Here is a 142,152-nt window from a genome sequence, read left to right as displayed (position 1 = left end):
TAATGATTTGTTTCTAATTTTAAATTTTTCTAAAGTTTATTATAATACTATATTTTCTTTCTTAAGTGAATCTAACTACATTAAGTAATTCATTATAAGGTAAAAAGGATTTGTTTGAGTCACTTACCTCATCATTGAGGCCCATTGGAGCATAGTTTATCATCTCATCTTCATTGGTTTGCTCCTTGCCTTCGGATGTACTCTATTCGTCCCGAGTCGCTTTAAGTGTTTTCTTCTTCTTTTGTGTGAGCATCTTCTTCTTCAATTGCAAACATTCGCTTTTAAAGTGGCCCGGCCTTTTGCATTTATAGTAAGTTATTGTATCCTTTTTAAGTTTGTTTTTATTTTTTGATTCTTGTTTTATGAATTTTTTAAATTTTCTTGTGAGGAGTTCAAAGTCATTATCACTTGAGCTTTCGCTTGAGTAGTCTTCTTTAGTTCTAAGTGTCATATCCTTTATATTCTTTGGAATATTGTTCTCATATTCATCATGTACCTTACATATCGTATTATAGGTTATTAATGATCCTATGAGTTCTTCAAGAGGAAAACAGTTCAAGTCCTTTGTTTCTTGAATAACAATTACTTTTGGATCCTAATTTTTAGGAAAGATCATAAAATTTTATTAACAAGTTTAAGGTTAGTAAAACTCTTACTAAGTGCTTTCAAACTATTGACAATATTCATAAAACAGGTATATATGTCACCAATGGTTTCGCTTGACTTCATTCGAAATAATTCAAAACTATGCATCAAAAGATTGATCTTAGATTCTTTTACTATACTTGTGCCTTTGTGTATAACTTTAAGTGTGTGTCAAATATCATGTACTGTTTCACAAGTCGAAGTACGATTAAACTCATTTTTATCCAAAGCACAAATCAAAGCATTCATAGCTTTAGCATTTAATGAAAATATTTTCTTCTCAAAATCATTTCATTCATTCATTGGTTTAGAGGGTTTTTGAAAACCAAATTCAACGATATTCCATAAATTGAAATCCATAGAAAGCAAGAAAACTCTCATTCGTGTTTTCCAATACGTGTAGTCTGTCCCATTGAACATAGGAGGACGAGTGATAAAGAACTCTCTTGATTGCCGACAAAAACCATTTAATATCTCTTGGGTGTTAAAACAAATGAGAGAAACTTGACTCTGATATAAACTGTTAAGACCGTAAATGACACTAAGAGGGGGGGAGTGGATTAGTGCTTTTGTAAAATTTTATCAATTTAGAAAACTCCGTCCGATCAAAGTTGTATCGGAAAGATGTTTAACTTATAACATGTGTAAAAATAATGAGCAAGTAAATCAGTAAGTAATATGAATGAAAAGCATAAATAAAAATACAAACTGATTTATAGTGGTTCGGTCGTCTCAACCTATGTCCACTCCCGATTCCTCTTTACTCGAGGCCATCGGCTTTCACTATTAATCTTCTTTCAATGGGCGAAGATCAACTACCCTCTTTACAACTCTTTCTCATTTTCATAGGCTTAGGATAAAACCTTTACACCTCTCTTTTACACAAGACCCCACTCCTCCCTTAGAAAACTTCTAACTCTAGGACGAAGAAACTCTAAACTTTAAAAAAGATTATAACACTTTTTCTTTAAGGATTTTTCCCCCCTTTCTACTATTTTTCTTACTTACCCAAGCAGAAATAATTGGGGTATTTATAGACCCCAAATGACTTCAAAAATAAAGCCAAAAAAGGTCTTATCCTAGATTTCTAGAGTATCAACGGTACCACTACCTGCAGCACTACCAATTGACGGTACCATCGCTTGACACATGGGAGACGGTGTAGTGGCAGTACTACCACCAATCTGGGTGGTACAATCACTTGACACTGGCGGTACCACCGTCGGGTCTTTCAAAAAAACGTACACTTCGTATGTTCCAGCTTATAGACGGTTCCACCGCTTGACCTAACTGTGGGTCACTTAATGGGTCTCCCAATGGGCCTAAATCAGCCCCAAATCAAGCCCAATGAGCCCTAATTGAGTTATCATGGTTACACCCAAAACTAACTCAATTAAGACCTAAACTACTTCGATCTAGACACGCTCGATTACAAGCATAAATCCTATGTTGTTTGACATGTCATTGGTTCATCTGATGCTTCATCCGATCATTTAGTGCATCGTCTTCTCCTTCGGCGTATTGTTCGATCCATCAGCATATTGACCTCCCGCAACATCCGATATTTTTTGGCGCAATATCCGATCCTTTTAGTTTGATGTATGAACTGACCTCCCATAACATTCAATCTTCTTGGCGTAATATCCTTGTATATAAGTATATAGTCTTTCATCTCCTATAGATATCTAATTATTTTCTTTATATCTTTTTAATATTTCATTCAGAGTTGCTATGATATTTATCCAACATTCTAATTATAAAATTTATATCTAGTACATATTTGATTCCTTTCTAAATTTCTTAGGATGCTAGCTTTGATCAAATTTTTTACCTCTACTAATATATGTATCATTAGTTGTATACTAAATCTTTTTAATATTATTTTTTACCTCATGTAAAATGTGTATAATTAGTTGTATAAAATTATATACTAAATCTCTTTAATACTCAATCAATATATTCGTTCTAAGAGAGGGGGGGGAGGGGGGTGAATTAGTACGTACATAAAAATTACGTCGAGTCAAAAATCTTTGTACGATAAAACCATATCAAGGAGTGTTTAAATTTAAAAATATTCGTAACAGTGTGTAGTTAAAGCAATGAAGAAGTAAAGCAGTTTGCAATAAAAGTAAACAACAAAACAGAAATGCAAACCGATTTATAGTGGTTCGGTCATCGTGACCTACGTCTACTCCCGATTCCTCTTCACTCGAGGCCATCGGCTTCCACTATCTATCTTCTTTCTAATGGGTGAAGATCAACTATCCTTACACTCTTTTTCTTTTTCACAAGTTTAGGAGAAAACCTTTACACTCCTCTTTTACAAGTGTTCCCTCACACACCTCCCTTAGGACTATCATTAAGCTCTTGGAGGAGGGACTATATACTTAAAAAAGTTTTACAACCTTAGAATCATAGAGTTTTTGCTCTCTTTTCATGTGTATTCTAAATAAGAATTTGTAGGGTATTTATAGACCCTAAATGACTTCAAAACTTGGAGCCAAAATTTAAATCCCTGAGTTTTTGGGGCACAAGCGGTACTACCACCCAGTCTGGTGGTACCAACGCCTAACATACTGATACTAGGCAGTACCACTGCTTGACAGCATGAAAAAGTGTGTTCTTGACTTTTCCAGCTCATGGGTGGTTCCACCTAACCTTGGGTGACCGAATGAGTCTTCCACTTGGCCCAAAACAGTCCCAACTCAGGCCCAATGGGCTCATAACTGAGTTGGAATGGTTACACTCGAAACTAACTCAATTATGACCTAAACTAACTCGATCTAGACAAATTATTACAAAGCATGAATCATCTATTCTCCAGCATGTCATTGGTTCTTTCGATGCTTCGTCCGATCCTTCGGCGCATCGTTCTCTCTTTCGTCGTATTGTCCAATCAGCATATTAACACCCACAACTTCCGATCTCCTTGGCGCAATGTCTGATTCTTCAGCCTGATGCATGAACTCATGGCATGAAGCCTTCTAGCGACACGTCGATTGTTCCTCCGATCTGACATCCAATCTTCTGACATATTCAATTTCGGCCCAACTTCGGTGGCCTCAATAGAGGAGGAATCAAGAGTAGATGTAGGTTGACCGAACCACTATAAATTTGGTGTGCATTCTCTTTTGCTCTTCATTATTGTTGTTCTATGTTTTTAATTGCTTATTACATTTACTTCAAGTGAAACATACTTTCGATATCAATTCTGATACAGGTTTCATCGAATCAAACTTTTTAAAATCATTGAAGTTTTCTTAATCAATGAATTTTTTAACATAAGCACTAACTCACCCCCCCCCCTCTCTTAGTGCCAACTCGATCCTAATAGTTGGTATCAAAGCCAAGTTTTTCTCGTTTAGTTTAACACCCAAGAGAAATGGTTTTTCCCGGCCATCATGAGGGTCTTTCTATTACTCATCCTCCTATGTTCAATGGGATAGACTACACGTATTGGAAAACTACAAGTTGGGATCCAAAAGTGACGATAATACAAGAAGCAAAGGACTTGAAAAACTTTGCTCTTGAAGAACTTCTCGGGTCATTAATGACCTGCAAAATGACGTGTAAGGCACATGATAAACATGATGAACATGAGAACAACCTTCCAAAGAACATGAAGGATATAACACTTAGAACTAAAGAAGACCACTCGAGCGAAAGCTTAAGTGATGATGAGGATTGGCACTTCTAATAAGAAAATTCAAAAGATTCATAAGAAGAAACAAAACAAATTTTGTAAAACAAAATACTAAGAACAAAAATGAACTAAAAAATGACACAATCATATGCTACGAATGCAAGAAGCCAAGGCACTTCAAAAATGAATGTCCCTAAGAGAAGAAGAAGCTATCAAAGAAAAAGAAGGCACTCAAGGTAACTGGAGATGATTCAAGTGCATCCGAAGATGAGGAGTAAACCAACAAAGAATAAGTTGCAAACTACGTATTAATGGCATTTAGTGATGAGGTAAGTGACTCAATCGAAGCTCATTTATCTTTTGATGAATTATTAAGTGTTTTTCATGATTTATTTGATGAATGTAAATTAGTTGATAAAAAATATAAATTATTAAAAAAGGAGCATGCTTCTCTTATTAGTGAATTTTATGCTAATCATAGGTGCCCAGCAAGCCAATCATATGAGTTATGGCATATGTGACTTGACACATAGTCATTTTGCTTATTATATTTTGGCATTTATTGTTGAATCTCGGATTTTGATGATGAAACCAATTAATAAGTGTTTATGATTTGATCTACGTTTTGAGTGACGCAGGATGCTTCGATCAGGGAGAGACAATTAAAGTAGGAAGAATCATATTGGGCCGGAGGAAAACATGTCAGAAGATTAGACGTCGGGCCGGAGGATCGATCGACGTATTGACAAAAGGCTTCCAGCCATGGATTCGGGCATCAGGCTAAGAAGAGCGAATATTGCGCCAAGGATATCGGAGTTGCGGAGGTCAACTGGCTGATTGGGTAATAGGCCGTAAGAGAAGACGATGCGCCAAAGAATCGAATGAAGCATCGATGGACCAATGACATGTTGGATGACATAATTTATACTTAGTAATAATTGTCTAGATCGAAGTGTATTTTTATGTGTGCAGGATTAACTACGATAGCAAGGCATAAAGCAAAATGAAGTCTTGGAGTCAAGAACGCGATTTCGTTGGGAGTCCGGACGTTCGTCGGAAGTTCTGCCAGAACCAACCCAAGTCTAGGAGCTTGCTAAAGAAGCTTGTCGGAACTTGCCAAGAAGATCGTCGTGAAGTCCAGGAGCTTATCGGGAGTCCGCTGAAACATTACCGAGAGATTCTCGGAGGTTCGCCGAAAGATCGCTGGAAGAAACTAGACTTACGGACTTATTTAGCTTAGGAAATGTCTTAGAATTCGTAGTTAGTATATAATTGGGATTGGAATTGGGCCAACTCAATTAGGGGCCAGTTGGGCCCATATAAGAACTGTGTTGGGCCCAATGAAAAGGCCCAAACAGTGCCCCAAGAGGTGACATTGTCATGGCACAGTCTCCAAGACTGTGTCAGACGATGGCACCATCAATCTGGGCGGTGGTATCGCCTAGACACAGCCTCCGAGAGACTGCAGGCGGTGGTACTGCCCAGTGGCAGGGTGCCAGGCGGTGGTACTGCCTCTGTCAGGTGGTGGTACCGCCCGTACCCAAGAAACCCGGGATGAGATGTTTTGAGGCTCTAAGTTTGAATCAACTTGAAGCCTATAAATACCTCTCTTATCTCTGGTTAAACAACACAAGCACAGAGAGTTTAAAAGTGATAAAATGCTGTAGAAATCTTTTTAGAAATCCCCTCCTCTAGCTTAAACTTAGAATTCTATTTAGTGAGGAGTGTGTGCTTGTAAAGATTGTCTCCTAAACCTGTGAAAAGGAGAAGAGGAGTGTAAGAAGGAGGTTAATCTTTGCCTATTAAAGGAAGATCGATAGTGGACACTGGTGGTCTCGACGGAAGAGGAATCGGCGGATGGGATGTAGGTCACGATGACCAAACCACTATAAAAATCTGATTTGCCTTTTCTTTTGTGCAATTTATCTTACTACAAACCTCCTTACCTTCTTACTGTGCTTTTACTATGCCTATTCTCGCATACGCTTTCAAGTTTCCGAAATTAATTTGTATCATACGAAGCGAAGAGATTTTCAGAACCAACGTGATTTTTACCGCTGCACTAATTCACCCCCCCTCCTAGTGCCGACTCGTTCCTAACATTTATCACTTTATATTGACTATTGCATATATGCATGTATATATTGTGATGTCCTTGGATCTGTGCAATGAGAATTGGATCGTGATGAGATCACGATAATGAGACTGATTCGCCTTTAAACACAAATCCTAAATAATCTCGGTCATAGGTTACTCGAGAGGGACATCGAGATAACCAGACAGACTGGTGTGCTATATACCTGTCCATATAATGGATGCATCTAGTCTCATAGTTGCTCGTGTAGGGACACTAGGGATATAGTACAGGTGCTCATTGGAGAATAAGTTCACTGATTGATCCGCTTACGGAATGCTGGATGACTGATGATACCTTTTTGTCAGACAGTGATTCCGTAGTCCCAATGGTGTATTTGGTCCTTAGACTTGAGACACCAAGGATATCTTGTATGAGTGCTTCATTCTTTGATACCGGACTTATAAGTTTGGATGTCTCAAATTTAGTACAACCGGTCATCGAGAGTGGTAGTCAACCTTATGAGGGCTATTGAGTGTCGATAGAGGATCATCCACTCTCGGTGTCATTATAGGAATATATCATATGTTCTTGCTCAGACAAATCCCTAGCCATGGTTATTCGGATTGAGAGAGAAAGAGTTCTCTAGGAGAATCCAATTAAAGTAAGACTCGAGAAGAAACCATATGGGTTTGATAGTACCATGCCCGGTATACGATCTTTGAGATATTAGATGGATGCGAGACTATAGGTGCTAGTCATAAGTGCCCAGCAAGCCAATCGCGTGAGTGATGGCACGTGTGACTTGATACATAATCTTTTTGCTTATTATATTTTGGCGTATATCACTTTATAACTATTGCATATGTGCATATATATTGTGATGTCCTTGGATTTGTGCAATGGGAATCGGATCGTGATGAGATCACGATAATGAGATCGATTCAACTTTAAACACATATCCTAAATAATCCCGGTCATAGGTTACTCGAGAGGGACATCGTGATAACCGGACAGACTGGTGTGCTGTATACCCGTCCATATAATGGATGCAGCTGGTCTCATAGCTGCTCGTGTAGGGACACTAGGGATACAGTACAGGTGCTCATTGGAGAATGAGTTCACTGATTGATCCGCTTACGGAATGCTGGATGGTTGATGATGTCTTATTGTCAGACAACGATTCCGTAGTCCTAGTGGTATATATGGTCCTTAGACTTAAGACACCAAGGATGTCTTGTATGAGTGCTCCACTCTTTGATACCAGACTTATAGGTTTAGCTATCCCAGATCTAGTATAGCTGGTCATTGGGAGTGGTAGTCGACTTTACGAGGGCTATTGAGTGTCGATAGAGGATCATCCACTCTCGGCGTCATGAGAGGAATATCCTATGTGTTCTTGCTCAGACAAATCCCTGGCCAGGGTCATTCGGGTTGAGAGAGAAAGTGTTCTCCGGGAGAATCCGATTAGAGCGAGACTCGAGTAGAAACCGTATGGGTCTGACAGCACCATGCTCGATATACGGTCTCTGGGATATTAGATGGATGAGGGACTATAGGTACACAATAACTGAGGACAGACAAGTCCAATGGATTGGATTCCCCTGTATCGTCTAGGGACTACGGCGTAGTGGCCTAGTACTTCCGTAGTCGATGAGTCAAGTGAATTATTACAAAGATAATAATTCACTGAGTTAGAAGGAGTTCTGACAGGTATGACTCACGGCCAGCTCGATATTGGGCCTAGAGGGTCACACACATATAGTAGGTATTGCGATGAGTAGAGGTTCAGATATGAGATATCCGACGGAGCCCTTGTCTTATTGGATGCAGATCCAATATCCACTAGGGGAGGACCCATTAGGGTTTGATAGGGGATCTCTATAAATAGGAGGGATTCAGAGCCTCATAGGCTAGAGCCTTTGCTTGCCTTTCCTATTCTCCTCTTCCTCTCCACCTCAGAGCAGGCCTGGAGTTTTGAGGAGTGTCGTCGCAACCCTGCTGTGTGGATCACCGCTAGAGAGGAGGACGCTTGACCTCCTTCACCCTCTCCTAAGGATCTGCAAGGAAACAGGAATATACGATCTCCCTAGGTAACACAACCTACTCTATACGCAGTTTTGAGTTTCGCGGATTTTGCGCACCAATCTTCGCACGACGACGAACATCTTTTTGGGAATCGGGGATTTTGTTTTCTTGTTCTTCCGCTGCGCATGTGATGTCGCCCCCAAGATTTCCCAACAATAGGTACATGATAACTAAGGATAGATAGGTATAATGGATTGGATTCCCCTATATCGTCTAAGGACTGCGGCGTAGTGGCTTAGTATGCCCGTAGTCGATGAGTCAAGTGAATTATTATGGAGATAATAATTTACTGAGCTAGAAGGAGTTCTGATAGGTATGATTTATGACTAGCTCAATATTAGGCCTAGAGGGTCATTCACATATGGTAGGTGTTGAGATGAGTAGAGGTTTGGATATGAGATATCCGTCAGACCCCATATCTTATTAGATATCCAATAAGCCCATGAATTATTGGATCCCATGGACGAGATCCAATAAAAGCTCATGTATTGGATAGAGATCCATTAATCTAAGAGGCTTGGATAATTGGATGAAGATCCAATGCCCAATAAGGGAGGATCCATTAGGGTTAAGTTGATAGAGGACCTCTATAAATAGGAGGGATTCAGTGGTTTATAGGCTAGAGCCTTTGCTTGCCTCTCCTATTCTCCTCCCCCCTTCTCTATCTCAGAGCAGGCCTAATATTTTGAGGAGCGTCGTCACAGCCCTACTGTGTGGATCACCGCTAGAGAGGAGGGCACTTGACCTCCTTCACTCTCTCTTAGAGATCTGCAATGATTCAGAGATATACGATCTCCCTAGGCAACACAATCTACTCTATACGCAGTTTTAAGTTTTATGGATCTTTGCGCACCAATCTTCACACAATGATGAACAAATCTTTGGAAAATTGGAGATTTTATTTTTTATTCTTTTGCTGCGCATATAATGTCGCCCTCAAGATTTTTCAACAGTGGTATCAGAGCCAGGTTGTTCGTGCGATAGATTGGTTTTGAACTACATGTGTTGTGCTTTGGAAAAACTTTTGGCATCAAAAGCGAGAAAGGGCAGCAACTGTTGCTGCCCTTGCTGCTGTCGCAGATGGTAGTGCTACCATCTACGTGCAGGTAGGCCCCCTGCAGCCGTGCCCGTAGGTAGGGCCGTAGGCACGGTGGCCACCTGCGCACAGGCACGATGCCCGCATGCAAGGGCGACGCCTGCGCCCGCGGGCAGAGGCGTTACAAGGCGAGGCGCCTGCGCCTGCGGGCTGAGGCACTGTAAGGCAACGACGCTTGCGGCCGCTGCTCTCATGGGCAAAATCCCCCTAGGGGCAGTCGCTCGGCGTGGCAGTACCGCTTGTAGGCGTTGCCCCGTGGGCAGAACCGCCCGTGGAGGTGGCGGTGCCAGCAGGGGCGCTCGCCTGCCAGGGCGGTGTCGCCCGTAGGCGAGTCACCCGTAGGCAAGGGCAGCACCCCCGCCCCCCGCCGCCCAACCCGCCGCCGGTACAGTGGCGGCGGCAGCTGCAGTAGCAAGGGAGAAATTAATTAGGGCATTCTTGGGCAAAAGATAGTTTTACCCCCTTAGAATTTCAAAAATTCTAGATTCTATCTTTTTATCTAAATTATAAAAATATCCCTCAGAGGAGGGCGAGATGGATGATCACAAGGCACGGAGATGCACCGCTGCCCACATAGATCTTGATGTAAGTGATTAGGTCCACTGGCTCAGGCCTGATCACATTAGGCTGTGGTCCATGTTTATCTGGTGTGATTGCTTATACACCTACTAGATATGTATATATATATATTTACGTGCGATGTAGATATATATTAAATATGTATATGTGTGACATGTCATATTAGGAGACCAAATCATAGAAACCCCTCTCTCGATAATATTAAGTTGGTAAACGTGAGGCAATTAGATTGAGCTACGTGGCCTTCCATTGTTATAGGTAGGGACCGATTCCCGGTGAAGGTTGAGTTGGTCGAGTCTCTCGAGGCTCACATACATCGCGATTCACTATCTTGCCTACGACATAGAGATGTCACCAGTGACCTAAGGACATAGTAAGCTTAGTCGAGTCCCTCGAGGGTATATCATCAATTCAGACTCATCTTGTAACGATAGTGTTGACTTAACCGAATATCATGGTTGGTCGAGTCCCTCGAGACCATGGTGATTCAAAGACCAAACAGGATGAGAATCACAAGGAGGTGATTGGCAAGAGTTGCCTACCTATTGAGCTTAGTGTGATTGGTCGAGTCCCTCGAGGTTATACTAGGACGCTGATTAGATCCTGATCCCCACTAGAAATCTGCCGGAGACTTTCGTTTCACGTGCTGAGGGCGTCGCGTGACTCGCCAGTAAAATAGTGGGAGCATATTAAGATAGAAGTCAAAATCTTGATTGTCTATTTTTATAAAATCTGCATGTTATTTATTTCTACTGTATCTTTATTTTTTAAAAAAAATATCGCTTTCAAATCCCTTACATTGCATACTTGATGTCAACCGCTTCACTGATCCAAATTATACGAATTGGCTCCACAACTTAAGAATTATTCTCACGACGGAGAAAATAGAGTACGTCATTGATATAGTGATGCCTACACTTAAGGAAGGGATAAGCGAGCATAAGATTGCTCGCTATATGAAGTATATTGATGACTCCACTCTTACTTAGTGTTACATGTTGGGCTCTATGACTCCTAAGTTATAGAGACAACATGAAATGATGGATGCCAATCCATTCTCCTACATGTCCATAAACTATTTGAGGAATAGGGAAGGACTCAGCGATATGAAATATCCAAGAGCCTCTTCCACGCTACGATAACCAAGGGGACACCGGTTCAGAACTATGTCCTAAAAATGATTGAGTGGATAGAAAAACTCACAGGTCTAGGAATGATCCTAGAGGATAACTTATGTGCAGACATTGTGCTTCAGTCCCTACTAGATTTCTTTTCACAGTTTATAATGAATTTTAATATGAACAAGCTTAAGGTGACTCTCCCGAAGCTCCTCGATATGTTAAGGGAGGAAGAGAGCACTATCAAAAATGAGAAACTAGTTCTCTACACTGGTGAGACCAAAAAGAAAAGAAAAGCATAAAAGTCCCTTATGAAGGTCAAGGGCAAGGGCAGACTAGGTAAAGCAAAGATTAATAAAAAGTAAAGATTACTAAGAAAGATCCGGTAAAGGACAAAGGCTAGTGCTTCCACTATGGCAAAGATGGGCACTGAAAGAGGAACTGCAAAGAATACCTTGCAAAGAAGGAGAAACATAAGCTTAGAGAAGATTCAGGTACATTCATGATCAATCTCTAGTTGTCAGATTTTTGTGATAGTACATTAGTATTGGATATCGGTGTTGCTTATCACATCTGTAATTTGTTGTAGATTCTAGCAAAGCCTTGGAGATTCATGAGAAGAATATTGCATAATAGTTTGTTTATGCTAGACACTGCTCCACATATTATGAATGTAAGTGTGTCTAAGAGAAGACGAGATGAGGTGAACAGTGCATACTTGTAGCATTGTAAGCTAGGTCACATCTATGAGGGAATGATTCAAAAATTACTAAAGGATGGATATATGATCCATACGACTATGAGTCATATACAACTTGCGAGCCTTGCTTTCGTGGAAAAATGACTAACTTTTCATTTAGTGGAACTAAAAAGAAAGCCATTGAGTTACTGGATCTCATACATAGTGATGTATGTGGACCCATGTCAACTCATGTCATTGATGGTTACTCCTACTTCATTACCTTCATTGATGATTTCTCAAGGTATAGATATGTGTACTTAATGAAGTACAAGTCTGAGGCCTTTGATAAATTCAAAGAGTATAAGAATGAAGTGGAGAACAGACTGGAAAGAGTATCAAGACTATTCGATCAGATCGAGAAGGTGAGTACTTAAGTATAGAGTTTACCCAGTTCCTCAAGGACCATGAGATTTTATCCCAATGGACACCTCCTTGTACATCTCAATTCAATGATATGTTTGAAAGGAGAAATCGTATGCTGTTAGGTATGGTACGGTCCATGATGAGTTTCGCTAACCTATCCATCTCATTCTAGGGATATGTTTTAGAGACCGCAGCTTATCTTCTGAATAGAGTTCCAACAAAGTAGATAGTGTCTACACCATATGAGATATAGAAAGGGAAGAAGTCCGATCTTAAGGTTGTTAAGATTTGGGGTTGCCCTGCCCATGTTAAAAGACACAACCCCGATAAGTTGGAATCAAGGACGAAATGGTGCAAGTTTGTGGGATACTCCAAAGAAACTTGTGGGTATTATTTCTATCATCTCGAGGACCAAAAGGTCTTTATAGCTAAGAGAGCGATATTCCTTAAGAATGAACACATTCTTGGTAGAGACAGTGGGAGCATGATAGAGTTGAGCAAGGTTGGAGAACCTAGCTCAAGCACCACCCTACAGCCCGAGTCTGTTCAGGTACCTAATACACAAGTAACTTTACATAGGTCCGGTAGAGTATCTCATCCTCCAGAGAGATATGTGGGATATATTAGCGGAGAGGATGTTGAGGATATTGATCCTCAGACTTATGATGAGGCTATTATAAGTATAGACTCCGGGAAGTGGCAAGAAGCCATGAATTCTGAGATGGATTTCATGTACTCCAACAAGGTTTGGAACCTAGTTGATATGCTTGAGGGTATTGTATCCATCGGTTGCAAGTGGATCTTTAAGAAAAAGATCAGAGTAGATAGAAAGGTAGAGACCAATAAAGCAAGGCTAGTGGCTAAGGGGTATCGTCAAAGGCAAGGTATTGACTATGACGAAACCTTCTCACCCATAGCAATGCTAAAATCTATCTGAATTCTATTGGTTATTGCAGCACAATATAATTATAAGATCTGGCAGATGGATGTGAAAACTGCATTCCTCAATGGGAACCTTGAGGAGGAGGTGTATATGATACAACCCGAGGGATTCATGTCCAAGGACTGCCTAGATAAGGTGTGCAGGTTGCTTAGATCCATTTATGAACTAAAGCAAACTTTCCGAAGTTGGAACATAAGATTTGATGAGGCAATCAGATCTTATGACTTCGTTAAAAACGAAGATGAGCCTTGTGTGTACAGGAAAGTAAGTGGGAGAGCTATCACCTTTTTGGTGTTATATGTGGCTGATATCTTGATCATTGGGAATGATGTAGGAATGCTATCTACAGTAAAGACTTGGTTATCTAGATACTTCTCCATGAAGGACTTAGGGGAAGCATCCTATATGTTAGGAATTCAGATCTATAGAGATAGATCCAAGAGGATGCTTATCTTGTCCCAGTCTAGGTACATAGACACTATTGTCAAAAGGTTTGGCATGAAAAATTCCTAGAGAGGTATCATACCGATGAGACATGGGATATCACTTTCTAAGAGTATATCCCCAAAGACTCCTAAAGAAAAGACGAACATGGATATGATACTCTATGCCTCAATGATAGGCCCTATTATATATGTCATGCTATATACCAGGCCTGATATAGCGCATACTCTGAGTGTCACGAGCAAGTATCAGGCGGATCCAAGCTTGGAGCACTGGAAAGTAATAAAGTATATTCTTAAGTACTTGAGAAGGACTAAGGATCTTTTACTAGTATATGGAGGTAGTAGCCTCAGGATTGAAGGCTACACAGACTCAAGTTTTCAATCTGATGTCAATGATAGCAAGTCAAATTCAGGATATGTGTACACCTTAAATGGAGGAGCGGTATACTAGAAGAGTTCTAAGCAAGATACTACTGCTGACTCAACCACAGAGACAGAGTACATTACTGTAGTAGAGGCAGCAAAAGAGATAGTTTGGATGAAGAAGTTCATTACAGATCTGGGAGTCGTGCCGGGTAGTGAGGAGCCGATTTCCTTATATTACGATAACAACGGGGCGATTGCTCAAGCGAAGGAACCCAGGTCTTATCAGAAATCTAAGCATATTCTGAGGAGGTTCCACCTGATTAAAGAGATCGTGACCCGAGGAGATGTAGTAGTGGAAAGAGTTACATCCGAATAAAACATTGCAGATCCACTAGCAAAGCCATTGTCTCAAATTGTCTTTGAGCGTTACAAGGGTCTGACGGGGATCAAACACATAGGTAATTTGCTTTAGGTCAAATGGGAGATTGCTAGTCATAGGTGCCTAACAAGCCAATCACGTGAGTGATAGCATGTGTGACTTGACATGCAGTCGTTTTGCTTATTATATTTTAGCATTTATCATTTTATATTTACTATTGCATATATACATGTATATATTACGATGTCCTTGGATCTGTGCAATGAGAATCGGATCGTGATAAGATTACAATAATGAGACCGATTCGCCTTTAAACACAGATCCTAAATAATCCAGGTCATAGGTTACTCGAGAGGGACATCGAGATAACCGGACAGACTAGTGTGTTATATACTTGTCCATATAATAGATGTAGTTGGTCTCATAGCTGCTCGTGTAGGGACACTAGGGATACAGTACAGGTGCTCATTGGAGAATGAGTTCACTGATTGATCCACTTATGGAATGTTGGATGGTTGATGATACCTTATTGTCAGACAAGGATTCCGTAGTCCCAGTGGTGTATTTGGTCCTTAGACTTGAGACACCAAGGATTTCATATATGAGTGCTCCATTCTTTGATACCAGACTTATAGGTTTGGATGTTCCAGATCTAGTACAACCGGTCATCGGGAGTGGTAGTCAACCTTACCAGGGCTATTGAGTGTCGATTAAGGATCATCCACTCTCGATGTCATGAGAGGAATATCTCATATGTTCTTGCTCAGACAAATCCCTAGCCATGGTCATTCGGATTGAGAGAGAAATAATTCGCTAGGAGAATACAATTAGAGCAAGACTCGAGAAGAAACCGTATGGGTTTGACAACACCATGCCCGGTATATGGTCTCTGGGATATTAGATGGATGCGGGACTATAGGTACATGGTAACTGAGGACAGATAGGTCCAATGGATTGGATTTCCCTATATCATCTGGGGACTATGGCGTATTGGCCTAGTACGTCCCCAGTCGATGAGTCGAGTGAATTATTATCTCCATAATAATTCATTGAGCCAAAAGGAGTTCTGACATATATGACTCACGACCAGCTCGATATTGGGCCTAGAGGGTTACATACATATGGTAGACATTGCGATGAGTAGAGGTTTAGATATGAGATATCCGTCGGACCCCCCAGCTTATTTGATATCCAATAAGCCTCTGAATTATTGGATCCCATGGACGAGATCCAATAAAAGCTCATAAGAGATTATTGGATAGAGATCTATTAATCTAATAGGCTTGGGTAGTTGGATAAAGATCTAATACCCAATAGGGAAGGATCCATTAGGGTTTAATTAACAAGGGATCTCTACAAATATTAGGGATTCAGTGGTTCATAGGCTAGAGCTTTTGCTTACCTCTCCTATTCTCCTCCTCCCTTGTCCACCTCAAAGCAGGCCAGGAGTTTTGAAGAGCACCATCATAGCCTACTGTGTGGATCACCGCTAGAGAGGAGGGCACTTGACCTCCTTCACCCTTTCCTAGAGATCTGCAAAGATTCAAGGATATACGATCTCCCTATGTAACACAATATACTCTATATGCAGTTTTAAGTTTCGCGGATCTTTGCACACTAATCTTCGCATAACGGCGAACAAATCTTTGGGAAATAGAGGATTTTGTTTTCTGTTATTCCGCTACGCATGTAATGTTGCCCCTAAGATTTTTCAACATTTGATAAATTAAAAAATGAGCACGATGATAGTATGCTAGCTTTTTGCACTAAGTGTGATGAGATAGATTCACTTAAGAAAGAAAATGCTTTACTATAAGAAATGTTAAAAAATTTTAAAATAGGAAATAAAAATCTAAACATGATCCTTGTTAATAAGGGTTATATTCATAGAAAGAAAGGAATTGGCTTTATGAGTAATACTCAACAAAAGCCAACTATCTTCATGAAAGGATCTACATTACATGTCTCATCTAGAGAAAAATATATATTTTTGTATAAAATATGATCATTTTACCTACAAATGTTCATTTAAAAGATTTAGTTTACACAAATTAGTTTGGGTTCCTAAAGGAACCCTAAATCACTCAATGATAGGTATATCGAGGAACATAAGGCTAAATGAATACCTAAAAAAAAACCTCATTTCTTGTAGATATATCATATCTATAATCACAAGCTAGGAGCAAGAGATGGTACCTTGATAGTGGATGCTTAAGGCACATGATTGACGATCCAATACACTTCTTTAAGCTCACTAGCCAAGACGAAGGATTTGTCACCTTCGGAGACAACAACAAAGGAAAATTTATTGGAAAAGAAAATATAGATAACAAATCAATCTTTTTGATTGAAAATATTTCATTAATAGATAGTTTAAAGCATAAGTTCCTAATCATTAGTCAATTATGTGATAAATGTTACAACATCAAGTTTGAATCTAATACTTGCATTATAGAAATACCACACATAAATAGATTTTTGATTGCCTTAAGGACCAACAATGTCGATACAATTGATCTTGATGAGTTTTGTAATAAAACTTACTTTTTTGTTTTAAATGATAATACGTGTCTTTGGCATAGAAAATTAGGTCATGCAAGCATGAAATCAATTTCATAAATTATAACTAAAGATCTTGTAAGAGGTATGTCTAAAATGAAATTTGTCAAAGACAAAGTTTATTATGCATGCCAACTAGGAAAACAAATAAAAAGTAGTTTCAAATCAAAGAATCCAATAAGCACTTCTAGACTACTACAATTGATCTATATGAATTTATTTGGACCCAATTGATACAATAAGTCTAAGAGGTAGTAAATGTGTCTTTGTAATTGTTGATGATTTTAGTAGATACACTTGGACGTACTTCTTGGCTAACAAAAGTAATTATTTTAAATGTTTCTCAAAATTTTATAAACATGTTCAAAATGAAAATGATTTTATGATTTTATCTATTCATAGTAATCATGGTAGTGAATTTTAAAACCATGATTTTAAAAATTTTTGAGTTAAATGGATACAACTATAATTTCTCTACTCCAAGAAATCCATAACAAAATGGAGTAGTTAAAAGAAAAAATAGAAGCTTACAAGAAAAGAAATGACAAGAACCATGTTAAACGATCATAGTCTACCCAAATATTTTGGGCCAAAGTCGTTAACATGACATGCTATGTCATGAACAGAGTTCTCGTAAGATCATTACTTTCCAAAACTCTCTATGAATTGTGGAACAATAGAAGACCCAATATTTCATATGTTAAAGTTTCTGGTTGTAAATGTTTTATTTTAAATGAAAAAGATGCCTTAAAAGAATTTGATGCTAAATCCGATGAATGTATATTTCTTGGTTATTCCTTTATTTCTAAAGCCTTTTGTGTCTTTAATAAAAAGAAGTTTGGTTATAGATTAATCCATTCATGTTTTTTTTAATGAGCTTCCCGAATTTAAGAAAAATAATTTTGATGATGATTTTGATTTTGATGGCTTAAATTTGAATGAAAAATCTCCTCCCCTAAGCAACTTGGATGCATCTTCTTCCAAAAAATCTTTACCTAAGGATTGAAAGTATGTAGATGCTCATCCTAAGGACTAATCATTGGAGATACATCAAAATGTGTTAGAACTTGTTCTTCTTTTAAAAAAATTTATGTGAATGCGACATTTTTGTCACAAATTGAAACAAAATGCATTGATGAAGCCCTAAAAGATGATTCATGGGTCTTTGCAATGCATGAGGAATTAAATCAATTTGAGAGAAATAAAGTATGAAAGCTTATTCTTAGACCTAGTGACTATTTGGTAATTAGTACTAAATAGGTCTTTAGAAATAAGCAAGTTAAATTTTGTATCATGGTTAGAAATAAGGCTAGATTAGTGGTCAAAGATTTCAATCAAAAAGAATGTATCGATTATGAAGAAACCTTCGCTCATGTAGTTAGACTTAAGCCATAAGGATTCTCCTTGTCTATACTAGTTATAATAATTTATTTCAAATAGATGTTAAACATGCTTTTCTTAATAGCTTTCTTTCCGAAAAAGTTTATATTGAACAACCACCTCGATTTGAAAAAGTAATTTTTCCGAATCACGTGTTTAAGTTATCTAAGGCTCTCTACGGATTAAAACAAGCCTTTGGGCTTAGTATGAGAGGCTTAGTTCTTTCCTAATTCAAAATAATTTTATGAAAAGTAAGGTCGATACTACATTGTTTATTAAATATTTTGAAAATAATTTTCTCATTGTCCAAATTTATGTTGATGATATCATTTTCGGTTCTTCAAATGAATCTTTGTATAAATTGTTTGCCAAAAGTATGAATCAAGAGTTTGAAATAAGCTTAAGGGCGAATTAACTGTTTTCATAGGATTGCAAATTAAACAATTAAGTGATGTAATTTTTATTAGTTAGACTAAGTATGCTTTAGATCTATTGAAACGATTTAATATAGATAGTGCCAAAACTATTAAAACACCAATGAGCACTTCTACAAAATTAGATATAGACATTAATAAAGAATGTTTTGATCAAAAAACTTATAGGGGTATAATAGGTAATTTATTATATCTCACAACAACTAGACCTAATATTATATTTAGTGTTAGACTATGTGATAGATTTCAATCTAATCCCAAGCAATCTAACTTAAAAGCTGTTAAAAGAATTTTTAGATACCTAAAAGGAACTCCTAATCTAGGATTGGTATCCAAAATCCAAAAGCTTTGAGTTACTTACTTATGTTGATGATGATTTTGTTGGTTGTCAAATATATAGAAAAAGTACATTCGAAACATGTCAACTCTTAGGTCATGCACTTATCTCTTGGTCTTTCAAGAAACAAAACTCGGTTGCATTATCTACAAGTGAATCTGAGTATATAGCAGTAGGTGTGTATTGTGTACAAGTTATATGGATGAAAAATATTTTGGAAGATTATAGAATTCACTTGAAAAATATACCTATAAAATGTGATAATACTAGTGCAATATATTTAACAAAAAATCTCATTCGACACTCTAGAACTAAACATATTGACATTAGGCATCATTTTACTAAATATCAAGTTAATAACAATAATATATCTTTAGAATTTATTGATATAAAATATTGATTAGCTAATATTTTTATAAAACCTTTAAATGAGGAACAATTTAATTTTATTAGAAAATAATTAGGCATGTTAAATCTTCTGAATGCCTGAATTCCTTTACACATTTTTCAGATTTCTTAGTTTTTTGTAACTTGAGTTTTCATTTTAAATCGAGATAGTTTCCTTCCTTCCTTCTTCTTGCAATTCACTAAAGAAGAATTTTTATAGACTTTTGATATACTTGATCGTTCATGCGATAATCAATTTCTATTATATGATAATCTTCCTTCTATTTACAAGAATAAGGATTTGATTCATAAATTACTAGTATGCACATTTTGATATTTTATGATGAATTCTTTCTCCACGCGAAAGTAGAAGCTTGATTCAATGAAACTTATTTTTTTCATGGATTTGATTTGGTTCAAATCTTTTCATAGATTTGGTTCTTATAACTTGATTTTTCCTATGATGAATGAATTCCTCCCTTCTTCTTCTTCCGCTTCTTCTTATTTTTATGACAAAAGAAAAAAAACTTGCACATCTAAAGCAATAACACTAGTTTGCCCATTTCAAGAAGCAAACTGAGTTATCTTGCAAAGTTATTACTTAACTTCTCATTTCATAAATTCGCTAGCTTGCATAAATTGGTATAAAACTTACTTAAATAGTGTAAAATACTTGCATAAATTGTTGAATAATTGTCCTTTTTGTTGATGACAAAGGGGGAGAAATGAAGTGTGTTTTGAAATTATGCCAAAACAATGTTGAATGTGGTATTATGCATGAAATGATAAATGGTTAAAAAAAATACTTTAATATCATATATGTTATGTTAAATTTGGTATCATGCATAAGGTGATAAATGGTGCTTCGGTATCATGAATGTTATGCCCAAAATGATGTTAATTTTGGTATCATGCAAGAAATGATGAATGCTTTAGTATCATGTAGGTTATGCCCAAAGTAATTTATTATCATGCATAAGATGATGAAATTATGCATGTTATATTTTGATGACTTTAATCCATGATGATGCACAATGTATGAAATTTTGATATATTACGTTTGATCACTATGATTGAAATAATTTCACTTGAATTCAAAGGTCATGATTTCTTTTGAATTCAAGTTTGCTTTATCTCAATATGACATATATATAGGGGGGAGTTAGGGTTAACTCCGTCATCAATTGGTTGTCATCATAAAAAATAGAGAGATTGTTGAATCTTAAATTTTTATGATGACATCAATTGGTGAATTAATGATCTAATCTGAGATAAGTGATGTAGGACTAACTATGATCGTAAGAAAGAAAAAACGATTAAAGAAGAATCAAAATTAGGTCGGAGTCAATGATCGGACATCGGGTTGGATGAATTGGGGGATATACCAAAGGATCAGATGATGCAGTGAAAGCTCGCCGGAGTGACACGGACTTAGCTGGTTTTGCCTAAGTCGTGCGGCACCCTTGCGTGTCCGTCCGCAAAGGTCAGCCTCCCCGAAGTCTCCCATTGTCCCTTAGGACCAACAAAAGAGAGAACGGGCTAGAGAGAACGCCTCAATCGGGATCCACAAGCAAACATCTCCGAAAAACACTTCATAGACAATGCAAATTACAAACAGACTTTACAAGCTATGAATAGTGGCACAACAAAGGGTAAAATGGTCCATTATAGACCGAAAATCTCTCGCACGTGTCCACATGACACAACCTTTATTTACAAGCCTAAAGAGGCCACCAACCCAACTAAAATGGGACTATTAAGCCTTCGGCCGCCCCTTTACATGCTGTACAAGGCATGAACATGCCAACGGACACGGATAGATATAAGCATTACATCAAACACCTTGTTTAGAAGTTTGTCCGTGACATTCTCCCCCACTTATCCCTTCGATGTCCTCGTCGAAGCCTTTGTGAACACTGCAACTCTTCGCCTTTGCTGAGTCTTCAATCTTCTGCTCCAGCTACAATGCGCCTCCTGGCTCCCAGCTGCTCTCCGCTGCTATTTTTGAGTAGTCGAACTTTGATCCGCCGTGCTGCTTCAACTCACCAATGACTCTGACTCTGGTGTGGGGTTGGCTGAGTTGTGTCGATCCTCGTTGATTCCTGCGGATCCACCAAATGAAGGAAAAGACCATTCTTACTGCGCCAGTTTCTCAAAATTTCCACATGCTGTTTGATCTGGGTGGATGCTTGTTGGAGCTTTAACGAGCATCGCCTCGCAAACTTCTGAAGTTTTGGGTCCTTCCTCCACAAAATCTGCTCATTGACTCTTCTTTCAGTTAGTTGTCACATCCAAGTAGGTTCGCATCACTTCCGCTTTCGATTGGCATTTCGTTGGGAAACGAGGCGGACAATCTACTCTCAGTAGCACTGATCACCGTTGGTGAGGATTTGACAACTATTGTCTTCCATTTGCTAGTCATAAGTGCCCAGCAAGCCAATCACGTGAGTGATGGCACGTGTGACTTGATACAGAATCTTTTTGCTTATTATATTTTTGGCGTATATCACTTTATAACTATTGCATAAATGCATATGTATTGTGATGTCCTTGGATTTGTGCAATGGGAATCGGATCGTGATGAGATCACGATAATGAGATCGATTCACCTTTAAACACATATCCTAAATAATCCCGGTCATAGGTTACTCGAGAGGGACATCGTGATAACCGGATAGACTGGTGTGCTGTATACCCGTCCATATGATGGATGCAGCTGGTCTCATAGCTGCTCGTGTAGGGACACTAGGGATACAGTACAGGTGCTCATTGGAGAATGAGTTCACTGATTGATCCGCTTACGGAATGCTGGATGGTTGATGATGCCTTATTGTCAGACAATGATTCCGTAGTCCTAGTGGTGTATCTGGTTCTTAGACTTGAGACACCAAGGATGTCCTGTATGAGTGCTCCACTCTTTGATACCAGACTTATAGGTTTGGCTGTTCCCAGATCTAGTACAGCTGGTCATTGGGAGTGGTAGTCGACCTTACGAGGGCTATTGAGTGTCGATAGAGGATCATCCACTCTCGGTATCATGAGAGGAATATCCCATGTGTTCTTGCTCAGACAAATCCCTGGCCAGGGTCATTCGGGTTGAGAGAGAAAGAGTTCTCCGGGAGAATCCGATTAGAGCGAGACTCAAGTAGAAACCGTATGGGTCTGACAGCACCATGCTCGATATACGGTCTCTGGGATATTAGATGGATGAGGGACTATAGGTACATGGTAACTGAGGACAGACAGGTCCAATGGATTGGATTCCCCTGTATCGTCTGGGGACTACGGCGTAGTGGCCTAGTACTTCCGTAGTCGATGAGTCGAGTGAATTATTACAGAGATAATAATTCACTTAGTTAGAAGGAGTTCTGACAGGTATGACTCACGGCCAGCTCGATATTGGGCCTAGAGGGTCACACACATATGGTAGGCATTGCGATGAGTAGAGGTTCGGATATGAGATATCCGACGGAGCCCTTGTCTTATTGGATGCAGATCCAATACCCACTAGGGAAAGGACCCATTAGGGTTTTGACACGGGATCTCTATAAATAGGAGGGATTCACAGCCTCATAGGCTAGAGTCTTTGCTTGCCCTTCCTATTCTCCTCTCCCTCTCCACCTCAGAGTAGGCCTGGAGTTTTGAGGAGCGTCGTCGCAACCCTGCTGTGTGGATCACCGCTAGAGAGGAGGACGCTTGACCTCCTTCACCCTCTCCTGAGGATCTGCAAGGAAACAGGGATATACGATCTCCCTAGGTAACACAATCTCTATACGCAGTTTTGTGTTTTGCGGATTTTGCGCACCAATCTTCGCACGACGACGAACATCTTTTTGGGAATCGGGGATTTTTGTTTTCTTGTTCTTCCGCTGCGCATATGATGTCGCCCCCCATGATTTTCCAACAGTGGTATCAGAGCCAGGTTGTTCGTGCGAATGATTGGTTTTTGAACTGCGTGTGTTGTGTTTAGGAAGAATATTGACGTCAAAATCGTTGACGCAAAAGCAAGGAAGGGCAACAACAGTTGCTGCCCTCGATCTGCATGCCTGCAGCCAGCCGCAGCCGCAGCCAGGCAGCACAGCGCCGGCGCATGCGCAAGCGCTGTGCCTGCAGTAGCCGGCCGGCGATCTGCTTGCAGCAGGCTTGCGGCCGGCGGGGCTGGGAGCCCGCTCGGTAGAAGCGCCTGCGGCCACTGAGCCCGCGGGCAGAGGCGCCGCGGGGCAGCAGCGCGGGCTGAGGCACCGCAGGGCAGCGGCGCCTGTGGCCGCTGCTCCCACGGGCAAAAAACCCCGCAGGGGCGGCCGCCAGCGAGACAGCACCACCTGCGGGCGCTGACTCGCGGGCAGAACCGCCCGCGAAGGCGGCGGCGCCCACGGGGGCGCCCACCTGCAGCGGTAGCGACCCCAGCGGGCGTGCCACCTGCAGGCGAGGGCAGTGCCCTCGCCCTCGCCGCACAGGCCGCCGCCAGCAGGGTGGCGGCGGCGGCGGCGCAGCAGCGAAAAGGGGAAAGGGTATTAGGGTTTTCTGCGCAAAAAACAGTTTTGCCCCTCGGAATTTGAGAAATTCCAGTTTCTGTCTTTTGTCCAAATTACGAAAATACCCTTAGGAATTGAGAAATTCCCTATATATCCCTGATTTCAGAAAATATTAATTAATTAAAAGGTTTAGTTGATTATTATTTTTATTATCTAGTAGTCCTACATAATGACGATTATTTATACATGTGATGTATGATGAGTGGACGGATGATCATGGACCGTGTGATGTGTGTACTTGTGATTATTATTATTGAGGTCTGCGAACCTCCATTATATTTCTCGTTTATTGTCGGGCCTGCGTGCCTATGATTAAGTTGTAATCACATGAGGAGGCGCAGCGGGAGCGTGGAAGCCATAGCGGGAACCACGAGACGGACGATCGTGATGCATGAAGATGCATCAAGATGTCGACGGAACCAACGAGGACGAGATGGACGATCACAAGGCATGGAGATGCACCGTTGCACACATAGATCTTGATGTGAGTGATTAGGCCTACTGGCTCGGGCCTAATCATATTAGGTTGTGGTCCATGATCATCTGGTGTGATTGCTTATACACATACTAGATATGTATATATATTTGCATGCGATGTAGATATATATTAAATATGTACATGTGTGACATGTCATAATAGGAGACCAAATCATAGAAACATCTCTCGATAATATTAAGTTGGTAAACGTGAGGCAATTAGATTGACCCACGTGGCCTTCCATCGTTATGAGTAGGAACCGAATCCCGGTGTAGGTTGAGTTGGTCGAGTCCCTCGAGGGTATATCATCAAATCAGACTCATCTTGTAACGAAGGTGTTGACTTAACCGAGCATCATGGTTGGTCGAGTCCCTCGAGGCCATGGTGATTCGGAGGCCGAACAGGACGGGAATCACAAGGAGTTGTGATCGGCAAGAGTTGTCTACCTTTTAGGCTTAGTGTGATTGGTCGAGTCCCTCGAGGTTACACTAAGACGCTGATTGGATCTTGATCCCCACTAGAAGTCTGCCGGAGACTTCCGTTTCACGTGCTGAGGGTGTCGCGTGACTCGTTAGTAAAATAGTGGGAGCATATTAAGATAGAAGTCCATATCTTGATAGTTTATTTCTTGCAAAATCTGCATGTTATTCATTTTTGCTACATCTTTATTTTCAGAAAATGTCGCTTTCAAATCCCTTACGTGGCATACTTGATGTCAACCGCCTCACTGGTCCAAATTATACGGATTGGCTCCGTAACTTGAGAATTGTTCTCACAGCGGAGAAAATCGTGTACGTCCTTGATACAGTGATGCCTACGCCCGAAGAAGGGGCAAGCGAGGATGAGATCGCTCGCTACGTGAAGTACATTGATGACTCCACTCTTGCTCAGTGCTATATGTTGGGCTCTATGACTCCAGAGTTACAGAGACAACATGAAAAGATGGATGCCAGATCCATTCTCCTACATGTCCGTAAATTGTTTGAGGAACAGGGAAGGACTCAACGATATGAGATATCCAAGAGCCTTTTCCGCGCTAGGATGACTGAGGGGACACCGGTTCAGAACCATGTCCTAAAGATGATTGAGTGGATAGAGAAACTCACAGGTCTAGGAATGGTCCTAGAGGATAACTTGTGTGTGGACATTGTGCTTCAGTCCCTACCAGATTCCTTTTCACAGTTCATAATGAACTTTAATATGAACAAGCTTGAGGTGACTCTCCCAGAGCTCCTCAATATGTTGAGGGAGGCAGAGAGTACTATTAAGAAAGAGAAGCCAGTTCTCTACACTGGTGAGACCAGAAAGAAAAGGAAAGCAGAAAGGTCCCTTAAGAAGGGAAAGGGCAAGGGCAAACAAGGTAAAGCAAAGGTTGCTAAGAAAGACCCAACAAAGGACAAAGGCCAGTGCTTCCACTGTGGTAAAGATGGGCACTGGAAGAGAAACTGCAAAGAGTACCTTGCAGAAAGGGCGAAACAAAAGCTTGATGAAGCTTCAGGTACATTCATGATCGGTCTCCATTTGTCAGACTCTTATGATAACACATGGGTATTAGATACCGATAGTGCTTATCATATATGTAATTCGTTGCAGGTTCTGGCAAGGCCTAAGAGACTAGAGAGAGGCGAGATGGACCTCAAGATGGGTAATGGAGCAAAAGTTGCTGTTTTAGCTGTTGGCGAGGTCGCCCTACATCTGCCTAGTGGAGCTTTTATTGCATTAGATGCATGTTATTTTGTTCCTTCTATTATCAAAAACATTATCTCCATTTCATGTTTAACAGTTAGTGGATATAAATTTGTTTTTGAGAACAATGGTTGTTCGATATTATTAGATGATAAGATCATCACGAAAGGAACATTGCATAATGGTTTATTTATGTTAGACACCACTCCACATATCATGAATATAAATATGTCCAAAAGGAAACGAGATGAGTTGAACAGTGCATACCTGTGGCATTGTAGGCTAGGTCACATCCATGAAAGAAGGATTCAAAAGTTGCTAAATGATGGATATCTAGATCCATTCGACTATGTGTCATATGCAACTTGTGAGCCTTGTATTCGTGGAAAACTGACCAACTCTCCATTTAGTGGAACTGGAGAGAGAGCCACTGAGTTGTTGGAACTCATACATAGTGATGTATGTGGACCCATGTCAACTCATGCCATTGGAGGTTACTCCTACTTCATTACATTTACTGATGATTTCTCAAGGTATGGATATGTGTACTTAATGAAGTACAAGTCCGAGGCCTTTGAGAAATTCAGAGAGTATAAGAATGAGGTGGAGAACCAGACTGGAAAGAGTATCAAAACTCTTCGATCAGATCGAGGAGGTGAGTACTTAAGTACAGAGTTTACTCACTTCCTCAAGGACCATGGGATATTATCCCAATGGACACCTCCTTATACACCTCAGCTCAATGGTGTCTCTGAAAGGAGAAATCGTACATTATTAGATATGGTACGGTCCATGATGAGTTTCGCTGACCTACCCATCTCATTCTAGGGATATGACCCTAGAAACCGCAGCTTACCTTCTGAACAGAGTTCCAACTAAGTCGGTGGTGTCTACACCATATGAGATATGGAAAGGGAAGAAGCCTGATCTTAAAGTAGTTAAGATTTGGGGCTGCTCTGCCCATGTTAAAAGACACAACCCCGATAAGTTAGAATCAAGGACAGGGCGATGTAAATTTGTGGGATACCCCAAGGAAACTTGTGGGTATTACTTCTATCATCTCGAGGACCAAAAGGTCTTTGTAGCTAAGAGAGCAGTGTTCCTTGAGAAGGAACACATTCTTGACGGAGACAATGGGAGAATGATAGAATTGAGCGAGGTTGGAGAACCAAGCTCAAGCACCACTCTACAGCCCGAGTCTGTTCAGGTATCTAATACACAAGTTTCAACTTTACGCAGGTCTGATAGAGTACCCCATCCTCCTGAGAGATATGTGGGACATATTAGAGCAGAGGATGTAGAGGATATTGATCCTCAGACCTACGAGGAGGCTATTATGAGTATAGACTCCGGGAAGTGGAAAGGAGCCATGAATTCTGAGATGGATTCTATGTACTCCAATAAGGTTTGGAACCTAGTTGATGCACCCGAAGGTATTGTACCCATCGGTTGCAAGTGGATCTTTAAGAAAAAGATCGGAGTAGATGGAAAGGTAGAGACCTATAAAGCAAGGCTAGTGGCTAAGGGGTATCGTCAAAGGCAAGGTGTTGACTATGACGAAACTTTCTCACCCGTAGCAATGCTAAAATCCATCAGAATTCTATTGGCTATTGCAGCACACTATGATTATGAGATCTGGCAGATGGATGTGAAAACCGCATTCCTCAACGGGAACCTGGAGGAGGAGGTGTATATGATGCAACCTGAGGGATTCGTGTCCAAGAACTGCCCAGATAAGGTGTGTAGGTTGCTTAGATCCATTTATGGACTAAAGCAAGCTTCCCGAAGTTGGAACATAAGATTTGATGAGGCAATCAGATCTTATGACTTCGTTAAGAACGAAGATGAGCCTTGTGTATACAGAAAGGTAAGTGGGAGCGCTATTAGCTTTTTGGTGTTATATGTGGATGACATCCTCATCATTGGGAATGACATAGGAATGCTATCCACAATAAAGGCTTGGTTATCTAGACACTTCTCCATGAAGGACTTAGGAGAAGCATTTTATATCTTGGGGATTAGAATCTATAGAGATAGATCCAAAAGGATGCTTGGCTTGTCCCAGTCCAGGTACATAGAAACTATTGTCAAAAGGTTTGGCATGGAAAATTCCAAAAGAGGTCTCATACCGATGAGACATGGGATATCGCTTTCTACGAGTATGTCCCCAAAGACTCCAGAAGAAAGGGCGAACATGGATATGATACCTTATGCCTCAGCAATAGGGTCTATCATGTATGCCATGCTATGTACTAGGCCTGATATAGCGCATGCTCTGAGTGTCACGAGCAGGTATCAGGCGGATCCAGGCTTGGAGCACTGGAAAGCAGTAAAGTGTATCCTTAAGTACTTGAGAAGGACTAAGGATCTTTTACTAGTATATGGAGGTAATAGCCTTAAGGTTGAAGGCTACACTTACTCAAGTTTTCAGTCTGATGTCGATGATAGCAAGTCGAATTCAGGGTATGTGTACACCTTGAATGGAGGAGCAGTGTGCTGGAAGAGTTCCAAGCAAGATACCACTGATAACTCGACCATAGAGGCGGAGTACATTGCTGCATTAGATGCAGCAAAGGAGGGAGTCTGGTTGAAGAAGTTCATCACAGATTTGGGAGTCGTGCCGGATAGTGAGGAGCCGATTTCCCTATATTGCGACAACAACGGGGCAATTGCTCAAGCGAAGGAACCTAGGTCTCATCAGAAATCTAAGCATGTTCTGAGGAGGTTCCACCTTATCAGAGAGATCGTGACCCGAGGAGATGTAGCAGTGGAAAGAGTTCCATCCGAAGATAACATTGCAGATCCACTAACAAAGTCATTGTCTCAGATTGTCTTTGAGCGTCACAGGGGTCTGATGGGGATCAGACACATAGGTGATTGGCTTTAGGTCAAGTGGGAGATTGCTAGTCATAAGTGCCCAGCAAGCCAATCACGTGAGTGATGGCACGTGTGACTTGATATAGAATCTTTTTGCTTATTATATTTTTGGCGTATATCACTTTATAACTATTGCATAAATGCATATGTATTGTGATGTCCTTGGATTTGTGCAATGGGAATCGGATCGTGATGAGATCGATTCACCTTTAAACACATATCCTAAATAATCCCGGTCATAGGTTACTCGAGAGGGACATCGTGATAACCGGATAGACTGGTGTGCTGTATACCCGTCCATATGATGGATGCAGTTGGTCTCATAGCTGCTCGTGTAGGGACACTAGGGATACAGTACAGGTGCTCATTGGAGAATGAGTTCACTGATTGATCCGCTTACGGAATGCTGGATGGTTGATGATGCCTTATTGTCAGACAACGATTCCGTAGTCCTAGTGGTGTATCTGGTTCTTAGACTTGAGACACCAAGGATGTCCTGTATGAGTGCTCCACTCTTTGATACCAGACTTATAGGTTTGGCTGTTCCCAGATCTAGTACAGCTGGTCATTGGGAGTGGTAGTCGACCTTACGAGGGCTATTGAGTGTCGATAGAGGATCATCCACTCTCGGTATCATGAGAGGAATATCCCATGTGTTCTTGCTCAGACAAATCCCTGGCCAGGGTCATTCGGGTTGAGAGAGAAAGAGTTCTCCGGGAGAATCCGATTAGAGCGAGACTCAAGTAGAAACCGTATGGGTCTGACAGCACCATGCTCGATATACGGTCTCTGGGATATTAGATGGATGAGGGACTATAGGTACATGGTAACTGAGGACAGACAGGTCCAATGGATTGGATTCCCCTGTATCGTCTGGGGACTACGGCGTAGTGGCCTAGTACTTCCGTAGTCGATGAGTCGAGTGAATTATTACAGAGATAATAATTCACTTAGTTAGAAGGAGTTCTGACAGGTATGACTCACGGCCAGCTCGATATTGGGCCTAGAGGGTCACACACATATGGTAGGCATTGCGATGAGTAGAGGTTCGGATATGAGATATCCGACGGAGCCCTTGTCTTATTGGATGCAGATCCAATACCCACTAGGGAAAGGACCCATTAGGGTTTTGACACGGGATCTCTATAAATAGGAGGGATTCACAGCCTCATAGGCTAGAGTCTTTGCTTGCCCTTCCTATTCTCCTCTCCCTCTCCACCTCAGAGTAGGCCTGGAGTTTTGAGGAGCGTCGTCGCAACCCTGCTGTGTGGATCACCACTAGAGAGGAGGACGCTTGACCTCCTTCACCCTCTCCTGAGGATCTGCAAGGAAACAGGGATATACGATCTCCCTAGGTAACACAATCTCTATACGCAGTTTTGTGTTTTGCGGATTTTGCGCACCAATCTTCGCACGACGACGAACATCTTTTTGGGAATCGGGGATTTTTGTTTTCTTGTTCTTCCGCTGCGCATATGATGTCGCCCCCCATGATTTCCCAACACCATTATCTTCGAAGGGTCTTTGAACTTGTGCAGCGCTCCTCTGCTGGATAGATAAGAGAATTGGGGTACTCGGTTTCGCCCATTCTCTTAAGGATTGAGAAGCCAAAGGTTACTTGACTTCGCCCGCCTCCTCGAGGTTGTACTTCATGCATCGAGCTGGTTACTGGCCTTCGCCTGCTCTTTGCTCACACTTCTGAAGCACTTGAAGTGTTTGCACTCCTTGCATTGAGTTAGCTACTATGATTCACCTTCTCAATGCCATTGAACTTCTGGAATGCAGGAAGTTTTCACCCCAACTTGGAGTAATTCTCTAATAGATGAGGTCGCCTCTGGGATTGTACCGTCTTCTCCATCAACCCTGCCGCCTACTCCACTGAGTAGCAAAGGTACAGCACCGCGTACTGCCTGCTTCGTTCCTTGGTCATGCACTCTTGCATGACCCGAAGTCCTTCACTTACGGCTATCTTGATGAGAAACTTGTTGACACCGGTCTTACGAAGTTTCTTGGCCTCTGCCTTTCAGCCTTGTCTCGGTACTTGGAGATTGCCTCTGTATGCTCCACCTCCTCGGCCCCTTACATGACCAAGCGCTCTCCCTACGTGAGAGCAAGGGATCAATGACTTTCACGGAAGTCCCGCCTCTGCGGTACCATGGCACTGCCATGCCCATGGCCCTACTATCCGTCTCCTTGCATCTGCATCCCTTTTCTTCACGATCAGTAGATATGTCTCCGTGGCACTCCTCTGAGTCCACCTCCATTCTGACTGATGCTTGATTTTGGGTAGCTAAGTCCCTCTGGACTCGTCGTCGCTTCCTCGCCCCTTTCGACCTCCTGCTTCAACACCTCTGTGTTCTCCAAGCAGTCTGTTTGGTCGATGGAAAGACAGACTGCAACTCCCATGCATGGCCTCTGCCATCGCGTTGTAGGGTTTGCACCAATTCTGTTCTCCTTAGCTTCCTTGGTAGCAACGTTCGCTTACTCGACCTTGTCCTCTGACTTATCGGGCTCCCTTAAGCGAATATGAGCTCTGGAGCAGTCCAACTCTCCAGCTGCTTCGATCATACCTCTGCATGATCAAGTCTCTCCCATGGAACTCACTGGTACTTGCATTCGAACTTTTCCCTTGGTGGAACCCAGCCCCCATATGCTGATGACCAAGGTTTTCATCCGATGCAAAATTCGGTGCACGCCCGGAAGACCCGCCTCTACGGTACCATGGCCTTCACTCCTTGAATCCATAGCCCTTCTTGCCGTCGTGTTGTTCACCAAAGCGGAGCTCCCAGTAGCTCCCGATCATACCTCCATATGATCTCATCCCTCACGGGACTATGTCGTGTGTGTCGCATTGCCACGAACTGTTCCACCACGATCCGCTGCACCATGTCGCCTCCTGGTGACATCTCCATTGCATTCTGATCCTTGTGGAATAAACTCGAATTGTGAACCTTCCATGTGTGGCCTCTGCCAATACATCGCAGGGTCTCCTCCACCTTCGATTTTGTTCGCTCCTTTGGCAATCGACCTTCATCCGCCCACTCTTGGGTCACACCTAGATGAAGCACCGCTCTAGGACAGTCCGTCGCCTAGTAGCTCCCGAAGTCCACCGACTTCACTGTAATTTGTGCACCATTGTCTGGATCCTGGGCCTCTACCCCTACCAGCACAATCTCCGTCGCACACCGCTTCCTTCATAGCAACTCGAATGGCAACACTGTGGCATATTCTTCAAGAGTACCCGCCTTTGCGTCCTCTTGCCCCGTGCTAAGGCCTTCTGTACCCAACTTCGCCTCCGCAAATTGAGTCGCCTTAGTTCCTCCATCAAATGCTTCTCTGAGATAAGGTGCATGTGCCCAGAAGCTCCCTTCTTCCTCAGCACCATGCAAGATGAGTCCGCTCCGTCAGAATGAAGGACCCATGGAACAACATGATCCTACTCTTGCCTCTGCAAGAGTTCATGTCCTTGACTTCTGTCTAAGGAAAGCACTGTGCCTCTGCTCCACGTTCCAACTTCTATGCTGGCTCCCTTCATGCGGCTTGGGTACTTCGCCAAGTTACACCCAAGTTGCTCCGCTCCTCGTTTTTGCATTGAGTCGATGGTGGCCCTCGTGCCCACCATTCCACGGGTCAGCCCTCCCTTGAGTCCGATCTCCACATCGACTCCAAGTGTGCCTTCATTTAAGTTGCTTTAGGTCGCTCCCCCACTTGATCTCGCAATGCATCCACCAATGCATTCTCTCGAGCGAGATCATGCGACGACTCCTCGCCGCTTGCTTAGTCCATCGAGCTTCGTGGAGTTGTTGTTTGTTGAGGTACTCCTCCTCAACTTGTGAGATCCGTCTCACATGATTCTCCCTCCGGAGAGCCGGGACTTATCCCTCCTGGATAACTGTCCCATTGGAGCAACATCTCTCTTCGTTTCGGAGACCACCATCCCCTTGGACTACTCCAATCTGCTGAACAAACTGTGTATTGTTCTGCCTCCTGCAACCACACTTGCTAGATTACGACTCCCCGTCAATACAGCCCCCGCTGCACCCCTCAAGGCCTAGCAACATGCTGAACTCATTGCACACTTCAGCCTCCTACGGACGTATCCTTCACATGTCGAAGAGAAAGTTTCAATGCTCCATGGCACCGAGTTTCGGTCGCCTTGGGATGGCCTCGAACATTCCATCGTCCGTATACAAGCCCATGCATGAGTACCAAATTCTTCGAGTTAGCAATTCCCCTCACCTCTGTGAGCTTTGCATAACTCTTTTGGTCGTTGAGCAACTCATTCTACCTTGGATGGTCTCATTCTTGCCAAGCGCCTCGCTTGCCTAGAGCACCATCAAGTATAGTTGTCAACGTTGAGCCGTAGCTCAAACTCAGCCATCCCAACCTTTGTGCGCTCCACATTCTCCAAGCTTGCCTGTTCTCATGGTGCCTCTTGCGCGAAGGGTTGGCCATTCCTCTGAATGTCAATCTCAGATGCCCGCTCTTCTGAGCGACTCCTTTTCCCTACATCTCCATGCCCGTTTTCCCTCAAACGGTCGCGCGTGTGCTGACTGCCCTCAACGCAGTCCCGCTAGGTCCCCCACGTTTGCATGCTAAGTGTTTCTATGAGTGCTTGTCCCGCTCTGATACCATATGACACAGACTTAGCTGGTTTTGCCTAAGTCGTGCGGCACCCTTGCGTGTCCGTCCGCAAAGGTCAACCTCCCCGAAGTCTCCCATTGTCCCTTAGGACCAACAAAAGAGAGAACGGGCTAGAGAGAACGCCTCAATCGGGATCCACAAGCAAACATCTCCGAAAAACACTTCATAGACAATGCAAATTACAAATAGACTTTACAAGCTATGAACAGTGGCACAATAAAGGGTAAAATGGTCCATTATAGACCAAAAATCTCTCGCACGTGTCCACATGACACAACCTTTATTTACAAGCCTAAAGAGGCCACCAACCCAACTAAAATGGGACTATTAAGCCTTCGGTCGCCCCTTTACATGCTGTACAAGGCATGAACATGCCAACAGACACGGACAGATATAAGCATTACATCAAACACCTTGTTTAGAAGTTTGTCCGTGACAGGAGGTTCGTCGGAAATTTATCGAAATCTCGCTGGAGGTTCATCGGGAGTTCGCCGAAAGCTCGCTGGAAGATTGCCAGAAATTCACCGAGAGTTCGATTAAACCATTGACGTGTAGGACAACTTAGATTGCAATTAGAGTAATTGTTTTAGCCTTAACTGTTGTAGTTAGGACTTTAATTTGAGTTAGTTTTGGGAGAAATCCTACTAACTCAATTAGGGGCTAATTAGACCTTTAACAAGGCTAAATTGGGCTAGTTGGATAGCTCATTCAGCCACTTGGAGCCACATTAGACGGTGGCACCGCCTAAGGTTCAGCCTCCCAGGTGGTCTGGACGGTGGTACTATCCAAACTGGGTAGTGGTACCGCTGACAATTATTGCTACTAGGCAGTGGTTCCTCCCTATCAAGCAATGGTACCGCCAGAGCTCGATCTCCGAGGCTCTGTCAAGCGGTAGTACCACCCAAATTGAGCGGTGGTACCGCCCAATATCAGTCTACAAGCGATGGTACCACTCAATAATGTCGGCGGTACCGTCAGTACCCCGAAAACCTAGGATGAGACACATTTTAGTTCCATTTTTGAAGTCATTAGGCCTATAAATATCCCACTTTTTTCTGCATGAAAGAGCATGAAAGTGTGAACAAAAATCTTGAAATTTTGGGTTGTAAAATTGTTAAGTGTCCTCCTCCTCCCTTTCTAGTTTTGTAATCATTCAAGAAAAGGCGTAAGGCTTGTAAGGGTTATCTCTTAAACCCGTGAAAAGGAGAAAGCATTATAAGAGGGTGGTTGGTCTTCGCCCATTGAAGGAATACCATTAGTAGACACCGGTGGCCTCAACAGAGGAGGAATTGGGAGTGGATGTAGGTCACAACGACTGAACCACCATAAATTTTGTTGTGCACTCTCTTTTGCTCTTCGTTATTATTGTTTTATGTTTTTAATTACTTATTATATTTATTTCAAGTGCAACACACTTTTGATATCAATTCTGATATGGGTTTCATCGAATCAAACTTTTTAAAATCATTGAAGTTTTCTGAATTGACGAAATTTTTATCGTAAACACTAATTAGCCACCCCCCACCCCCCCTCCCTTAGTGCCGAATCGATCCTAACAATTCCTGCATCACTCAAACACTAATTAGATCATAACTTCATCATCAAAATCCAAGATTCAATAATCTTCCCCTTTTTTATAATGACAATCAATTGATGATAGAGTTTAAACTAAACTCTCTCTATCTCTGTGCCATATTGAAATAAACTTTGAATACAAAAACTCATGAGTATTTTATCATTGCATGCATCATAATATCGAATCATTGCATACATAATTTTAAACCATCATAACTTCGAAACATAAGAGTACATCATACCATGCATGATTCAAATCATCATTATAACTTCTCATTTTTCATCAACAAAAAGAAAAGTGTAACTAGCATATTTTTGAAACATGTAAGCTAGTAAGTTAGCAAGTTTTATTTCACCTTAGAACATGCAAGCTAGTAAGTTTTTGATATATGCAAGTTAGCAAAATTTTTGCTTCTTGATATGTGCAAGCTAGCACTTTGTGCTTCTCTTTTGAGATGTGCAAGTTAGCAAAATTATTGCTTCTTGAGATATGCAAGCTAGTACTTTTTGCTTCTCTTTTGAGATGTGCAAGCTAGTAATTTTGCTTCTCTTGAGATGTGCAAGTTTCTCTTTTCTTTAAAATGTGAAAGCTAGCAATTCTTTCTCCCCCTTTGTCATTGTCAAAAATAAAGGAATAATATAACATTATAATTTTTTTCCCTTTACATCAATTTTTAAATCATGATAAATATTAATAACAAAATAAATTTATATCAAAAGTGATCAATTTGATGATGGGGTATAGATATTATAAACACAAAGGAGTCATATAAAAATAAACAAATATCAAGTTGTGAGTATCCAAATATCATGACTCATTTTGATAAGTCTCATCTTTAGTAAAAAGAAAGAATCATACGAGAATATCTTGATTCATGCATAACAAATAAGTCATCAAGATCATGATTTTGATAAAACTCATTCAAATTCAAATCATCAAAATCACTTTCATAGTTCAAGAGATTCATAAAAAATAACATAAATAGATTCATTAATCTCTTATTGAAAACTCAATAGGATAGAGAAATTTTCAAGAAAAATACATTTCTTTTTTTTATTTTTATGTGATTGATTTCATATAAGCATGCCCTTATTTTCTATACTAAATCCATGCATCATCGTTTAAAATCGAAAAACAAGTTTCATCGTGACAAAGATCAATAGTATATCACAAAAAATAAAACATCTTGAATCAAATAATTCCAATGTCAATGTTATTATTGTTTCGGCTAATGAGCTTTATGAAGTGTGTTGGATCTCCGATCATATTATCAAAATATCATTTTTGCTCCTAGCTTTCGATTATATATATTTCTACAAGAAAGGTGGGTTTGCTTTAGGTACCCATTTGACTTTGAGTTCCCCATGATTTGTAATATCCCATTAGTCCCATATCGGAAGTAGGGAATGTGTATGATTAGCTTATAAGGGCCTGATGAGTGTACTACGTTACCTCTCGCTTAAGCATTTTGGTCCGCCGTTGAGGACCAAAATGGAGTTATTGGCCAATTAGCTCATCAGACCCGGGTCGTGACATTTGGTATCAGAGCCGACCTAGCATTAGGGCAGGGTGAGAGGGCTGCAGTAGGAAAGGGCTACCCGTGGATGGAATCAGAGAACTCATCACGGTGTGGAGCCACCACTGAGTTAAACCTCACATGCACTGTGCTAGGGTTCGATTAGTCCCACATCGGAAGTGGGGAATGTGTATGATTAGCTTATAAGGGCCTGATGAGTGTACTATGTTACCTCCCGCTTAAGCATTTTGGTCCGCCGTTGAGGACCAAAATGGAGTTATCGGCCAGTTAGCTCATCAGACCCGGGTCATGACATGATTAGATCTACCTATCTTATATCTTTTAAATCAACATTTACACGCAAAATGTTTATCACAAAAATTACACTTAATCTTAGGGGGAACATGTAAAGTTGGTCCTTTAACAAAAGTAATTGGCTTTTATTGAGTGTTGCTACTCACAAAGCCGATTCCCTCCTTTCTACATGACATTTATTAGCAAGAATCATATCTAATGATTTGTTATCAATTTTATTTTTTTTCTAATATTTATTGTAATAGCAAATTTTTCTTTTTGACTAAGTTTAACTCTTCACATTGAGTACAAGAGGTTAACATGCAATTATCATGCACATTTTTTAATTTTTTAAATTTACTAGAGAGAGAAGCATTATCCTTTTTTAGCATTTTATATTTCTTAGTAACTAATTTAAAATAATAATAAAAACTCATGAAATGCATTAAGTAATTCATTGTAAGGTAAAGGGGTTTCGGGTGAGTCATATACCTCGTCGTCAAAAGCCACCAAAGAGTAGTTCATCACCCCACCTTCATTGGTTTGCTCCTCATCTTCGGATGCACTCGATTTATCCTAAGTTACATTGAGTACTTTCTTCTTCTTTAGCAGTTTCTTCTTTTTCAATTGAGGGCATTCGCTTTTGAGGTGCCCCGACCTTTTGCATTCATAGCAAGTTATTGTGTCCTTTTTAAGTTCATTTTTATTCTTAGATTCTTGTCTTATGAACTTTTTAAATTTTTTTGTGAGGAGTTCAAAGTCATCATCATTACTTGAGCTTTCGCTCGAGTAATATTCTTTTATTATAAATGACATATCCTTCTTATTCTTTGAAAGGTTGTTCTCATGTTCGCCATGTGTCATATAAGTCATTTCATAGGTCATTAATGACCTTATAAGTTCTTCAAGAGAAAAATAGTTCAAGTCCTTTGCTTTTTGAATAGCAGTTACTTTTGGGTCTCAGTTTTTAGGAAGAGATCATAAAATTTTATTAACAAGTTTAAGATTTGTAAAACATTTACCAAGAGCTTTCAAACCATTGATGACATTCGTAAAACGAGTGTACATGTCACAAATGGTTTCATTCGAAACAATTCAAAACTGTGCATCAATATATTTATCTTAGATTCTTTTACTCTACTTGTGCATTCATGAGTAATTTCAAGTGTCTGTTAAATATCATGAGCAGTTTCACAAGTCAAAATACGATTAAACTCATTTTTGTCCAAAGCACAAAACAAAGCATTCAAGCTTTAGTATTTAACGAAAATAATTTTTTTCTTAAAATCATTTCATTCGTTCATACGTTTAGAGAGTATTTGAAAATCAAGTTCAATGACATTCCATAAATTGAAATCCATAGAAAGCAAGAAAACTCATATTCTTGTTTTCCAATACGTGTAGTTCGTCCCATTGAACATAGAAGGATGAGTGATAGAGTATCCCTCTAGATTGCTAGCAAAAGCTATTTAATCTCTTTTGGGTGTTAAACCAATCGAGAAAAACTTAGCTCTGATACCAACTGTTAGGACTGTATCGACACTAAAAAGAGGGGTGAATTAATGCTTTTGTAAAATTATGTCGATTTAGAAAACTCATTCGATAAAGCCTGTATCGAAAAGATATTTAACTTGAAAACATTCGTAAGAGTAGTGAGCAAATAAATCAGTTTGCAAGATGAATGAAAAGCATAAAGTAAATACAAACCAGATTTATAGTGGTTCGGTCGTCCCGATCTATACGTCCACTTCTAATTCCTCTTCACTCAAGGCCATCGACTTTCACTACTGATCTTCTTTCAATGAGTAAAGATCAACTACCCTCTTACAACTCTTTCTTTTTTTCACAGGCTCATGAGAACCTTTACACCTCTCTCTTTTGCACTTAGAGCTCACTCCTCCCTTAGAAACACCTCTAAACACTAGAAGAGGAGACTCTACACTAAAAAAGATTATAACTCTTTTTTCATAAAGATTCTTTCTCCTTTTTACTCTTATTCTTGGTTACCCAAGAAGGAATTAGTGGGGTATTTATAAACCTCAAATGGCTTTAAAAATTAGAACCAAAACTCAAATCCCCAGGTTTTCAGGGTATCAACGGTACCATCGCTTGTGTTGGGTAATACTACCGCCTGCAGCATTGACACTGGGCGGTACCACCGCCTGACACAGTTTGGGAGACTGTGTTTAGGCAGTACCACCGTTGGGTCCTTCGAAAAAAGTACATTTCGTACTTTTCCAGCTCACAAGCGGTTCCACCACCTGGCGATGCCACCGCTTGACCCAACTTTTGGGTCACTGAATGGGCCTTCTAATGAGCCCAAATTAGTCCTATATCATACCTAATGGGCCCATAACTGAGTTAGTATAGTTACACCTGAAACTAACTCAATTAGACTTAAACTACTTTGATCTAGACACAATCAATTACAAACATGAATCCTATGTTGTCCGATATATCATTGGTTTATTTAGCGCTTTGTCCAATCCTTCGACGCATCGTCCTTTCCTTCGGCATATTGCCCGACCATCGGCATGTTGACCTCCCGCAACATCCGATCTTCTTAACGCAATGTCCAATCCTTCTAACCCGATGCTCGAACTCATAACACGAAGTCCTTTCGACACGTCGACCAGTTCTTCGGCCCAACATCCAATCTTCTGACATGTTTCAATCCGACCCAACATCTGATTTTTTCAATCCGACCAGTTCTTCGCAACAAAACCCTTGTCAAACCACCACGAGAGCTACTCGGACGACTTCACGTTTTCGGATCAAGACCGAGCTGTGTTGACTCCCGATCGACAACATTGAGGAAACAACCACGATTATTATATTTTGAAGCAAATCATCTATATATATTTCCAAATTCTATTTTTTCCTTGTACAAACCGTCAGCAGTGCATATAAATTCTGATCCTAATAATTATACTTACTAAATATGGAAGATAAATGAATCTGATGTGTCAAATTTTATAAGACGAGAATCTTCAACATCCCTCAAGTAATGTTTTAGATGTAAAACTAATATTCTTATTAGAATAAATGTCACATATTTTCCAACATCATACCTTCACCTCAAAAAGCCCCAAGCAGATGAACTGAAAAAAGAAAGTCTCGAGTTTTAACATCACTAGAAGATACACGTTTTCTCCTCCATCTCAGATAAATAGTCCCCAGAAGTTCCCTGCCTTCCCACATGGCCTCTCCACACACAGCGTTGTCTCAGATGGGGCAGGGTGGGACTTCCAGGGTTCCGCCAGCCTGAATCTGGCCCCAGCCGATAAGACGCCAGTGCTTCTCAACACGCCGGCTCAGGGCAATCTTCTCCCCTTTGCTTGTGCACACCGGTGCAGTAAGCTGCAGCTTCGCCAGATCATTCTTCACAGCAACGACTCGAGCCCCCGTGGACATAGATCCTATGTTGAGCATCAGGATTTCGCCCTTCGTCAGCTTAGACACCTTCCCTTGTTTCTCTGTCCCTTTTGTCCTGACACCCAAAAGCCTCCGGAGGAGAAAAAAGTTCACCTGTAGGAACCAAGTTAAAAGGCAGCAATTCAGGCATGCAGCACAAAGCATATTGCAGATACAAATACATCTCTCTTCCAGTGTAGATCATATGCTTCATCCTCTGTTTCAGTTACATGCGTCTTGTTATGACATGTAGCTCTACCAAGGGAAACATCATCAAATTGTGAAAGGCCCTCTATGACAAATTGTCAAACTTGTTCCAAATGTATGATCTATTATGCCATACTATCCATATATCTAGTGAGAAACAAATAACTACAATATGATCCACTCTTAGATATGAACGACTATACAACTGTTTATCAAAATATTTTGCATTCATAAGAACACAAATAAAAACTCACCTATTTCCATTTTTTTCTCAATATTCATAAACATCATAGACTCTCTCAAGTCTTCATCATTTTCTCCAACATGCCCATCTATTTATCCACTATTTACACCATTGTTGTAATAATTTCCAGTATATTTAGACCCTTCTCTGTAGTATCTTCAAAATTAGACTTTAAAAATTCAAAGCAACAAGGTGAAAACCCTTGTTATCTTGCAAATCTAATTTTGGAACAAGCCCCTTGCTAAAGATCTCACACCAATTAACCAAAGGCAAACTTCTTGTTGGTGTGAAATTGGTCTGATGTCAAAAAATCCAATTGTTTCTTCTTTGAGTCTTGCAATATACACACATAAGAACTCCATAGGAGAGCGGAAGAAAGATAAACCATGAAAATCATAAAAGGCAAGGAAATATCAAGTTGTAAAAGTAGAGAAAGGGAAAGAGAAGGGTTACAGCAAAGATGTGCAAAATCATACTTCAAGATGGGTGAGGGAGAGGTGAGAATGTGCCATGTGTGTGTGTGTGGTATATGTGAAATTTATGAACTTACAGAGCTCATGCAAAACTGCATATCAGAATAAGTTATATTCATCTTTTAAGTGTGTCGCTAAATCAAGTATGGAAGTAGAACTGGGCAGAAACGATCACTGGATAAATGCCTTTATTAAGTTGTTAACATTTTTTTTTGGATGATTAATGTATAAAGATAATAACGAACCAGAACATGGAAACAAAATGTAACGTACCTCCAGCTCAACAAAGACATCAGGCAGCGAACCAACTTCACCAAGAACCTGACCTACCAGCCTATCAGCACGAGTTAATGTGGGATCCATTGTAGTGCCTACACCAATGAGCCCCCCGGGCACGGCAAATTGAAGCTCATTTTGTTCAGCATATAGTGAAACAATCCTCGAGTATATAGGGGTGCACTTTATATTCCCACTCTCATCTTTAACAACGATACCAGGACGAACTTCAATAAACTGGTTCACCTTTAAAACACCCTGTATAAAACATTATCAATTTCAAGTTTCTTTTTAATACAAGTGACCGAAGTGCATCATGTTAATGAGTATTAAGCCCATTCAATCCAAGAAAAAAAAAATAAAGCAATATATGACAGCAAAAAAGGCAAAGAAAAAGTGTTTTACAAAAGGCTTGCAGTAAAATTATAGTAAATCCCAAGATATGCAACATGCTTATAACTTGCTGAAGAAGCTCAATAATAAAGCAATGTTACAATACCCATCATACAATTGTACAGCATACTGAGACATAGGAGATTGTGGAAGAGATACAAGCATATCTTAAGTTCTGCAAAGACAATAGGTGACAAGTTACATACCCTAAGGATGCTTCCACCTGCAACACCACCTTTTATCTCATCAACCTCAGAGCCGGGCTTGTTCACATCAAAAGAACGGATGACAATCATGTTTGGAGGTGAAATAAAGTTTCTCTCTGGAATAGGGATTTTCTTAACAAGATACTCGCAGACAACGTCAATATTATATTTCAATTGAGCAGATATTGGCACCACAGGAGCTCCATCAGCAATAGTACCCTGACAATTTTATTCATGTTCTAACAATGTCATGGTTTATCTAGGTATCAAACAGAGACGAAAAAGAATTCCTGGTTTTTTTCTGAAGATTGACCTGAATAAACTTCTGGATTGCTTCATGTTGATTAATTGCAGCACTTTCCTGGATTAGATCGATCTTATTTTGTAAAATAATAATATGTTGCAGACGCATGATTTCAACAGCAGCCAGATGTTCAGACGTTTGAGGCTGTGGGCAACTCTCATTTCCAGCTATAAGAAGTAAGGCTCCATCCATAATTGCAGCACCATTAAGCATAGTAGCCATAAGAATATCATGGCCCTAAAAAACAAAACAGAGCAATAACATAAAAAAGAGTTAATTTAGTTTCTGCATAAAATAAGTATAATCCTTTTTTTATTATTGTTGCATGTTGAACGTGATTAGTGTAGAGGTACAAAACAAATCCTTTAAATAAACTTAAACATAACTATTGCATCAATTTGCATATTAATATAAAGGTATTTCAAGATATGCAATACTTCCAATCAAGTTCTGTACCAGAGTGTGAAGCACACAGAAGATTGGCGCTAACATTAACCAGGATGCTGACCATGAGAGCTGAACAGTTCTAAAGATTATTTCACTATATAATAACTCTGTCACATCAATTGGAAGTTCTAAAAATCACAACTGCAGTGACCTCATATTGCTTTAGGATTATGGAAATATATTTGCACTAGCGCATGAAGATTGGATTTCATTAGGACTCAATCCAATATAACTAGATTGAGAGGGTGAGAAATGAGAACTCTGCCAGACTGGTTTCACAATAGTTATTTCACTTCTACGGAGCAACATTAATGTTTCCCTCTTTTTTTTAAATCAATAAGTGTTGATATCTTTCATCGGTTTTAGAAGAAGCTCCAGTAGAAGCTCTACCGAAATTAATATATATTCTAAACAAAAGATGGTTTTGATGGGTTTCTAGTCTGAACCATACAACATCAATCTGATGCTCTGGAAATAGGCTTCTAGTCTGAACCATACAACATCAGTCTGATGCTTTGGGGGACACCAATTTCAAATTCTAAACCAGGACAACTAAAACACTTGTAGAAATTTAACACAACATGCATTAAATGCTTGGAAAGACCTATGAAAAATAAAAGTTTTGGGATAGTAAATGAGAAGGTAAATTGAAGAAACTTAAAAACAAAGTTCAAGCAAGATGATGGTCAAAAAAGAAAAGGATGATGAAATATTATATAGTCCAAGGAAAACTTCCAAATTTTCCACAATTAATGTACGAGTCTCTCAGAACCCTGGACAAATATGATTGCATTGGCATAAGTTGCTAAAAAATTAAAAATAAAGGAAGACAAAAAGACCACATAATTATTTTAATGTTCCACAAAAGCCTCTAAATGCACAGATAACTCAAGTATATTCAAGATGAGGTGTAGAAAAGGGGAGTGGTACTTGCAACTCTCCTTCAATTATTCAAAACAAAAAATGTCCCATTCATTCAGCATTGGCTCTAAATAAAACAATATATGGTTTTTGACAGAACTTAACTACTTTACATAATTGCCCAGCCCTCTCTTGCAGTCCATGTACACGAACAAACCACTGATTTCCACAACATTTTGAGCTTAACGTGCCAACTAAACTCAGATATATGGTATGTATGCATATTCCTTTCTCAGATTGGTTCTTTTTTTAAGGATTGGTGTGAATATTCCATTGACATGAAGGTGCTTTGTGATGGTATGTGTACTCTGCTTGAGTGCAGAATAAAGGTCAAGATATTCCTAGAGTGCAAAATGAAATTAACACCCTGCCCCTTGTGAGAATTGTCAACAGTCAAGCAGATGGACCATGGTGTACATGCAATATTTGAATAGCATAAGAAAGATTTTGACAGCCCCTACACCTTTTAGACTCAGATTTTTGACATGCCTAGTGAGGCCTTGCATTTCTGTAATCTTGACTTTACTGGTCCCTATGTTTTAAGATGTAAACAACATTATGCTCTCCATTAACAAATGAAAAAAATACCTGTTATGTATGTCCTGTATTATCTCAGGCAGTTAAGATCAGAGAGTTCAAACAGACAAACTTGAATGGAGTATTGTGGAGCAACCAAGGAGTTAGAAGAAGAGAGGCCAACCGATATTCCTTACTAAGTCCTAATAACAAATTTTATTTTATATTTATTTTTTTTCGGATGTATTTTTTACTCAATGTTATAGGGAATCTCTAAATCTTATTGAGTCTATTTGATGTCTCAGAGTCCTCATAAGGGTATGGCAAATTATGAAAGTTGTTTAAATTAAAGTTTAGAGTTCTAGAAGATCCTTTAGATAGGATTATAAAGATGGTAAGATTACCAAAACTATAGGGACTTGTATCCCAAACCCCTTGGTAGGTCATCTATAAGTGGCTGTAGAGGCCTGTAAGCCCAACATTATTTCATTTTTGAAATTAATTTAGCAGTAGTTTCGTAGTAATCCTCGTTCTTCTCTCTTTCTCTTGAGGTCTTTTATATTGCTCAAATTGGAGGAAACCCTGATGGGATTAGCCAAATCCTGTAACGGAGATAAGTATTGTTTTCTTTCTTTTATTCTTCTTTTCCTATGTTGGGCCATCACCATGCCTATGCAATACAAAAGCACCACTGAAATGTATAGTCAGATAAAAGATTATTTTATCCTAGTCCAATTAGAAGTCTATTAAAGAAATATACAGTTCCAAGGTAAGTCACCTTACCGGGCAATCCACAAAAGAAACATGTCTTAGAAGTTTCATCCTAGTGTTCTCAAACCCTGGAACATCACATGGAGGACTGTCTTCTTTTCCACTTCCATAAGCCCTGCTTAAGCATAAAAGATCAACAGCTGAAGATATATCAAAGCAAACAAGGGATTTTTTTATCAAGGAACCATACTTGTAACACATAGGTCGTGGGCATCTATCATCTTCACATTTATATATTTTTGCATTGGCATATCCCAGCTTGATGGTGATATTGCGCTCCAACTCATTCTTGAAGCGAACAGTCTGCCAATACAAAGCAAGTCAATCATTGTACAGATTTTGGATGGAGAAAAGCTTGCCAGATACTATACCAATTACTGTACCATCTAATGCAACTTCTATTGCTTCACATCTTCTAACGACAGCATGTATCTAATGCAACTATCATTTAAAATAATAAACACTAAATGCAAATACATATTGTCATAAAAATGCAAACCCATACTGACGAGCCAACTAGCAACAAACATTATGAGCTACAGGAGTGGTCGTAAGAGTGCTTTTTATTAACCAATAATTTTCGCTATGTTCATGAGTTTTTGCTTGTTTTCAACTTCTATCCCCTTCAAATTGGATCAAAACTGCCTTCCTATTCCTAAATATCATATATATGCACCTTAAGTTATAAAGGCCTTCTACACTCAGATTCTAGTTGCCCATGCCCAACCAATCTTGGTCGGTGGAAATGGAGCAAGAGAGCCAAAACCTGTCCTTATAGGATCATGTGAGATATCTTCAAAGGCAGCAAACTTCTCAAAATCTTAAGAGCACGCAAAACCAATGATTATTTTATAAGACATGATAAAATCATCTAATTACCAAAAAAGAACTTGGTAGACCATATAGTCATTGTTAAATTTTCCAAGTGATCACTTGATGAACCTCTCTAGTGTTTAAAGCAAATGCACACAACATTATTAAAAACCATAGACCTTCACATAAATATCTTGGGGCAACAACAACTGATTTAAAACTGTAGACGTTTAAGTAAATATCTTGGAAAGACATCAATTGGTTCGAATTAAAAAGACTAACAGTAGTACCTGTACACCGGATATTGCTTTTACAACAGTTGACTTTCCATGAGCCACATGACCAATGGTACCTAAAATTAAATATAGATCATTATACTTAACACAAAAAATAAAACAGATAAAAGGATGCAAATGGACGAGGGTAAAATGAGATATGAATATGTAGCATACTCTTAACGAAGAAGAGGAATAAATTTACAAGGAAAATCAAAGACCAAGAGTAAGAATACAAGAAGAAAAGAACTGGTAAAAAAAGTTACCACACTTCAATACGATGAAGAAGCTTGTGAACTCTCCAAACCACAGGAACACCTTGACCCACTAAGATGAACAGAAGAAACTTATTCCATGATGCACACATGGTTAGCAGGGGTGTGGAAATGAAGAGTTCAAACCGAGAAACAAAACCAAACAAAATGGGTGTGTCTGTTTAAAATTTGTTCACGTTTTATTATTGATTGGTCCAGTTTGAGAAGTTGAAAAGCAAACAACTCTCAGTTCCTGGTTTGAGGCTTTGAGGTTTGAAAAATCCATCAATGATATGTTTCTCCTTATTATCTAAAGGGCAAAGCATAAGAAAAACATTTATAGAATATTTTTTATAAAACTAAATAAAAATTGAATTACCCACGACAACATTAATTAATTTCTTCTTATTATGTTTTTCAGTTGGGAAATAATCTTGGAACTGAATGATGTTTGCACAAACCTATAACCTTTATCTCAAATAATTAACAATTTTGGCGGTTCCACAATCCATGGAATGCATTATATTATTGAACTCATTGTTAGTTAACAAGTACCACTAATTTAACTAAGTATGACAATGTCTACAATCCAGCATCCACTCGAAGGAATATTGGTTAGAACAGGATTAGAGTACTTTGGAAGTTTCACAATAATGCTAACAGAAACAAGCTATTTTTAAGAAATAAAAATATAGTTGACTTTCCAGTGAACTTAAAACAAAAGAAAATACAGTTAAATAAGGGACAGAAAATTTTGCAAAGAATAAGTTCTGCCAACAAGCAAATCTGGTGCATCTAGTCTTAATGAATTCCTGTGCAAGCAATAGTTCTTACCAATGTTAATGGTAGCCTGACGTGAGATAACTTCTGGCGACAGTGGGTGAAGTTTTGTCACATCAAGTTTACTCAAGTCTTGCTCCATTAATCCTTTACGAGACATTTTTTATGTAGACGATATACCTCAGTTGAGTCCTGAAAGGAAGCAAAGATACATATTCTACTGAGGTGAAGCTAATAAAACGATTGAAATCTTCAAAACTGGTACTCCAATATCTTTCTGCATCACATAGATGTCCTGATCCAGGATATACATAAAGTGCAACCTTAGTCTCCTTCTGCTTGATAGAAATAGCCTATAAGGAGGGGAGATTCGGGGGGCAATCAGGTACAAAAATTTCATGGATGTTTATGAATTTTCCAGAAACAAAATATGTAATCGGACACTGTGTAGCAACAAGTGACAATGCAAGAGGCTGATGGTCCTTATAGGGACATGAAGAAGGTGTGCACTTTGTGAACAAGTAATATATAAGGTTCAAGAAATGAGGACCACATGATGAAACCAGTTAAATGTAAGTCACTGGACCAGTACGATAGTTTGGATACATCGAACTCCTTTAACATATATTTGTTTATACCAAACTGATAACAATTTTACAGCTTATGCAAAGGTCTGCCCTACGGTTTAACAATTCGAGGAGGCACCTTTCTGTGGCGTACGCCATTCCTCGAGCCTAACTAGCTGGCCAAATATAACCTTAATACTCGCCCTTCTTTTTCTTGTTCGACTGCATTAATCTTTTAACAAAATCAGAGTCCTCTTGCCCAAAGCCCATCTGCCAGACGTGATTCCCACACCAGATGTGCCAAGAAAGTAGATTGATAAGACGATGGCAGCCCAACGGCGGCGGCCGCTGGTGAGCGGAAGCGTCCGAGCCGCACGGAGATAAAGAGGCAGCACTGCCTCAATCAAGAATCTCCAGGGTTTTACTACGCCACTATCTTTCGATAAAGATATCACAGTCGTATGAGCACGACAAATTCCCCGACGTCGGCCTTTCGGGAGTTTAAGAGTGGGATCCTCAGAAAGAAAGAAAGAATATGAAGATAGTATGAGTCGTCGAACGGGCAAAACGAACCAACAACAAAAGCACGAAAACATGATCAAAATTTGGAAACAATCAAGAACACGCCCATCCGGCCGTAATACATCTAAAAGAAGCACGGGCAACAAGAATACATTTACCCTGAACAAGAGAAAGATACCTTGAAAGCTGGATCGGCGAAAGGATCAGCGCACGGTCGAGCAGAAACCCTAAGATCTTGAAAGATCGCGAGGGTATCGGAGCCGAGGAGAGCAAGAGAGGCGGAGGGGACGGCGATAACGGACGCCGAGGCGGAGCTGCTGCGGAAGATAAAAAGAACGAGAAAGAGGTGGCGGAGAGGGCGCTTCGTAGGGCATCCATCCGCGTCGAGTCTCCCCGATGATCCGAGTCGCTAATTCCAGATCCGACGGTTCAAATAAGCTTCTCGCTTCTCCCCATCGGAGAGGGGGGCGGGCAGCGAACGAGCCCGAAACACGACCCGACTCAAACTCACGCGGCTCAGTTGTAAACTGGGCCGTGTCGGCCTGATGCTAAGATAACAGACCGAATGTAAATGGGCCCAATTTGAAGGCACCTCTACGAAGCTCTTTGACTTGATTAGTTGATCATTTAGTAAATTGTTTTTTTTTTTTGCATAATCTATTTTTAGCATTTAAATGAAACATCGCTTTATGTTTTGTATTTCTTGGATGAAAATTTAGACAGCGTTATTCTTGACATATTTTAATAAGTTGGAAAAAAAAATTAATGTATTTGGTTGCTTATAATAAGCTGAAATATTATTAGTAATTAACTGGAGAAAAAGTCAAAGAGTCAACTCTCCATCTTCTTTATGTTAGACTCCACTACTTTAGTGTTTTACGTTAATGTGTTATTAGTTCGAGCTATTAATGACCGACTAACTCTTAGAATTTAAGAAATGATTGTATAAGATTTGAGTGATTAGGAGCGTAATTACATATTATTTCTATAATTAATTATTTATAGTATCTTAATTTTTATATTTTTAATAGTTATATTAAGATGTCTGTATTTATGAAAGTGAAACATTTAATCTCGTTTCTCCTTATGTCATCGATTATGTTAATTAAAATATCATACGTGCGTAGTGGTAAATCAAAGTGAGACAAAAATAGTAAGCACTCGGTGATAAGCCCTATAATATTTCCATCAGTAAAATCAATGGTATAAGAAAAAATAAGATTAAATATTTTATTTTTATAACTTTTAAAAATATAAAGATCGAGATGCTCAAATTAACTAATTACATAAGGTAATATAACCGTCGATTGATCATGTAAAGGGGCACATATATTGATTTTTTTTTTTTGAAACCTCTTTCAAATTTCATCTTATTCAAAATCTTTTTTTTTCTTTGACTACTGAATTATTAAAGAAATATATTAAGTGATATGATAAATGCCTAATCAACCCCCTAAACATGGATCACGCTATGGGATTAGGTTTCAAAGGAGGGATTTGTTGGGGAGAACAAAGTTGATTAGAGAAAAAGGAAGGAGTCGATGTTTCTTCGTCTTCTACTAGGCATAGTGTTACAGGATCAGCACTTGTCGTCATAACACGCGAATCACACGGCATCATCATCTTATAAACTATCGTCTCTACTAATTCCACATGAAGTCAAGCCTAAGTGAGCATTCCTTTGACGTCGTCTTCACGGCCAATTTGAACAGACATCAAGCTTTTAGCTGAGGTCGTCACCGATACCATCGGACCGCCTTCGTCCAATTTCAACATGTCCAAATAGTCTTTTTTGTCGAATTTAAATATGCATTTCGTTGTGTTTGACTTTTCTCGATGACCATAAAATCACACGTATTTATTTATAGAGAAGAAAACAAGATCAAGGTTGCAAATTAATTAGGCTTGTTTGAATGAGTGTTTCGTACTTTGTCAAACGGACCCGTCTTCTTCCTTTGCTCGATCGCTTTGTTGATGATGCAAGCGATTGAAACATCATCATCAATTTTAATCTATTAATCAATAAAAATATATTTTTTAGATAAATCATTCTCATTTATCAAAAAATTTATAGGGTGATTAATTTTGCTTCGTACAAAAGAGTATGATGCCATAATGTTTTCACGACTATGAAAGAACTTCACGCCTCACTCCAAAAGGGATCTTGGCATCAAGATTAAATCAACATCAAATCCAAAATAAAAAATAAATGATTAAAAAGACATCATCATTAGTTTAATTATTAGAGAAAGATATTATTGACATTTGAGTCATGTACTTTAGATTCATGTATATAAGATTATTTGAGGTATTTTTAAGATAAAAATATCAAACTACTAAGGTGATTATTTTGATGTGCCTTTGATGTGAAAACATCAATCTTCCGACGAGATCATCCGAAGCGTCATCTATTATGAAGATTTAAATCGAAAGTGATTTCTTATCCTTCCGGCAATCAATATAGTCGTTGGTAAAAAATAACTTTTTGATTGTGTTAAAAATAAATTTTTATATCTAATAATAAAATAATAAAAATATATTATATAAAAAATATTTTTGGATGAGATAATCTTCAACCGTCTTTATCAATATTAATTTGATATCTTATACATACAACACCTAACCTACATGTCATGTAGATGACATGTGCTGAATGTAATATCTTTCCTGTGATTAGTTAAACATCGATATCAACGACTTGATATCGACTTCCAAATCCAATTCATGCAATTGAGCTGTGGGACGCTTCATTCATTGCGAGACATGACGTTTCTCTATCAACTCAAATCTAAGACGTGATATCCTCGTCAATAAATAATAAATCATGTATCCTGCTAATGAACATGTAATTTTTTGATTTGACGACGACTTTAACCCTAAGTACGAATTTGTACTTGTTATAATAATCACATAGCATGGATTATTGACCCATTATATTAATTTTTACAGTTTAAATCGATGACAATTATATCATACTAAATCGAAATGCGCACGAGACTACTTATGGAAAAGTATACAAGTTGAATTATCATTGAAACAGACATAATCTAAGCATGTCGATCCTATTATGGATGCGAATCTATGATTCAGCGAGTAATTAAAAATGGGCACCAACCACGGGACCAAAACCCAACCACTACATGTATATATTTCTAAATCTTTTAAAGCTTATTGATATATATATATATATGATTTTAATTAAAAAAATGTTTTGTTTTGATATCCTCTGAATTATTTTATAAAATTCTTATTATATTTTATAAGTTTTATATATCTTTTAAGGTGTGGGGAGGTGTGATAGTTTATTGGTGCATGCAGATGCAAGGAGACGTCGTCTCGTCTGGTGACTGCTAGGTGCTGTGAAGGAGGCGTGAGGTGCGAAAGTCGCCGGTAGATGGCAGCGCCCGAAAGCAGCTATTTGTTGAAGCTGAAGATGAAGATGGTGAAGTTTTACCCAACTCGACCGAGAAATTAAAGAGAGAAGCAAGCAAGCAAACAAAGAAAAGCTGTGGAGAACGAAGAAGGGCGAGCGGGGGAAAGAGTCGTCCGTCGCGTGCGTCAAGAGAACGTCACGCGCTCTCCACCTACCCCTCGCCGTCTCTCTCTCTCTCTCTCGACCTACCACCCGATCGAGGCGAGAGAGAGAGAGAGAGAGAGAGAGAGAGAGAGAGAGAGAGTTTATAAATGGTGAGCTAGCCGGCCGGAGCGCTAGCCAGGGATCGAATACGATCTCTGCGCCTCGACGGGTCGCAGCAAATCCTCCTCCTTCCTCTTTGGTTGCGTCGTGATTCCCGTTTGATTCCTACCTGAAGCCGACCCACCGGATAGGTGGAGTAGTCGAGAGGAAGAGGCAGAGGCAGCAGAACGAAACCTCCCTTCCACATCTTCTCCTTTGGCCTTTTCCTCTATCTGCCGAGGTTTATCGTATGGCGATCACAGTACATCCTCCTCCTCTTCCTCCTGCTAACGTTATCAGCAGGAAGAGCGGATCGGTTTCTCTCAGTATCGGTGTCAGAGCTGCTGCCAACTTCGAACAAAATAAGCAGCAGCGGCAAGAACGACAAGTCGAGCAGGGCCGGAGGAAAGATATCCGCACCTCTCGCCCCTCCTCTCCTTTGGGAGCCTCCGACGAGGTGGCCTCGCGCTTGGGCTACGAGATCGCCATTGCCAACCTCGAGCGCCTATTCTGGCAGCAGGCCGCCACGGGAGTCCAACCGCCCGCGTCTGGGGAACCCTCCGGTCGCCCCGTCCGCGTGGCCTACCAGGGTTCCCGCGGCTCCTACTGCCAGGAGGCCGCCGCCAGGGCCTTCCCCTCCTCGGCCTGCGAGGCCTTCCCCTGCGCCCACATGGAAGAAGCCTTCGACGTCCTCGAGGACCACTCCGCCGACCGCGCCGTGGTGCCCGCGGAGAACTCCCTCGACGGGCCCATCGACCGCAACCTCGACCTCCTCCTCCGCCACCCGGGAATCCGCATCTTGGGCGAGCTCGTCCTCCCGGTCAATCACTGCCTGCTCTCCCTCCCGGGCGTGCTCAGGTCCGGCCTCCGCCGGGTCATCAGTCACCCGCAGGCCCTGTCCCACTGCCGCCGGAGCCTGGAGGCCCTCGGCCTCGAGGTCGACGAGGTCTCTAGTGCCACCGATGCCGCCCGGTTCGTGGCGGAGAATCGGGTGGCGGACACCGCGGTCATCGGAAGCCGGATGGCCGCCCGGGAATTCGGCCTGCGGGTCCTGAAGCCCAACTTCCAGGACCACCACCTCGGTGGCAACCTCACCCGCTTCCTCCAGCTCGGCCTATCTTCAGGGCACGCCCAGGCCTCTTCTTCCATCGGAGGAGGGGCAGCGCACAAGACCACCGTGGTCTTCACTCTGGACGGAGGGGCGTCAGACCTGTTCCGGGCGATGTGGATCTTCGAGAGTCGAGACCTGAGGGTGACGCGCGTCGACCATCGGCCCAACCGTGCGAAGCCGCTCCGGGTGGTTGACCGGGGCGACGACGGGCTGAGGAACGTGACGTACCTGGACTACGTCTTCGTGTTGGACGTCGAAGGCAGCGCGTCGGACCCCGTCGTGGAGGCCGCACTGGCACGCCTGAACGAGATGGCCGTCTTCGCACGTGTGCTCGGAAGCTACACCTGCACGTACCAAGGAATTAATTAATTTGTATATAATGAATGAAATATACGCCGTATCCGTATGTACTCACTTACAAGCAAATACGGTCTTCCGTAATAAAAAGGAAGCATTTATTTACTTTTATTTATTTATTTTTAGAGTGATCGAAACTTGTATTTTTCAATCGTCGTTCATCCTAAGAACACTTTTTAATTAAGTTGTAGATTTAATTTTAAGCAAAAATTACAGAGTGAGCAAACGTCATTAGCATGACAACCGATGATGCCTAGGTTTACAAATGTTAATTCGAGATGTCATACCTAACTTAGTAGTTTGCTTGTTGAAATATATCCCAACCGACAACGAAACCTCTTATTGCAACTTGTGACAAGTGCCGACATTTCCCTTTTGATACGTCGAACACCATGGAGGAGGAGAACCACGGCAAGATTGGCAACCTGCCGGTCAATGAGCGGACTCTTTTTTGGCGGGGGCATTGCGCGGCTCTAAGGTAGGGAGAGGAAGAGAGGAGATTAGGCGGAGATTCGAATGCGTTTCTTGAAAGTAAACAAAGAATAGGCTTCTTGCGATGCTTTTCGCGATTAGGCAGCGGGGAGCAGATTGTGTTTAGGCGGAAGAGGAGGGGGAAAAAGAGATGAGAGATGAAAAGCAAATTCCTGCGACGTTTCCCGGAACCAGGCACCGTCACAGCGATCGCCGGGAGGAGACTGTGACTGGGGACCCTTTTTGAAGGGCGGAAGGCCTCGTTGTTCTAGCGCGATAGCACGATCGGTTCACCCTCCTCTTCCTCCTTCTGGCGCCTCGTCGAATTGCATTATCGATCGAAAGGGGAATAAAAGGAGGTGATATCCAACTCTCTCACCCTGATGGGAAGGTGCCCGCACGGGCTCCTTTTCCGTTTGTTAAGAAGAGAACACCGATGAAAGCTTGGCCTGGGGAATCGGACGGTTGAAACTTATGCGAACGTCGGGATCTGCAATTCCCCTTGTTTTGTTGAAGTCGAAGCAGAGGCAGCCAGCGTCCACTTGGTGTGCCGCAGGTTCGACATCAACGACGTTCTCTTGTGCGCACCGAAGAAAGAATCCACTTTTAATCTCTATGAACAGTATTTATTGAAATACTCTTTGGGAACAGGATTTTTTGCCTTTGAGGAGAAAACAATTTGAGATTGTGTCGCATTAAATGGTTGATTTACTGCCTCCACTCCATATTTGATTGTCATTCTTTTTCACTGTATCCTTCGTTATGCTTTTGTCGGGTCTTCCGATCAATGCTCTCCAAAGTGACTAACTTCGAATATTTAAGCTGTTGAAGTCATTACCTATAGGTGACACTCTTAATTAGCCCAGTTTTCATTTATCAAATTTGGCTATAACTTGAATATTTAGAGATCTGGTTGTTGAGATGATTATTGATTTGGGATGATCTTCTCCGTTTTATGCATATCACCTTCCACTATGGTTACCTACATTGCAATCGATAATTTTCTGAGTACTGTGATGTCGTACAAATAAGTTAGGAAGGAAAGATAGGCACCTGAAAAAGAGATCCTTCTTTGAACTGGCCTTCACATTTAACACATCATAGGAAACTGAAATGAACCAGCACTCGAGTCACAAGAAAATGCTATCTGATGAACTTTGGTGATGCATGCTAGATTACATTTGATTTTCTAAATATATTTCATTACGTTCACAGTAAGTCAAGGTTTTTGCTTCTTGTCCAATGGAGTTAAAATTAACTCTTGAGAATGAGAACTCTTCCGAGTCCTAAGTTGAATGCAAAAAAAGTTTCATATAATACATTTACTAATACCCTGAATCTATCTCTTTGTTGTTTAGTTTCTTTCAATTTGAGTACCTAATAGATTATGTTTCTTTGAAGTCCTTCAACAAAATTCAAGAAGTCCATAATAACATGATATTTCATGATACCAAAAGAATATTTATCCAAATTGTAGCTTTTCGGATACAGCAATCTTTCATCCACACTAATATCTTTGTGGTTACAGGTGATGTTATGGTTGGAACTCGATCATGGTCGGAGGATTTCTTTACTGCATTGGTAATAAACGGCAAGGTAGTGATGAAAAGACGCTTAATTATACTTTGACCCCTCGTCAGGTAATTTGTTTTCACAATCAAATAGTTGATTTATTGTTGACATGATTTTCCTCATCTGCCATAGATTATACTTGATCATGATGTATTGCTTGAATTGGTAATTTGGGTTACCAAATCAAGTTTCATGATGTGATTCTTAAAAATATTCTGTATCAAGAAGTATAGGAATGCTTAGCGGATTAATGAAGTAATGGTTGCTGAAGTATTTGTAGGATCGGTGTCCTCAAAAATGGAATTTACTTCTTGTCAACATGTACAACTTGACAAATGACAAGAGGACATGTTGTCAATTTTCAGCTGAAGAAAATAGAACATTTCATGTTGAACAGCAGGCATCGGCTGATACTTCTACCATGTTCTCTTGATGTAAAGTTCTGATTTCTCAACATATTAAATCACTTCATACTTTTAATTGACTACTGTTGACAGCATATAGGAGAAATTATGGAGTTTCTTGATCACCCAAAGTGAGAAGTGACCAATCTTTCTTTACAATAAGTTCATTACAGGATGTTTCACATCTTGGCTATGGGATTTTGGGTTTTTATAAGCTCAAGTTATGGCTACCATAAGCACTAGCACAAGTCACACTTCTAATGATGTACTCTTTTAACTGCCATAGGCATGATTGCCATTAGCTTAATGTAAGATAGGTTTTGATTAGAGAGCAGACATAGGATTTTTCCATGAAAATATACTATGCTAGAAGATTTTGCTGTATCTTTTATCACCAGGCAGCAGCTATGTCTAACTATTTCACCAAACTACTAGACCTGAAGTCAATATTTCAGCAAACCACTAGACATGGAGCCACTAGAACTGAACTATTTCACCAGCTACTTCTGACATATCGTTCCAATGATGGAGTCCTGGCATCTGAATAAGAAGAACAGGATCATCGAGCATATCTATATAATGGTGCATTTTATGTTAAACAACTATTTTTCAGAATATGATTTTGTGAAATAAATCATCATTAAAAAAAATCCAGCTACCTTCATGCATTTTTAATTTCACTGATATAAAATATAATTTATATCAATCACCAGCCTTTTCTGATATGGCTTAGGTTCTCTTTTTATTGATACGTTAATAGAATGACAGACTTGTGGGTGAGGCTTTCCTATTCTGGCATTCTTGATGCATGAGTGGAGGTAGCAAATCATTTCAGTGAATTATTACCCCTTGAAGATCAATTTGGTTTTACTTGTTTTCTAATTCTGTCGACGTAGTCCACAGTTCTTAATGTCTGCTTGTTCATATATTTTTTTCGCAGGAAATAAGATTCAAAAGCTTAAGGAATGCTTGAATGTACCATTTGATGAGTGTCACGCAGATCATCAGGTATCATATTCTTTGACTTTATTTTCCACTTGTAAAATAAAAATGAATTGTTCTTACACATTGTGAAAGCGGGTTACTTGTTTATCAAGAATCATTCATCTTCTTTAAGATTTGTTCAGAATTAAGCTATTTACAAAATGTGTTGCTGGCTCTCCTTTTGGATACTGAGAAAAATAGATGAAACTTGCAAGAATAACTTGAAAAAGCAGAAAATCTACATACATCTCTGTTGGGCTATAAGCATATATTTCACCAATCGTCCATTTCACAGATCTGGCTCCAGAAATTGGTTTGCTGCAATCACAATTTGTTAGGAACAGTTTGAAAAAAAAATGTTTGAACTTGATGTCCTATCTTACATTTTGTGCACTACTGCACTTTTGCCACCAGGAAGCCCTCAGAGCTCTTCGGCACGCATCCTTTCCTGAAGTAAAACTCACAGGACTCAAATCGGAGCAATGGAAGGACATGGGATGGCAAGGGCCAAATCCATCAACTGATTTCAGGTGTTCATTTCTTCTTAATTTTAAATTTGCCTGCAGGTTATGTTTCTTTTACGTGCTGGTTTGTCTTAAAATTATAATAATAATGTACTTGATCGAGTTTGAAGTATCATTCGTTTGAATGCCGCTTAACTAGCATCAAATAGTCTTTTTAAGAATGATATGGTTCCATAGCACTAGATAATGGTCCTAAAAATCTTCTAAAAGTAGGGTCCAATAGATGTGGACACATATGGAATTTGAATGCTTATCCAGGTGTGTGAATACACTCGAGGTTGTTGAATCTCAGATTTTGATGATGAAATCAATCGATAATGTTTATGGTTTGATCTGCGTTTTGAGTGATGCAGGAAGCTTCGATCATGAAGAGACAATTAAGGCAACAATAATCATGTTGAGTCAGAATGGAACATGTGAGAAGATTGGACGTCGAGCTAGAGGATCGATCGACGTATCGGTAGAAGGTTTCATGAGAACGGTAACCATTAATTTTGAACGGCTGTGGTCTACGGCTAGAATTGTAATTAATTGGGTTTGAGATTTCATTCAATTATCTTTCATTGATTTATTAAAATATTTTGTTTGGAACATGTTCGATTAAGGATGACTTTCTAAGAGGAGCCGACTAGTATGCTGACTACTATTAGCTACCGTCCTTGCCAACTTGTAGAATAAAAATTGAAGATCTTTTTCGTTAATTGTGACCATTTTGGAAGTTTTGTTCTATTCTTTTGATCTCTCAATGTATCTTCCGGGTACCTATTTTTTATTGTCGTTGGTAGTTATCATGTTGGTCGTCTTAGTTCTATGCTTTTTTAAATGTTAATTATACCTCTATTTTTGCTTGTAGCTGATGGATCTTCTGTTGTTATGCAAATAAGCATATGGCTCATGCCGGGGTGAATTGATGAAAGTAACATAAATCTTTGTTTTGCCTTTTTCAGGGGTTGTGAATTTGTTTTCACTTGAGAATCTTTTTTTTTTTTTTTTGCAACGACTTATCCGGTAGGCAAATTAAAAAAAAAAGTCTTCTCTATGTATCCTTTCTTTTCTTGTAGTAGAAACAAACAATTTGATATCGGTAGCCAATGATTTTTTACACTAGCCATGGCCTGGGTGATCTAGTATCCACCAGGATGGCACATGGCACGGCATGTGCCAACATGTCGTGCCATGCTGGTCATGTGTGTGGTTGCATAATGATGTCATTCCCTATGGGGGTATGGGCACAGCACCCAGTGCGGCTCACTGGCACGTTACACATTCCAGCATGCTTGCGCAGGCCGTTATGGCAATACATTATTAAGACTGATTTCTCATTATTCCAAGATGAAGGCTACGAATGAATGAATCACATCATAAGATGACAGATTAAAATTAAATAAGCTATTAGTGGATTACCAAGTTCAACAACAACAGCCATTCATATAATTTGCTGTTCTAACCGGGTCGGATCTCGAGTTCGTTGGCTCCGTCCTCCTCCGCTACCTCGCGACATATCCGTAGCCTGTTCTAACCGGGTCGGATTTTGAATCTGCAGTCGCGCCAATAATTAGTGCATGCCGTTGGCTCCGGCCGGCCGCGCGCGCGAGAGCGGGGAAGGATCGAGATCGACAGACGGAGAGTCGTGGAGATGAGGCGAATAGAAACGGTTCCAACTCCAGTTCGACATTCCCCGCCACCGCCCTCCAGATCGAGCTCCCCCCAACTCGACGAGATCTGCCTCACCGTCGACTTCAACAACTGGTACTTCTTCTTCGTTAATTGTCTGTCCATTTGTTTATCGACAACCCTAGGTTTGGAATCGCGCACGCCCTTTTGCCTGGGCCTTGCACCGTGGCTCGCCGCGGAGGTGCCGCCGATTCTTGGGGATTTGGGGCGTTCTCAAGCACAATGATGACGAGGCCTCTCATGGTAATCAATCGTACCATATAGCAACTTAGAGCTTCTTAAACATATTATTCTGACCAATTTTTGCTAACGTTTTGGTGAAGTCTCCGATGAATTTTAGCGATATAAACTTGTTTCGTTCTATTTGGGGAAGATCCTGTAGAACGGGTCACATGTTGTTTATACATTAATCATATCTGATGCATAAGTAATATTGATGAAAGGTAATATTCTACCACTGTTACTGCCAAAGTATTCATCACGCTCGTAATGTTTCACACACCTCGCAAAAGAACTTCGATGTCGATCTAGTTGCGGACCATCGAAATTTTTTTTTTGGGGTGAACTGTGAACATCGTTGCCTAATGAGCCAAACAGTCACTCCTTTTTTTCTTTAACTTTACTTTTGAGAAATATAGAGGGATTTAGAGATCAAATGAGAAGGTCCACATGAAAGCCATATATTGTAATGTCGGGTCCAGTCCGGCTTGGACAATTTGGGTCATAAGCCCAAATCAACTAATCGGAGATCAGAGAGAATGAAATTAGGGTGAGATTAGAGATTGCAGTGACGTGCAGAGGAAAGAGGAGAGAGAAAGAGAGAGAGAAAGATTAGGTTTCTGTGCTTTTCTGCTTGACGATCTGTGGTCAAACGTTGTCAGTTTCGGCTCAAATCTTATGTGGAGAATCCTTGCAGCAAACTCTACAATCCTAACGGTGTTGATCTACAATTTACCCTCTCTAAGGTATTTTCCTGCGATATTTACTTTGTGAAATCTAGAATTTTTTTTTTGAGGAAGATCCATCTTACAAGATATGTTATTCTTAAACCAACATCTATGTTATTCTTATTCTGATCCTCTAGTTATTCTAGAGAAACCTACTATAAATCTGTTATCATTATTATTGATAGTGAAAGTTTGATTTTTTCCACATTGGATTTTTTATGTTAAAAAGATTTGATCGATTGATTTATTGCTCTATTGTTTATGCTGTGCTGATTGATATTAGCATTTTGATATCAAGTTAGTATTTTGATGAGGAACCTATTTTGATATACAAAGAGGGAAAAAAATTATTCCGTATTAACAGGTTTTCTTCCCATCATGTAATCACCATGAGTAGAATTAAACCTTGATAGCCCAACCAGAGATATATTGTAATCACTGGAAGTATCTTTCAGTAAATATTTAGAGACATTATTACAAAATTCAACAAAACTGGACCAAGATGGATTCTATAATACCCTGTTTAAACCTGCATTTGAAGTGGAAGAAGACTTGAACTTAAAGTGCTAGAGTCTTGGGTCTAAGCATCTTAAATCAGTGGTTCAAACTCGACAAGTCAATGGATCAGTTATGCCATCAAGTCGGGTCGTGACAAATGACACTAGAGCTGACTTAGTATTGGTTAGAATAGGAAAAAAAGAAAAAAAAAACAGTGAACGAGATTTGAGTTTCAAGTGCTCGCTGTGGAGTGGAGCTCCACTGGATCGTTCCTCACATGTAACATGCTTTAGGAAGCCGGAGATGACTTGAATGGACTTCTAATCTTGTAGATGATTCTATAGTCATCGCGTTTGATCGGATTCATTCTTCGTGACTCTATTCTCACGGAAAAGTTTTCTTGAACCAGTCTTCAGTTGTACTAGGTACAGGCTTAAATTAAAGCTAGTTGATTAGGTCCTCCATTGACTTGATCTGAACAGACCTTCGTCTTCGGTTGGCTCTATCTATGGTACCTTCGGGCTTAGCCACACAGCCATGGTGGGTGACCCTAAATTTCTTCTCCCTCGTCATTTTCTCTGCTGCTGGTGGTGATTCTTCTTTAACATCTTTTAATTTCTTGTTCCTCGAACACATCTTTTCGGTATTCGTTTTCATGTGTTTCAATTAAAATTCATCTTCATAGTGTATGGACAAAAGGAGAAAGTTGGCTTTGACATAAATTTGCTAACATGATCAGGGTTGACTTACTTGAGCCATCATCAATGGTGAGCGTTCACGATGAGAGGTGTGTTTAGCTCGGAACCAAGGTGAGGATCCACTAGGACAAGTTAGGATCACCATTTTTAACCGATTGAAGTTGAGGTTTGTGATGCGGACCAGGCTGGTTGGCTGTAGATGGATCGTAAAAGCAATATCTCAAACTAACTAGCAGATTGAGATGCCATGTTAATGTACCACAAAGCATTGATGGAAGCAGGTTTTTGACTGCGAGGCCATACTGAAATTTTGATCATCTGCGACATCTCCAAATGAGTTCTTGAGCTACGTGTCTTTTCTCATTTGGTCAATATTGTTTTTGTTCAAGCAGAAAAGTATGTGTGAGGTTGTGAACTCAGTTCTAAACATTCAGGCATCCACCTCGTATTCCTGTTGTTGCATCGATTCGTTCTCATCGATCTTTAAATCTTGGTGCCCTCTTATTTTCTTTCTGGTTCGTCCTGTTTCTGCCATCATTCGGGTTTGTGGGTTTGTTAGACACACTTCCTGCCTTTTTGCATGCGATCTCAAACCTGTCATCCTCTCGTGTTGGGAACTTTAATGTCCATCGGTCTCTCTTCCATTTTTTTGGTTTGTACTTTGTGCATCTTCTTATTTCCCTCTACAATTGATTGCTTGGGGATCATCGACATTGGAGGATTATAATTCGTAATTTTGACATTATTTGATGATGAAAGGAGAGAGATGGTCACTGCATGTTGTATTCATTGTGGCTCCATAAGTAGGGTCTGCTGCTTTCTTGTTGGACATGCTACTAATTTGACGTGGACTTGTTGCCGATTGTTTTCTTGCTGATTCACTCGATGGGCAACACCATGGAGGATGACGTGTATACCTTGTCAAGTGGTTGGACAGCTTTATGGGTGTGGATACCTAAAGGACAATAAATGACGCACAGTCATTGTTGTCTGAAATCTAGCGGTCTTATCCATAAGATTATCCTGTACAAGTGCACCAAATGATGTCGATGATCATCTAATGATCATGTCGAACAACATTGCCTGTTGGATAATGACATTAGGACCCGTGACAAGAAGGTGAGAGGCATGTCAATCCTCCCTTGCTCCGATGAACCCATCAGGAAAGAGTCAGACGGCAGAGACAAGAAGGTGCGAAACAAAGCACAAGCACGATGCCTGCAACAAGAAGAAAGAGAAACATGCATTTTTTTTTCTTCTTTGATTACAGATCCTTAACTGTTAATAGTGGACTCCAGCTACCCATAGATAGATCCAAGGAATGTAGGCGTTTGGGGACATGAAAGAGCTATAAACACCTTTCACATCAGAGTTTTGTCACAGGACACCCAGAAAGCCCGGAAATGATGTGTTTATTGTGGTGCATACTTACATTACAACTCCACATGTATTAATATAATATGAGACATAAAACAGCATCCGGCTTCCACTATTTCTGCTCAGAACCAGTCTCTTTCGAATAACTTCATTATTATTATTATCAAGCTTGCTAGGACACGGAAGTCTCAGAAGTTGGGGCCAGCAGCGAGAATCTCCTCCGTCAGATTCCCTTCCTTGCCGATCTTGTAATTTGCAAACACCTCAAAGTTCTTCCTGAACAGGCCAGCCAGCTTCAGCAGTGTTTCCCTGTAGGCTGCCTTGTCCTGCCACTGTCCCCATTACACAGTGCGATCAGCATCACGTTCATTCTAATCTCCAATTGCTTGATACAGTGAAGGAACAATGAGAAAGAAAAAACTTACAGTGTTCATCGGATCCAGAATCTCTGATGGCACACCCTCGATCTCAGTTGGAATATCCAGCCCAAACACCTCCGTCTTCTTGTAATTGGCAGTCAGTAGGCTCCCAGAGTGTATGGCGTCGATGATCTTCCGAGTGTAGGCCAGCTTGATGCGGCTGCCCACGCCATACCTGAAGGGGATAGAAATGTGTGAAGCAGCTAGACAAGGACGAGGGCTCTCCTCTTAACGTCTTGCATAGGTCCATGACGTTTCACCTACCTTCCACCAGACCAACCGGTGTTGACTAGCCACCCAGTGGCCCCATACCTCTGCATTTTCTCGGCCAGCATTGCAGCGTACCTAGTGGGGTGGAGCATTATGAAGGCCGCACCGAAGCAAGCAGAGAACGTGGCCTGTGGCTCTTTTACACCTTCCTCAGTGCCGGCAACCTGTACTCCAGTAATGGCACATGAATACAGAAACCACTATGATTTTATAGTTATCAGCGGTTCAAGGATGAAAAATATGGTACCAGAGCAGTGTAGCCACTTATGAAATGGTACATGGTTTGGCTCAGGCTCAGCTTGCTCACTGGTGGGAGGACGCCAAAGGCATCACAGGCCAGTAGGATAACATTCCTCGGGTGCGGTCCGACACATGGTATCTTCGCATTGGGGATGAACTCGATCGGATAGGCAGCGCGAGTGTTCTCTGCAAAATCATCAATGGTGATGTTATCAGTTATCACAACTACATCAATCTGATTTTGCATTGGTGAGAGAAGAGCACAAGGGAAGTACCTGTGACCGACTTATCCGAATAGTCCACTTCACGAGTGTGCTCTTCTAATACAACATTTTCCAACACTGCAAGGTTCTCACACCTTTCATTTTACATTTTAAAGAAACGAATCCATTTTATATACAATACAAAAGCACACTGTGGATTTTACCAGTTCCAAACTTGATGGCATTCCAGATATCAGGTTCCTTCTCCTTTGATAGGTCTATGCACTTGGCGTAGCACCCACCTTCAATATTTGAAACACCATTGTCACTCCAACAATGTTCATCGTCACCGATAAGTAGCCTGTTATGATCAGTAGACAAAGTTGTCTTCCCAGTGCCTGAAAAACAAATGCATACAAAGGTAGAGTGGTTTCAGGTAGATAAAAGACACATGATTAATGAAATGAGAGATAGAAGGATGGCTCCTTATCCTACTTCGCCTAACCTTACCTGATAATCCAAAGAAGAGGGCAACATTCCCATCTTTGCCCATGTTGCACCCAGAATGTAAAGAAAGAATTTGTCTCTTAGGCATCAGATAGTGCATCAAACTGAACAGACCCTTCTTCATCTCTCCAGCATATTGAGTACCAAGGATAACCATTTCCTTTCTAGCAAGATTCAGGTCTACACTGGTTGAGGAAGTCATGTAGTGCGTGTAACGGTTGCACGGGAACTGCCCTGCATTGTAGATCGTGAAATCTGGAGTACCAAAATTTTCCAATTCTTCTGGTGTGGGACGGATGCACCTGCAGCAGCCAAGGTATCTTTTATGCATGACCTATTCTACGAAAATACACTTCTCTACTGGTTGTTTTCCATGTTTGTACTCACATATTATGCATGAATAGGGAATGGTAGGCTCTTGCTGAAACAATTCTCACTTTGATCTGATGCACAGGATCCCAGTTCAGGAATTGATCATTCACAAACACCTGTGGTGATAACATAATTAGATTCCAAAGAAGCATGCATGTAAATACTGAATCAATCGATTCAAATAAATTTACATAGTACATAAGTAAGACCAATCACAGCAAAGGATAGATAGAAGCACCTGACAGGTTAACAATGAGAATAAGGGCTGAAGCTTAAAACAGTGTATAAGTAAGAATTCATTTCTTTGGTAAAACTGGTAATCTCAGACGGTGCAGGGTATTCTCTAGTCAAGAGAGGATGAGCATTAATAAATAGAATGATTGAAAATCTTTCTTAGCATGCTTCTCTGTCTTCTTGGTTCAGTGATAAGAAATATGTGTTAATCTGTCAACTACTCGACAGAAGGGTTTTTCTTCGCATAAATTGTCAGATGTGTAGGGAAAGTGTGATAGCTGATATATGAGGAAGATCAGAGACTAGCAAAAAGAATTTTCAATTTCTTATCATCAGCAAATCTCAGGATTTGGTTTATCATAGCTCTTACATGTTAGTAGTTGCAATAATTTTAGCAAAAATTTTAGTAGTTGCAATACCTTGTCCAGAGAATTCAGGTAATCAACAGCTCTCTCCCTGTTCACTAGGAATGTGTGTTCATCCATTTCAATATTAGGCGATCCCCTACATGGACAAAAAAAGATTAATGAAGGGAGCAGATCAATAGGTAGTGACATGTGCCAAAAACAAGTAGAATACAGAATGACAGAGGAATTGTGGAACTCACTTCCCCCACCACAGCTCTTCTGCAGTGGTTTCATCGAAGACAACTCGCTTGTCCCGGGGAGCACGACCGGTCTTTGCACCAGACAAGGTGGCCAAAGCTCCAGTCGATGTGATAAACGATCCCTTCTCATATTTTATGGCTTGTTCATACAGTTCTGGAACGACAAAGGTTACTTGATCAATAAAAGCAATGTACAAGTTGAGTGTCATGTATGAGGATTTGTACTCATGCATGCTCAGAGATGAAAGTTTCAGATGAGTACAAGTCATGAGAATTACACAGGTCAAACAGCTGAGCATGATCTCCACAAGGATATAAACTAAATGCATGAACCTCTTCAGGATGAAGAGGAGAACTACCAGTGAATGGGATAAAGAACAAAGAAGAAAGGGGGGGAAAAGGAGTTATGGAAGCAAGATTATGCATTGCATATGGCAACATCAATGGACACTTGGGCATATTTACAACTAATGAATGATCGGCTGATGTTTGACAGTGACCTTGGGCAACCTTGGCAAGTTGGTGAAGTGAATGTTTACCTGCAGGCGAGAGGTTGACAAATGCATGAACCTCTTCACTCTTCAGGATGAAGAAGTAATGAATGGGATAAAAAACAAAGAAGAAAGGGGGAAAAGAGGAGTTATGAGAGAAAGATCGTGCATTGCATACTAGGTGCATATGGCAACATCGTGTGGGCATATTGACCACTGATGAATGATGTTGACAGTGAGATTGAGCAACCTTGGCTTAGTCGGTGAAGTGCTTCCAGGCTTCTAACCCAAACAAACATCCATGGGCAGAGAGGGGATGAGCATGTAACCTGCAGGTGAGAGGTTGTAGAGGACATGGGTGAACTTAAGGGCGCTGTCGCTGACGCTGATGGTCGGGGTGAAGTAATGGTGGTGAACAGTGCTGATCTTGGGGGTGTCCGCCTTCCTCGCCGGATCGCCCTTCACCAACTTGGGTCCTGTCTCTCGAGTCAGCGATGCCAGCGACGCACTGCACGCGTCGTCATCAGCGAGCCAGGATTTGGGGTTAGAGCCAGCAAACTGGTGGAAGGCGGGCAGACGGGGGTTCACCTGATGGACTGGAGCTGCAGCCTCTGGCGCTCCTCGTCGGAGATGGTGGCAAAGAGGGCGCCCTGGCCATCCTTGACGGGGGTGGTGGGGGCGGAGCGCTTCTTCTGGAGGGAGTGGAGCTCGTCAATGGTCTGCGCCTTCACCGGCGGGGTGCTGTCGTCGTGGCAGATGCCGTCGTTGCCGTCCCGATCCTCCCCGTCCTTGGTCTTCTTGAAGCTGATGCTGCGGCTTGTCTGGATCGGTGGCAGCCTTCCGCGCGGCGACACCACCGCCGGCACACCCCCATTGGCGAAGCTGAACTCTGCCTTCCCCCCCTCCATCGCTGTGCTACTTGCTCTTTAGGCCTGCCTTGATACGAAAACGAAACGGAGATCAAGAGAGAGAGATGGCATCACTTTGCTTGTGCTAAGCTTAGTCGACCGAGCATAAAGAAGACAGATCGTTCACCTGGATGCAGATGAAGAAGCCCGAAGAAGAGGTGGAATACAGAGGGGAGGTGGCCGTCCTTTTAGAGGTCACAGAGCGTGCCCCAAGAAGGAGGCACACAACTCGCTACTACTACCGTTGAAGAGGCAGTTGATGGTGGGTGATGGATCGGACGGGAGGGCTGGTGGTCTCCTCGTGGACAAGAACCCCGTGACAGACTGGAGCCGGTTCGCGTACCAAATCGTGTATGGATATTCATAAATCCTGGAAAGTGACAGGCTTTTTCTTTCCCAAGTTGCTTACTTATCTCATCACTTCTCTCGTAGTCCATTAGGAGGGCTCGGCTCGGGCACGGGCACGTTCGCCCGCCAAGAAGTCGTCGAGGACACACGTAATTTATTGACGACGTCGCGGCCTAATAGGCATATTGGCGGTGAAGAGGCACCGACAGGCTCAAAATGCATAGAACGAGTCAAGATGAATGAATTAATTCATGGCGATCATGATAGCTAATCGGATAATAAATATAATTAGTTGATCTGGAGGATGATGAGGACGCTGGCTGTCGTTACAGGGTGGTGATAAATGGAAGCAGGCATCATGTTTGCCTCGTCATATCGTCGTCAGATTTCATTGGAGACCAGCAGGCGGGCATCATGTTTGCCTCGTCATGTCGTTCTCAGATTTCATCGCTAATGGAAGCATGGGATTGACCTTCTCTCCGGGATTTACGGATACTTGTGTTGCCAGCGCCCACACGTAAACTAAGTGGTTTAGCCGATGACATGGTCATTATTTATTATTCATAGAAGAGGTAAGCAGGGATGGAGTCGTAGTTCATCCGCATCTACTTGTTGCTGACTTAGGGGTAGTGGTTGGTCGACATGGGAGTCGGAGGGAATACCACGTGCATCTTAGGGGGCGATGACCGGGTGATTGCTCCACGTCACTTACGGATCACCCTTGCACATAAGTCTTTTTAATATGCATGCAATATCAATTACGATGCTATTTTTGTTACGTCTAGAATTTAGTGTCATTTTTGGTCCAACATTCAAATTTTTCGATAAGTCCAATTAGGCGTCAGAAAAGTAACATTTAGCGTAACAACACTGAGGATAATCAACAGAGAAGAATATATAACATATAAAGATTGAGATGGATGAGTTCGAGTCATAGCTTGATATTGATAATTAAATTTGATGGTCCTTAGAATAAATGAGGTGTTTGACAAAAGATGAGACCATATAAGGAATAATGAATTACTTGACGATCGAAAGAGTCATACAAAGCTCATAGAGGTGATGGAGTTACTAATTTAAAGAATTTTATACTTATGTAAGGGTTTGTACGCGGACGATGGATTATTTATGGCCATCCAAAGGCTACCGAAACTTAGGGTTATAGAGTATTGAAACTTTCTCTTCGACATGAGAGAGGAGCGCAACGAGGGTTGTATTAGTAAAGAGACACAATCTAGCGAGTACATTCGTGGTGGTGAAATGATGTACACGTTGTTCAAATAGGCAAAGTAGTTCAAAGGGATAGTGTTATCCAAAACTTCTAGAGGGAATGATACAAAGAAAAATATTGCTCTAACAAAACAAATATTTAGGAGGGATAAGTACTAGTTCTCTAAAGGGAGAATCATGTGCAACAAACTACACATATTGAGTAGGATACCTCAAGATGATGGCTCTATAAAGCTCAGCGAACTAAGAAAGCGATGATGAGTCGTTACATAATCTTGCACGAGGTGATGTGTTGGTGAATGCATTACGAGATCAAGACCTTAGCACATGGCAAGAGTACGCGGGGGCAGGTTCTCTTGAAGAATATGTCATAGTGTTACCATTCGAGTTACCATAAATGAAGCAATACGTAATAGAGATTATGCGGGAGGTAGGGCCTAGGATCCCGATAATGGTGCATCAATTTCAGCAAAGTCGATGGACTTTAAGAGTTGTTAGGTGACAGACTATACTAGAGCTGTGCTTCATCCAAATGTGACCCGAGATTGGGTAAACAAAGGTTGATTATCAAATGAGTGAATATAATCGAAAGTGGCGAAAGCCTTGCTATATGCTAGTAAAAGTCACATGTGGAGAGATCACAGTCCAAGTTCATCCCACAAAGATTATAATACAATGGAGATATCATCGGGAGGCAACATGGTGCAATGAATCATAGTGGAATAGTTTAAGGTAATGTGACACACATGGGAGAAGTTTCGTGAGTGACTTAATCATACAGAGATATAATCGAGGGCTATTGGGAGCTTCACTTTGGTGAACAACATAACGATAAAAGATATGAATTCAAGAAGTAAATGTCATGACACCACAAAGGTAGGTCTTTTGTACGTACATCGAATTTTGTATCGGATGAAAGCTTTGGTTATCAGCATATAAGGGTTGTGTACCATCGAAAGAGAATTTTGAGTACAAGTACCACTGAGTCTCGTAGGAGGACTTGATCATATAGAGGTATGATCGAAGTAATTGGAGTGTTAGACTGCTCTATAGCTCATATTCGCTTAAGAGAGCTCGATAAGCCAAAAGATAAGACCGAGTGACCATTACTACTAAGAATATAAAGGAGGATAGAATTAACACGAGCCCCATAATGGCGAAAGCCATCATGAGAGTTGTAGTATGTCTTTCCATCGACTAAGGGAAATTACTCGGAGAACACAAAGGTGTTAAAACATGTGGTCAAAAGAGGCAAGGAAGCGACGATGAGTCCAAAGAGACTTAGCTACCCAAAACTAAGCATCGATTATGATGAAGGTGGACTCAAATGAGTGTCATAATATCGTAGATGTGGACCTATCGATCGCAAAGAAATGAATGTAGAAGCGAAGCAACAAATAATAGGGCTGAGCATGACAACACCATGGTACTATAGAGGCAGGACTTCCATAGAATTATCGATCATTTGCTCTCATGGAGGGAGAGCACATAGTTAGGAAAAGGGCTGAGGAGGTAGAGAATACAAAGGCAAACTCTAAGTACAGAGATAAGGTCGAAGGACAGAGGCTAGGAACTTTGTAAGATCGGTGTCGATAGGCTTCTCAATAAGATAGTCGAAAGTGATAGATTTTAGGTTAATACAAGAGTGCTCGATCATAGAACAAAATAGATAATATACGATGTTATACCCTTTATACTTAGAGGAGTAAGTGTTGGGAAATCTTAGAGACGACATCACATGCACAACGGAAGAACAGAAAATAAAATCTCTAATTTTCCAAAGATATATTCATCATCGTGTGAAGATTGGTGTGAAAAATCCGTGAAACTTAAAACTACGTATATAAAATAAATTATGTTACGTAGGGAGATTGTATATCCCTGAATCCTTAAAGATCTCTAGGAAAGAGTGAAGGAGGTCAAACGCCCTCCTCTCTAGTGATGATCCACATAGCAGGCCTACGATGATACTCCTCAAATCTCCAAGTTTGCTATCTGAGGTGGAGAAGGGGAGGAGAATAGGAGAGGCAAACCAAAAAGGCTTTAGCCTATGAACCACTAGTTTCCTCATATTTATAGAGGTCTCTTGTCAACTTAACCTTAATGGATCTTGCCCTCTTAGATTAGTGAATCTCTATTCAATAATCTCTCATTGGTTTTTATTAGATCTCATCCATATGATCCAATAATTCAGGGGTTTATTGGATATTTAATAAGATAGGAGTTCCAGCGGATATCTCATATCCGAACCTCTATTCATCGCAATGTCTACTATATGTGTATGACCTTTTAGGCTCAATATCGAGCTGGCTATGATTCATACTTGTTAGAACTCCTTCTAGCTTAGTGAATTATTATTTTCATAATAATTCACTCGATTCATCGACTGCGAACGTACTAGGCCACTACGCTGTAGTCCCTAGACGATACAAGAGAATCCAATCCATTGGACCTGTTTGTCCTCACTTACCGTATACCTATAATCCCTTATCCATCTAATATCCCATAAATCATATACCGAGCATGGTGTTGTCAGACCCATACAGTTTTTAATCGAGTCTCACTCTAATCAGATTCTCCCGGAGAACTCTTTATCTCTCAATCCGAATGACCTTGGCCAGGGATTTATTTGAGCAAGAATACATATGATATTCCTCTCATGACACCGAGAGTAGATGATCCTCTATCGACACTCAATAATCCTCGTAAGGTTGGCTACCACTCTCGATAACTGGCTATGCTAGATTTAGAACCTCCAGACCTATAAGTCTGGTATCAAAGAGTGGAGTACTCATATATGACATTCTTGGTGTCTCAAGTCTAAGGATCAGATACACCATTGGGACTACGAAATTGCTGTTTGACAATAAGGCATCATCAACCATCCAATATTCCGTAAGCGGATCAATCAGTGAACTCATTCTCCAATGAGCACCTGTATTGTATTCCTAGTGTCCCCACACGAGCAACTATGAGACCAACTGCATCCATCATATGAATGGGTATACAACACACCAGTCTGTCCGGTTATCTCGATGTCCCTCTCGAGTAATCTATGATTGAGATTATTTAGGATCTGTATTTAAAGATAAATCAGTCTCATTATCGTGTTCTCATCATGATCTGATTCTAATTGCACAGACCCATGAACATCACAATATATTCAACCAACAATCAATATAAAGTAATAAATACCAAAATATAATAATAAATAAAAAGATTATGTGTTAAGTCACACGTGTCATCGCTCATGTGATTGGTTTGTAGGGCACCTATTATTAGTAGTAAGCGATAAAAATAATGGGGAAGATTGTATAATCCTAAAGGCGACCACAACTATCGAAGACTTGCTTAAAACCAAGGCAAAATTTACTAGTTACAAGTGCTCTGCAAGCCAATCACATAAGTGATGACATGTATGAGACACTACACGATCTCTTTTGATTATTATTAGTAATGATATTTTCTTAATTTATATTATATGATGAATATATTGTGATGTTCTTGAATTTGTGCTATAGGAATTAGATCATGATGAGATCATGATAATAAAACTAATTTATCTTTAAATACATATCCTAAATATTTTTGGTCATATGTTATTCGAGAAGGATATCGAGGTAATTAGATAGACCGGTATACTATATACCCATCCATATGATAGCGGTAGTTGGTCATATAATTGCTTATGTAGGGACACTAGGATATAGTGCAAGTGCTCATTGGAGAATAAGTTCACTAAATGATCCGCTTACAGAACGCTAGATGGTTAATAATACCTCATCATTAGGTAGTAATTCCGTGATCTCAATTATGTATTTAGTACTTAGACTTGAGACACCAAGGATGCATTGTTTGAGTACTCCGTTCTTTGATACCAGACTTATAGGTCTCAAAGTTTTAAATATAGTATAAGAGATCATTAGGAATAACAACCAACCTTACGAAGATAATTGTGTGTGAATAAAGGATCATCCACTCTCGATGCTATGAGAGGAATATCTCGTGTGTTCTCACTTAGGCAAATCCTTGACGAGGGTCACTTGGATTAAAAGAGAATGAGTTCTCCGAGAGAATCTAATAAGTGTGAGACTCGGATGGATTCCGCATGGGCTTGACAGCACCATACATAATATACAATCTTTGGAATATTAGATGGATAAGGGACTATAGATACACGATAACTGAGGGCAGATAAGTCCATTGAGTTAGATCCCCCCGTACCGTCTAGGGACTATGGCATAATGGCCTAATACGTTTATAGTTGATGAATTGAGTAAATTATTATGAGGATGATAATTCACTGAGTTAGAAGGGATTTGAGTCAAATGAGATTCTGACAAGTTCAACTCACGACCAGCTCAATATTGAGCCTAGAGGTCACACACGTATAGTGGATGATGCAATAAATAGATGATTGGATATGAGATATCCAATAAGCCCCTATCTTAATGGATCTATTGAGTAAAACCTAATAGAGCTTATAGTGGTTATTGGATGAAGATCCAATATCCATTAAGCCAATGATTATTGGATGAGGATCTAATAACCACTTAGAAGGATCCATTAGGATTAGCAAGAGGGGTTCTCTATAAATAAGAGTGGGGCTCAAAGGATGCTAGACCTCTATTGCCGCTAACCTCCTCATCTCCTCCCCCCTTCTTTCTCCAACTGATTGCCTCATCTCTAATGCAAGAGGACAGCAAGAGGGACCAATCCCTCCTTATGTACTGCTGTATAGTGGCGCACGATCATGAGGAAAGAACATAATACACGAGGAGATGTGTCATTATTGCATCCATCATGTGGATCATCGCTAGAGAGGAGTTTGCAAGAGAGCTCCTTCATCCTCGGATTGAAATTTACGATCTTAGGGGATATATGAGTTCCCCTAGGTGAGAATGTCTCACACCCCTTATACGATTTTTGTCACTTTGAGTTTTACGCTCTCGATCTTCACTCGACGATTCAATAAGATTATTTTGAAAAACCAATTTTTGTTTTTATTTTTCACTACGTATATGATGCTCCCCAAGGTTTCTCATTAAAATTTTGCTCTTTTTGGACAAAACTTCTTGTATTCTAGAAGTTTGATAGTAATAAGCAGGCGAATTGTAGTAGCTTACTCAACACAAGGAGTGCAAATACTTCGGGTGCTTAAGAAGTGATAGTAAAGAGCAGGTGAAGGCTAGTAACCAGCTTGATACATAAAGTACAACCCTCGAGGAGGCGAGCGAAGTCAAGTAATATTTATTTTCTCAACTCTTAAGAAAATAGGTGAAATTAAGTACTCTAGTTTTCTTATTTATCCAACACAGGAGCTTTGCAAATGTTCAAAGACTCTTCAAAAAAACTTAGTAAAAAATAACATTTGTTAAATCTTTACCAAGAGTATATTGTTTGTTTTATTTTCAAATACAATACTAATTAAAAGCGGACATGATGCGAACTTGCTTAGAGATGACAACTAAATAGAAGAGAAATTGATGGACAAATTTTACAGAGGAAAGATATAAAAAATTTTAAAGTTGATGAGACAATACTTGTTAAAGCTCTAATAGGCATCCAACCAGTTCAAGTGGTGCAAGACATTTGAGAGACTAACGTATAACAAAGAAGGTCTTTTCCTTCATTTGAATGATCTATAGGAACCGACAAAAATCAGCATAACTCAACTAACCCTATGTTAGAAAATCATGGGTCGGCATCTCATGCGTAGCGAAAAATAAAAAACAAAACTAGATTTGCTAACGTTAAGTACTTGGCTGTTGTGCGATGATTAGTGCATGAGAAAAATCACAAAATCGAAAAATCGCATGTATCATGTTAGAAGTGTTACCTAGGGAGATCTATATCCCTGAAATTTTTAGATATGATGGAGTGGATGAAGGAGAACTCGTGTACTCCTCTCTAGCAGTGATCCACACAGTATACGTCGTGACGATGCTCCTTAGATCATTGTGAGATCTCCCTCTCCAAGCGCATCACAAGGCTATCGAAGCCAAGGAGGCCGAGGAGAATAAGAGGGGTGACCACCAGAAGTTCTAGCCTATGAACCATGAGGTTCCTCCTATTTATATAGGTGCAAGCAACTTAACCCTTAATAGATCCTATCCTCATTGGATCTTTATCCAATTATCCAATTGGATCTTATCCATATGATCTAAACTAGAGCTCCATGGATATCTCATATCTGCATCTCTACTCGTCGCAACATCCTTTATATATATGTGACCCTCTAGGCTCGATATCGAGCTGGCTGTGAGTCGATCCTGTCAAAATTTCTTCTGATATAGTGAATTATTATCTTCATAATAATTCACTTGACTCATCAATTATGGACGTACTATGCAACTACGTCATAGTCCTCGGATGATATAGGGGATCTAATCCATTGGACTTGTCTATCCTTAGTTACCATGTATCTATAGTCCCTCATTCATCTAATATCTCAAAGACCATATATTGGGCATGATAACGTCAAGCCCATACAAAATCCTATCTGAGTCTCGCTCTAATCGTATTCTCCCGGAGAACTTATTCTCTCTCAATCCGAACGATCTTAGTTAAAGATTTTGTTTGAACGAGCACACATTGGATATTCCTCTCGTGATACCGAGAGTGGATGATCGTTTGTTGACACTCAATTACCTTCGTAAGATTGACTGCTATTCTTGAGAACTGATTGTATCAGATCTAGAACTTCCAAACCTATAAGTTCGACGTCAAAGAATAGAGTATTCATACAAGGCATCTTTGGTATTTCAAGTCTAATGACCAGATACACAATTGGGACTATAGAATCGTTGTCTAACGTCAAGTATCATTAACCATCTAGTATTCCGTAAGTGGATTAATTAATGAACTTATTCTCCAATGAGTACTTGCACTATACCTCTAGTATCTCCACACGAGCGACTTTGAGACCAGCCGTCTCTATTATATGGACAAATATATAACGCACCAGTCTATCCGATTATCTCGATATCCTTCTCGAGTAACATATGACCGGGATGATTTAGAGTATATATTTAAATATGAATTTGTCTCATTATCATGATCTCATAATGATGATCTGATTCTCATTGCATAGATCCAATGACATCACAATATACATCTGGATAATATATGATAAAATGCCACTAATAATAAGTAAAGAAATTGTTGCAGCATGTCACATGTGTCATCACTCACGTGATTGGCTTGTAGGGTACCTATAACTAACACCCCACACCAGAGTCGAAGTCCTTAGTAAGTTAAAGCAACATGATAGATCAAAGTTTGATTACTCAACCATAGTTAGAGCTGATAATTGAAGATTTAGCAAAAGCAAGAAGATGTAACATCGGCAAAGGCTTCGGCGAAGATGTGGAAGGAATAAGTGGAGAAGAATGTTACAGACAAAGCTATAAACAGGATGTTTGATATAATACTTGTGTAAGTATGTGTCTTTTGGTTTTGTTCATGCTTTGCATAACATATAAAGCACTTGTAGTAGGCTTGACAATCTCATTTTGATTCATTTTTATATTTGTTTCAGTCGTGTAAATACAGATTATGTATAGTCATCGTGCAAAAGCAAAACTACCTATAAATTTCATCTAGATAATCATTTTAAGAGTTTTTAAGCTCGCTACTTAGGTGACATATGGTTGGATATGCCTTTGGGATAGTTCATTGTCTTATTCTATAGTAATCTTATTTGAACACTCGTGAAAACTTTTAGCTGGATCATCTTGGACTATTTATCATGCAATCGTTCATTAGTATTATATATTACTGAAATAATTATTTGTCGAATCTCGGGCTAAAAATTTTCTTTTAATTTGTTATCTCCTTTACACATCTTTAAGAAACCATGAGTGATTTCGGAGACAGTGACCTCGTCCATATCACCTAAATATTAGGTTAAACATATTCAATAAAAGTTCCTCCAATGAGTATTTACAATGTCGTTCAGAAGACTTGAGAGCCGGAGAAGTCCACGCGTTGACCGTGTAAGAATACAAAGACGTGGTGTGTGGTTGCCGCCAACCTCTGCCTCAAAAGACGCATGCATAGAGAGGGTCATCCGCCCGCATCCATTATCGATTTCTCGTGAACGCTAACCGGGCAACTGAGTTGTATCTCTTTCAGAAGCCTCAAATAAATGACATCAGTTTACTTGTGGCTTTTAAGTTCTCTCGATCTTGAAAGCGTAACTCGCAGTTGTAGTCCTCGGGCTACGGCGCCACTTTCAATTGAATTCTTCAAATCTAATTCACATCCAGTCGTGTCGTCAGCTTAGCCTTTGACCGTGCCACCACGAGCATCCGATCCAAAGCTGGGGTTGGTCCTATTTGATTTACCAACAAACAAATCTTCCCCCCATATTTATGTCCAATTGGTAATCCAACGAGTCGAGATTGCTTTATGGCTGAAAAGGATTGAATAAACTACTAATTAAAATTAAGAGAGTAATTATATTATATATAATAAATAGGAACCCTATCAAGATTTTATCCCAACACTCGGATGGATGACGACGGTACAATTTTTACCCAAAATAAACTCTCAACAAGTGCAGCAAAAGCAAAGAAACTATCTACACAAATGCCAGTAGTGTGAAGAGATGTTGCCAGACGAGACGGGAAAGCACCATAAAAAGTTGCAGTTAGGCTAATGAAACACACCATACTAAAAAGAATTTCTTACAAAATCATCATCAACAAGCTATGCTATCACTGCGACGATCCATGCCTTTCAAATCCGTTTCCAACTTCGGATTTTTCATGTGACCGACCAGCAGCAGTATCACAATCATAATAAGCAGTAATTGAACTTCGAAAGTGGTAAATGCATTCACAAAATTGCATCACACAAATCCATGAAGACATGTAACCTCTTAAAAAGCAGACTCTGGAATAATTCAAAAACAAAAAAATCAATGTACTCAAATGTACCAATCAAATAAGAAGATAGCCATCCTACAATGCTTGCATTGTTTAAAAGCCTAAAGCATCTATCATCTCTCTCTTAAGTAAATGATACAGGGAGGCCACAATTCCATAATTTAGATAAACTCACTCTTATCGAAGAACAATGGAAATGAAGGATTGGGGGTGTGTATTATGTGCAGTCTGGAAACAAAAAATTCAGAAAGATGTCTGACTTTTGTTGTCCCATGAGGTTCCTGAATAAGCTTAACTTTGAGTTTTCTCCACTTTGGCCTTGATCTTTTGTTCCAAAATGGCTTTCTCAGTGTCCAGACTGAACATCCTATTGAGTGCATGCATATTTTCAAGGGTCTCATCCAGAGTCCGGCTATCGGTGCCATCACATCTCAAGTGCTGCAGTGGGCCATGAAGAAGCTTGTTTACTATACCACTGCTGAGGTCTTCAATAGCTTTTCTCATTTTCTTTGTTAATGCATCATCGCCTATCTTCTGAAAACACTTCTCAAGCTCCGAAACCCGAATTCTATCAGCATAGGACCTCAACTTCTTGATGGTAGGGACGGTCTCCAGAGAGTCCCTCCATGCCTCAAACCGTTTCAGTTCCTGCGTAATTATTGATTGAGCTTCCATTGCCTTCCTCAGCCGATCTTCCTTGTTGGCTTCCACAACCTCCTTGAGGTCGTCGACATTGTACACTCGAGCATGATCAAGATTTGCAGCACAGGATCCTACGTTCCTAGGCACTGAAATATCCACAAAAAGTCTTATGCTCCCAACTTCGAAGCCCACAGGAGGAAGAGCTTCAACATGCTCTTTCAAGAATAGTGGTGTCTCAGATGCTGTGCTTGTGAAAATAACATCTGCCTCAGCAGAAGAGGAGAGCATTTCTGAGAAAGGTCTGTAGATAATTTCAATATCCTTCAGTTCTTCACGGATAGCATCTACCCTCTCCACTGACCTGTTAACGACCACAACCTTTTTGCATCCTTTGGCAGCTAGATGTTTAATCACTAGCTTCCCCATCTTGCCGGCTCCAATCACCAGCATTCGAGCAGATGTAGAATGGGACTTTGGGAGTTTCATAAGAGCCAACTCAACTGCAGCTGAGCTTACAGAGACCGCACCAGATGCTATGTTGGTCTCACTGCGAACTCGTTTTCCAGCAGTAATTGCATCCTTAAACATCCTGTCAATATTCTTTCCCAATCCTCCACTGCCTTGCCCGATCCTTACAACTTGTTTAACTTGAGCGAGAATCTGTCCTTCTCCCAAGACAAGAGAGTCAAGACCTGCCGACACTTCAAACAGATGCCTTGTGGCATCACTATCACGGAGCACAAAAAGATGTTGTCGGAGCTCTGATACCGGAATCCCACTTGTCTGCCACATCATACAAAAGCAAATAATTAATAACTGATGGACTAGAAACATGCTAAAAGAACACCAGTTTCTTTTGCAGAGTAAAGATGGATGGAATCACAATTGAGACATATATGAAGAGCACACAGTTTGTGATGGAGAAAAAACAGTTACCTTTGCCATCCACTCCATCACTTCTCTGATTCCACGATTCCAAGACAAAGCAACTACATATATTTCCATTCTGTTGCATGTACTGAGAACTGCAGCTTCTTCTATATGATTCAGGCTGCATAATTCACCAATAGCACGAGGCCACTGGGCCTCTGGAACAGCAAGCTTTTCACGCATCTCGACAGGAGCCGTATGAACACTCAGACCTATCACAGCTATGCTGCTCCTCTCCTTCATATATCCTGCAAAATGTGAACCAGAATAAGTTAATAAATTGTGTTAAGATAATCATCAAAGGAACAAAAGTTTTGTTCATTGTCTCCTAGCTGCGCTGAAGTAAAACACCAGCATTGTTAACTTTTGTAAGGAAATACATCCGAGAAAATTGATGAATAAGAAAGTACTAAAGTATAACTCAACAACAGTATATATCAAGGCAAATATGAGTGTCGAATGATACAATCCAAATATTCATCTGCGTGAGCACAGGATAGAAGGACAAAATTCCGACACAAGAATCTTGTTTCTCAGCAAAATAAGACAGCAGAAGCTTCTGTTCAGAAGTACCAAATGAAGGTGGCAATAAAGATGCTGTTTATCCATTGATGATTACTGAAATAATTTGAGCTATCAGCGAATTGATGAGGTCAGGATAGTCTACATAAGCCATTCCCAAAATCCAACTACCATTATTCAATAAGAACAAAAACAGATGCTGGAATTTAGGAGATTATGGACCTAGAGATGCTTCAGATTTAAGTATGGAAACCAAAGAAACAAAAACAAACCAGTCTAATAATCCCATGTTGTTAGTTTCACAAGCATCTAATCCTAATTTTGACATCATGGTATTCAAAAGATATCAAGCCCTAAACAAGGAATCAGGGAATGCCAAACTCGTATATCAACCTCATCTCATTAACTACCCTAACATATTAGATAGATTAGGAACCCCTGCAGATAATGGCAATTACATCAGTTCTTGCGCTTCTATAATATGTGACGAACTACTCGATTAATCCCACAAATCCATGTAGACTAGAGATCCTGACGATCAGACCCACCAAACGTACCGTATTGCCAAGTACTTCTCAACCACTACAATTGCTAAAACCGTTCCATGATGCTAACCCCCAACAAAAAGGGGGAAAAGGAACCCTTTTCATAAGCTAGAAAGAAAAATTGCAACCTTTGCAGACCTTCACTTCGTCAGTAGGACGAAACCGACAATCTCTAATGAGAAAATATAGGGGAAAATGCGGCACGGGGCTTACGGTCTGCAGAAATCTTGAATTGCTCAAGGGCCGAGACGCTGGCGGCCGCTGCCGACTTCTCCTCGAGATCCGCCTTCACCTCGCAGCGTGGGCTCCTCCGGAGAACAATCCTGGGGCTCCCACTGTACGCGGGGCCTCTGGGACGGACCCGATACAATCCAGCCGAACTCCAAGATGCAGACGACGACCGAGAGGGAGATCTCCTGCGGAAGACAGACCCGACCTTCCCAGGCCCCGCAACGGTGATCACCACGCCGCTGGCGGTGGCCATTGAAGACTAGTTTTCAGCAGCAACTGCGATTAAAAACCTAACCAAGAAAAGAAGGAAGAACACGAGCTTCGCGAATAGATCGATCGAGAGGAATTTAAGGCAGGGTTCGAGAAAGAGGCGAAAGAATTCCCTCGCCCCCCCCCCTCGCTCGATCGCGCTCGCGCTCTCTCTCTCTCTCCCCTTCTTGATATGTATGCGGATATGGGAACGGCCGCGGGGGCCGTACGACGGATGGAGGGCGGAAGGGGACACCCAAGATTTGGTCGTCGGGAGAAAACTGAGAAGAGAAAAAGAAGGAAATATCACAAAGCAATATTGAGTTGAGAACGCTGTTCCGCCGAAATCAAAGGGTTCGCCACAGGGTACTCGTTCTGAATTTCGTCACCCTTACCCTTTCTCTTCATTCGGAAACCGTGGTGGAGCCCAAGTCGGGTCACTGTGTTTAGCAATCATCACTCGGGTAAAAGTCTTGCCCGTGTATATATATATATATATATATTTATCTTGGGCAGGTGGATGTGGTTTGGTATTCCTCGCTCATTCATTGGCTGGTGTTTGGGTTACGCGTTCCACCCGACCTCCCATCGCCGCGCCACCTGTTATGATCACGCACGAATTCCCGCCTCACAAATACATCACTCTGGAGGAGAGAGAGAGAGAGAGAGAGAGAGAGAGAGAGAGGTGGGTAGAATTACCATTTGACTTGAGGGGGTGTTTTGGTTCCGCACGTTTCTGGTGAATTGAACCACTGGTTGATTCGGTGCGAAAGTAGTAGGTTTGACCTTAACGACCACGATTAATCAGCCGTCCGCGTTGACCAGAAGCAGCGTGTGGAAGCCATAATCTGCCCTGTAAAATCGAATTTTCTCCTCTTTTTATTCCTTCTCTTTTTTTCTTGTGCCAAATACACCATTCACTTTTGTTGACATATCCTTTGGTATCACCAGATTAATTAAAAGCTTGCTGAAATAACTTGTTCTTTCTTTCTTGTGAGAACTCGCTTATGCTTGCATTCATCGCATCATATCATACGATGTAGATGAGGTCTTCCCGCTCCAACCGCTCCGTTTCCACTGCGCCAGCTTTGACGAAGTCCACTCAATTTTGGAGGCCAGAAAAGGTAGGAGAAGAAGAATAAGAAGCTTCGACGGACCAAGGAACGTCGTCTCACCAGCAAAATTATGTGCCAAAAGCTGCATCACAGCCTCCCTTCTTCTTCGTCGTCGTCTTCTTCTTCTTTTATGCTGCATGTGTTACAGCATTAACGCGTGAAGCACGTTGGTTGGGTCTTCTTCAGCCCCGGTTCGTCACCCAGAGGGAGGGGGTGCGGATCGTGTGTCTTCTGCCGCGGCAGGAGACAGGACGCAGCTAACCCTGAGTAGCACGTAACGCCAGCAGAGATGGTTGGGCCCACAGGCGTATGTTAAGTGTCTCCTACTTTCCTGTTCCCTGACTTAACCGAGACAGGAAGACTAGGTGTCCCACCTGACCGGAAGCTGTCCCGGCTTCATGGTTCGGGTCGACAAGATTTGCGGTTCGGGGGAATGAGCCGAACCGATACCGTGTTCCCATGTGCCTCGGGGTTAGGCACCGGTTGTGGTAGGTTGGTGGCCTCACCTGGCGCCAAACCCACCACTTTCTATATATATTTCCTACCCACCTCTCGCCCATCGTGATCGAGTTCGCATATTTGACGAAACCAGATCGAGGCGATCGATCCATCATGGTTTCTTCTTTGGCGTACTCCAAATCTTTACTCGGGGGAGAGAGAGCCGACGGCGTCTCCGGCCTCGGCTTCCGTCAGCCCTCCGATCTCCGCCGCCTGTCCTCCGCCGCCGTCTAGATCTCCATCCGGCATCGGACTTCCCTTCCCCAGCGAAGGCTCGGTGAGCTCTCCTCCTCTTCCACGTGTCCCCCCTCCCTCCCCACCCCCCCGAGTTTTTGACTTGCTGTGTCCGTAATGGAAGAAAAAAAAGGTGATCTTGCTTTCTTGATGGCCAAGGAGCTAAAGTTCTTGTTATAGAGAAGACAGGAAGGAAAATTATTTGAGATCTCTCGTCTTAATGTTGCAAATCTTATTCTTCGGTACCGGTGTCATGTGATGAGGGTAATAATAATGATGGGACGCAAACTGACATCGTCTGCTCCCGGATGACGTCTCCTGGGTCACGAGGACCGAGGAGACGCATGGGTCGTCTGTCTCGGTATGACCTGATAGTGCCGGGCCGAGAAAGACCAAAATGTCGAACGAGGCACGTCGCTATCCTGCAGGAGCCCGATCCTCCACGCAACCCCAACGCCGGGGTCAAACGCCTTCCCAGGTATGGTCCTACTCCCTACAAGCGGGCACACGGTGACCTTCCATATAAAAACCCTCGCGTTCGGAACGAGGGAGGGGAAAAAGAAAAGAGAGGAGAAAACCTCCCAAGATTCTCGACCGACTTGACCATCGGAGGGGTCGGGTCGAGCTCTCCCGACTTGACCTGTATGTAGGGACGAAGACGGAGCGCCTCCCACCACGCGCCCAGGCGAGGAGTTCCCTCTCGGAAGAAACGGTTGTCTCGTCGAGACCGGACCAACGTAGTCGGCTACCTCAGCACTCTCAAGGGTAATCCATGAAGATCCCCGCTCATTCAGACCCGAACCCAACTGTGTTGGCCCCGAGGCTGCGGCTTAAAGTTGTTGACACTAACATTTTGGCACTAGAGGGAGGGCCCGAATGTCGAGGGATCGCCAGATCGACCTAGACGAACCCCCAGCTGAGGGGTCGTGCCTGATCGGGGCTCCGGGGGAACGCCCCTTGCATGGTGAACCCCTAGCTGAGCACCCCGCTGCAACTTCAGAGCGTTATTGGCGATTATTCAACGGCCCGGGCTTGTCACCGCCCAAAGGCGTCCCAACCGACCCATCGCCCGTATCGCCCGAGGCCTTTCAGGACCTTGCTCATCAAGTTCAAGCTCTGAATGGGATGGTGCAGACCATTATCCCGCTCATTTCTCATCCGGCGCACCTACCTGCGATCCAACCACTACTGCAACAAGTGCTGCCCGTTCGGGCTCACATGATACCCCCGAAACTCCCCACGTCGCCTCAGGTCTGGCCGCCCCCGCTCGAAGATCGAGCAATGGGAAACCCGAGCACCTGCCCGGAGCCCGAGGTGTTATCTTCAGATTCAACGGGCTCCCTGCGAGCCCAGCTACGCTACGTTAACCAATGACTCGACGAAGTACAGAGGGACGTTTGTAAGTCTAAGGAAGAACTTGGGGAGGACGCGCATCGGGGGTCTCTGTTCGCGCTTGAGATACAAGATCAGTCAATCCCCCCGAACTTCCGTCTTCCCTCTCTCGATGCATACGACGGCGCCACCGACCTAACGGACCACGTAGCCGCCTTTCGAGCCCAAATGGCGCTATACGGGACCTCAAACGCCTTGATGTGCAGGGCGTTTCCCATGACACTGAGGGGCCCAACTCGCGCATGGTATAGCGGCCTGAAGGCCGGGGCGATCACCTCCTTTGATCAGCTCGCCAAAGACTTTGAGCTTAACTTCCTAGCGTACGCCCGACCGAAGCCGTCCGTCGCATTGTTCCTCGGACTTAACTAAAGGGAGGTCGAGCCCCTCTCCCATTTTGTGAATCATTTTGCTACGAAAATCCGAGGGTTGCCGCACGCTCGTCCCTCTCTGTTAATGCAGGCGTTTATGATAGGCCTACGACCATCCAGATTCTTATGGTCCCTTGTGGAGTGACCCCTCACCATGGTACCGGATATGCTCCAGCGGGCTAACCAATACATCGCGGTCGAGGCATGGATGGCCCGGAGGCGATAGGAGCACAAAAGGGTTAGGCCGGAGCCACCCCTGGGGCAACAATCTGTCGTGTCGAGGCACAAGGTGGACCGACCTGACCAGCCAGCATCGAGGTCCCCGCTCCCCATCTCGGGGGCATCCCGAACAGAGATATTCCTCCAAATAAGGGAGAAGGGGTTGCTCAAATCCCCCAACCCGATGAGAAGTTTGCGGGAGCTCGGGGACCGATCCAAGTATTGTCGTTTCCATCGACAAAACGGACATGACATCTAGGAGTGCCACGAGTTGAAACGACATATTAAGAAGCTCATTCGCGGAGGACACCTCGGTCGGTACCTCCGACAAGCCAAGGAGCTTTCACCCCGCCCGGAGGGCCCTGTTGAGCGGCAGATTGACATGATAACAGGCGGCCCAGCATTAGGGGGGAACAGTATGTCCGGGCGAAAGACATACGCCCGCGCCGCCGCGGCCGAAGCCCCCAGACGTGGACCCGAGCCTGAGGTCACGTTCCCGGCCAAAGAACCGAGCGATTCGAGCACGATGATCCACTCGTAATAGCGGCCAGGATCGTCGACGCCCAAGTGAAGAGGATCATGATCGACATAGGGAGCTCGGCCGACGTGCTCTACCTGGATGCTTTTCAAAAGCTCAGGGTAACTAGAGACGCCTTGGAACCGATGTGCTCGGCACTCATCGGGTTCATCGGGTTCACGGCAACTCGATCTCACAGTTGGGAGCGATCACCTTGCCCCTAACCCTGGGAGTCCCACCAAGGTCCAAGACGGTGATAGCGACCTTCTTGGTGGTTGACCTCCCCACTGCATACAACGCAATCCTTGGCCGCCCGACCCTCAACAAGATCAAGGCTGTTATCTCCACTTACTACCAAACAGTGAAGTTTCCGACTCACGCCAGGGTTGGGGAAGTCTGGGGAAGTCCCCTCGAATCTAGATGGTGCTACTTGACGGCGGTCTCATTACACAAAAGGGCAAGGACCGAACAACCACTAGGGGATCCCCGGGAAACAAAGAAACCGACCCAACATCTTGAGCCAATGGAGTCCACTAATAGCTTACCCCTAATAGAGGGTCGGCCAGACCGGACGATCAAAATCGTGTCGGAACTCCATGAGTGAGAAAGGGAGCAGCTCGTCGGCTTCCTACAGGAGAACGCTGACGTCTTCACCTGGTCGCTGGCTGACATGACAGGCATCAACCCAAAGGTTGCCCAACATCACCTAAACATTTCGCCCGATGCTCCCCCGGTGAGGCAGAGGCCCCAACGACAGGCCCCCGACTGACAACTAGTTGTCCGTGAGGAGGTGGAGCGACTTTTGGCAACGGGCTTCATAGAGGAAGTCAAATACCCGCGATGGCTGTCCAATGTAGTCCTCGTGAAAAAATCTAATGGGAGCCGGAGGATGTGCGTTGACTACACCAATCTCAATCGTGTGTGCCCGAAAGACTGCTACCCCCTCCCGAGGATCGACCAGTTGGTCGATGCGACTGTCAGGCATGCCCGCCTCTCATTTATGGACGCCTTCTCCGGCTACAACCAGATCAGGATAGCGCCCGAGGACCAAGAGCACACGACCTTCCTCACCGACCAGGGGGTATATTTTTACAGGGTCATGCTGTTCAGGCTAAAGAATGCTGGTGCCACGTATCAGAGAACCGTGAACAAGATGTTCGCCCGGCAGATCGGGTGAAATATGGAGGTCTATGTCGATGACATGATCGTGAAAAGCCGTACGACAATGACCCACCTAATAGACTTAGCTGAGATGTTTGCCACGTTGCGAAGATACAATATGCGACTCAACCTAACAAAATGTGCTTTCGGCATCAGCTCGGGAAGATTCCTCGAATTCATCATACACGAAAGGGGAATCGACGCCAACCCGGAAAAGGTCCAGGCAATTATCAGCATGCAGGCCCCTCGGACAATCAAGGAGTTGCAACGGCTGAACGGCAGGCTCACCGCCCTAGCTAGGTTTCTTTCCTGATCGGGTGATCGATGCCTCCCCTTCTTCCAGGCCCTAAAAAACCCGAAGAACTTCCAATGGATGGCCAAGTGCGAGGAAGCCCTCGTACGCGTAAAACAACACCTGGCCAGCCTCCCTCGCCTTGCCTTAGTCTCTTCCGGGGAGAAACTCAATATCTACCTGGCCGCATCCCAACACGCGGTCAGCTCCGTCCTGACTAAAGAAGCCTTTGGGGATCAGCTACCAGTCTACTACGTCAGCCACGTCCTAAACGGGCCCAAGGATCGGTACCAACCGATTGAAAGATTGGCACTGGCGCTCGTGCTAACGGCCCGTAAGCTGTGCCCCTACTTCCAAGCCCATCCAATTGAGGTAATTACCGACCAATCGCTCCGATAGGTTTTGTCTAAATTCGACGTTGCAGGTCGCCTCCTCAAATGGTCGGTGGAGCTCGGCGAGTTCGACATACAATATGTACCAAGAACCGCCATCAAGGCCCAATCGGTAGCCGACTTCATCTCGGAACTAACTCAGCCCGAGGATGAGGATTCTGAGCGGGTTAGTGAAGGATGGGTCCTGCGCATGGACGAATCAGCCAGCTCGAAGGGCGCAGGTGCGGGGCTAGTGCTAGAAGCCCCCGACGGACGATCGTTCGAACGCTCCCTTCGCTTCAGCTTTCAAGCCACGAATAACGAGGCAGAGTATGAGGCGCTCCTAGCAGGACTCTGATTAGCCATTGAGATGCAGGTGGATGCCATACACGTCCTCACTGACTCGAAGCTAGTGGCCGAGCACCTCAACGGCAGATACGATGCCCGGGACCCAACCATGTCAAAGTACCTGGCAGAGGTAAAAAGCCTGACCACCAACTTCTCTCGCTTTACGTTATCTAGGGTCCCGAGAAGTGAGAACGAGTGAGCAGATGCACTGGCTAAACTGGCATCAAAGTCAGATCTCGAAGCCCGGCTCGAGGTTGAGGAACTCCCTTTCCGAGCAATCGCGATCGCGGTTGTGTCCCCGGCCGACCCGCAGACTACGTGCATACAGGAAATGCTGCGCTACAAGCAGGACGGGATCCTTCCCACCGACGAGGCCGCGGCTCGGCGTCTGCGCCGTACGCAGGCATGGTACTCCGAGATGAATGGACGACTCTACAAGAGGTCTTTCTCGCAGCCTCTCCTACGGTGCCTGGAACCCGAAGAAGCTCAGTCAGTTTTGGCCGAGGTCCACGAAGGGATTTGTGGGGAACACATCGATGGGCGAACCTTGGTGTGCAAGATTCTTCGCCAAGGGTACTATTGGCTGACCATGTGTCGGGACGCGAAAGCTTTCGTGCAACGATGCGTCTTGTGCCAAAGGCACGCCCGGACGCCTCGACAGCCCGCGGTTCCACTTGCCCCCATTGACTGTGCATAGTCGTTCGCACAATGGGGATTGGACCTCCTCAGACCTTTCCCGCCGGCCTCGAGGCAGCGAAGATACATTATCATGGGAGTGGATTACTTCACCAAATGGGTCGAAGCCGAGCCGCTAGCAACAATCACAGAACGCCAGGTGGAGAAATTCGTCTGGAAGAATATAGTGACTCGGTTCAGCTTGCCCAGGACTATCATCACAGATAATGGGGCCTAGTTCGCCAGTGCGCGGTTCTGAGAATTTTGCGCGAGCCACAGGATTCATCTGAGGTTCAGCTCGGTGGCCCACCCCTAGACGAACGGTTTGGCGGAGGTAACCAACCGATCCATTCTGGATGGGCTCACAAGAAGAGCATCCGTGGCCCGATCGGTTTGGGTGGACGAGCTCCCTAGTATCTTGTGGTCCTTATGGACCACCCCCAAAATCGCGACTGGAGAATCCCCCTACAGTCTCGCATTCGGGACTGAGGTCGTCCTACCGCCCGAAGTGGTTTTTCCTACCCCTCAAACGGAAAACTACGAGGAAAGGACAATGATCGAAGGACTTCAAGCTGGTCTCGACATGCCCGAGGAAGTTTCCTTTGACGATAGCGTCGAAGCCCCCGAGAAATAGGGTAGACCTATTGTAATTTTTTCTAATGGGGTAGGTCGGGTGTCGCCGATGCTGTAATATGTTGTCTGGTCCTGTAACTGGATTTTTGTTTAAATGAAAATGTTCAGACCTCTTCCTTGTCTTTCTTGATTTCACTATACGAAAAATCTTTTAAGATTCTGCATGCTCCATGTCCTCGGCAGGGGGTGGCCTTGCATCGTCGTGAGCATGTACGTGCTGATTCTGACGACGTCGATCACCCGATAAGGTCCTTCCCAGTTTGGAGCGAGCTTGCCGTGCGCTCGGGTCAGGTCGCTGACTTCGACTTTGCATAAGACTAGATTGCCAAACTTAATCGGTCGGGGACGCACCTTTCGGTTATAGATTCTGGCGACAGCTCTCTTGTAGGAGAGGGCCTTCAAGTGTGCATCAGCACGTCGCTCCTCGAACATGTTGGGGTAGCGCGCTCTGAAGCGAGCCAGGTGACCTGCCCCAACCGAGTCAGCCCGAGCTCGAAGCCCGGAGATTTTTTGTAGGCCTCAATCAGCTCCTTGTCCTTCTCTGGCCATTGACGAATCTCGTCAGCCAGGGCCCCAGAAACCGAGTGTGCCTTGGCGCACGATTCTTCAAGCTTCTAGTTGAGCGCAAGCATCTCCCCCTTCGTTAGGCGGACCTCAGCCTGAGTCGCCTTCAGATGCACCTGGAGCTCATTGTTCTGCTCCTCAGCCACCTTAAGCTCGGACTTGAGATGCATCACTTCCGCCTCCAAATCCGATGTGCACTGCTCGGCTGCAGCCACCCCCTCGGGTGCCACCCCCGTGCCAACCTCCTCGATCTGCCTACGCAGCTCAACATTACGGTCGCTCAAGCTACCGGTAACTCGGCCAGCATCGCGCACATGGTCCATCAGCGCCATGATATAATGCTGACCCTGCGAGGAAGGGAGTCAGGACAATACCACTCGGGTGCAGACGTGCCTGCCGATGGCGAGATACTTACCCACAGCAGCGACTTGGCGGACTTGCCAAGTAAGACTTCGGAGGACATGGTGTACAACTCCCGAGCCATGTTGGGATGAAGCCCTCCGCGGACGAACAAGGCCGCGGAATCCCTGTCGGCCCATATCCGGTCCCCACGGGACAAGCCACCCCAGCGGGCCACCAGCGGGTCAGAGGCTTCGCCCTTTGGGAGATCTTCCATCGCCCGAACCTGGTAGGGCTCGTCCTTTGTGCCCACGAGAAGGCGGCAGAGTTCGCGAACATAGGACTCTTAAGGGGCCTTCCCTGCCCCCGCCCCCAACCCCCCACCCACCACCCCCTTACTGGGGCCGGCTTCACCCCGCCCGAGGCGTCTCCTTGTGCGATCGGCCGGTCCAGTAGCGGTTCCTCCCGACTGGGCCGTTGCCACGTTGGATCCCCTCGCAACATTGGTCTTTGCCTTCTTCCGAGGCCGACCGACCTCGATCTCCACTGGTGCATCTTTTGAGCCGATCCTCGGCTCGATCGGTGGGCGTAAGGATGAAGCCGATGAAGCTCGCCCCCCGCGCACTGACCTAAGGTTCACCATCTCTGCGAAAATGTGAGTATCAATTAGTATTCTGAATGATTCATAAAAACCCTAAACTACCCACTACAGACATACCTTGAGGTGTCGGGCTAAGACTCGCCTCGATCAGCCACTGCTCGGTCATGTTCCGGACGACTCGGGAGGCGGGAAGAATCTCCTTGAGCCGCCGAAGGTCCTTGTACTCGTCATCGTTCAGAGCCGGGGCGGTGTTATCGATCATGCGTGCTGCCCATCAGAGCCTGAAATTCCAACCCCTCGCACAACAAATATAAAAGAAACGTCCCTTCCATCCCTTGTTGCTGGAAGGGGCCCCGCTAACCCGGAAGTCCGACCGAGCTAACAGATAATAACCCCCTGACCCCTTGGAAAGCTGTAAGCAAGACAGGAAATGGGACCGAGTCGGGGTAATGTTGGCGTAGTGACACTCCCCCAAGAATGCTACCAGATAGTGCCAAGAGTTCGGCGCCATCTGTGATGGAGAAATGCGCCACCAAGAAATGCAGGAGCTAATGACTGGGTGGAGAGGGAAACGTAACCCCGCCTTAAGGGCATCTATGGTTAAGGCGAAACCCTTGGGGACTGGGTCGTACGCCCGTTGCCTTGGCTCGGGGGTGAGAAGAACAAAGTCCTTCGGAATGCTGTAGCGCTCCCGGAGGTTGCCCAGCAACGACTCGCTCACTGTGGAGTCAAGGTCGTGCGGCCACATCAGAGCTTCCAGGGCCCGAGCCGCCTTCTCGTTGCCTTTTCCCCGACGTTGCTAGAAGGGAAAGGGGAAGAGGGTAAAGTCAATGAGGAAGGTGAAGCCATCCTTACTGACCTTTAGAAGGTAAGGTAGAAGGGCTGACTCGAACGAAAGCGATGAGGTCCGGAAGGAGCAACGGAACAGATCACCAGTAGGAGGCATGCGGGAAACCATCTGCATACTATTTATAGAGAAGATCCCACCAGTAGTGACCCTTCGCCTCCTGGGGAGTGGGCGATAGCCCATCGTCGCCCTTCTCGCGGAGCACGTTGCATCAGACAGGGCAAACGTCACCCTACCATAAATGAGGTATGACGTGGCAGCCAAAGGGTGTGCGGAGCGAATACCGAAGCACGGTCTTCTCGATCTTGACTCTCGAGAGTCGGTAACTCCACGCCAGGGGACGTCCCCTGGGCTCCCGCGTAGACGAAGATTTACTTAGCCACCCTTGTTCACAGATCGCTGCATAACAGATTGCTGCTCCAAGCAGCTCCTTGGATGCATGCTTCACGAGCCCACCTCTGCACAGTCAGCCCGTCTGAGCCATGTTCCTCGGACGCATGCTTTCCGAGCCCACCTCTGCGCGGTCAGCCCGCCTAAGACGTGTTCCTCGGACGAATGCTTCCCGAGCCCACCTCTGCGTGGTCAGCCCGCCTAAGTCGTGTTCCTCGGATGTATGCTTCCCGAGCCCACCTCTGCGCGGTCAGCCTGCCTGAGCCGTGTTCCTCGGATGCATGCTTCCCAAGCCCACCTCTGCGCGGTCAGCACGCCTGAGCCGTGTTCCTCGGCCGCATGCTTCCCAAGCCCACTCTGCGCGGTCAGCCCGCTTGAGCCATGTTCCTCAGCCGCAAACTGCCTGAGTCCGACACCTCGGCGTGAACCTTCGGCCTTGCTCAAGTCATACCCCACCTCTACGCGGTCAGCCCGCCTGAGCCGTGCTCCTCGGACGAATGCTTCCTGAGCCCACCTCTGTGCGGTCAGCTCGCCTGAGCCGTGTTCCTCGGATGCATGCTTCCCAAGCCCACCTCTGCGCGGTCAGCCCGCCTGAGCCGTGTTCCTTGGACTCATGCTTCCCGAGCCCACCTCTGTGCGGTCAGCCTGCCTAAGCCGTGTTCCTCGGATGCATGCTTCCCGAGCCCACCTCTGCATGGTCAGCCCGCCTGAGCCATGTTTCTCGGCCGCAAACTGCCCGAGTCCGACACCTCGGCGTGAACCTTCTGCCTTGCTCAAGTCATACCCCATGGCCACGCGTCACGCGGGACGACGGGCCAGCAACCAGCCAGGGCGACCCTTTGGGGAACTTTCCCGATCGACCATGGTAACTAGCCGACCAGGAGGAAACTGGCAGGAACAACCACTGAAAACAGAAGCCACGCCCCGGACCCCCTTAGCAACAACCAACGCAACCACTGAAAGCGGAAGCCACGCCCCTGACCCCCTTAGTAACAACCGACACATGGCTTCCTTGGGGGGGGGGGGGGGGGGGAGGGGAGGAGAATGATGAGGATAATAATAATGATGGGACACAAACTAACATGCTTCCCAAGCCCACCTCTGCGCGGTCAGCCCGCCTGAGCCGTGTTCCTCAGACTCATGCTTCCTGAGCCCACCTCTGCGCGGTCAGCCTGCCTGAACCTTCTGCCTTGCTCAAGTCATACCCCATGGCCACGCGTCACGCGGGACGACGGGCCAGCAACCAGCCAGGGCGACCCTTTGGGGAACTTTCCCGGTCGACCATGGTAACTAGCCGACCAGGAGGAAACTGGCACCACTGAAAGCGGAAGCCACGCCCCGGACCCCCTTAGTAACAACCGACGCATGGCTTCCTTGGGGGGGGGGGGGGGGAGGAGAATGATGAGGATAATAATAATGATGGGACGCAAACTAACGTTGCTTGCTCCCGGGTGATGTCTCCTGGGTCACATGGACCAAGGAGATGCATGGGTCGTCTGCCTCGGTCTAACCTAACAGTGTCGGGCCGAGACAGACCAAAATGTCGATCGAGGCACGTCGCCATCCTTGAGGAGCCCGGTCCTCCACGCAACCCCAACGCCGGGGTTAGACGCCTTACCAAGTATTGTCCTACTCCCTGCAAGCGGGCACATCAACAATGGTGACCTTCCCTATAAATGTCACGACCCGAGTCTGATGAGCCAACTGGCCAATAACTCCATTTTGGTCCTTGAACCACGAACCAAAATGCTTAAGCGGGAGTTAACGTAGTACACTCATCAGGCCCTTATAAGCTAATCATACACATTGCCCACTTCTGATGTGGGACTAATGGGATGTTACAATATCCCCAACTCAATTAGCTTGACGTCCTCGTCAAGGCCCGACATAACCCAGAACGAACCCTAGCATATTGCATGTGAGGTTTAACTCAGTGGTGGCTCCACGCCGTGATGAGTTCTCTGACTCCAGACACGGGTAGCCCTTTCCTACTCGAGCCCTCTCACCCTGCCCAAATGCTAGGTTGGCTCTGATACCAAATGTCACGACCCGAGTCTGATGAGCCAACTAGCCAATAACTCCATTTTGGTCCTTCAACCATGGACCAAAATGCTTAAGCGGGAGTTAACGTAGTATACTCATCAGGCCCTTATAAGCTAATCATACACATTGCCCACTTCCGATGTGGGACTAATGGGATGTTACAATAAAAACCCTCACGTTCGGAATGAGGGAGGGGAAAAGAAAAGAGAGGAGAAAACCTCCCAAGATTATCGACTAACTTGACCGTCGGAGGGGTCAGGTCGAGCTCTCCCGACCCGACCTATATACAGGGACGAAGACTAAGCGCCTCCCACCACGCGCCTAGGCGAGGAGTTCCCTTCCGGAGGAAATGACTGTCTCGTCGAGACCGAACCAACATAGTCGGCTACCTCAGCACTCTAAAGGGTAATCCAGGAAGATCCCCACTCATTCGAACCCGAACCCAACCGTGTTGGCCCCGAGGTCATGGCTAAAAGTTGTTGACACCAACATCATGATTAGTGGTGAGTGCGAGAGCATTCTATCTATAGGTAACAAGGGGATTTTGATTGAACAAAATGGGGGAAAGTGATAATCATGGAGGGTGATAAGGAATATTTTGGGTCCTGGCCACATCACGACCAATGCCGCGCCACGCCACCACCAGGTCAACAAGAGGAGTACTCCCACGTGCCGAGCCAGGATCCGTACCAAGGCATTCCTTGGTACATCCCATCTTAAAAAGCTCGGGACGACGCCGTATGGTGCCGTTCCATGCGTTCTGGGATAACGACTAAACAAAGGTACCTCCTCACTGTTGAATCTTGGATTTTGATGATGATGTCAATTGTCATTTGTAATCTAATCCATATGATGAGATAAGTGTGCAGGATTAACTACGATGAAATTAAGACATGCAGCAGGAGTTGCGCCGGAGTCAAAGACTATGATCACGTTGGGAGTTCGAGAGCTCGACGGAAGTCCGGACGGTCGTCGGAGGTTCTGCGGGAACAAATCCGAGAAGTCCAGGAGCTTGCCAAAGAAGCTTGTCAGAACTTGCCAAGTGGATCGTCGCAAGTCCAGGAGTTTGCCGGGAGTCCGTCGGAGCATCGCCGGAGGTTCGTCGGATGTTCGTCGGAAGTTCGCCGGAAGCTCGCCGGAAGAAGCGATTGACGCACCGGAAATAAGCTGTAGTAAATGTCTTAAGAAATTCATAGTTAGCACGATGATTAAGTTAGAAATGGGAGATGATCCCATTAACTTAATCTTAGGGCAATTGGGCCCTTGACAGACCCAAATTGGGCCGAATGGCTCAGCCCATTCGGACCCAGATTTCTTGGCCAAAGGTGGCACCGCCTGGGTCGGCGGTGGCATCGCCCAGGGCTCAGTCTCCGAGCTCTGCACTGCCTCTGATAGAGGTGCAACCGCTTGAGCTCGGTCTCCGAGCTCTGGCAGGAGGTGTAACCGCCCCTGACACGAGGTGGCACCACCTAGAGGCTCAGTCTTCGAGCTATGCCAGGCGGTGCAACCGCCAGACCCCGAAATTTTGGGAATTGACAGTTTTGAGCTTGGAATTCAAACTGGGTTGGGGCCTATAAATACCCCACCCTTTCAGCAATGACAGAGTAACCAAAAACCACTGAAATCCTGATCTTACTATATGATTTTTAGAGCTCAAAATTATTGTATGAGTTAGAAGTTCTCCTCCCTCTTTTCTTCCAAGTTCAGATCTTTCAAGAGAGGTGAGAAAATTCTGTAAGGGTTGTCTCCTAAGCCCGTCAAAAGGAGTGAAACTATAAAAGGGTGGTTGGCCTTCACCTATTGAAGGAAGGCCTCTATTGGACGTCGGTGACCTCGTCGGTGGAGGAAGCCAGAAGTGGATGTAGGGAAAGTGATAATGATGAGGATAATAATAATGATGGGACGCAAACTAACATGCTTCCCAAGCCCACCTCTGCGCGGTCAGCCCGCCTGAGCCGTGTTCCTCGGACTCATGCTTCCTGAGCCCACCTCTGCGCGGTCAGCCTGCCTAAGCCGTGTTCCTCGGATGCATGCTTCCCGAGCCCACCTCTGCGTGGTCAGCCCGCCTGAGCCATGTTTCTCGGCCGCAAACTGCCCGAGTCCGACACCTCAGCGTGAACCTTCTGCCTTGCTCAAGTCATACCCCATGGCCACGCGTCACGCGGGACGACGGGCCAGCAACCAGCCAGGGCGACCCTTTGGGGAACTTTCCCGGTCGACCATGGTATCTAGCCGACTAGGAGGAAACTAGCAGGAACAACCACTGAAAGCAGAAGCCACGCCCCGGACCCCCTTAGCAACAACCGACGCAACCACTGAAAGCGGAAGCCACGCCCCGGACCCCCTTAGTAACAACCGACGCATGGCTTCCTTGGGGGGGGGGGGGGGAGGAGAATGATGAGGATAATAATAATGATGGGATGCAAACTAACGTCGCTTGCTCCCGGGTGATGTCTCCTGGGTCACATGGACCAAGGAGATGCATGGGTCGTCTGCCTCGGTCTAACCTAACAGTGTCGGGCCGAGACAGACCAAAACGTCGATCGAGGCACGTCGCCATCCTTGAGGAGCCCGGTCCTCCACACAACCCCAACGCCGGGGTTAGACGCCTTACCAAGTATTGTCCTGCTCCCTGCAAGTGGGCACATCAACAATGGTGACCTTCCCTATAAATGTCACGACCCGAGTCTGATGAGCCAACTGGCCAATAACTCCATTTTGGTCCTTGAACCACGAACCAAAATGCTTAAGCGGGAGTTAACGTAGTACACTCATCAGGCCCTTATAAGCTAATCATACACATTGCCCACTTCTGATGTGGGACTAATGGGATGTTACAATATCCCCAACTCAATTAGCTTGACGTCCTCGTCAAGGCCCGACATAACCCAGAACGAACCCTAGCATATTGCATGTGAGGTTTAACTCAGTGGTGGCTCCACGCCGTGATGAGTTCTCTGACTCCAGACACGGGTAGCCCTTTCCTACTCGAGCCCTCTCACCCTGCCCAAATGCTAGGTTGGCTCTGATACCAAATGTCACGACCCGAGTCTGATGAGCCAACTAGCCAATAACTCTATTTTGGTCCTTCAACCACGGACCAAAATGCTTAAGCGGGAGTTAACGTAGTATACTCATCAGACCCTTATAAGCTAATCATACACATTGCCCAAAAGTGTTGTATGAGTTAGAAGTTCTCCTCCCTCTTTTCTTCCAAGTTCTGATCTTTCAAGAGAGGAGAGAAAATTCTGTAAGGGTTGTCTCCTAAGCCCGTTAAAAGGAGTGAAACTGTAAAAGGGTGGTTGGCTTTCACCTATTGAAGGAAGGCCTCTAGTGGACGTCGGTGACCTCATCGGTGGAGGAAGCCAGAAGTGGATGTAGGTCAAGTGATAATGATGAGGATAATAATAATGATGGGACGCAAACTAACATGCTCGTCGGATGCTCGTTGGTGACCTTGCCGGGAGTCCGTCGGAGCATCGCCGGAGGTTCGTCGGATGTTCGTCGGAAGTTCGCCGGAAGAAGCGATTGACGCACCGGAAATAAGCTGTAGTAAATGTCTTAAGAAATTCGTAGTTAGCACGATGATTAAGTTAGAAATGGGAGGTGATCCCATTAACTTAATCTTGGGGCAATTGGGCCCTTGACAGACCCAAATTGGGCCGAATGGCTCAGCCCATTCGGACCCAGATTTCTTGGCCAAAGGTGGCACCGCCTGGGTCGGCGGTGGCATCGCCCAGGGCTCAGTCTCCGAGCTCTGCACCGCCTCTGACAGAGGTGCAACCGCTTGAGCTCGGTCTCCGAGCTCTAGCAGGAGGTGCAACCGCCCTGACACGAGGTGGCACCACCTAGAGGCTCAGTCTTCGAGCTATGCCAGGCGGTGCAACCGCCAGACCCCGAAATTTCAGGAATTGACAGTTTTGAGCTTGGAATTCAAACTGGGTTGGGGCCTATAAATACCCCACCCTTTCAGCAATGACAGAGTAACCAAAAACCACTGAAATCCTGATCTTACTATATGATTTTTAGAGCTCAAAAGTGTTGTATGAGTTAGAAGTTCTCCTCCCTCTTTTCTTCCAAGTTCTGATCTTTCAAGAGAGGAGAGAAAATTCTGTAAGGGTTGTCTCCTAAGCCCGTTAAAAGGAGTGAAACTGTAAAAGGGTGGTTGGCCTTCACCTATTAAAGGAAGGCCTCTAGTGGACGTCGGTGACCTCGTCGGTGGAGGAAGCCAGAAGTGGATGTAGGTCAAGATTGACCAAACCACTCTAAAATTGCAGTGCTCTCTGGTTTGCATTTACTTTAAGCATATTATCTTTACTACAAACCTCCTTAATAGCTTACTGCCTTCTGCGCATTTACGATCGTGTTTCAAAGTTCAGTATTTTTCGAATCAGTGTTTAGACGTAAATCAGTTTTATCGTACGAACATCATATTTCAGTTTGCGCTTACCTTCTGATTTCCATCATAACTGCAAACTGCCTTTATAGATTCGCTTTAACTGCATCTCACTTGATCACACGTTAAAGTGATTTACGAATCGGGTTTTCCATCGAAATCACTTTTATCGTACGAACGCAGTTTTAATCGTCGAAAGTTTTCCGCTACACTAATTCACCCCCCCCTCTTAGTGCTCTTGATCCTAACAATTGGTATTAGAGCGGGGTTAACTCTCAAATGGATTAAAACCCAAGAGAGATGGCATACGCTAGAAACCAAGAAGGTCATTCTATTACACATCCACCCATGTTCAATGGGACGGACTATACCTATTGGAAGACCCGAATGAGGATCTTCCTTATTTTAATGGATTTTGAACTTTGGAATCTTATCGAAAATGAATTTTTGAAGTCTTCTCTTCCAATGATCGATTAGAATGAATTGGAGAAGAAGACTTTCGCTCTTAATGCAAAGGCTATGAATGCCTTATTTTGTGCGCTTGATAAAAATGAGTTTAATCGTGTTTCGGTTTATGAAACCGCGTTTGATATTTGGCATACACTCGAAGTGACTTACGAAGACACAAGTAGAGTAAAAGAGTCAAAAATCAATCTTTTGATATACTCTTTCGAACTTTTCCGAATGAAACCGAGCGAGACTATTGGCGACATGTACACCCGTTTCACGGATGTCGTCAATAGTCTAAAAAGACTCGACAAAAGTTTTTCGAATTTTGAGCTCGTAAATAAGATTCTAAGATCCCTTCCTAAGAGTTGGGACCCTAAAGTCACTGCTATTCAAGAGGCTAAAGATTTAAACAACTTCCCTCTTGAAGAACTAATCGGGTCATTAATGACCTATGAAATGACATGCAAGGCTCATGAAGAGCAAGAAGACATCATTCCAAAGAACAGGAAGGATATGACACTTAGAACTTTAGATGACCACTTGAGAGAAAACTCAAGTGATGAGGACTGTGACGATGACTTGACACTTCTAATAAGGAAATTCAAAAAATTCATTAAGAGAAACAAGTTTAAAAATGACACAAAAATTAAACTTGAACCCAAAAAGGATCAAGTTATTTGCTACGAGTGCAAAAAGCCGGGACACTACAAAAGTGATTGTCCCCAAGCCAAAAAGAGAACATCAAAGAAGAAGGCGCTCAAAGCAACGTGGGATGACTCGAGCGCGTCCGAAGAAGAGGAGTCCAATACCGAGCAAGTTGCTCATTACGCCTTAATGGCCATCGGAGAGGAGGTAACGAATTTAATTGATGCAGATTTATCATTTGACGAATTATTAAATGCCTTCCATGACTTATTTGATGAATGCAAGATTATTAGTAGAAAATATAAATTGCTAAAAAAGGAGCATGATAGTCTTACTTATAATTTCGATAAGTTAAAAACTGAATATCATGATAGTTTAGGTTCTTGTATAAAATGTCATGATCTAGAAACTATCCAAAAGGAAAACTTGCTACTTAAGGACACCTTGAAGAAATTCGAGGTTGGTAGCAAGTCTTTGAACATGATCCCTACAAACAAGGGTCACGTTCCTAAAAGAAGTGGAATCGGATTTGTGAGAAATCCTCACCAAAATCCAACCACCTTCATAAAAGGCCTCATCCTACATGTTCGGCACCAAAGCAAATGCAACTTTTGTTGCAAACATGGACACAAAACACATTATTGTCCATTCAAGAAAATCAGTCCGAACAAATTAATTTGGGTTCCTAAAGGAACCATGATAAACTCTATGCAACATGATAAACGATGCAGATCAGTTTTTGAGGCACCCAAAAATAAATTGGTACCTAAAAATTATCCTTTCTTGTAGAGACATACACCATCATAAGCTAGGAGCAAGAGATGGTGCCTTGATAGTGGATGCTTAAGGCATATGACCGGAGATCCATCTCAATTCTCTAAGCTCACTAGCATAGACGAAGGCTATGTCACCTTCGGAGACAACAACAAGGGTAAAATCATTGGTAAAGAAACCATAGGTAACAAATCCAGCTTCTTTATTGAAGATGTTTTGTTAGTTGATGGTTTAAAACATAACCTCTTGAGTATTAGTCAATTATGTGATAAAGGATATATCGTCAAATTCGAATCTAATGCTTGCATCATTGAAAAACCACACAAAAACACATCTATGATTGCATTAAAATAGAATAACGTATACACCATTAACATCAATGATCTTTGCAATGAAGTATGTTTCTCAGTTTTGAATGAGGATGCTTGGCTTTGGCATAGGAGATTAGGTCATGCTAGCATGAAACTAATCACTCAAATATCATCCAAAGAACTTGTACGAGGAATTCCTCACATCAAGTTCATCAAAGATAATGTGTGTGATGCTTGTCAATTAGGAAAACAAATTAAGAGTAGTTTCAAATCTAAGAATCAAATAAGCACATCTAGGCCCTTACAATTGATCCATATGGACTTGTTCGGACCAATCTCTACATCAAGCCTAGGAGGTAGCAAATACGCCTTTGTCATTGTAGATGACTATAGTAGATACACATGGACTTATTTCTTGAAACACAAAAATGAATGCTTTAGATATTTCACCAAGTTTTACAAACTTGTTCAAAATGAAAAGGGTTTTATGATTTCATCAATTTGAAGTGATCACGGTGGTGAATTTCAAAACCGTGATTTCCAAGAATTTTGTGAATCTAATGGATATAACCACAACTTCTCTACTCCAAGAAATCCTCAACAAAATGGAGTAGTAGAAAGAAAGAATAGAAATTTACAAGAAATGACAATAACCATGTTAAATGAACATAGCCTACCCAAATATTTTTGGGCCGAAGCTGTAAACACTGCATGCTATATTTTGAATAGAGTTTTAGTAAGACCCTTACTCACCAAAACTCCCTATGAGTTGTGGAACAATAAAAAACCCAATGTTTCATATTTTAAAGTTTTTGGGTGTAAGTGTTTTATCTTGAATGAAAAAGATGTCTTAGGAAAATTTGATGCTAAATTCGATGAAGGAATTTTTCTTGGTTATTCTTTGGTTTCTAAAGCTTTTCATATCTTCAATAAAAGGACTTTAATTATAGAAGAATCCATTCATGTTGTTTTCAATGAGATTTTCGAAATCAAGAAAAATGACTTTGATGATGATGTTAATTTCAATTCTTTGAATTTAAATGAAACCTCTCCAACTAGCAACTTGGATGCATCCACTTCCGAAACATCCTTACCCAAGGATTGGAAGTATGTAGATGCTCATCCTAAGGAGCTAATCCTAGGAGACACATCTAAGGGGGTTCAAACACGTTTATCTCTTAAAAATTTTTGTGCCAACGTCACTTTTTTCTCCCAAATTGAACCTAAATGTATTGACGAAGCCATGAAAGATGATTCATGGATTATCGCAATACAAGATGAGTTAAATTAATTTGAGAGAAATGAGGTGTGGAAGCTTGTTCCTAGGCTAAATGACCATTTAGTTATTGGTACTAAATGGGTTTTTAGAAACAAGCAAGATAAATATGGTATCGTGGTTAGAAACAAGGCTAGATTAGTGGCCAAAGATTTCAACCAAGAAGAAGATATCGATTACGAAGAAACCTTTGCTCTTGTGGCTAGATTAGAAGTCATAAGGATGCTCTTTGTCTATGCTAGTAATAATAATTTTAAGTTGTTTCAAATGGATGTTAAAAGCGCTTTTCTTAATGGCTTTATTTCTGAAGAAGTTTATGTTGAACAACCTCCCGGATTTGAAAATAAAAGCCTCCCTAATCATGTATTTAAATTAACCAAAGCTCTCTATGGTTTAAAACAAGCCCTAAGGGCTTGGTATGATAAATTAAGTACTTTTCTTATTGAAAATAATTTCACAAAAGGCAAGGTCGATACCACATTGTTTATCAAAAATTTTGAAAATAATTTTCTCATTGTTCAGATTTATGTTGATGATATTATCTTCAGTTCTACGAATGAATCTCTTTGTGAATCTTTTGTTGAAACCATGAGTCTCAAATTTGAAATGAGTTTGATGGGAGAATTAACCTTTTTCTTAGGCTTACAAATTAAGCAACTAAGCAATGACATCTTTATTAGTCAAACTAAATATGCCTTAGATTTGCTAAAAATATTTAATATGGATAGCTCAAAAGCTATTAACACCCCTATGAGCACCTCCACTAAGTTAGAAGTTGATGAGAGTAGAGAAAGCTTTGATAAAAAAACTTATAGGGGGTATGATAGGAAGTTTACTTTACCTCACTGCAACTAGACCAGATATCATGTTCAGTGTAGGACTTTGTGCTAGGTTTCAATCGAACCCTAAGATATCTCATCTCAAAGCGGTTAAAAGAATACTTAGATATCTTAAAGGTACCATAAATCTAGGATTATGGTATCCAAAATCTAAAAATTTTGAGTTAATTGTTTATGCTGAAGCGGATTTTACTGGGTGTAGACTAAATAGAAAAAACACATCAGGAACATGTCAATTTTTGGGACATTCCCTTGTTTCCTAGTCATCTAAGAAATAAAACTCGGTTGCTCTATCAACAACTGAAGCTGAATATATTGCAGCTAGTGCATGCTGTGCACAAGTTGTGTGGATAAAAAACACCTTAGAAGATTATAAAGTCTATCTTAAAAATATTCCCATTAAATATGATAACACAAGTACAATATGTTTAACAAAGAATCCCATTCAACACTCAAGAACAAAACATATTGATATTAGATATCACTTTATACGAGATCATGTTACTAATCATGATGTAATCATAGAGTTCATAGATACTAAGCATCAACTAGCTGATATTTTTACAAAACCTCTAAGTGAAGAACAATTTGATTTCATAAGAAGAGAATTAGGAATGTTGATGTGTCCAAATGCATAAACTTGTTAAAATTATTCGGACTTTATTGATTGAATGATCAAATTACTTAATTGTCATTACATGCCTAAAATAACATGTTGGAAATTAATACAAAATTTCCATAATAATGAGCATGTCTTTATGATTGTATAGTCTTGTCCGATTGCATGAAAGTGTTAAATTAAATTTTCAGTTCCAATCGGATTTCATAAATACATTATTCTCTTTCGGACTTTGATTCACATCATTGATTTTTGACAAATAGAATCATCTAGCAAATGCATATCTTTTAGACTTATCATGTGAAAAATATTCCCTTTGAGAAATAGATTTGATGATTCTTATAAAAGGAAGATATTTTTATGTGCAAGGATTTGATTCACATAAATATCCTGATCCTTGTAAAGCATGCCTTAATATCCTATCGATTTGAACTACACAAATGGCCTTCCTCCTTCATGCAAAAAGATAATAACAAATAAAAAGGAAAAAATTTTCACTCTATGTAAATAATCTCCATGTCATGTTTTTCTTGACATGTTTATATAATTTATATCCTATAAATGACATGAACCTACTTATGGCATCACACGTTGTTTATATCGTTCTCCTTTTTGTTGATGACAAAGGGGGAGAAATATACGAATTGATGCTATAAATGCCATATTATATTGAAAGAAGCAGATATATGAGTATTAATGCTATGATTATGTCATGCTTGCATCATCGAAAATATATGAATTGATGTTAGCTATGCCATATTATGTTGAAAGAAGCAGATATATGAGTATTGATGCTATGATTATGCCATGCTAGCATCATCGAAAATATATGAATTGATGTTAGCTATGCCATATTATGTATGAAAGAAGCATATATATGAGTATTGATGCTATGATTATGTCATGCTTGCATCATCGAAAATATATGAAAATATATGAATTGACGTTAGCTATGATTGCCATATTTGCATCATGTTAAGATATCAAGAACTTACATCATAATTTTACGTGTTGATATCTTACCATGTGATGAAATGCTATGATTGCTAAAACACTTGAAATGTGTGCATCATGTTAAGATATCAAAATCTTACTTCAAAATTTACTTGTTGATATCTTATCATATGATGAATTGCTATCATTACCATCATTCACATTTGAAAATCGAAAATGGATGTCAAGCCTTGACATCATACATCATTTTCAGAGAGATACATCATGATAGGAGTATTGATAAGGTTAAATAATTTTAACTTATCAATATGTCTCTTGAATTCAAAGGCTTTGAATTCAAGAATGACTTATCTTAATTATGGCATATAGATAGGGGGAGTTAAGGTAAACTCCGTTATCAATTGATTGTCATCATAAAAAAGGGGGAGATTGTTGAATCTCGGATTTTGATGATGACGTCAATTGTCATTTGTTATCTAATCCATATGATGAGATAAGTGTGTAGGATTAACTACGATGCAAGTAAGACATGCAGCAGGAGTTGCGCCGGAGTCAAAGACTATGATCACGTTGGGAGTTCGAGAGCTCGACGGAAGTCCGAACGGTCGTCGGAGGTTCTGCGGGAACAAATCCGAGAAGTCCAGGAGCTTGTCAAAGAAGCTCGTCGGAACTCACCAAGTGGATCGTTGCAAGTCCAGGAGTTTGCCAGGAGTCCGTTAGAGCATCGTCGGAGGTTCGTCCGATGTTCGCCGGAAGCTCGCCGGATGAAGCGATTGACGCACCGGAAGCAAGCTGTAGTAAATATCTTAAGAAATTCATAGTTAGCACGATGATTAAGTTAGAAATGGGAGGTGATCCCATTAACTTAATCTTAGGGCAATTGGGCCCTTGACAGACCCAAATTAGGCCGAATGAATCAGCCCATTTGGACCCATATTTCTTAGCTAGAGATGGCACCGCCTGGGTCGGCGGTGGCACCGCCCAGGGCTCAGTCTCCGAGCTATGGCTGGGCGGTGCAACCGCTTGAGCTCGGTCTCCGAGCTCTGGCTAGGCGGTGCAACCGCCCCAATCAGGCAGTGGCACCACCTGAGCTCGGTCTCCGAGCTCTGGCAGGAGGTGCAACCACCCCTGACAGGAGGTGGCACCGCCCAGAGGCTCAGTCTTCGAGCTCTGCCAGGCGGTGCAACCGCCCCAGTCAGGCGGTGCAACCGTCAGACCCCGGAATTTCGGGAATTGACAGTTTTGAGCTCGGAATTCAAACAGGGTTGGGACCTATAAATACCCCACCCTTTCAGCAATGACAGAGTAACCAAAAACCACAGAAATCCTGATCTTACTCTATGATTTTTAGAGCTCAAAAGTGTTGTATGAGTTAGAAGTTCTCCTCCCTCTTTTCTTCCAAGTTTTGATCTTTCAAGAGAGGAGAGAAAATTCTGTAAGGGTTGTCTCCTAAGCCCGTCAAAAGGAGTGAAACTGTAAAAGGGTGGTTGGCCTTCGCCTATTGAAGGAAGGCCTCTAGTGGACGTTGGTGACCTCGTCGGTGGAGGAAGCCAGAAGTGGATGTAGGTCAAGATTGATCGAACCACTCTAAAATTACGGTGCTCTCTAGTTTGCATTTACTTTAAGCATATTATCTTTACTGCAAACCTCCTCAATAGCTTACTGCCTTCTACACATTTACGATCATGTTTCAAAGTTCAGTATTTTTTGAATCGGTGTTTAGACGTAAATCAGTTTTATCGTACGAACATCATATTTCAGTTTGTGTTTACCTTCTGATTTCCATCATAACTGCAAACTACCTTTATAGATTTGCTTTAACTGCATCTTGCTTGATCACAAGTTAAAGTGATTTACGAATCGGATTTTCTATTGAAATCGCTTTTATCGTACGAACGCAGTTTTAATCGTCGAAAGTTTTCCGCTGCACTAATTCACCCCCCCCCCCCTCTTAGTGCTCCTGATCCTAACACTCACCCCCCTGAGGATCAACCGCCATGCCAAACTCGCATACGACCGACTCTCGTACAGTAGTATAAAAACCCCTGGCTGGCATCTGATCAGGGAAGAGGCAAAAACAAGAGAGAACTAAGCGCTAATTTCCTCGTTGAGGGGCCAAAGTCGGTAACCACCCGATGAGGGCCTTCTGTACAGGAGAGTGGCTACCCCTCCTCCCCGAGGCGCGACCATCCTGATTGAGAGGTGCCTTCCTCCAAATGGATCTGACATCCCGACCTGCGGTTGATCAACCTCGGCAACCCGTTCGGCTGACCATTGGCTCTCGACATCGACCCATGGACCAAGCTGTGCTGACTCATCAGCCATGGTACATCAGTTCACCAACATTTTTGGCGCTAGGAGGGTCAAGTCGTAGGAGCCCCCCGCAGGAGTTCTCCCCAAGGGAGAACCACCGGCCAGTCACCCCCTTGTCGGACTCGGAGATCAGCCCCTCCCCATCCTCAGAGACGGGGGGATCCCGGCCTCGATGCCGGATCGCTACTGGCACCTGTTTAATGATCCAGGGTTTTCTCCCCCGGATATATCACAGGACCCTCGGTCGTTTCGCCCGAGGTGTTCCTCGGCCTAGCCAAGCAAGTACAAGTCTTGACGAGAATGATGTGGACGATCGTCCTACTCATGCCACAGATTGTGCAACTAGTAGCTCCCCCAACCGACCCAATGCAGCAAAGGCCGAGTAGGGAGCAACTCGGGATGGGAGAAGCCTGAGAGCAAACAATAAACCTGAGAGGCCTACCCGAGCAGAGCATGCCCGCACCCTGCCAGATCGCTCCGCCTCATCCCGAGCCCGATACCCTATCGTCAGACTTAGCGGATGACTCATTCAGGATCCAACTGTCCATGGTCAACCGACGCCTGGATGAGTTACAACGTGAATTCCAGAAGTCACGTGGTGAGACGGGCAAAGGCAGCTTGGGTGGATCCCCCTTTGCTTAGGAAATATAGGACAAGCCTGTATCGCTCAACTTTAGGCTACCGGCATTGGAAACATACGTCAGCGACTCCGACCTCGCAGAACATGTCGCCGTGTTTCGGGCTTAGATGGCCCTAAACGGCACATCTGATGCCCTGATGTGTCGAGCATTCCGGATTACCTTCGGAGGACCGGCACAAGCATGGTTCAACCGACTGCGCCCATTCTCGGTCTCATCCTTTGATCAGCTCACAAGGGAGTTCGAGTAAAACTTCCTGGCCAGCGTGCGACCTAAGCCTTCCATCGCCACCCTGCTCGCGTTATCCCAACGCAAAAACGAATCGCTCTCCCAGTTCGTGGCATGCTTTGCAGTTGAAATCTGGGGATTCCCGGACGCTCACCCTTCTTTGATCATGCATGCATTTCTGATGGGCTTGAGACCCTCGAGATTCTTCTGGTCGCTGATTGAGAAGCCGCCCGCGACCATCCCTCAGATGCTACAGCGCGCCAACCACCGCTGAAGCCCTAATGGCAGGAAGGCGCGAGGATAATAAGAGGCCGAGGATAGAGCAGGCCCGAGGAGTAGCTTCGGCGCCACCAACACAACCTCGCAGGAGGCCCGACCGACCCGAGGCCCCCGCCTCTGCCTCTAAACATATCTCGTACCGAGGTCTTTCTCCAAATCAGGGAGAAAGGTCTCTTACGGCAACCCAATCCCCTGAAGGCTACTCATAAGGACCGATCTAAATATTGCAGGTTCCATCGGGACTACGACCATGATGCGGAAGACTGTCGCGACCTCCAAAATCAAATCGAGGAACTAATCCAAAGAGGAAAGTTCGCGCCAAACTAGGAAGACCCCTACCAGATCTACGATGTGGTCCGAGAAGGGACTTATCGCCTCGAGACTATGGAAGGGAATCCCCTACCAAGGACGTGGAATGCTGCAAACTTAAAAAGATTTTATCTGTGAAGGCAGAAAGTCAAGATTTCGAAAAGTAAATTTTCATTGATCAAAAGAAGCATACACATTGTGGTCGGGCAATACAACCTCAAAATTTGACCCGACCAAGAAAAAAAAGAATGTTACAATCCTTAGTTAGGGAGGGGAGTCTCGGGCCCATCGTCGAAAGGGACGTTTGCCGGCATGTCGATGTTTTGATCCTCCGGCAGATCGATGAACGGGTCCGACTCCAGTTCCAGGTCCAGGTACCTCGCACAAAAGCGAGCGAAGGCAACCCGATACCCGAACTCATACATCACCTGCCCCGACCTCTGCAGACCGCACTCGAACCCGGGGGACGACTTGTACTCGGCAATCACTCCCTTGATCTTCTCAGGCAACACCAGGCGCTCCTCCTTCAGAATCTCCTCAACGGCCCAAGAAGTAGACCTGACGGATTTGACGTCCCGAGAGGGGGTCAGAAGCTCACATCGAGCGTCCGAACACGGGCTCAGCTTTCCTTCAACTCAGCCATCAAACGATTCACCTCTTCCTTTAGGTCCGTGGTGTTGAATCTCGTATTTTGATGATTAAACCACTTGATATATGTTTATGATTTAATCTGTGTTTTGAGTGACGTAGGATGCTTCGATCAGGATGAGACAATTAAAGCAGGAAAAATCATGTTGTGCCGGAGGAACATGGCAGAAGATTGGACGTCGGGCCGGTGAATCGGTCAACATATCGACAGAAGGCTTCGGGTCATGGACTTGAGCATCGAACCAAAAAGAGCGAGTATTGTGCCAAGGATATCAGAGTTGCAGAGTCAACTGGCCGATTGGGCAATAGGCCGCAGGAGAGGATGATGTACCGAAGAATCGGACAAAGCGTCGAGGGACCAATGACATTCCGGACAACTTAGTTAATTGCTTAGGATTAATTATCTCAATTGAAGTTTTGTTTTACATGTGCAGGATTAACTACGATGGAAGTAAGACATGCAGCAGGAGTTACACCGGAGTCAAGACTATGATTACATTGGGAGTTCGAGAGTTCGACAGAAGTCTGGACGGTCATTGGAGGTTCTGCGGGAACAAATCCAAGAAGTCCAGGAGCTTGCCAAAGAAGCTTGTTGGAACTCGCCAAGTGGATCGTCGCAAGCCTAGGAGTTTGCCGGAAGTCTGCTAGAGCATCGCCGAAGGTTTATCGGATGTTCGCCGGAAGTTCGCCGGAAGAAGCGATTGACGCACAGGAGCAAGTTACAGTAAATGTCTTAAGAAATATCGTAGTTAGCATGTATATTAAGTTAGGAATGGGAGGTGATCCCATTAATTTAATCTGAGGGCAATTGGGCCCTTGACAGACCCAAATTGGGCTGAATGGATCAACCCATTCGGACCAGAATTCCTGCTAGGCGGTGGCACCGCCAGGGTCGGTAGTGGCACCACCCAGGAGATAGTCTCCCAGGAAAGCTGGGCGGTGCAACCGCCCCAGTCAGGCGGTGGCACCACCTGGGCTCAGTCTCCGAGCTAAAATAGGCGGTGCAACCGCCCCTGACAAGCAGTGGAACCGCCTGAACTCGGTCTCCGAGCTCTGCCAAGTGGTGCAACCACCCCAATCAAGCGGTGGCACCGCCCAAAGGCTCAGTCTTCGAGCTGCCAGGCGGTTGTACCTCCCCAGTCAGGAGGTAGTACCGCCAGGACCCCAGAAATCCGGGAAATGATATTTTTGAGCTCCAAATTCAAACCAGTTTGGGGCTTATAAATACCCCACCCTTTTCTGCATGAAAGGGCACCGAAAGTTTGATCTTACTCTGTGATTTTAGAGCTCAAAAGTGTTGTAAAGTCTAGAAGTTCTCCTCCCTCTTTTCTTCCAAGTTTTGATCTTTCAAGAGAGGAGGGAAAAGTTTGTAAGGGTTGTCTCCTAAGCCCGTCAAAATGAGTGAAATTGTAAAAGGGTGGTTGGCCTTCGCTTATTGAAGGAAGGCCTCTAGTGGACGTCGGTAAGCTTTTCAAGTTATTATCTGCACGAAACGACTTTTATGTTGGAATCAAATTTCAACATACGAACACAGTTTTAATCGTCAAAAGTTTTCCGCTGCACTTATTCACCCCCCCCCCCCCCCTCTTAGTGCTCTTGATCCTAACACGTGGCACGCCATTCGACCGCGACGATAGCTTTCGGGCCAAATCCGCTCTTCAGTTCCTCGACCTCCCTGCTGTCACAGACAAAGTTCTATATAGGACGTTTGATGTAATACTTATGTATGTTCATGTCTTTCTGTTTGTTCATGCTTTGTACAACATGTAGAGGAACGGTCGAAGACTTAACATCCCAATTTTAGTTGGGTTTGGTGGCCTTCTTAGGCTTATAAATAAAGGTTATGTCATGTGGACACCAGTAAGAGATATTCGGTCTGTAATGGACCATTTTGACCCTCTGTTGTGCAACTATTCAGAGCTTATAAAGTCTGTATGTAATTTGCATTATCTATGAAGTATTTTCGGAAATGTTTGCTTATGGATCCCAAGTGAGGCATTTTCTCTAACCCATTTTCTCTTTTGTAGGTCCTAAGGGACCATGGGAGGCTTCGGCGAGGCTGATATTTGCGGACGGACACGCAAGGGTGCCACACGACTTAGGCAAAACCAGCTAAGTCCATGATAGATGGTATCAAAGCAGGACAAACACTCATAGAAACACTTGGCATGCAAACGTGGGGGACCTAACTGGGCTGCATTGAGGGCAGTCAACACACGCACGACCATTTGGGGGAAAACAGGCATGGAGATGTAGGGAAAAGGAGTTTCTTATAGGAGCGGACACTTGAGATTGGTATTCAGAGGAATGGCCAACCCTTCGTGCAAGAGGCACCACGAGAACAAGCAAGCTTGGAAGAATACGGAGCACACAAAAGTTGGGATGGCTGATTTTGAGCTACAGCTCAACGTTGACAACTATACTTGATGGTGCTCAAGGCAAGCGAGGTGCTTAGTAAAAAATAAGACCATGCAAGATGGAATGAGTTGCTCAGCGACCGAAAGAGTTGTACAAAGCTCATAGAGGTGAGGGGAATTGCTAACTCGAAGAATTCGGTACTTATGCATGGGCTTGTATGCGGACAATGGAATGTTTGCGGCCATCCCAAGGCGACCGAAACTCGACGCCACGGAGCATTGAAACTTTCTCTTCGGCATGTGAAGGATACGTCTATAGGAGGCTGAAGTGTTCAGCGAGTTTAACATGTTGCTAGGCCTTGAGTGGTGTAGCGGGGGCTGTATTGACGTGGAGTCACAATCTAGCAAGTGCGTTTGCAAGAGACAAAACAATGTATAGTTTGTTCAACAAATCAGAGTAGTCCGAAGGGCATGGTGGTCTCCGAAACTTTTAGAGAGAAAGAAGCGAAGAGAGATATTGCTCCAATAGGACAGTTATCTAGGAGGGATAGATCCCGGTTTCTCCAGAGGAAGAATCATGTGCAACAGACCGCACATGTTGAGGAGTACCTCAATAAACAACAACTCTATAAAGCTCAATGGACCGAGCAAGTGGCGAGGAGTCGTCGCATGATCTCGCTTGAGAGAATGCATTGGTGGATGCATTGCGAGATCAAGTGGGGGAGTGACCCAAAGCAACACAAATGAAGGCACACTTGGAGTCGATATGGAGATTGGACTCAAGAGAGGGCTAACCCGTGGAATGGTGGGCGTGAGAGCCACCATCAACTCAATGCAAAAATGAGGAACAGAGTAACTTGGGTGTAACTTGGCGAAGTACCCAAGCCGCATGAAGGGAGCCATCATAGAAGATGGAACATGGAGCGGAGGCACAGTGCTTTCCTTGAACAGAGGTCAAGGACATGAACTCTTGTAGAGGCAAGAGCAAGATAATGTTATTCCATGGGTCGTTCATTCTGATGGAGCGAACTCATCCTGCATAGTGTCAAAGACAAAGGAAGCTTCTAGGCACATGCACCTTATCTCGAAGAAGTATTTGATGGAGGAACTAAGGCGACTCAACTTGCGGAGGCGAAGTTGGGTTCAAAAGGCCTTGGCACGTGGCAAGAGGACACGAAGGTGAGTACTCTTGAAGAATATGCCACAATGTTGCCATTCAAGTTGCCATGAAGGAAGCGGTGCACAGCGAAGATTGTGTTGGTAGGGGCAGAAGCCCAGGATCCAGACAATGGTGCACCACTTTCAGTGAAGTCAATGGACTTTGGGAGCTACTATGCGACAGACTGTCCTAGATCGGTGCTTCATCTAGGTGTGACCCAAGAGCGGGTGGATGAAGGTCGATTGCCAAAGGAGCGAACAAAATCGAAGGTGAAATAGACCCTACGATGTATTGGCAGAGGCCACACATGGAGGGATCATAATTTGAGTTCATCTCACAAGGATCAAAATGTAATAGAGATGCCACCAAGAGGCGACATGGTGCAGCGGATCGTAGTGGAACAGTTCATGGCAATGTGATACACATGACTAGTCCCGTGAGAGACTAGATCATACGGAGGTATGATCGAGAGCTATTGGAAGCTCCACTTCGGTGAACAACACGATGGCAAGAAGAGCTCTGGATTCAATGAGTGAAGGCCATGGTACCGTAGAGGCAGATCTTCTGTGCGTGCATCGAATTTTGCATCGGATGAAAGTCTTGGTTATCAGCATATAGGGGTTGTGTTCCACCGAGAGAAAAGTTCGAATGCAAGTACCAGTAAGTCCCATAGAAGGGACTTGATCATGCAGGGGTATAATCGAAGTAGCTAGAGAGTTGGACTGCTCTAGAGCCCATATTTGCTTAAAGGAGCCTAGCAAATCAGAGGACAAGGTCAAGTAAGCGAACGTTACTACCAAGGAAGCTAAGGAGAACAGAATCGGTATAAGCCCAACAACGTGATGGCAGAGGCCATGCATGAGAGTTGCAATCTGTCTTTCCATCGACCAAAAGGATCTACTTGGAGAACACAGAGGTGTTGAAGTAGGGGGTCGAAAGGGGCGAGGAAGCGACGACGAGTCTAGAGGGACTTAGCTACCCAAAATCAAGCATTAGTTAGAATAGAGGTGGACTCGAAGGAGTGCCACAGAGACATATCTACTGATCGTGAAGAAAAAAGATGCAGATACGAGGTGACGGACAGTAGAGTCATGGGCATGGTAGCGCTATGGTATCGTAGAGGCAGGACTTCCGTGAAAGTTATTGATCCCTTGCTCTAATGGGGGTAGAGTGCTTGGTTGTGAAAGGGGCCGAGGAGGTGGAGCATGTAGAGGCAAACTCTAAGTACCAAGACAAAGCTGAAGGGCAGAGGCCAAGGAACTTCGTAAGACCAGTGTCAACGAGCTTCTCATCAAGATAGTCGAAAGTGAAGGACTTTGGGTCATGCAAGAGTGCATGACCAAGGAACGAAGCAGGCAATACATGGTGTTGTACCTTTGCTACTTAGTGGAGTAGGCGACCGGGTTAATGGAGAAGACGGTACAATCCCAGAGGCGACCAAAACTATTAAAGACTTACTCCAAGTTGGGGTGAAAACTTCCTACATTCCAGAAGTTCGATGGCATTGAGAAGGTGAATCACAGTAGCTAACTCAATGCAAGGAGTGCAGATACTTTGAGTGCTTCAGAAGTGTGAGCAAAGAGCAGGCGAAGTTCAGTAACCAGCTCGATGCATGGAGTACAACCCTTAAGGAGGCGGGCGAAGTCAAGTAACCATTGCCTTCTCAACTCTTAAGAGAATGGGCAAAACCGAGTACCCCAATTCTCTTATCTATCCAGTAGAGGAGCGCTGCACAGGTTCAAAGACCCTTCGAAGATAATGGAAGATAATAGTTGTCAAATCCTTACCAATGGTGATCAGTGCTACTGAGAGTAGATTATCCACTTCATTTCCCAACAGAATAGTAATCGAAAGCGAAAGTGATGCGAATCTACTTGGAAGTGACAACTAAATGAAAGAAGAGTCGATGGACATTTTGTGGAGGAAGGACCCAAAACTTCGAAAGTTTGCGAGGCGATGCTCGTTAAAGCTCTAACAAGCATTCACCTAGTTCAAGTAGCATATGGTATTTGAGAGACTGGCACATAGTAAGGATGGTCTTTTCCTTCATCTGGAGGATCCGCAGGAATCAACAAGGATGAACACAACTCAGCCAACCCCACACTAGAGTCAAAGTCATTGGCGAGTTGAAACAGCATAGCAGATCAAAAGTTCGACTACTCAACAACAACAGCGGAGAGCAACTGGGAGCCAAGAGGCGCATTGCAGCTAGAGCAGAAGATTGAAGACTCGGCAAAGGCAAGGAGTTACAGTATTGACAAAAGGCTTCGACGAGGATGTCGAAGGAATAAGTGGGGGAGAATGTCACGGACAAAGTTCTAAACAGGATGTTTGATGTAATACTTATGTATGTCCATGTCTTTGTATTTGTTCATGCTTTGCATAGCATGTAGAGGAACGGTGGAAGGCTTAACAGCCCCATTTTAGTTGGGTTTGGTGACCTTCTTAGGCTTGTAAATAAAGGTTGTGTCATGTGTACACCAGTGAGATATTCGGTCTGTAGTAGATCATTTTGACCCTTTGTTGTGCAACTGTTCAGAGCTTGTAAAGTCTGTTTGTAATTTGCATTATCTATGAAGTGTTTTCGGAAATGTTTGTTTGTGGATCCCGAGTGAGGCGTTTTCTCTAACCCATTTTCTCTTTTGTAGGTCCTAAGGGACCATGGGAGGCTTCGGAGAGGCTGATCTTTGCGGATGGACACGCAAGGGTGCCACACGACTTAGGCAAAATCAGCTAAGTCCGTGACACGGCAAAGAATGGAATTGATGTCTGATAGATGCTCGATCACCCTTCCTGCGTCATAAATGCGATCGATCAACGCCATGGTGTAATACTGGCCCTGCATGAGGATCGGCATTAGAATCTATACACAAAAGGAAGAATCAAATTAGGGAAGAATGCCTTCACTCACCCAGACGAGGGACCTGGCTGCCCAGTCCATCTGCACCACAGAAGAGGAATAATAGAGCTCCTTCGCCAACACCGGATGGAGCGTCCCCCGACTGAACTCTTGAGCGGCCAACCCATCGGCCCAAATCCGACTATCAGCCTTGAGGGTCGCCCATTGCGAGGCGTAGGGAGCCCCTAGCTCCCCCGTCAGCAGGTCTACCATGCTCAGGGCTTGGAATGGCTCACCTTCGGCGCGAGGTCAGACGCGGCACAAGTCCTGCATCGACTTCGGGTGGACTGGTGGCTTCCTCGAGGAACCGCCGCTAGACGAACCGACCGCCCCCTTTCCCCTCGCACCCGTCGAGCCCTTGCCTTGGAGGTTGACTCCCGCTTTGGACGACCCTAGGGCAACCCCTTCATGAGTGACTGAGCTCATGTACACCTTCTAAGTCCCGATTTTTGCCCTCTTCTGTGGGCTACCTACCTCCGGAGACCCCGGCATCCTCCTTGGCGTGCCCTTCTATGAGGCACTCCTAGCACCAAAACCCTCGCCATCCCGAGACGGTGGCGCAATGACCTTGGCATGAGACACCCCTTTCAGCGACTAGAGGTTCACCATCTCTACAAATAATAGCCCGGTCAATCAGCTAGCTCGGGGCAAGATGGACAATATGTAACATAAGAACGACCATACCCCTAGTGGCTGGGCTTAGTCCCACCTCGACCAGCCACTCCTCGGTCATCTCTCTAATTGCTCGAGAGGAGGACAAAATTCCCCTTAAATAATTCACGTCCCCGGTTTCTCCATCAGAAAGAAACAGTGGGACATTGTTGATGGTTCGGGAAGTCCATCCAATATTGAAACCCCACCCCCAACTACAACTGATAAAGAAATAACGACTCTTCCAACCTTTGTTATTGGAAGGAGTGCCGCTGATCTTGAAACCACCATGGGCGGTCAGGTGATACCCACCTCACCCCTTACACAGACGGAAGTAGGCTAGGAAGAGCGTCCGGGTCGGCTCGATCCCCGCTCCCCGACACTCCCCGAGGAAAGCCACCATAAAACGCCAAGAGTTCGGCGCCATTTGGGACAGCGATATTCCCCACTTACGGAGGCACTCCTCGATGACGAGATGCAATGAAAACTGTAGTCCCGCCTCGAGGGCACCCACGGTCAACCCAAATTCGTCGGGAAATGGATCATATGGTCATTGACCGGGCCAAGGGGCATAAATCCTATAACACTTCGGGATACAATAGCAATCCCGAATCATCCCCAAAAGTTCCTCGGTAACCACCGAGTCTACATCATGCCATGACTTGATGGTTTCAAGTGCGGCAAAGCCCTCTGCGGCCTCCAAGGGTGCGCCACCCAAAAAGAACTAATAACCTCTACCCCTAGGCCTCCAGAGGATGACTCTCGCTCCCCGACAACCGATCGACTCGAAGAAGAAGACGAAGAGGAAGAAGACAAGGAAGATGGAGACATCCCGACCTCGAGGTAAGGAGGAAGGAGTCGAGGCGTGGAATGGAAGGCTGGGCAATGTAGCGGCAACTGCTCTGGGAGGAGCTTATAAAAGGGAGGCAAATCCACCACGAAGCGACGTTTGGGCTTCCCAAGGGAAGAGATGATCGTAGTATTTAAAACCCATCATGACTCAGATTCCCCCATATTCTCCAATCTCAGAGCTCCCGCCGAAAGACTGCTCGTGAGAAGAGGCCTCCCGCCAGAAGCCGCTCGTGATGAGAGACCTCCCGCCAGAAACCGCTCGTGACGAGAGGTCTCCCGCTAGAAGCTGCTCGTGACGAGAGATCTCCTGCTAGAAATCGCTTGTGACAGGAAACTTCTCGCCAGAACCTATGTTGCTCCACTTGGCATGCCACGTGGCGCGATGACACTCGCGTGCACCCTGACATGCCACCCATCGCCCCGCCAGTCCTAAACTTGAGCCCAAGATCAGTCACTCGACCAACAGGTCCAGTCTTTGCCAGAGTCATGCAGCTCGGTCCCCCGACTTACGACTCGCCAGTCCTAAACCTGAGCCCAAGATCAGTCGCTCGACCAACAGGTCCAGTCTTTGCCCGAGTCGCGCAACTTGGTTCCTCGACTTGCGACTCGCCAGTCCTAAACTTGAGCCCGAGATTAGTTACTTGGCCAATAGGTCCAGTCTTTGCCCGAGTCGTGCAGCTCGGTCCCCCCGACTCGCGACTCGCTAGTCCTAAACCTGAGCCCGATATCAATCACTCGGCTAATAGGTCTAGTCTTTGCCCGAGTCGCTTAGCTCGGTCCCCCAACTTATGACTCGTCAGTCCTAAACCTGAGCCCGAGATCAGTCACTCGGCCAACAGGTCTAGTCTTTGCCCGAGTCGCGCAACTTGGTCCCCCGACTTGCGACTCGCCAGTTCTAAAACTAAGCCCAAGATCAGTCACTCAGCCAACATGTCCAGTCTTTGCCCGAGTTGCGCAGCTCGATCCCCCGACTTGCGACTCACCAGTCCTAAACCTGTGCTCGAGATCAGTTATTTGGCCAACAAGTCCAGTCTTTGCCCGAGTCTCGCAGCTCGGACCCTTGACCAGCGACTCGCCAGTACCATCCTGCCTGGGCCCAGCCGCCTAGCTAGCAGTTTCAACCCTGCCCAAAGCACGAGGCACCGCCCACTGAGCAACCCCACGACGAACCAGCCCGACTCCCCTCATGAGCAATCAATACACACACGACACTCCGACCCAGGCGCACCCCTCGCCCTCTCGCAAGGACCCCACGGCATGCCTCGGTGGGGGGAAGAAGTGATAAGATATATTTTGGGCCCTGGCCACGTCATGACCAACGTCGCGCCATGCCACCGCCAAGTCAGCAAGAGAAGTACTCCCACGCACCGAGCCAAGATCCATACCAAGGAATTCCTCGGTACATCCCGTCCCGGAAAGCGGGACGATGCCATATGGAGCTGTTCCATGCGTTCCGGGACGACGACCGCACAAAGGTACCTCCTCGCCCCTCGAGGATCGACCGCCACGCCAAACCCGTGTACGGTCGACCCTCGTACAATAGTATAAAATCCCATGGCCGGCATTTGGCCAGGGAAGAGGCAAAAACAAGAGAGAACCAAGCGCTAACTTACTTGTTGAGGGGCCAAAGTCGGTAATCACCCGACGAGGGTCTTATGTGCAGGAGAGCGACCACCCCACCACCCCCCAACCCCCTGCCCCCCCCCCCCCCCCCAGGCGTGACCATCCCAATCGAGAGGCGCCTTCCTCTAGATGGATCCGACATCTCGACCTGCGGTCGATCAACCTCGATGACCCGTTCGACCAATTATTGACTCCCGACATCGACCCGTGGACTAGGCTGTGATAAGTGACTTATCAGTCACAGTACATCAGTTCACCAACAGAGGACAATAAGTAAAGTTTTTCCATTTGACATGTTTTGCTCTAGGACGCATAAAGTTGGTAGATCAAGTGACATAAATCTAGAACAGCAGATTTTAGATCTACATTGTTGTTTAATCACACTATGACCGGTAAGCTCTCGGAGCTATGTTATCTGCACCATGACTAACAAGTTCAGTATTCGTCGTTGTTATAGAGTTTGTCACTGTTTATAATTGTTTACTGAACTCCTCCCTTTATCCTGTTAATCTGCCAATTATTTGGTGTTAGGCTTACTAACATTAGCTGATCAATTGATCATGGGCTACCCTGTTTTAATTGCATGCTTTTACTGCCTACCCCTCGTGTTATTATTATTATTTTCTTCTTCTACATATGAAAATTCTGATATTGGTTCCGAAGTTCTGTACCTATAGATTTGTCCAGTTAACTTCTTGTGACATTACTGCTTTACCAATTTCAATAATAGGCTAGCTATATAAATCTGTTTTCTATGTTTTTACTTCCTGCGAAAAATAAAAAAGAGTGTGCCATCTCGACCTTTTCCCTGTCCAAGTGAAACCTCATATATTACATTACACCTGTCAAGGATCCAGATTCAGATTTGGATGTTGTTGTCTAAATATAATAATACAGATATAGGATGAGTGTTAACCGAGATAGTAAGTTCTCAAATTTTGCTACATTCTAAAGTATTATGATAAAGAGAATCTTCCTTTGTGTCTTCTGATTTATATTATGATGCATACCTGTTTGCTTGATTTTAAAGTATTATGATATACAGCATCTTCTTTCCTGCCACAGTAATTATGATGCATACCTGTTTACTGCTGTGGTTGTCATGATGTATGCTCCTTCGCCACCTTGCAATTGCTTTACCCTGTACATTGTCCATTTAACATAATGTGCTAGGTTTTGGCATCACCTGTAATTATTTGCACATATTTACACTACATTACCTGGTCATAACTTTCGATATCCTCCAATTTGTATGATTGTTTCCATAACATGTGTTTCCTGGTGCATATGATGTAGTGCTATCAGATTTAGTATTTGTTATACATTTTGAGATGGGCATTAAAAATCTGATTTCAGCTTCTTTTTAGATAGCTATATTTATGTTTAATTGTTAATGTTTGAACTCTAAATGGAAAGTCCGTTTCCAAATGAACAGAGGTACGGGCAGGCGGGGATAAATTTGGTAAGCACTTTGAAGTTGCAACTTATGGAGAATCTGATAGAACCCTTACAGATTCTAAACTTGGAGTTGATCTCTTTAGGGGATCGACCTCCTTGAAACTCTATAGGGGTTCCTTCCTCCAAGTTGCTGCTCAAAGGCTGCAGAAAAGATTCATCTATTGCTTAAGAAAAGAGCAGGAATACATGGCTATTTATAGGGCTTCTAAACCCTAACTCGTAATAGGACTCCTACTTAAGACTCTTACTTCTAACCAACTCCTAATAGGACTCCTATTCAAGACTCATATTTCCTTATAACTCCTAATTCTTCTCTAAGAAAAAACCTGCTACATGAATGCCCTTCTCAATTAGGACTCTCCTAGCTAGAGTCCTAACAGAATGTCCCTCTCAATTAGGACTCTCCTAGCTAGAGTCCTAACAGTTTTACATGAATGTCCCTCTCAATTAGGACTCTCCAAGCTAGAGTCCTAACAGACCCGCCCTCTTCAAATCAGTCTTGTCCTCGAGGCTGATGATTCGTGAATTCTGGGAATTTGATCTTCAAGTCGTCATAGTTCTCCCAAGTGGCATCTTCTATTGGTAGGTTCGCCCATTGTATTAGCACTTCATTAGTGGGTCATCGTCGTCGAGTCACGATCCGTCGATCAATAATGACACTTTGATGGGTCTGGAGTTTTCTTTGAGTAGTCATATTTGGTGGGTGGCTTTGAGCTGTCTCCAAGCACCTATTTAAAACTTCCGTCTGACTGTTGGTTTGTGGATGATATGTCGTACTCTTTTTCAGTTTAGTACCCTGCATATGGAATAACTTTGTCCAAAATCTGCTCTTGAAGATGCAAGTAGAATTTGTCACAAGCACAATGCGTCCCTTATAGCATAATTCTTTTGAGTCCCGATTGTAATGAGCCACGGAGCTTGGTGCTTCCTCTAATTTTTTTTTTTTACTGGTCTCCGAATCTTCCTGCCATTCCATCTTAATATCCTCAAGGAAGTGCTATTTGGAAGTAAAATGACCGAAAATTTAGCTTGCTCAGGTAGCTGCGAAAGCGTATTTGCAACAACATTCTCTTTCCACCTTTTGTAAGTTATTTCATAATCAAATCCAAGAAGTTTTGTTACCCATTTTTGCTGCTCGGGGGAATATATCTTCTGCTCCAAGAGATATTTTAGGCTTTTATGGTCGGTCTTGATTTGAAAGTATCGCCTGATCAAGTATGATCTCTACCTCGTTACTGCGTGCATAATGGCGAGCATCTCCTTATCATATGTTAACATGTTTTGATAGGGGGGAGACAATGTCTTGCTAATGTATGTGAGTGGTCGACCATCTTGCATGAGAACGTCTCCCATTCTATCTCCAAATGCATCGGCCTTAATGATGAAGGGTCGGTTGAAATCTGGTAGCGCTAGCACTGGCGTCGTCGTTATGGCTGCCTTAAGTTTGTCGAAGGCAGTGGAGGCTCTGTCCAACCATTGAAAGACATCTTTTTCCAGTAAGGAAGTAAGTGGTGCACTGATATTTCCATAGTTTTTCACGAACTTACGGTAGTAGCCTGTTAAACCCAAAATCCATGTAGCAATTTTATGTTCCTCGGGGTAGGCCAGTTTTGCATTGCTTCAATTTTGAAGGGGTCCACCATCACACCTTCCTCTGATATGATATGCCCAAGATATTTCACCTTTTGTTGAAGAAAGTAAAAATTCGTAGTGGTCGTTGTTTGTTCGAAAGGCGGTTTTCGGTATGACTTCTTCATACACTCGTATTTGATAATACCCAGATCGAAGGTCCAGTTTTGTGAAGATTTGTTCTCCCTTTCATCTAGCAATTCATCTGCTATTGGAATAAAGTATTTGTTCTTGATGGTTATGCCATTGAGAGCTCGGTAATCAACGCATATTCGCCATATTTCGTCCTTCTTGTGTACAAGTAGCACCGGTGAAAAGTAGAGGTTGCAACTTGGCCGAATAACTCCTGTTTCAAGCATCTCTTTTAAAATCCTTTCTATTTCATCATTCTGGAGATGTGGATACCGATATGGCTGAGTATTTGCTAGAGATTTGACTAGAAAAATCATTATACAATGATCATGCCGACGAGTAAGAGGTATGTTTTGCAGCTCGTCAAATATATCTGAAAATTCAACAAGCAAAGGAAATAGGTTTGGATCTTCAAATTCTATTGGCTCTCATTTAATTTGCGGCTCAAGTTGTACCAAAAAGCCCCTGCATGCTTTATGCAAAACCTTCTCCATTTGTTGTGTGCAAATCATCGTTACGTCGCCCTCACGTTTCCCATGCAGTATCACCTGTTTCTCCTTACTGTAAAATTTTATAAATAGTTGCATAAAATTCTAAGAAATATCACCTAATGTCATCAACCATTTAATTCTGAGTATGGCCTCATAATCATCAAGAGGGAGGAGGAAGAAATCTGCAATTATCTCTTGGTCCTGTAGCAACAGTTTCACCTGCGGGCACCTATGATCACATTTCAAAATCCATCCGTTGGTGACCTTAACGACAAACCTGCTGCAATTCTCAATAGGTAAGTTCATATGGACAGCAACCTTACTGTTTAGGAAGTTATTAGTGCTGCCCGTCTCGATGAGAACAGTGATCGGTTGTTGTTTGAGAATGCCTCCAACTTTCATCGTTTGCGGGTTTGAGTAGTCAGTTAGTGTATGTACCGTAACTTCGGTCGGTTGTGGCTCTTCTTTTGCATCTTTTTCTTCATGTTCAAGGCTCTCTTCTGAATGTTCAATGACCTCTTCTTCTATCGGTTCAATCATAAGAAGTCCTTGTTAGGACTCTAGCTTGGAGAGTCCTAATTGAGAGGGACATTCATGTAAAACTGTTAGGACTCTAGCTAAGAGAGTCCTAATTGAGAGGGACATTTTGTTAGGACTCTAGCTAGGAGAGTCCTAATTGAGAGGGGCATTCATGTAGGAGGTTTTTTCTTAGAGAAGAATTAGGAGTTGTAAGGGAATAGGAGTCTTGAGTAGGAGTCCTATTAGGAGTTGGTTAGAAGTACGAGTCTTAAGTAGGAGTCCTATTATGAGTTAGGGTTTAGAAGCCCTATAAATAGCCATGTATTCCTTCTCTTTTCATAAGCAATAGATGAATCTTTTCTACAGCCTTTGAGCAGCAACTTGGAGGGAGGAACCCCTATAGAGTTCCAAAGAGGTCGATCCCCTAAAGAGATCAACCCCAAGTTTAGAATCTGCAAGGGTTCTAACACCTAGCATCAGAGCAACATTCTTGGCGTCTCGCTGCCCTTCTATAGCCATCCATCAACCCTCCACAATCGCTCAAAGCAATTCCCACAATTGCTTAAAAAATCATCACCAAATTCTATCGTCATCTCCACCACCACGGATCATCCTTTGATCTCCCTGTGAATTGCAACAGGTTCTGGTTTTCTACCTTACTGCTGCTGCAATTTAGTTATCCTTATTTGAAAATCCCAAAAAAATTATTCCTATATTCCTGCATAAACTTTTCGTCATAAAGTTTTCATCTCTACGACGAAAGATACATTGCAGAATTCCAACCGTATAGTACCGTCTGTTTGATCTTGCTACTGTGTTTTTTCTATCCAAATCTCTACAAAATTTTTATGACATCTTTGAAACTTCCTAACAGCAGATTTCCCTTTGGTTTTTTCAAAAAATTCTCAATATAAACCATTGATCTTTTACGTCTAATCTGCTATACTTGAAAATCTGCACTGTAAAATTTCAGTCGCATAGCACTGCTTGTTTGATCTTGATACTATATTGTTTCTATCCAAATCTCTACGAAATTTTTATGATAGCTTTGACACTTCCTAACAGTGGATTTCCCTTTGGTTTCATAAAAAAATTCTCAATATAAACCACTGATTTTTTACGTCCAATCTGCTATACTTAAAAATCTGTGCTGCAGAAAATTTCAGCGGCATATTATTGCCTTAACCCATCTATTTGCAATCTTTTTTAAACGAAATTTCTTACACACTTCATAGATCATCTTTGCTTCTATCTAAGATTGATATATTAAGGAATTCATCTCTAAAAATGATTTTGTGTTGCTGCAAATTTTCATCGTAACCCGTTGAAATTTTTCGACGACAATTCTGCTATCGCAACTTGCACCAATTTTCTTGCTATTATACTGCCGAAATTCTCTTGATTAAATTAGACATCCTTGCTGTCATATAATCCATGATTTTGCTATCAATTCCCTCCTCAATTCTCTTAAGTTTTTGGTAGAAATTACATTAAGAAACCATTGTTTCTTCGACGACAATTCTACTCTTACAAGACAGCACATACTTGCTGCAGCTTCCACTGATTTCTATCAAACCTTTGCTACCATCTACCACAGATCCAAAACATTCATCCATAGTCCTAAAACTCCACTAAACCACACCCTCAAACTACACCCAAAACAGCCACAAAACAAGCCTAAATTGTAGCCTACATCCATCGATCCACCAATCCTTTCGACCATCACTTCTCTCAACTATACATGCCTTTAACCTAACAACAAAAGGGAGATCTTAATATCATAGATTTGGAGGCATATACTATGGCATCTAAGGAGGTAATCAATGCTAAATTCGAAGCCTTGGAGGCGCGAATGGAGGATAAGATTCAGACGCTCTTTACCGAACTCAGATTGGGCCGACCACTAAGCCCAAAGAAATCACATCAAGGAGAGAGCTTTGCCCAATCACACCAAGCCCAAAGATATGACTTCCAAGAGAGGGGAAGCTCTATGACCAACCCCAACTATCCATGCATGAGAGTGGATTTCCCTAGATGGGAAGAAGGAGACCCGTTTGGTTGGATCTCGCGCGCAGAGCGATATTTTCGGTACCATAAAACCGCGGATGCATCTATGGTGAAAATTACAGCTATACATCTTGAAGGGGATGCTATACAGTGGTTTGATTGGTTTGAACATACTTATGGAGTCCTTTCATGGCGACAATTCAAAGAAGGACTGCTGATCCGCTTCAGACCAACCGATTATGAGAATATTGACGGACAACTAGCAAAGATCCGAGAAACCTCCACCATTCAAGAGTACCAAACCAGGTTTGAAAGATTATCTAATCAAACTCATGATTGGTCTCAAAAATAGCTATTGAGGACTTTCATTGAGGGCTTGAAGCCGGAGATCCGAGGAGAAGTTAAAGCGCGACAACCGTATACGCTTATGGCAGCCATCTCTTTCGCACGACATCAAGAGAAGCAATTGAACCATGAAGCTCGGAGGACTATGGTCGCTCCTCAATCAGTAATATTGAAGCCATCAGCCCCCCCTACTGTCGACCAAGTCCCTACACCAAAAAGGTTATCAAGAGAAGAGCTTCGGGAGCAATATGCGAAGGGGTTATGTTGGCATTGTGACTAGCCGTGGAGCCGTGAGCATCGCTATAGTAAAGGAGGACTTCTTATGATTGAACCAATAGAAGAAGAGGTGATTGAATATTTAGAAGAGAGCCTTGAACATGAAGAAAAAGATGCAGAAGAAGAGCCACAACCGACCGAAGTTATGGTACATACACTAGCTGGCTACTCAAACCCGCAAACGATGAAAGTTGGAGGCCTTCTCAAACAACAACCGATCACTGTTCTCATCGACACGAGCAGCACTAATAACTTCCTAAATAGTAAGGTTGCTATCCATATGAACTTACCTATTGAGAATTGTAGCAGGTTTGTCGTTAAGGTCGCCAACGGACGGATTTTGAAGTGTGATCATAGGTGCCCGCAGGTGAAACTGTTGCTGCCGGACCAAGAGATAATTGCATATTTCTTCCTCCTCCCTCTTGATGATCATGAGGCCATACTCAGAATTAAATGGTTGATGACATTAGGTGATATTTCTTAGAATTTTATACAACTATTTATAAAATTTTACAGTAAGGAGAAACAGGTGATACTACATGGGAAATGTGAGGGCGACGTAACGATGATTTGCACACAACAAATGGAGAAGATTTTGTATAAAGCATGCAGGGGCTTTTTGGTACAACTCGAGCAGCAAATTAAAGGAGAGCCAATAGAATTTGAAGTTCCAAACCTATTTCCTTTGCTTGCTGAATTTTCAGATATATTTGACGAGTCGCACAACCTACCTCTTAGTCGTCGGCATGATCATTGTATAATGATTTTTCCAGTCAAATCTCCAGCAAATACTCAGCCATATCGGTATCCATATCTCCAGAATGATGAAATAGAAAGGATTTTAAAAGAGATGCTTGAAACAGGAGTTATTTGGTCAAGTTACAATCTCTACTTTTCACCGGTGCTACTTGTACACAAGAAGAACAGAACATGGAGAATATGCATTGATTACCGAGCTCTTAATGGCATAACCATCAAGAACAAATACCTTATTCCAATAGCAGATGAATTGCTAGATGAAAGGGAGCACAAATCTTCACAAAGCTGGACCTTCGATCCGGGTATTATCAAATACGAGTGTATAAAGAAATCATACCGAAAACCGCCTTTCGAACACACAATGGCCACTATGAATTTTTACTTTCTTCAACAAAAGGTGAAATATCTTGGGCATATCATATCAGAGGAAGGTGTGACGGTGGACCCCTTCAAAATTGAAGCAATGCAAAACTGGCCTACCCCGAGGAACATAAAATTGCTACATGGCTTTTTGGGTTTAATAGGCTACTACTGTATGTTCATGAAAAACTATGGAAAGATCAGTGCACCACTTACTTCCTTACTAGAAAAAGATGTCTTCCAATAGTCAGACAGAGCCTCCACTGCCTTCGACAAACTTAAGACAGCCATAACGACGACGCCGGTACTAACACTACCAGATTTCAACCGACCCTTCATTATTGAGGCTGACGCATCTGGAGTTGGAATTGGAGCCATTCTCATGCAAGATGGTCGATCACTTGCATACACTAGCAAGACATTATCTCCCTCCCATCAAAATAAGTCAACATATGATAAGGAGATGCTCGCCATTGTGCGCGCAGCAACGAGGTGGAGACCCTACTTGATTGGTCGACGATTTCAAATTAAAACCGACCATAAAAGCCTCAAGTACTTTTTGGAGCGAAAGATATCTTCCCCCGAGCAGCAAAAATGGGTAACAAAACTTCTTGGATTTGATTATGAAATAACTTACAAAAAGGGGAGAGAGAATGTTCTTGCAGATGTGCTTTCGCAGCTACCCGAGCAAGTTGAAGTTTCGACCGTTTCACTTCCGACTAGCAACTTCCTTGAGGATATTAAGATGGAATGGCAGGAAGATTCAGAGACTAGTAAGATTATAAAAAAATTGGAGGAAGCACCAAGCTCCGTGGCTCATTACAATTGGGACTCAAAAGAATTACACTATAAGGGACGCATTGTGCTTATGATAAATTCTACTTGCATCTTCACGAGTAGATTTTGGACCAAGTTATTCTATATGCAGGGTACTAAATTGAAAAGGAGTATGGCATATCACCCACAAATCGACGGCGAGACAGTTGTAAATAGGTGCTTGGAGACAACCCAAAGCCGCCCGCCAAATATGACAATCCAAGGAGAACTCCAGACCCAGCCAAGTAACTTTATTGATCAATGGATTGTGACTCGACAACGACGACCCACTAATGAAGTGCTAATACAATGGGCGAACCTACCAATAGAAGATGCCACTTGGGAGAACTATGACGACTTGAAGATCAAATTCTCAGAATTCACGAATCATCAGCCTCGAGGACAAGGCTGATTTGAAGAGGGCGGGCCTGTTAGGACTCTAGCTTGGAGAGTCCTAATTGAGAGGGACATTCATGTAAAACTGTTAGGACTCTAGCTAGGAGAGTCCTAATTGAGAGGGGCATTCATGTAGGAGGTTTTTTCTTAGAGAAGAATTAGGAGTTGTAAGGGAATAGGAGTCTTAAGTAGGAGTCCTATTAGGAGTTGGTTAGAAGTAAGAGTCTTAAGTAGGAGTCCTATTAGGAGTTAGGGTTTAGAAGCCCTATAAATAGCCATGTATTCCTTCTCTTTTCATAAGCAATAGATGAATCTTTTCTGCAGCCTTTGAGCAGCAACTTGGAGGGAGGAACCCCTATAGAGTTCCAAGGAGGCCGATCCCCTAAAGAGATCAACCCCAAGTTTAGAATCTGCAAGGGTTCTAACAGTCCTCCTTTACTACAGCAATGCTCATGGCTCCACGGCTCGTCATGATGCCAACATAACCCCTTCGCATATCACTCCCGAAGCTCTTCTCTTGTTAACCTCTTTGGTGTAGGGACTTGGTCGATAGTAGGGGGGGCTAAGGGCTTCAATATTACTGGTTGAGGATTGACCCTAGTCCTTCGAGATTCATGGTTCAATTGCTCCTCTTGATATCGTGCGAAAGAGATGGCTGCCATAAGCGTATACGGTTGTCGCGCTTTAACTTCTCCTCAGATCTCCGACTTCAAGCCCTCAATAAAGGTCCTCAATAGCTGTTTTTGAGACCAATCATGAGTTTGATTAGATAACCTTTCAAACCTGGTTTGGTACTCCTGAATGGTGGAGGTTTGTCGGATCTTTGCTAGTTGTCCATCAATATTCTCGTAATCGATTGGTCTGAAGCGAATCAGCAGTCCTTCTTTGAATTGTCACCATGAAAGGACTCCATAAGTATGTTCAAACCAGTCAAACCACTATATAGCATCCCCTTCAAGATGTATAGCTATAATTTTCACCATAGCTACATCCGCGGTTTTGTGGTACCGAAAATATCGCTTCGCGCGCGAGATCTAACCAATCGGGTCTCCTTCTTCCCATCAAGGGAAGTCCACTCTCATGCATGGATAGTTAGGGTCAATCATAGAGCCTCCCCTCCCTTGGAAGTCATCTCTTCGGGCTTGGTGTGATTGGGCAAAGCTCTCTCCTTGATATGATTTCTTCGGGCTTAGTGGTCGGCCCAATCTGAGTTCGGTAAAGAGCGTCCGAATCTTATCCTCCATTCGCGCCTCCAAGGCTTCAAATTTAGCATTGATTGCCTCCTTAGATGCCATAGTATATGCCCCCAAATCTATTATGTTAAGATCTCTCTTTTGTTGTTGGGTTAAAGGCATGTATAGGTTGAGAGAAGTGATGGTTGAAAGGGTTGGTGGATTGGTGGATGTAGGCTGCGGTTTAGGCTTGTTTTGTGGCTGTTTTGGGTGCAGTTTGAGGGTGTGGTTTGACAAAGTTTTAGGGCTGTGGATGAAAGTTTTGGATCTGTGGTAGATGGTAGCAAAGGTTTGACAGAAATAAGTGGAAGTTGCAGCAAGTATGTACTGTCTTGTAAGAGCAGAATTGTCGTCGAAGAAACAACGATTTCTTGACGTAATTCCCAACAAAAACTTGAGAGAATTGAGGAGAAAATTGATAGAAAAATCACAGTTTATATGACAGCAAGGATATCTAATTTAATCAAGAAAATTTCGGCAGTATAATAGCAAGGAAATTGGTGCAAGTTGCGATTGCAGAATTCTCGTCGAGAAATTTCAGCGGGTTACGATGAAAATTTGCAGCAACACAAAATCATTTTTTTGAGATGAATTTCTTTATAGATCAATCTTAGATGAAAGCCAAGATGATCTATGAAGTGTATAAGAAATTTCATTCAAAAAAGATTGCAAATAGATGGGTTAAGGCAACAATATGCAGCTGAAATTTTCTGCAGCACAGAATTTTAAGTATAGCAGATTAGACGTAAAAGATCAGTGGTTTATATTGAGAATTTTTTGATGAAACCAAAGGGAATTCTACTGTTAGGAAGTGTCAAAGCTATCATAAAAATTTCGTAGAGATTTGGATAGAAACAATGTAGTATCAAGATCAAACAAACAGTGCTATGCGGCTGAAATTTTACAGTGCAGATTTTTAAGTATAGCAGATTAGACGTAAAATATCAATGGTTTATATTGAGAATTTTTTGACAAAACCAAAGGAAATCTGCTGTTAGGAAATGTTAAAGATGTCATAAAAATTTCATGGAGATTAGGATAGAAAAAACACAGTAGCAAGATCAAACAGATGGTGCTATACGGTTGGAATTCTGCAATGTATCTTTCGTAGTAGGGATGAAAACTTTACGACGAAAAGTTTATGCAGCAATATAGGAATAATTTTTTTGGGATTTTCAAATAAGGATAACTAAATTGCAGCAGCAGTAAGGTAGAAAACCAGAACCTGTTGCAATTCACGGGGAGATCAAAGGATGATCTGTGGTGGTGGAGATGACGACAGAATTTGGTGACGATCTTTTAAGCAATTGTGGGAATTGCTTTGAGCGGTTGTGGAGGGTTGATGGATGGTTGTGGAAGGGCAGCGAGACGCCAAGAACGCTGCTCTGATACTAGGTGATAGAACCCTTGCAGATTCTAAACTTGGGGTTGATCTCTTTAGGGGATCGGCCTCCTTGGAACTCTATAGGGGTTCCTCCCTCCAAGTTGTTGCTCAAAGGCTGCAGAAAAGATTCATCTATTGCTTAAGAAAAGAGAAAGAATACATGGCTATTTATAGGGCTTCTAAACCCTAACTCCTAATAGGACTCCTACTTAAGACTCTTACTTCTAACCAACTCCTAATAGGACTCCTACTCAAAACTCCTATTCTCTTACAACTCCTAATTCTTCTCTAAGAAAAAACCTCCTACATGAATGCCCTTCTCAATTAGGACTCTCCTAGCTAGAGTCCTAACAGAATGTCCCTCTCAATTAGGACTCTCCTAGCTAGAGTCCTAATAGTTTTACATGAATGTCCCTCTCAATTAGGACTCTCCAAGCTAGAGTCCTAACAAAATCTCATGGAGGTGTTGGTTGTGTTATTACTGGATGCCCTTCTAGAATTCCTCTTTCTGAAGAAGATCTACAATTTGAACTTGATAGAAGGTTTTTAGCTCTATAGGCACCTAATCAGTTCTTTTCATCCATTTTGTTTATATCTAACTTGTTTTTTCCATGTAAATAGCAGGTACAATTTAGTTTAACATTTATGGTTTAATATCCAGGATGATGGGGATATAAACAGGAATAACCTTTGTATAGGAACAAATACTAGAAGACCAAAATACGCAGCGGAATAAAATGGAAACACAATCAAATAGAACACCAAGATATACGTGGAAAACCCCTTCAATGTGAAGGGTAAAAACCACGGGGCAAACTAGAGATAATCCACTATGAGAATAATAAATATACAAATCTCAATCTCTTGCCCAAAACCCTAGCAACAACCACAAGAGAATAACTGGGATACAAGGATCACGTCACTGCCCACAATATCTAAAACCTCCCAAGTAATCACAGCAAGAGCCTACTGTAGATTTGATCTAACCTGAGATGAGAACACTGCTAGATGATTGTGAACAGTCTCTTTGTGTTGTCCTTGTCTTCTTCCCTTTCTTTCTCTTCCTTTTCTGCCTTGTTCTCCTTCTTCTCTTTGGAATCTCATTGCTCCAAAGATCTGCCTCGTTGTTGCCTTTTTATAGCTTTAATCTGCCTCTAAAACGCAGCCACTACACCCCCCTAATCTTAATTAGGGTTAGGTTAAGAGGGGGTGTGGGTTGTGGGCTGATAAAGCCCACATGGGCTGAATATGGGCCATCAGCCCAACAACCTCCCCCTTCAGCCCATAAGGGAGGCTGTCCCATGACTCCTCAATGTGAAGCCATGCCGACCAACTGTTGGCATATCTCCTATCTTTCTTTTGGTAAGGTCTTCGTCAACATATCTGCTCCGTTGTCATCTGTATGAATTTTCTGAAGCTGCAACTGCTTCTCTTCAAATACATTTCGAATCCAGTGGTATCTGACATCTATATGCTTTGACTTGGAATGAAACATTGGGTTCTTACACAAATGGATGGCACTCTGGCTGTCACAATGCACCACATAATTTTTCTGTTTCAGCCCCAATTCTTGTAAGAATTCTTTCATCCATAACATTTCTTTGCATACCTCTGTAGCAGCAATATATTCTGCTTCTGTGGTGGAGAGAGTAATACACCTTTGTAACCTAGATTGTCATGACACAGCTCCCCCTGCATAAGTACATAACCTGAAGTAGACTTCCTCGTATCTATATCTCTTGTCATATCTGCATCTGTGTAACCTGTTAACACAGGTGGTCCACCTCCAAAGCTTAAACAAACCTTAGAGCTCCCTCTGAGATATCTAAAAATCCACTTCACTGCTGCCCAGTGCTCTTTGCCTGGATTTGCAAGAAATCTGCTAGTAACACTCACTGCATATGCGATGTCCGGCCTCGTACATACCATTGCATACATTAAACTTCCAACTACTGAAGCATAAGGAACCTTTTGCATTTTCTCCTTCTCCTCATCACTTGATGGACTCTGTTCTGAGCACAACTTGAAGTGACCCACAAGAGGAGAACCAACTGGCTTAGCATTGCTCATACTGAATCTTTCCAATACCTTCTCGATGTATTTCTCCTGTGACAACCAAATCTTCTTGTTTTTCCTATCACGAGAAATCTGCATGCCTAGTATTTGCTTTGCTGGCCCCATGTCCTTCATTGCAAAAGACTCACTCAGTTCCTTCTTCAACCTGTCAATTTTAGACATATCTTTCCCAAGAATAAGCATGTCATCAACATAAAGTAAGAGAATAATAAAATCCTCACCAAACTATTTGATGTACACACAATGATCTGAAGCCGTTCTTTTGTATCCATTTTCTGTCATAAATGAATCAAACTTTCTGTACCACTGTCTCGGAGCTTGCTTTAGCCCATACAAGCTCTTCTTCAACTTGCAGACAAAATTATCTTTACCTTTGACTTTAAAGCCTTCTGGTTGCTCCATATAAATTTCCTCCTCCAAATCACCATGAAGGAAAGCTGTCTTCACATCTAACTGCTCAACCTCCAAGTCTTGGCTAGCAGCAATACCAAGAGCAACACGAATAGAAGACATTTTAACAACAGGAGAAAATATCTCTTCAAAGTCAATACCTTTCTTTTGACCAAAGCCTTTCACAACCAATCTAGCTTTGTACTTTGGTTGAGAACAATATTCTTGAGTCTTCAACCTAAAAACTCACTTGTTTTTCAAGACCTTCATTCCATTTGGTAGCAGCACTAAATCATAAGTGTGGTTCTTCTGAAGAGCATCCATCTCTTCCTGCATAGCAACTAACCACTTCTCTTTCTGCTCACTCTCAATTGCTTCCTGGTAACTCTCTGGTTCACCTGCATCAGTAAGCATCACATACTCATCTGTAGAGTATCTTCTGGAAGGTTGACGTTGTCTAGAAGATCTTCTCAATTGAGGTTCTGCGGGAACTTGCTCTCCTACTTCTTCTTGCTCAACATGTCCTACAAGAAAATCAACATCAGGCTCTACACTATTTTCCTGCACATCTCCCCCATCACCCTGATATACTGGAGGAATAACTGGGTCACAATCTGCTAATCCTTCTACAGAAGTCTTGGCTGGTGCCTTCTTCTTCAAATCCTCAAAGGTTTGATCCTCAAAGAAGACCACATCTCTGCTCCTGAACACCTTCTGCTTTTCTGGATCCCAAAGCCTGTAACCAAACTGATCATGTGAGTAACCAAGAAAAATACATTCTTTAGACTTACCATCCAGCTTGGACCTCTCATTATCTGGAACATGTGCAAATGCACGACAACCAAATACTCTCAAATGCTTGTAGGAAACATCTTACTCTGACCATACATGCTCTGCAACATCACCATCTAGGGTTGTACATGGTGATAAGTTGATCACATCAACTGCAGTCCTCAAAGCCTCATCCCAAAACCTTTTGGGTAGCTTGGCCTGTGAAAGCATACATCTGATCTTTTCCATGATGGTGCGGTTCATCCTCTCTGCAATTGCATTATGCTGAGGTGTACCAGGAACTGTCATCTCATGTTGGATCCCATGTGACCTGCAATAGTCATTAAATAATCCCGTATACTCACCACCATTATCTGATCTTATGCATTTCAATTTTCTTTTTGTCTCCCTTTCAACCTTGGCATGAAACTCTTTGAAGGCATTAATAACCTGATCTTTGGTCTTCAAAGCATAAGCCCAAACTTTCCTGGAAAAATCATCTATAAAAGTGACAAAATAAAGTGCACCACTTATACCAAGAACATCAACAGATCCACCAGGAGTTTTTGTCCTCAAATGACCACATACATCTGTATAAACACGGTCTAAGGCATGCATTTTTCTAGACAAAGCAGCACTAGCAAATGAAACTCTATGTTGTTTACCAGCCAAACAATCAATACAAGGGTTCAGATGTATACCTCTGAGATCTGATAATACCTCTCTCTTGGAAAGAGCTTGCAGCCCCTTCTCGCTCATGTGTCCCAATCGCCTATGCCACAACTCCATACTGAAGTCTTTCTCTGTAGCATTTAACTGCTCACCATAAGCTTTAGCCTGCAACCTGTACAAAGTATGACATTTCTTTCCACTAGCTATAACAAGAGAACCCTTACTGAGCTTCCATTGCCCTCTGTGAAATCTGCTTTCATACTCTTCATCATCTAGTCTTCCAACTGAAATTAAATTCAGCCTCAAGTCAACCACATGTCTCACATCCTTAAGTACAAACTTGCAGCCAAGGTTGGTCTTTAAATGGATATCACCCATGCCAATGATGTCTGCTGTGCCATAGTTTTCCATCTTGACAACACCAAAGTGTAGCATGATAAGAAGCACCTGTGTCAATCACCCACTCAAGATCCTGACACACACAAGAAAAAATATCATCAGAAGGAGACAAAATCAAATAATCACCACCCTGCACTATAGCTGTAGTATTATCCTTTGACTCTGTAGACTCCACTTCTTTTCCCTTTTTCTTGTTCTTCTTAGGTTGCTTACATTGGTTCTTGTAATGTCCTTTCTCACCACAGTTATAGCAAACAATATCTTTTCTTGATCTTGACTTGCTCCTACCCATCCGTGAACTGCTTCTAGACTTTGACCTTCCTCTATTCTCTGAAATAAGTGCCTGTGAATCATTCTGAGATGTTGCTGAACCCTTTCTTCTCAACTCCTCATTCAACAAACTGCTTGTTATTTGACTCATAGTGACAATACCATCTGGTGCAGAATTACTGAGGGAAACCACCAGTGTCTCCCAACTTTCTAGTAATGAACTGAGAAGTAACAATGCCTGCAACTCATCATCAAGAGACATTTTCATAGAGGATAACTGGTTAGTAATACTCTGCATTTCATTCAAATGCTCAGCAATAGAAGCACCCTCTCTATATTTTAGGTTCACAAGTTTTCTGATCAAAAAAGCTTTGTTGCCAGCTGTTTTTCTTTCATAGAGACTTTCCAATTTTTTCCAAAGAGAATATGCAGAAATTTCAGTAGAAACATGGTGAAAGACACTATCATCAAGCCACTGTCAAATAAACCCAATTGTTTTTCGATCTAACCTCTTCCACTCATCATCTGTCATAGTTGTAGGTTTTGCACTATCCCCTTGCAAAGGTCCATACAAATCTTTGCAATACAAGAGATCTTCCATTCTTGGTTTCCATATCATCCAATTATTTCCATTCAAACTAATCATGCGAGAAATATTACTGGCCTCCATGTTCAAATACAAAAATTAAATCACCAAAACCCCGCTCTGATACCAGTTGATGGGGATATAAACAGGAATAACCTTTGTATAGGAACAAATACTAGAAGACCAAAATACGCAGCGGAATAAAATGGAAACACAATCAAACAGAACACCAAGATATACGTGGAAAACCCCTTCAATGTGAAGGGTAAAAACCACGGGGCAAACTAGAGATAATCCACTATGAGAATAATGAATATACAAATCTCAATCTCTTGCCTAAAACCCTAGCAACAACCACAAGAGAATAACTGGGATACAAGGATCACGTCACTGCCCACAATATCTAAAACCTCCCAAGTAATCACAGCAAGAGCCTACTGTAGATTTGATCTAACCTGAGATGAGAACACTGCTAGATGATTGTGAACAGTCTCTCTACGTTGTCCTTGTCTTCTTCCCTTTCTTTCTCTTTCTTTTCTGCCTTGTTCTCCTTCTTCTTTTTGGAATCTCGTGGCTCCAAAGATCTGCCTCGTTGCTGCCTTTTTATAGCTTTAATCTGCATCTAAAATGCAGCCATCACACCTCCCTAATCTTAATTAGGGTTAGATTAAGAGGGGATGTGGGCTGTGGGCTGATAAAACCCACCTGGGCTGAATATGGACCATCAGCCCAACACATGAGACCAGGCCAGAGCAGGATAACTACACCAAGGAAGGAAACTGATACATGTCGAATTCTTTCAGGAATCTATAAAGGCAAATTACAGTTTTTCTCTTGTTTCATTGTCCATTCCTTTATCAGTTCTTATAATACAGTATATCGTTCTCAATGAGCATGCTCTAGTTTGTTGATGTGGGAACTTTGTCTGCAGGAATGACCACTGGAACTTCAATTAGCGTATTTGTACCAAATACAGATCAAAGAGGACATGTGAGTGCCTGTAACACAGCAATACTATACATTCGTAACATAAAAGTTAACATCCAGAATTTGTTTGGTGCTATTGCTTCTTGGTTCTAGTAAGAAGCCATGAAGTAACAGATGAATCCAATTAACCATGAATAACTCCCCTTCTGATGTCGAAAGCCATATTGATTAGTGGACCTGAGCTGGGGTTATATCCCTATTGTTGTCCCTGTCCTCCCACCTCTATTTTCGACAATCTCTAAGAATGATATAGTCATCTAACTCGGTTATGTGAAACATTAATCAAATAATTGACCACATGAAATTCTACATGTAGCAATCATCATCTGATAGTATAGCTAATGCAGGATTTCAACTAGTGCTTGCATATCAGTGCGAGCTCTACATCTGTCTAACATTACTTTTGTTCCCCCTCCCTTACAGATTTTAGCTTATGTTTCTCGAGTGCACAAAGTTGTGCTTCCTGAAGGAGTTGTTGATAATGAGACAGTGACCCACCCTTGATCAGGTCTGTCATTGCTCAGTTTTTCTAAATACTATTACCATTTTCTCTTTTGTGTATTATTGTGAACTGATTATAGCATTGCTGACACTATCAGATTGAGAGTAATAATATCGTTAGATGTCCGGATCCAGAATATGCTCAAAAGATGATCGAGGCCATTGATGCTGTTCGAGTTAGAGGTGACTCTGTCGGTGGTGTCGTGACTTGCATTGCCAGAAATGTTCCACGAGTAATTATTTGACCTGATTCAACTTCCTTACTCTAATAGTGTAGCTTCTTCTCAGTAACGAATTATAATATTTTGCATTGACCTGGATTAATTGACATTTCAAATTGCTGGAAATCTTGTCCTCTTGTATTCTACGAGAGCATTCTCAAGCGCACTCACTGTGATCAGGGTCTTTGGGTGCCCAGTGTTCGATAAGCTGGAAGCTGATTTGGCAAAAGCGATGTTGTCTCCGCCTGCAACAAAAGGGTTTGAATTTGGCAGCGGTTTTTCAGGTAGGTAATTGTAGACCCCAAGTATGTTTTCTGATGTTCTCCATACACAACTGGTCTTATCAGTTATTTCATGGTTAGAGCTTCTGAATTCTTTGGACTTGTTTTTCCTCTCTGTTACTGGGGCTCAAAACCGTCTTCAGGTACTTTTATGACCGGAAGTGAGCATAACGATGAGTTCTACATGGACGAGCATGGTAATATGCCAACAAGAACGAATCGATCAGGCGGTATACAGGTTTTTCTTCCTCTTACTAATCTGCATTTAAAATTTTGGGCTTTGTGAAATACGATGATTCCTCTGTACAGGGAGGGATATCCAATGGAGAAACCATCTCTATGAGAATACCTTTCTTTTAAACCCACATCTACAATTGGGGTAAGCTGGTTTTGAATCAATGTATGATGGTTGGTGTAGATTATATTCCACACATTTCTAATCCCTGATGAACTAAAACTTGACGCCTTTCCACAATGTTAAAATGAAAGGAAACAAAATACTAATTTTTCTGGTCAAATGATCGAAGCAGAGATGTTTTAGTAATTAAACCACCTCAGTCCCTAGTGGGAAACAAAGAATCTGTTCTACTATCATGAGGGTGGTAATGCATCACTGTAACACTCTGGTGGTGTCGATGTTCTGTTAGTTTAATTTTCTGTTTCTCAGTTATATCATGTGTCTTACTGTGATTTATTTATTTATCAGAAAAAGCATAAGACAGTGACAAGATAAGGATATGAAACTGAGCTCATAGCGAGAGGCCGTCATGACCCTTGTGTTTGATAATAGATAAGATTTCCTCAACTATATAAGGAAATCTCTCTATTCTATCGAGAGAAATCCTCTATTTTATTGAGGGAAATCCTCCCTCATAATCTGTATAAATAGGAGAGGGACGTGTTAATGTATTTAAGCTTCTTCACTTCTTTTTTCAATGAAGCTTCTTGAAAAATTCTTCTTATCTTCTATTCTTTTCAACAGTTTTATCTTTAAAATTTTTCGTTCGACCTGATTTTCCGAAAGTGGAAGCCATGGTAGCGTTGGTGCTGTTGGATCAACTTATGGCCCAAACTGGACAATGTGGATTGTTTCCTGTTGATCCTGCCCTCCAGCAACAGATTGCTCCTGCTCCAAATGGATCCTTGCTCACCCCAAAGCTTGCTTAATACGAGGATGTTGCTCTTAGTGGAGCTAAGCACAACTAAGGTCCATTTTTACTGAGTTCAAATGCTCTGAAATGAGTTTCTGTTGTTCCTTTTGTCAAATCTATTTAAGCGCTGTTGTCGCACCCAAATTCACACAGTTATGTCCTGTTCTGGATGAGAAAAAGGCATTTGTATTAGTTAAAATTGCTTCTCTACATATCTTTAGTTAAATTTGGTTCTTGAATGTTAAGACTGTGTCACCCTTTTTGTTCCTGATGGGGATATAAACAGGAATAACCTTTGTATAGGAACAAATACTAGAAGACCAAAATACGCAGCGGAATAAAATGGAAACACAATCAAACAGAACACCAAGATATACGTGAAAAACCCCTTCAATATGAAGGGTAAAAACCACGGGACAAACTAGAGATAATCCACTATGAGAATAATGAATGTACAAATCTCAATCTCTTTCCCAAACCCTAGCAACAACCACAAGAGAATAACTGGGATACAAGGATCACGTCACTGTCCACAATATCTAAAACCTCCCAAGTAATCACAGCAAGAGCCTACTGTAGATTTGATCTAACCTGAGATGAGAACACTACTAGATGATTGAGAACAGTCTCTCTGCGTTGTCCTTGTCTTCTTCCCTTTCTTTCTCTTCCTTTTCTGCCTTGTTCTCCTTCTTCTCTTTGGAATCTCGTCGCTATAAAGATCTGCCTCGTTGCTACCTTTTTATAGCTTTAATCTGCCTCTAAAACGCAGCCACCACACCTCCCTAATCTTAATTAGGGTTAGGTTAAGAGGGGGTGTGGGCTGTGGGCTGATAAAGCCCACATGGGCTGAATATGGGCCATCAGCCCAATAACCTCTCCCTTCAGCCCATAAGGGAGGCTGTCCCATGACTCCTCAATGTGAAGCCATACCGATCAACTGTCGGCATATCTCCTGTCTTTCTTTTGGTAAGGTCTTCGTCAACATGTCTGCTCCGTTGTCATCTGTATGAATTTTCTGAAGCTGCAACTGCTTCTCTTCCTACTCACTCTCAACTGCTTCCTAGTAACTCTTTGGTTCACCTGCATTAGTAAGCATCACATACTCATCTGTAGAGTATCTTCTGGAATGTTGACGTTGTCTAGAAGATCTTCTCAACTGAGGTTCTGCGGGAACTTGCTCTTCTACTTCTTCTTGCTCAACATGTCCTGTAGGTAAATCAACATCAGGCTCTACACTATTTTTCTGCACATCTCCCCCATCACCCTGATATACTGGAGGAATAACTGGGTCACAATCTGCTAATCCTTCTACAGAAGTCTTGGCTGGTGTCTTCTTCTTCAAATCCTCAAAGGTTTGATCCTCAAAGAAGATCACATCTCTGCTCCTGAACACCTTCTGCTTTTCTGGATCCCAAAGCCTGTAACCAAACTGATCATGTGAGTAACCAAGAAAAATACATTCTTTAGACTTACCATCCAGCTTGGACCTCTCATTATCTGGAACATGTGCTAATGCACGACAACCAAACACTCTCAAATGCCTGTAGGAAACATCTTTCTCTGACCATACATTCTCTGCAACATCACCATCTAGGGTTGTACATGGTGATAAGTTGATCACATCAACTGCAGTCCTCAAAGCCTCATCCCAAAACCTTTTGGGTAGCTTGGCCTGTGAAAGCATACATCTGATCTTTTCCATGATGGTACGGTTCATCCTCTCTGCAATTGCATTATGCTGAGGTGTACCAGGAACTGTCATCTCATGTTGGATCCCATGTGACCTGCAATAGTCATTAAACAATCCCGTATACTCACCACCATTATCTGATCTTATGCATTTTAATTTCTTTTCTGTCTCCCTTTCAACCCTGGCATGAAACTCTTTGAAGACATTAATAACCTGATCTTTGGTCTTCAAAGCATAAGCCCAAACTTTCCTGGAAAAATCATCTATAAAAGTGACAAAATAAAGTGCACCACTTATACCAAGAACATCAACAGATCCACCATGAGTTTTTGTCCTCAAAGGACCACATACATCTGTATAAACACGGTCTAAGGCATGCATTTTTCTAGACAAAGCAGCACTAGCAAATGAAACTCTATGTTGTTTACCAGCCAAACAATCAATACAAGGGTTCAGATGTATACCTCTGAGATCTGATAATACCTCTCTCTTGGAAAGAGCTTGCAGCCCCTTCTCGCTCATGTGTCCTAATCGCCTATGCCACAACTCCATACTGAAGTCTTTCTCTGTAGCATTTAACTGCTCACCATAAGCTTTAGCCTGCAACCTGTACAAAGTATGACATTTCTTTCCACTAGCTATAACAAGAGAACCCTTACTGAGCTTCCATTGCCTTCTGTGAAATCTGCTTTCATACTCTTCATCATCTAGTCTTCCAACTGAAATTAAATTCAGCCTCAAGTCAACCACATGCCTCACATCCTTAAGTACCAACTTGCAGCCAAGGTTGGTCTTTAAATGGATATCACCAATGCCAATGATGTCTGCTGTGCCATAGTTTCCCATCTTGATAACACCAAAGTTTCCAGACCTGTATGTAGCAAAAAACTCTCTCCGAGGTGTAGCATGATAAGAAGCACCTGTGTCAATCACCCACTCAAGATCCTGACACACAATAGAAAAAATATCATTAGAAGGAGACAAAATCAAATAATCACCACCCTGCACTATAGCTGTAGTATTATCCTTTGACTCTGTAGACTCCACTTCTTTTCCCTTTTTCTTGTTCTTCTTAGGTTGCTTACATTGGTTCTTGTAATGTCCTTTCTCACCACAGTTATAGCAAACAATATCTTTTCTTGATCTTGACTTGCTCCTACCCATACGTGAACTGCTTCTAGACTTTGACCTTCCTCTGTTCTCTGAGATAAGTGCTTGTGAATCATTCTGAGATGTTACTGAACTCTTTCTTCTCAACTTCTCATTCAACAAACTGCTTGTTACTTGACTCATAGTGACAATACCATCTGCTGCAGAATTACTGAGGGAAACCACCAGTGTCTCCCAACTTTCTGGTAATGAACTGAGAAGTAACAATGCCTGCAACTCATCATCAAGAGACATTTTCATAGAGGATAACTGGTTAGTAATACTCTGCATTTTATTCAAATGCTCAGCAATAGAAGCACCCTCTCTATATTTTAGGTTCACAAGTTTTCTGATCAAAAAAGCTTTGTTGCCAACTGTTTTTCTTTCATAGAGACTTTCCAATTTTTTCCAAAGAGAATATGCAGAAATTTCAGTAGAAACATGGTGAAAGACACTATCATCAAGCCACTGTCTAATAAACCCAATTGTTTTTCGATCTAACCTCTTCCACTCATCATCTGTCATAGTTGTAGGTTTTGCACTATCCCCTTGCAAAGGTCCATACAAATCTTTGCAATACAAGAGATCTTCCATTCTTGGTTTCCATATCATCCAATTATTTCCATTCAAACTAATCATACGAGAAATATTACTAGCCTCCATGTTCAAATACAAAAAAAAAATTAAATCACCAAAACCCCGCTCTGATACCAGTTGATGGGGATATAAATAGGAATAACCTATGAACAAATACTAGAAGACCAAAATACGCAGCGGAATAAAATGGAAACACAATCAAACAGAACACCAAGATATACGTGGAAAACCCCTTCAATGTGAAGGGTAAAAACCACGTATATCTTGGTGTTATGTTTGATTGTGTTTCCATTTTATTCCGCTGCATATTTTGGTCTTCTAGTATTTGTTCCTATACAAAGGTTATTCCTGTTTATATCCCCATCAACTGGTATCAGAGCGGGGTTTTGGTGATTTAATTGCTAGATGATTGTGAACAGTCTCTCTGCGTTGTCCTTGTCTTCTTCCCTTTCTTTCTCTTCCTTTTCTGCCTTGTTCTCCTTCTTCTCTTTGGAATCTCGTGGCTGCAAAGATCTGCCTCGTTGTTGCCTTTTTATAGCTTTAATCTGCCTCTAAAACACAGTCATTACACCCCCTAATCTTAATTAGGGTTAGGTTAAGAAGGGGTGTGGGCTATGGGCTGATAAAGCCCACATGGGCTGAATATGGGCCATCAACCCAACAATTCCTTCCCTCCTTAACATTGTTGAACGTATCTACAGATGACCGAGCTTTACATTTTGTCATGTCAATTTTTTTATCTTGCTTCATGAGGAGAAAGATTGTATATGGCAAATGTAGGGTTTAATCGTTCAGGTTTTTGTTATAATCAACACAGGTAGGTGGCTAGACCGATCGCGTTGACCCTCAACAAGGAGCTATTTTGTTTGGAGTCTAAATTGAACAACAGCCTCTTTTGACTAATCGAAATTTGTGCTAGGATCGATCATTAATGATTTTAGCATCATGATGATGACGAAGAAGATATTCTACTTGGAATGCCTACCCTTGGCTTCTAGGCATCCGATCCAACTACCTTGATCTTTATGTTTAATTTTTATCATCCTCATTTCTATGGAATCAGGAAATATATTCTTGCAGA

The 142,152-nt window shown here is 42.7% G+C and overlaps 5 protein-coding genes and 1 long non-coding RNA gene across 11 annotated transcripts; 3 read left to right on the top strand and 3 right to left on the bottom strand.

Annotated features, from left to right (window-relative positions):
- Positions 1-40,195: 40,195 nt before the first annotated feature.
- On the bottom strand, positions 40,196-48,905 carry LOC103994959 (eukaryotic translation initiation factor 2 subunit gamma). 2 transcript variants are annotated; one of them, XM_009415427.3, is made up of 9 exons: positions 48,746-48,905; positions 47,534-47,671; positions 46,461-46,522; positions 45,548-45,660; positions 45,370-45,472; positions 42,712-42,939; positions 42,399-42,617; positions 41,797-42,057; positions 40,196-40,713 (listed from the first exon to the last, which is right to left on the bottom strand). In XM_009415427.3, the coding sequence occupies exons 2-9, from the start codon at positions 47,637-47,639 to the stop codon at positions 40,411-40,413; spliced, it is 1,395 nt and encodes a 464-aa protein (XP_009413702.1). In that variant the 5' UTR covers positions 47,640-47,671; positions 48,746-48,905; the 3' UTR covers positions 40,196-40,410. The 2 variants fall into 2 exon arrangements, with proteins under 2 accessions (XP_009413702.1, XP_064935238.1); XM_065079166.1 differs by lacking the exon at positions 47,534-47,671 and having other exon boundaries at positions 48,746-48,899.
- A 3,588-nt stretch (positions 48,906-52,493) lies between these two features.
- Positions 52,494-53,723, top strand: LOC135680296 (arogenate dehydratase/prephenate dehydratase 2, chloroplastic-like). Its single transcript, XM_065194179.1, has one exon. The coding sequence runs from the start codon at positions 52,494-52,496 to the stop codon at positions 53,721-53,723; it is 1,230 nt and encodes a 409-aa protein (XP_065050251.1).
- A 353-nt stretch (positions 53,724-54,076) lies between these two features.
- On the top strand, positions 54,077-58,412 carry LOC135587588 (uncharacterized). 4 transcript variants are annotated; one of them, XR_010475922.1, is made up of 6 exons: positions 54,077-54,738; positions 55,711-55,822; positions 56,120-56,188; positions 57,099-57,166; positions 57,557-57,672; positions 58,020-58,412. It is a non-coding gene; the product is annotated as an uncharacterized LOC135587588 (long non-coding RNA). The 4 variants fall into 4 exon arrangements; XR_010475920.1 differs by having other exon boundaries at positions 56,026-56,188; XR_010475921.1 differs by having other exon boundaries at positions 56,026-56,976.
- Positions 58,413-62,709: 4,297 nt separating this feature from the next.
- LOC103994961 (phosphoenolpyruvate carboxykinase (ATP) 1) lies at positions 62,710-67,397 on the bottom strand. Its single transcript, XM_009415433.3, has 13 exons — positions 67,239-67,397; positions 66,792-67,135; positions 66,533-66,711; positions 65,713-65,866; positions 65,525-65,609; positions 64,887-64,987; positions 64,503-64,801; positions 64,217-64,390; positions 64,065-64,130; positions 63,797-63,975; positions 63,544-63,713; positions 63,286-63,454; positions 62,710-63,192 (listed from the first exon to the last, which is right to left on the bottom strand). Exons 2-13 carry the CDS (start codon positions 67,109-67,111, stop codon positions 63,049-63,051), a joined length of 2,040 nt encoding a protein of 679 aa, XP_009413708.2. The 5' UTR covers positions 67,112-67,135; positions 67,239-67,397; the 3' UTR covers positions 62,710-63,048.
- Positions 67,398-77,618: 10,221 nt separating this feature from the next.
- Positions 77,619-80,982, bottom strand: LOC135587587 (glutamyl-tRNA reductase 2-like). The gene is made up of 3 exons (XM_065079165.1): positions 80,433-80,982; positions 79,159-79,400; positions 77,619-79,005 (listed from the first exon to the last, which is right to left on the bottom strand). Exons 1-3 carry the CDS (start codon positions 80,701-80,703, stop codon positions 77,872-77,874), a joined length of 1,647 nt encoding a protein of 548 aa, XP_064935237.1. The 5' UTR covers positions 80,704-80,982; the 3' UTR covers positions 77,619-77,871.
- Positions 80,983-82,305: 1,323 nt separating this feature from the next.
- LOC103994964 (chorismate synthase 1, chloroplastic) lies at positions 82,306-137,823 on the top strand. Of its 2 annotated transcripts, XM_065079164.1 has the most exons (7): positions 82,306-82,589; positions 135,426-135,484; positions 135,905-135,989; positions 136,081-136,215; positions 136,384-136,487; positions 136,628-136,722; positions 136,794-137,823. In XM_065079164.1, exons 4-7 carry the CDS (start codon positions 136,205-136,207, stop codon positions 136,842-136,844), a joined length of 261 nt encoding a protein of 86 aa, XP_064935236.1. In that variant the 5' UTR covers positions 82,306-82,589; positions 135,426-135,484; positions 135,905-135,989; positions 136,081-136,204; the 3' UTR covers positions 136,845-137,823. The 2 variants fall into 2 exon arrangements, 1 of the variants encoding a protein (XP_064935236.1); XR_010475918.1 differs by lacking the exons at positions 135,426-135,484; positions 135,905-135,989; positions 136,081-136,215; ... (1 more) ...; positions 136,628-136,722; positions 136,794-137,823 and adding an exon at positions 118,962-119,029.
- The last annotated feature ends 4,329 nt before the right edge of the window (positions 137,824-142,152 follow it).

This window comes from Musa acuminata, chromosome BXJ1-8 (assembly GCF_036884655.1).
Source record: "Musa acuminata AAA Group cultivar baxijiao chromosome BXJ1-8, Cavendish_Baxijiao_AAA, whole genome shotgun sequence".
Classification (NCBI taxonomy): Eukaryota; Viridiplantae; Streptophyta; class Magnoliopsida; order Zingiberales; family Musaceae; genus Musa; species Musa acuminata.
Note: the sequence above shows the minus strand (reverse complement) of the source record. Positions and strands in the feature narration are given on the sequence as shown.

Bases quoted from the DNA above. Each gene is read 5' to 3' on its own strand.
- LOC103994959 (XM_009415427.3), bottom strand. From the start codon at position 47,639: ATGTCTCGTAAAGGATTAATGGAGCAAGACTTGAGTAAACTTGATGTG. The intron at 46,523-47,533 runs GTAAGAACTATT...ATTTAATTTTAG, and splicing joins TCAGGCTACCATTAACATTG to GTACCATTGGTCATGTGGCT. The intron at 40,714-41,796 runs GTACGTTACATT...TGGTTCCTACAG, and splicing joins ATGTCTTTGTTGAGCTGGAG to GTGAACTTTTTTCTCCTCCG.
- LOC135680296 (XM_065194179.1), top strand. From the start codon at position 52,494: ATGGCGATCACAGTACATCCTCCTCCTCTTCCTCCTGCTAACGTTATC.
- LOC103994961 (XM_009415433.3), bottom strand. From the start codon at position 67,111: ATGGAGGGGGGGAAGGCAGAGTTCAGCTTCGCCAATGGGGGTGTGCCG. The intron at 63,976-64,064 runs GTACTTCCCTTG...ATGATTTTGCAG, and splicing joins TTCGGATAAGTCGGTCACAG to AGAACACTCGCGCTGCCTAT. The intron at 63,455-63,543 runs GTAGGTGAAACG...TATCCCCTTCAG, and splicing joins ACCGGTTGGTCTGGTGGAAG to GTATGGCGTGGGCAGCCGCA.
- LOC135587587 (XM_065079165.1), bottom strand. From the start codon at position 80,703: ATGGCCACCGCCAGCGGCGTGGTGATCACCGTTGCGGGGCCTGGGAAG. The intron at 79,401-80,432 runs GTAAGCCCCGTG...CACATTTTGCAG, and splicing joins ATTCAAGATTTCTGCAGACC to GATATATGAAGGAGAGGAGC. The intron at 79,006-79,158 runs GTAACTGTTTTT...ATGATGTGGCAG, and splicing joins TGATGGAGTGGATGGCAAAG to ACAAGTGGGATTCCGGTATC.
- LOC103994964 (XM_065079164.1), top strand. The intron at 136,488-136,627 runs GTAGGTAATTGT...AACCGTCTTCAG, and splicing joins ATTTGGCAGCGGTTTTTCAG to GTACTTTTATGACCGGAAGT. The intron at 136,723-136,793 runs GTTTTTCTTCCT...TCCTCTGTACAG, and splicing joins ATCGATCAGGCGGTATACAG to GGAGGGATATCCAATGGAGA.